This window comes from Giraffa tippelskirchi, chromosome 9, assembly GCF_054371585.1.
Source record: "Giraffa tippelskirchi isolate mGirTip1 chromosome 9, T2T-mGirTip1v1.2.pri, whole genome shotgun sequence".
Lineage (NCBI taxonomy): Eukaryota > Metazoa > Chordata > Mammalia > Artiodactyla > Giraffidae > Giraffa > Giraffa tippelskirchi.
The window spans coordinates 163,503,905-163,648,083 of NC_137283.1; positions in this window are offsets into that span (position 1 = coordinate 163,503,905).

The following is a 144,179-nucleotide window of genomic DNA, read 5'->3' on the forward strand; positions in this document are numbered from 1 at the left end:
CAAGATTGCCAGAAGAAATATCAATAACCTCAGATATGCAGATGATACCACCCTTATGCCAGAGAGAGAAGAACTAAAGAGCCTCTTGGTGAAAGTCAAAGAGGAGAGTGAAAAAGTTGACTTAAAACTCAACATTCAGAAAACTAAGATCATGGCATCTGGTCCCACCACTTCAAGGCAAATAGATGGGGAAACAGTGGAAACAGTGGCTGACTTTATATTGGGGGTGCTCCAAAATCACTGCAGATGGTGATTCCAGCCATGAAATTAAAAGATGCTTGCTCCTAGAAAGAAAAGTTATCACCAACCTAGACAGCATATTAAAAAGCAGAGACATTACTTTGCCAACAAAGGTCCATCTAGTCAAGGCTACGGTTTTTCCAGTAGTCATGTGTGAAGTGAGAGTTGGACTACAAAGAAATCTGAGCACCAAAGAATGGATGCTTTTGAACTGTGGTGTTGGAGAAGACTTGAGAGTCCCTTGGGCTGCAAGGAGATCCAACCAGTCCATCCTAAAGGAATTCAGTCCTGAATATTCATTGGAAGGACTGATGCTGAAGTTGAAACTCCAATACTTTGGCCACCTGATGTGAAGAACTGACTTATTTGAAAAGACCCTGATGCTGGGAAAGATTGAAGGTGGGAGGAGAGGAGAGGACAGAGGATGAGATAGTTGGATGGCATCACCGACTCAATGGACATGAGTCTGAGTAAACTCCGAGAGTTGGTGATGGACAGGGAGGCCTGGCATTCTGCATTCCATGGGGTTGTAAAGAGTCGGACATGACTGAGCGACTGGACTGAACTTCCCAGGGAGAAATAAGGGTCTGGAAAAAGCTGCTTCTGTATCTTGATACAAAGCTTTATCTTGATAGTTCACTGGAGTGTCAAGAAAATGGAACACAGAAGTCTCAGAGTTGGCTCAACCCAGTTTAGAAGCAGTGGAAGGATCCCCATCTGTTCCAGAGAAAATGAATTTTGTTGCAGGTTCTGAAGAAGACCCTGACTTTATCACAAGGCACTCCTACTAGGGCTCCCTGGTCAGGACCAGCCAGTGAGAGAAAAAGGAGAGGAGGAAATATGTTTTCCAGTCATCGCAGATTTTAATTACTCCGCGAATAGGTCCTGACCTGATGATGGGAGGCAGCTGGATGAGAAATTTTACAAAGTTGTAATACATTTTTACAATCGCTCACCTGATCAGCTGTTTTCTGCTTGGCAAGGGCAATATCCCTTCAGGCAAATAGGAAATAAAATAGAAAACAGCTTCAGGATAAAATTAACCAAAGCAGTGGCCTGATACTTTACGAAGGTGTCAAGAGCAACGTTAAAAAGGCATTTGTTACCGGCCACCTACTTGGTTCCAGGCTGAAGATGGTGCAAATGGACTGGAGAAGGCTACCAGTTTGCTCCTCTGGGCCTGCAGGAGGCTACCGAGGCCGGGGCTCCGTCCTGAAGGATGGAACCCACCCAGCAGGGGCTCTCCTGATACACGAACACCCAGCTTGAGAAGGCCAGCCAATCCCACAACTAGCCACAGTGTGGCCCATAAGCCCCCAGGGGTTAACATGCGAAGAGGCCAAAGGAGGACCCTGACGTCCTGCCCCCAACCCAGCATTCTTGGGGGATACTCCACCTGCTCCAGGAAGCGCAAGCAGGTGGAGGTGGCAGTTGTCGGGGCAGAGGGGGCCCTCCTGCCAGCAGGACCCCTAGCGCCTCCTCTGAGAGGCCTCCCTGGGACCCCCTCCTCCCCCATTCTCCACTGCTGGATGCTGGGGTGAAACGCCCACTTGGGGGCCCCCAGCATCCTCCTGGGGTTCCAGCCAGCCCCAGCGGAGTCAGGACAGGTGGCTCCCCAGCTCCTCTCATCCCAGTACTTTTGTAAGAGTCTGTCCCCCTGTGACTGCTCTTGGCACCGCTGGGCTGAGCCCCTGAGCACCCCCTGTGGGAAGAGCCCCAGCCTCTCTAACCCGCACATTGTAGCATCCACAGCTGGGGGGCGGGGGGGGGGGGTCAGATCATTCACGACTGTGATAGGAGCCGGCCCACAGGGAGCTGGAAGTCAGCCACTGTCACAACAGCGGTAAATGTCACTCTAACTCTGCTCCTGTCCTTCCTGGGTAACTTTTTCCAAGCAGAAGTCTATCTGATTCACAGCGTTGTGTTAGTTTCCCGTGTTACAGCAGAGTGCTTCAGTTATACATAAACACACATTTATTCTTTTTTCAGATTCTTTTCCATTTAGGTTCTTGCAAGATATTGAGTTCCCTGTCCTCTACTGGGTCCATCTGAATGACGCCCAGGTAGCTCCTCATTCCTGAAGGATTTCCTCCTGCCAACACCAGCCGTCCAGATGCCCGTGCTGTGCGAGGGGTCTCTCACTGCGGCTGCGCAGTCGGTCTCTTCTCCTCACACGGTTCACCGCCCCGCACCCCTCCACCATCCTCCCCACCTCACCGCCCAGCCCCCGCACCCCACTCTCTCGGGGCCCACCCCTCGCCCTGTGGCTCCCCCACACGGGGGACTCCTCTGTCCACCTCTGGTCTCATTCCTCTCCTCAGCAGCCCAGCCACCACCAGTGAAGCCCATTATTAATTCCCAGGAAATAAACCCGGAATCTGGGTTATAAAATAAAGTCTATCCTTTTTTTCTTCCTTTGCTCTCAGTCTTGCACCCCTTCAGCGTGGGTACAGGCCTCACGCGTGGTCCAGGGTGCCAAGGTTCAAGATGGCGGCTGGCGGTGTGCAGAGAGGCTCCGCCCCTCCCTAGCCCCGCCCACCTGGCCGGTGTCGCGAGGTGGGCACCGCTCAGCTCATCCCAGTGGAGGGCTTTGCTCTCCCTTCTACCAGGACCCCCTGCTCCAGACCGCGTGCTCTCCTGTCATGCCTCCTCCCCTGCGGTCACCCCTGCCCCAGTCTCCTTCCTGCTGCCTCCCCAGAACCAGATCTCAAAAGCCGCTTTGCTTTCCTGTCTCCACCCCGCCCTGCCCCATGGCTTCAAAGAGCACCAGTGCCCATGACTCCATGCTTAATTTTCAGCCAGAATACCCGGCCAGAGGTCCCACTGCAAGCCCAGCTGTGCTCACAGTCTGCACCCCCCGGCACCCCTTTCTCCAGGCTCCCCATTTCGTAAAAAGGAGATCCTTTCATCTTGTTGCCCAGGACTTCAATCCCGGAGTCCGCCTGACCTGCCCTCTCCCCCACACCTCACCAGTCCCTTGCACATCACTGTGTGTCCAGCGCCAGACCACCACCCCCTCACCGTGCCCACTGCGGCTCTGATGGAGGCCCAGCTCCAAAGTGGGGGACTCAGCCTTCCACGGGCCCCAAGCGCATCTCTGATGATCCTTCCCTCACTGCCTCCTCTTCAAAGGGTTCCTGGGCTATGGGTCCGCGCGGCTTGCTCCCACTAGACCCAGTTTTGAACGTTTGTCCCCCCATACCCCTCCAAACACACATACTTCCTACCTCCTTTCCCTGTTTAATTTTTTTTTTTTATATTGATTGCTGTTTTAAAAATGCACCTGCCTTGTTTATTTTCTCTCTTCTCCACTAGAATGTAAGCCCTGGGCAGGGCTTTTACTCTAGTGTTCTCTTTTTTGTGTCCCTAGCACCTGAAATAGTGTTTGGCATGAGTTAGATGCTCCATAAACACATGTTGGGTGAAAGATGCGATGTGACGTGAAATGACCCAATGGGACGTATTGTGTTGTGATAGACAACCCCATCCGGGGTTGGAAGACGAGAGACAAAGGTGACCAGCATGGGCAGTACTCAAGGACATGCTGAACCTTCAAGGAGTAGGATGTTGGTGAGGAGGTAATCTACCTGGGCAGAAGACTCAGGAAGTCAGAGATGGTGCCCCAGAGCTGAACAGGGGGAACGATATGTTTACATTCAACTCTCCCTGACGAACAGATGGGAATGTTTTGATTGCTCATCAGATAGTCAAACGGCATCTAAATAAGTTGCTGACAAATTCACTAAGTACAGTGCTTTCTGCTTGGAAGATTCACAAAGCAACTAACATATACAGTGTCTACCAGCTTAAAAGCAATACCGCCAGAATAAAATCTATATTTGAAAATTTCTTTTAATAGCATCTTGGGTTTTTGTTTTGTTTTTTTTTAGTCTAATTTGGTTCTTCAAAAGAGACGAAGATTTAGTTCCTTGTAAAAATGAATTTACTTCCTCAATTTATTTAGTCCCATATACTAGAAGATCCTATAACTACACTGGAGTCAAAAATTGCAAAAAATAAGTTCCAAATTTTGCAAATACAACCTAACATGTATCAAGAGTGTTACATTTTGCAAAGCCAAAGAAAAAGAATGTAGATTTGGGGATCAGGAAGCTTGGATCTGAATTGCTTATCAGACATCTTAGCTATTCTGAGCCTCAGTTTCATCATCTGAAAAATGGGAATCCTGATATGCACCTTGCAGAGCCACTGTAAGGACCAGAACTGGTGTAATCACAGGGACTAGCAGAGCGCCCTGCACGTGGCACACGCTCCAGGGTGGAGCTGACAGCCAACCGCCGAAAAATAAAACAGCCTATCTAACCTTGATGTTAGTAAAGGATTTTTAACAATTGTGATGTGATCACAACTAGAAAATTCTCATAACTCTAAAACTCCCAACCATGAACAAAAGCCATCAGCAAATCCTTCTTCCAAAACAATGCTTTTTATTCAAATGAGTCAACTTTTTAATGGAGAAGATAAAATGTACATATTGCATTATTACCAGGGCTCCTGAAATGGCATGCAAAGACCTTGTTACATAACTCTGAGTTTCTCAGAATTACATAATTTTTTTTTTTTTTTTTTTACCGAAAAGAACTTTAGAACCATAGAATTTCCCTAAAAATAAAATGATTTTGTTCTACAGACAAGGACTTGAAGACCAGCTCCCATCTGGTTGTACAGGCAAGACCTAGCCCAGTCTCCAGATTGCTAATTCATGACTGTCGCCTGCACTATGGCTGGGCTGGCCAGTAAAGCAGATGAGTGAACCATGGAAAGGCAAGCCTCGGCCTAGAACATCATTTCAAATGAGGCCCGGTCCACCTCTGGTCCCCAACACCAGTGTTTCTGTATTGTAACGTTCTCCATGTGTGGCTCGCCCACCGGGAGCAGAGAGATGCGCTGGACATGGGACCCAGGCTCGCCCCCACACCTGCACAGCCTCGAAGGGACAGCAGGTCACACGCCTGGTGAAGCCATCATACCACGTGCACGTTCAGCGCCATGCAGGGAGGGTAGAAGCCGGGGCTTGAAGAGCCGGGGGAGAGAGCGTGTTTCCAAGGGGGAGAGGAGCTCTTAGAGGACAGGAGAGGCAGTGTCTTTGCTCTGGGAGAGGTCTGCCCTCACCTCCTCAGGGCTCGCTGCCGGGTCTTCCAGCCGCGTGAAGACTTTACTGATGCATAGTCAGTCCTCAGCAGCCACGGATTCCATATCTGTGGATTCCCCTACGCGCTAAAATGTATTCGTCCCCCCAAGCCAGCGCTCATGTTGTCTTTGCTCACTATCACACACACACGCGTGTGCGTGCTAAGTCGCTTTAGTTGTGTCCAACTCTTTGTGACCCTGTGGACCATTGCCCGCCCTGCTCCCCTGTCCATGGGGTTCTCCAGGCAAGAAGACTGGAGAATTTCTTACTTCAGGGGATCTTCTCAACCCAGGAATCGAACCCGCATCTCTTACGTCTCCTGCGGAGGGCTCTTTACTACTAGCGCCACTTGGGAAGCCCATCAGATGCACAAGAGAGGAAAAAACTTTTAGTCTTCTGGTGGATGCATGTGTCCCCTGCTGAGCACTGCCTTCTTGTTTCAGCTTGTACTACTGTAATAAGTATCCCTCTTGTGGTCTATTAAGTGCCACGTTTCCCACATGTTTGTGTTTTGTGTATGTGCGCGTGTGATCTCACTGTATAAAATGGCCCCCACGTCCAGTGCTGAAGTGCTGTTTCGTCCTTCATGGGGAAAGGACATTTGTTAGATAAACCTCGTTCAGACATGAGTAACAGTGCACTTGGCTCTGAGTTCAATGCCAGTGAAACAACAGTGTATATTAAATAAGCTCTTTAAACAGAAACACAGAAAATAAGGATTTTTACTTATCAGTGAACAAAAATGTGACCAGAGGCTGCCAGGAACCTAACCCAATATTTCCCTTGGGAGCAGTAGTTCAGTGGTCACTGCTTCCGTGTTTGTGGTGACCACAGGACGGAACTACCATGACAACAAGAACTGACCGTATGTATGCACATATACAAAAAAGACTTTCCTGGTGGCTCAGATGGTAAAAAATTTGCCTGCCATGTGGGAGACCCAGGTTTGATCCCTGGGTTGGGAACATCCCCTGGAGAAGGACATGGCAACCCACTCCAATATTCTAGCCGGGAGGATTCCACAGACAGAGGAGCCTGGTGGGCTACAGTCCATGGGGTCACAAAGAGTCAGACACAACAGAGCGACTAACACTTTCACTTTTGTGTATATATACACACACTCATACCTATTAATAGATATGCATATGTGCATGTACGTGTGATGACATAAACATGTGTGGGAAGATATGGCTTGTAACTCGGGTCATGGTTTCATGAAAGGCGACTGTCATGATTCAATAAATTACATAAACCAATAAACCAGGAAACCTCAGGAGATGGGGAGTGAAATAGGAAAGAAGCGCACTAAATCTGCATAAATCATGCACTTGTGGCCTGTGTCCAGGACAGGACGTGAGAGAAGTGTGTCATGTGTGTGCTTCTCTCAGCTTTGCAGGGAGACTTTATGTCTTCCTTATAACAACTCTGACTTTATCAGGCCAGCGAGAGTTCCAGCACACAGTGCTTTTTTCCATGCATCTCGATGGTAATGCTCTCCCCATATTTTCAATAATCTAAATATTTTAAGTGTCACAAATTATTTGTCTCCAAGTAGTTTAAATTATCAAACTTTAACTGTTAATATGTTAAACCAAACAACCCCCATACATGCATCTCTATTGGTGTGAGCATAGGAAAAAAAGGGAGGCTTTTCCAACTGTCAACATTTTTTTTTTTTTTATAAATTTATTTATTTTAGTTGGGGGCTAATTACTTTACAATATTGTAATAGTTTTTGCCATACATTGACAAGAATCAGCCATGGGTTTACATGTGTTCCCCTTCCCGAACCCCCCACCCACCTCCCTCCCCCTCTCATCCTTCTGGATCATCCCATTGCCCCGGCCCTGAGCCCTTGTCACATGCATCGAACATGGAATGGTGCTCTGTTTCACATATGACAATACACATGTCTCAATGCCATTCTCCCAGAACGTCCCACCCTCACCTTCTCCCTCAGAGTCCATAAAATTGTTCCATGCATCTGTGTCTCTTATTCTGTCTCGCATATAGGGTTATCGTTACCATCTTTCAGATTCCATATATATGCATTAGTATACTGTATTGTTGTTTTTCTTTCTGGCTTACTTCACTCTGTATAATGGGCTCCAGTTTCATCCATCTCAGTAGAACCGGTTAGCAGTGTTATCAGCTTTGAGGTTCCCATAGCAACATGCTCCATTGCCTAGGTGACAGTGATCTTATGATGTCACCAATGAGCTAAACAAACTTGGAAAACAAACGGATGTGGCCTCCTGAGTGTCCCCACATCTTGAAGTTGCCTCTGGGCCTTAGAAAGGAGATGTAGCAAGTGCAGCTTCATGACGTTACAAGGGCATTTCATAAACGTGATCCCAGGACCTGACTGTTAAATCTTCCAGGGGTTTACAGCACTAACCAAGTGGCCCTTTGCATTGTCCTGTGGAGATTTCTCCCAGCTGCAGAGCAGATGCCAGAATGCAGACAAGGCATCTTGGAGGACTATGCAGCAGCTGCACAAAGGGATGAGGGAGAGGGTGGAATGGATTGTGTCCAGGGAGGCTGTCACCAACTCAGGCAGCAGGAGCCACTCTGGAAAAAGTTGATGAGATGTGTGAACCATCCGGAGCCAGTTTCTCCTTTCTCAGACCAAGTGAGAGCCAAAATGCCGGAAGAGACTCCCATCTTGGTTTCACTCTATTAATATTTCCATGAGTATGTAATCTCACACGTGTGGAAAAGATAAGTTATACAAGCGGGGAGTAAAGAACACTTAAGACCAGAAACCTAGACTCGGAAAAGGATTCCATGCTCTCTTCCAATTCGTCTCACAACTGGTTTGGTTGAATGACACATACGTGGTCTGGATGCTTCTAGAGAAAAGTGAAGTTTAGAGAATGGGGATGCAGTCCTGATTTCAAGGCAGAGAAACACTGTCCTGTTCCATATTTTTGTTCCAGAATCATAAAATAAAGTTTAGGCAGTTTGTAATTCCCCCAAAGAGGGCTTTTAACAAACAGCATGAAGCTCTAAGATGAAAATGTGTAATTGCAGAATGTGTCCAAAGCCAATTTTCTTTTGCAAAAGGAAAGTGTTCACTCTGACTGCTTGCATCCGACCAAAAGTGTAAGAACTAGTCTTAGAGGTTGAGGCCCAGCCAGATATTAGGTTGGACAAGTGTGAGACTGAGGTCTCTTATCTCAAATTGGAGTGATTAGGGGAAAAAAAAAAGACCAGTGAATTTTCAGGAAATTTTAAAATAGAATGAGAAATAACTTGAGAATAAGATAAGAAAATATAAAGAAATCCTAAAATCTGATATAGACCATATATTCCATGTGAGGGCTAGAATGAAGAATTACGAAGCCCAGTGGACTAAAGAAGGAGGGTGGGCTTTCCCACCCCCACTGGAACCTGTCAGAGTTCGGGTCACGTCTTCTCTGTAGCAGAGAAGCAGCAACAGCACAGACCCGAGGAGGGCACCGAGCGCTGCCGTCTCCTCCCCCATCCGTGTTCCCAGTCACCGGCCGCACTAAAAGTTTCCTGCCTGGTGAACCCCCAAGGCATTGCTCTTAAAGTCAGATGGCAGGGACTTCCCTGGTGGTCCAGTGGTTAAGAATCCCCCTCCCGGTGTAGGGGACGCAAGCTTGAACCCTGGCCAAGGAACTGAGATCCTACATGCCATGGGGCAACAGAGCCTATGTACGGCAACTACTGAGCCCCTGCTCTGCAGCAAGAGAAGTCCATATGCTGCAATGAAGACCCAGCACTGTCAAAATAATAAAGAAATTGTAAAATAAGAAATGGCCAGAGGACCTGAATGGACATTTTAAAAAGAGTCGGATGGCACAGGGCTGCGTCTTTGGACCCCAAAGTCCAATGCGCTCTGCTTTTGTTCTTCTAAAAGCCAAGATTATTGCTACGAGCCTCGGTCGTGGCCAAGCACATGCTTCATAGTTTCTCAGCTTCCTTGTTTCTTCAATACATCACTCAGTCTGCTCAGACCTTGGGGTTCAAAGACAGGAGCACCTTTGACATTCTGATGAGAAAGCAAATTAGCCAAGATGTGGTGTCCAGGCTCTCTCGCCCCACGTTTTGTAAATAATGACTATGTAACAGCCGAGATCATTCGCAGCACTGCGCATGCACGTCAGGAGGTACTCGACTCGCTTGCTCACGGGCTACTTTGTGCTGTACAGATACGTGGGCTCCACCTAAGAAGCGGCGGCATTACTGCCACACTGTGCCCGTTGGGCCAGCCACAAGAGGAGAGAATACACCGTGTCCGCCGCCACGGCTGCTGTGCCAGCCAGGAGAGAAGACAGTGTCCGCAGCTCCTGTGGCTCCTGGCATTTTCTTCCAGCTTCCCTGCTTGCACCTTGCCTACCATGGGTTCAACAAACAGTGCGGACCGTGCACACAGTATCAGCAACACAGATGATCACCGTTTTTAGTTCCCACTTTTGATTGTACTTCTGAAACAATCCAAAGTCTGAGACAATCTTGGAATTAATATGTATGAGTCCACCAGAAAAAGATTTTGGTGTGAAATCCTAAAAATGCTTAGTCCAGCCATGCCCTTAGGTCTGAACACTAAGTTTTAAATGAAGATGTAAACAATAACAAACAACGTGTAATTACTTTCGCACAAGGTGGCATTGCTATGGGAACATTCATTTGGGCATGTACAATGATTCTGCTTTAAATATTCTAAAAAAAAAAAAAACGTTGTCAGCAATTGTGGGGACTAGCACCAGTTTCTAATTTGCAATCTGTTGATCCAAACATGTTTCTGCAAAATCTGCCAGTAACAAAAAGGTAAAAGGTCTGTCAAGCGTCATGAGACTCCATGACCTAATTCCAAGTTTGATTTCCACGTGTCCTTTTTGCTATAACTGGGTCAGGAAGCGTGCAGATGCAAATCTGTAATTTAAGGCTACGCCTTCCTGTTGGCTTCATCTTACAGGACAACACAGCAGCCAAAGCGAATGACAAAGAGAAAAGACAACAGGACCCCAGTGCTTCCCTTCTGCTGCCTCTTCCTCCTGCTGTGCTCCAGCTCCGTATGCGCACTAAACTCATCTATACTGAGCCTGATGTTGTGTGGCTCTGGGTTAAAAGATGGTAGAAACAGGAAAACAAAACAGAAAATGGATTCCTTTTGGCCTTCACCAATCACTGACGGTTCTGTCTCTTCTGCGTGGTTGTCAAACAAATTCAATATTAACTTGCTCTGTGGGCTATGGCCCAACAATCCTGTCATTACCATAAATTAAAACAATGCTCTGTTAACTGACATTGCCACTTCTGTCTTTACCATACGGAGATCTTCAAAGAGTCATCTCTCTTGTCCAAGTTCAGTGTTGATAGGATATCCTCAGTTACAGGCAGCAGAATATCCAAGAAAAATAGTTTAAATGGTTGCAATTTAGTATTCCACATTAGAAGTCTCAGGGTTGGGTGGTTAAAAGACTGGCTAACTCAGCAGCTCAGAGTCAAGCCTTTGTTGAAATTCGCTTGGCTTTCCTTCCACTGCAGCAAGATGGCAGCAGTAACTGCCAGCATTGTGCCCAGCTCAGGGAAGAAGAGAGTCCTGGCTCCCAACCCAAGCTTTGTTTAATTTTGGGAAAAAAAAATTGGTTTCCCAGCAGCCCTCTTCTGCTGCAGAGGCTGGAATTGGGCTACCTGGCCCATACTGAGCCATCACTTACGAGGGGAACTGAATTACCATGGTTGTGCTAGTCCATTTAGGATTCAGCCCTGGAATAGCAGGAGCCCACGGTCCCAGGACACTCAGGGACAAAGTGAGACTCTGCACCCCGCAACGAAGCAGGGAGACAGAATGGCTGCGAGGAGTGTCTGCTACGCGCCCTGGGACAATCTCTGTAGCTAGGAGATGTTGAACTCTAATGCTTAGTTCTAAGGCAGAATGGGGGCAAATTAAGGAGGAAGACTTTGGCCTCCACTATTGAACATCCATTGTGCTAACTGAAGGGGAAATGCTCTAAAGTCTGTCATCTGTATCTTAATAGGGTCTCCCTTCAAACCTGTATTTTCTCACTGAGGCCCCCCGATCATCTGCTCCCGAGGGAGGGACCTGGCCCCCATCCCTCTGGAGGTTGTCTCACTCTCCTCATCCCCCAGCTGATGCTAGGTGAATATAGGAAGCCCATTGGGATTAATTCACTTAAGGCTTCTGAAAGGAAAATAACCCTGGAATCCAACAATTCCAAGGTGGTGGAAGAAAACGGACTGAACAAATTTAGCTTGAATTCTATGTATTAGAAGCTGGAGGAATGTTTAACCATGAAGGCCTCATCATGTATAGAATTCTATGGAAGGTGGCATCAAACATGGAAGCAGTTTCTCTGCTATAAACTTTTTTAAGAGATTTAAGTTCACAAAACACTTGAGCAGAAAGTATAGTTTCCACATAAGCCCTACCCCTGCCCATGGACTGTGTATTGTTAAGTTACTGGCAGTCTTTGCAAATATGGATAATGAAAATGTGATTACATTTCCAGGCTTAAAACAAGTAAATAGAATGTGTTGGCTTATTTTCATTCAGAACATACCTCAAACCACTGTCAATTTCTGTATTAGGAGAATTGGAATTAATGTCATTGATACTTAAATGATTGTTTATAATCATTATCTGCCTCCAGGAAGAGTAACAGAAAGTCTTCTTCCCAAACAAGAATTATTTTACTTCCCAACAGTTCAACTGAGCTTTTTTCCGTAGAATTGCTTGAATGACAAACTGATTTTTGCACTTAAACTACTTGCATCTGAAAATATATTTAAATATTCCATCTGTATATATGCGCTGCTTCTGCTTAGTCGCTGCAGTCATATCTGACTCTGTGCGACCCCATGGACTACAACCTGCCAGGCTCCTCTGTCCATGGGATTCTCTAGGCAAGAATACTGGAGTGGGTTGCCAGTTCCTTCTCCAGGGGATCTTCCCGGCCCAAGGATCAAACCCGAGTCTTCTGCGTTGCAGGCAGATCTTTTACTGCTAAGCACCAGGGAAGCCTTCGTATATATGTACCTACAGTAAAACATGAAGCATGTTAGTTTTCATTTTGTTTTTGATGTGGGCCATTTTTAAAGTCTCTGTTGAATCTGTTTCAGTATTGCTTCTGTTTTATGTTTCGGTTTGTTGGCCTCAAAGCATTTGGAGTCTTGGTTCCCCCACCAGGAATGGAACCCAGACTTCCTACATCGGAAGGGGAAGCCCTAACCACTGGACCACCAGGGAAGTCCCAGTTTACACTTCCTAGAGGCACGCGTGAGCCAGACCACATGTCCTCCCAGGCTGTCCCACGTGACACTCCCCCAGGGGTGGCCGTTCGGGCCCCTGGGAGGTCACAACACAGGTGACACAGACTCACCTTCTCTCTGTGGATGTGTTCGCAAGCTTGTGATAAGTTTCCGGGAGCTGTTTTCAATGACAGATGACAGAGAATCTGCTTCTACCAAACGACAGAAGCGTGTATGGAAATCACAGTCTTCTGGGAAGCGCTTTGTACCCAGAGACATGGCGCATTGTCAAGGTTTAAAAACCTGACTCTACTGTTGGATAAACATGGGAAGACAAGGGACTTCCTTCCTGAACAGCCCATCTTGATGATGAAAATGTCTTCTTCTCCGATGGACCAGGCTCTTTAGGGAGGAATTCAGAGAGAGCCTCGTCCCTGCCCCCACTGTTCCCATTCCAGCAGTGACGTCTGCCCCCCACCCCACCCTGCCCTCCCAGATGTGAGCACGCACCGTCCCTCGGGCAGGGCGGCCGGCAGCCATGCTGGGTCCTACACCCTGGGGTGGGGAGTGCAAGGTCCTCCGAGGCTCGTGTTCGGACACCATGGGTGTGCACGGGATGCCCGCCTACCCAGGCACCCCTCCGGCACTTCCTGCTACTAGACGGTGCTGGGCGCTTCCACAGTCTCTTCACTCTAGTCAGAGGGCAGCCAGCTTCCTCTGCAAGGGCCACATATTCAATAGCAAGTTAGGCTTCCGGGGACACAGAGGGTCTCTCACCCTCAACGCTCGCCTGGCCCTAGTTCCCTTGTCTCCTCCTCTCCCCCTCCTCCTCTTCTTCCTTCCCTCCTCCTCCCCCTCCTTCTCCTCCTATTTATGACCTGATCCTTTGAGAAGGTAGAAGCCATCCTTATTTTGTGGGCTCTACTGAAATAGGTCACTGGCCTGGTTGACGGACCTCCGTCTGCAGTCTGCCAGGCCAGGCCAACCATCCGAAGCTATCTTTACAGTCCTATTTTTAGGACTATAATCACTTAGTGGCTCTTCAATCTGATCTTTCCAACATTCCCTGAACTTCATTGTGCAGGAGAAAGCAGATCTGATGTTCCGATCAAAGTCTGACCAAGGCAGAAATCCCACTATTGACAACTTGCAGAAGCTTCGTGGGGACAAGGATACTTCCCTGAGCCCATTCTGTACACGCCTTGGAGTCTCTGAGTCTTTATAGGTCCGGCTTCTTACATTACCTGCCATTAGATACTCTTCAATCACCCCAGAAAATGATGTGATCTAAACACACTGCTGCTTATGCTGCGTCTGCGGTGAATAGTTGTTCAACAGTGTAACCACGCTCACTAGGAAGATAAGGGAAGGTCGCGCGCTGTCTACCTCAGCTCTCATGCTCCAGCGGCAGAGGTGAGGACTTGCATTGGGGACCACGTGGCCCACAAAACCGAGAATATCTCCTGCTGGCCCTTTGCAGAGGAAGTTTCCTGATCCCTGATCTAAAGCACAGTCAAGCTCACTCATTTATCTTCTTTGTTACCTACCTGCCCCCATGAATCTTGCACTCATTCCTTCCTTCAAAACTCTTACTGACATATATACTGTGACATACATATTGATGACACTATGATGACATATATACACTATGATACATGTTGATACTATGTATAAAGTAGATAACTCATGAAAACCTACTGTATGGCTCAGGGAACCCTACTCAGAGCTCTATGGTGACCTAAATGGGAAGGAAATCCAAGGAAGAGGGAATATACATGTATGTATAGCTGATTCATGTTGCTGTTCAGTAGAAACTAACACAGCATTGTAAAACAACTATACACCAATAAAAAATAATTTAAAAAATTCTTATTGACAATCTTCTGCACATATGGCACTTTGTTGATACGGAGGGGGAGATATGTTATAGTACAAGGACTCTCCTCTTTAAGAATGAGGTCACTGATCTTCTAACTCTGTATAATTATATCCAATGCTTTCCTTTTAAGCTTAGGTGCTTTCTCTCTCTCTCACTCTCTCTCTCTCTCACACACACACACACACATACACACTCACTCATACACTTGCTTTTTTTGACAAAAATCAAAGTCAGCAGTGGGCATGATCAACCTTTGTTATACATTGAAATTGATTTAAAAAATTGTTTTTGATGTTTCCACCCCATACCCACACCCCATCGGTATTCCCTCACCTCCCTGTTTCTATCATTATCTAAAAGGTTATTATTTGTGTTTCTCAATTTACTTGTTTCACATGGCACAACCCACTAGAACATTCCATTCCAAGGGTCAGGACTTTGACCTCACGTCACCACATCCCCATCACTTGGGGAGTGCCCGGACCAGTCAGTGCTTAACCAATGTTAGTTAAATACATTCTCAAGACACCATCACATCTCCAACCTCTATTGTGATTCAAGTCTGCTTGAAGGAAGAATCCACATGTCGGCTCACAGAATAACCTGCAGACCAAAGTGGTTCTGGAGAGATTTGGCCACAATGTTAAAACAACTATGTTATTTGCCTCTTGTTTATTTGTGTGTATAGAAAGCAGAATTAAACCTCGGAGCATTTTAACCCTCAGTTTGTTTGGAAATGAGAGTCACATCAACTACTCAGAAAAATATCAAAGATGTGCTAACCTTCTGCCCTTGGAATACAGGAACCCCTGAAGATACAGGTAATGAAACCATCGCTTCTCAAGTTTCTGTGACATCACAGTCGTAACAGTGAAAGGAAATGCTGTGTCCTAATCCTACTCTTGTGAGTGCAAACCAGAAAATACAAAGATGGAGGATGGAATCAGTGTTGTCACAAAAATAAAAGACTTTCTACTCTTAGGGAAGTTCCATCCTGATTCCAAGGAGGCAGGAATAATGTAATCCAGTCTGATGAGTGGTCAGACCTTCTCGTGCCATCAGCTGCTCTTAAACCATGAGGTGCAAATGCATGTGGGGGCACAGCACATGCTATTCAGCTGAGTTTGCGTGGCATGAAATTATAAAGTGAAAGAAAAAGGAAGGAGATCTTCATATTTGATAGTTAGATATTCATATTGGGAGGGACCTATTTTTGTTTTCTTATTTTTTGAACTAGGTCTTACCTGGTGACTCAGCAGTAAAGAATCTGCCTGCAATGCAGGAGACCCAAGTTCAATCTCGGGATCGGAAAGATCCCCTGGAGAAGGGCATGCCAACCCACTCCAGCATTCTTGCTTGAAGAATCCCATGGAAAGGGGAGCCTAGCTGGCTACAATACACAGGGTTGCAAAGAGTCGGACACGACTGAGCGAGTAACACTTTCATTTTCAGGACAATATGCGTGTCCAACCAGTCAACAATGACCCCAGTTTTCAAGAATAGCCAAACCCCTTAGGGTGGTCTTGTGAAAAAGCACAGGAGAGATTACGAAAAGTTAAGGGTCAATGTGAAGCAACTCAGACCCCTCCCAGGAGCCCAGAATTGACCCAGAGTCAGGAAGATAAAGGGATGGATGTGGCATTGTCAAGGCATAGGGTCTCCATCGTGGAAACATTTGGTCAAGGCTTGTGAGTGGATAACAATTGATCAGTCACTGGTTCTGTGCCAAGAGCTCGGAGACCATCATCCAGAGGACATGGGAACCAGCCTCCCCTCCCCCACGAGTCACACCTTCTGTTCCTGGACTGTGAAACCAGGGTCCCAGAGGCCTGTAGTCCAAACTCTGGCACTGGGCTTCATGCATAAGCCCTCGTGTCTACACAGGTAAAGCAGACAACTCTCAGGGAGCACAATGTGAAAATATCCGAACCCATCAAAACAGGAAAAATCTCCCCAAGGAGGAGAAAGGAACCAGGTTGTTACGCTTTGGTAACGTGAGAGCAGACATGAATTACACAAGCAGAAACTGCTCCTATCCTAATTACAAAGCCACCGATTATCTGCTTTTCTTCTATTGCTGGGAAAGAAGCTTTACGCAAAAGTGTGACACGTACAGATATGGACTTTATAATCTCATGAAAAGATGGTCAACCTCACTAACATGGGGGAAAGGCAAATTAAAACCACCACGACGTAACTACATGTAAAAATAGCCATGACACAGGGAACCCAAAGCCAGTGCTCTGTGCTAACCTAGAGGGGTGGGAGGCGGGAGGTGGGAGGGAGGTTTAAGAGGGAGGGGACATACACACACCTATGGCTCATTCATGTTGGTGTACGGCAGAAGCCATCGCAATATTATAAAGTAATTATCTTCCAATTAAAAATAAAATAAAACAAAAAGAACCCAAGAAACTACCACAAGCCATCATTGCACATCTATCAGATCGGGAAGATTTTAGAAATTGGTGACCACACCAAATGCTTGGTGCAGAGAAAGGATGCAGACAAATTAAATCATTGGTATATTGCTGGTGGGAATGCGAAGTGGCACAGCCAGTTAGATGATAGTTGGACAGTTTCTTTCAAAACTAAATATTCATTAGGCTGTTCATCAACAGAGGAATAGATAAAGGAGATGTGGTACATATGCATAAGGGAATATTACTCAGCCATGAAAAGAACGAAATCGTGCCATTTGCAGAGGCATGGATGGACCTAGAGACTGTCATACACGGAAGTAAGTCAGAAAGAGAAAATCAAATTTCATATATTAACACATATATGTGGGATTTAGAAAACAGTACAGACTAACCTGTTTGCAAAGCAGAAGTAGACACAGACGTAGAGAACAAACACACAGACACGAAGTGGGGAGGAAGGTGGGGGATAAAGTGGGAGACTGGGCTCGACATACACACACTACTGTGATGTAACGGTACAGCCGGTCCATCCTAAGGGAGATCCAACCAGTCCATCTGAAAGGAGATCCGTCCTGAATATTCACTGAAGGACTGATGCTGAAGCTGAAACTCCAATACTCTGGCCACCTGATGCGAAGAACTTATTCATTTCAAAAGACCCTGATGCTGGAAAAGATTGAGGGTGGGAGGAGAAGGGGACGACAGAGGATGAGATGGTTGGATGGCATCAGAGACTCAACGGACATGAGTTTGAGTAAGCTCCGGGAGTTGGTGATGGACAGGGAGGCCTGGCGTGCTGCAGTCCATGGGGTCGAAAAGAGTCGGACACGACTGAGCAACTGCACTGAACTGATGTACATAATAAATAACTAATGAGAACCTACTGTATAGCACAGAGGAGACAAAGAGCGTGCAATCTGTTTGTAGGATATTAAGTTAACCTTAAAAATGCATTCCGATATACATTAGGTGCAGACAAATACTGTTTGATTCCACTTACACAAGATACCTAGAATAGTCAAATTCAGAGAGTCAGAAAGCACACTGGTAGATGTCAGGGGCTGGGAAGGGGGAATGGGGACCCCAGTGTTGAATGGGGATAGAGTTTCAATCTAGGAACGTGAAAACTTCGGGAGGTGGACGATGGTGAGAGTTACACAACAATGTGAATGTGCTTAGTACCACTGAACTGGACAGTTAAATATGGTTAAAACTGTATGTTTTATATTATGTGACTTTTACCACAGTTAAAAAAAAACATTAAAAACACAAAACCCAAAGCATTCATTTACCATATGACCCAGCAATGATATTCCTAAATATTTATCCCCGCAAAACAAAAACATTCACACAAAAACCTGTGCTCAAATGTCCCATAAAAACTTGAGAAGGAACCCAGATGTCCTCCAGTGGGTGAAACAAACTGTGGTCCACCCTCAGCACTGACACTGCTCAGCCACAAACACAAGAGTTCCCCGACATTGTGCTGAGTGAAAAGAGCCAATTTCAGGAGACTGTGCCAGGGAAGGTTGCATTTGCATAACGCTCTCGAAATGACAGCACTATGCAAATGGAGAACAGATGAGCAGGTGTCAGAGGACAATAGGTGAGAAGGGGGAGGCTGTCCGCTGCAAAAGGGGGCGATCCCTGTGACGGCATGGCTTTGTACACTGTGACGGTGCCGAACAGCTCTGCGCGGGCAATGAAGTCACACGGAACTAAATACACAAACGCATGAAGGCTGAAAGAGATGGATTAACTTATATTGTCAGTTTCCTATTGTGATACTGTTCCCTAGTTATGCAAGTAGCTACCATTGGAAAGACTGAGTAAGGGGTAAAGGGGACCTCCCTATATTATTATTACTATCTTTAGCTTATTTATTTTTAATTGGAGGATAAATGCTTTACGATATTGTGTTGGTTTCTGCCATATATCAACACGAATCAGCCTCAGGTACATATATAGACAGATAGATAGAGAGATAGATAGATAGATAGATACAGATACAGATACAGATACAGATACAGATATATGCCTCCTCCCTCTTAAACCTTCCTGCCCATCCCACCCCTTTCGGTTGTCACAGAGCCTCCCTGCAGTATTTTTCACAAGTGCATTAAAATCCACATTTGTCTCCAAATAAAAGGTTTTAAGAGCTTTATTTCTTGGCCAGTGTGCAGAGATGATCCCAGGACACCAGCTTCCCACACCGTTCTGCTGAGGTTTCCCCCTGAGGGGAGTAAGGCCTCACCCATGCTCGCGACGCCATCCTTGGCTTCATCTGCAGGGGAGGCTGGAAGCCGAGGCAAGACTGGAGGCTTTGACCGACGGGGCCAGTTATGCTCAGAACTCACGTAGCTCTTGTTTGGGGCGAAATCCACCCCTTTCAACTTAGCAAAAGACACCTTTTAGCCACATTCATCTAGAATTAAGTGTGCTTATGTCCTTTAGTATCGAGAAAGCATTGCTATTTTGATTTCTTCCACAGTGTTTGTATCAATGTCTAAATTCTTCTTAAAGGCAAATATCCCATTTCTTATGGAAAAGTCAGGCTTCCCTGGTGGTTCAGAGGGTAAAGAATCTGCCTGTCATGCAGGAGACCCAGATTTGATCCCTGGGTTGGGAAGATCCCCCAGAGAAGGGCATGGCAACCCACTGCAGTATTCTTGCCTGGAGAATCCCACGGACACAGGAGCCTGACGGGCTATGGTCCGTGGGGTCACAAAGAGTTGGATATGACTAAGCAACTAACACTTTCATTTTCATATGGAAAAGTCAAACAAAAATTCAGTTTAAAAAACCCAGAGTTTGCAGTTAATTGAGAGATTCTGGCTGTGAGCTTGGATGCACGTGTGTTCACACTCCCCCTGCAGGTCTGTGTATTGAACAACAGGAGAGAGAACACAAGCTGGACTTCATCCCTGGATGATCAGAGCCCACACAGCACCACCACCCACCCACCCCCGCCCCCGGGAGGGCCAGACATTACACATCGCCCCACCCGGCGCTGCAGATCCAGGATCTTCAGACAGACTCGGCTCTCCTTATCCTCAAATGACTTCACAGGTCACTGTGAAATCTGTAAACCCCAGAGCTACGGGAATAATTGTTTCCTAATAAGGATATTCTACTTCACATCAGAAAGGAATTTAATTTTCTAATAGAAATAGGCTGCATTTCTACAGTATTTGCAGTTGCACGCAAAGGCTTGCTCAGGGCCAGAGGAAGGCGGCTGGATCTTCCTCTACCTACTAGCTCTAGGACAAACTTATTGGAAGGATGATAGTAAGATCCTTCAGCGCTTAAACTACCAAGAATTCAGCCTAAGAAAGGAATTAAGGATGAAGTTAAAGATTGGGCTGTTAGGATTTTTGTTACAAATAGCCCAAAAGCCAACAACAATAGACTGACTAAATAAGTTATTTACATGTATATATCAAAATGATAACATAAAAGTATGCTGAAAGTGAAAGTGTTAGTAGCTCTGTTGTGTCAGACTCTCTGTGACCCCACGGGCTGTAGCCCGCCAGGCTCCTCTGTCCATGGGATTCTCCGGGCTAGAATACTGGAGTGGGTTGCCATTTCCTTCTCCAGGAGATCTTCCCAACCCAGGGACTGAACCTGGGTCTCCGGCAGGTCTCCGGCAGATTCTTTACTGTCTGAGCCACCAGGGAAGCCCAAAAGTATGTTACTAACGTGGAAAGATAATCATACTACAGTAAGTTTTTTAAAGGCAGTTTATAAATAGTAACCAAAACATTATTTATTAAAAAAAAATACAAATGTATAAGAAGGTTTGAAGAATATACAAAGTTATTCTAGGTGTTGGTCTGTGAGTGGAATTCAAGAGTCCTTGTATTTTCTCTTAGCTATGTCTGTATTTTTTTTTCATTCATATTATTGAATAACCATATATTTTTATTAATTATATTTTGTTAAGTGGTGCTGGGAAAACTGTAAACCACTTGTAAAAGAATGAAACTAGAACACTTCCTAACAACATACACAAAAATAAACTCAAAATGGATTAAAGATCTAAACGTAAGACCAGAAACTATAAAACCCTTAGAGGAAAACATAGGCAGAATACTTTCTGACGTAAATCACAGCAGGATCCTCTATGACCCACCTCCCAGAGTAATGGAAATAAAAGCAAAAATAAACAAATGGGACCTAATTAAACTTAAAAGCTTTTGCACAACAAAGGAAACTATAAGCAAGGTGAAAAGACAGCCTTCAAAATGGGAGAAAATAATAGCAAACGAAGCAACTGACAAAGAATTAATCTCAAAAATATACAAGCAGCTCCTGCAGCTCAATTCCAGAAAAATAAGCGACCCAATCAAAAAATGGGCCAAAGAACTAAACAGATATTTCTCCAAAGAAGACATTAGATGGCTAACAAACACATGACAAGATGCTCAACATCACTCATTATCAGAGAAATGCAAATCAAAACCACAATGAGGTACCATTTCACACCAGTCAGAATGGCTGCTATCCAAAAGTCTACAAGCAATAAATGCTGGAGAGGGTGTGGAGAAAAGGGAACCCTCTTACACTGTTGGTGGGAATGCAAACTAGTACAGCCACTATGGAGAACAGTGTGGAGATTCCTTAAAAAACTGGGAATAGAACTGCCATATGACCCAGCAATCCCACTGCTGGGCATATACACCGAGGAAACCAGAATTGAAAGAGACGCATGTACCCCAATATTCATCGCAGCACTGTTTACAACAGCCAGGACATGGAAGCACCCTAGATGTCCATCATCAGACGAATGGATAAGAAAGCTGTGGTACATATACAGAATGGAATATTACTCAGCCATTAAAAAGAATACATTTGAATCAGTTCTAATGAGGCGGATGAAACTGGAGCCTATTATACAGAGCAAAGTAAGTCAGAAAGAAAAATACCAATACAGTATACTAAAGCATATATATGGAATTTAGAAAGATGGTAATGATGACCCTATATGTGAGACAGCAAAAGAGACACAGATGTATAAAACAGTCTTTTGGACTCTGTGGGAGAAGGCGAGGGTGGGATGATCTGAGAGAATAGCATTGAAACATGTATATTACCATATGTGAAATAGATCACCAGTCCAGGTTCAATGCATGAGACAGGGTGCTCAGGGCTGGTTCACTGGGATGACCCAGAGGGATGGGGTGGGGAGGGAGGTGGGAGGGGGGTTCAGGATGGGGAACACATGTACACCCATGGCTGATTCATGTCAATGTATGACAAAACCACTACAATATTGTAAAGTAATTAGCCTCCAATTAAAATAAATAAAAAATAATAAAAAAAATTATATCTTGTTATGTATGCAGAGCAGGGCAGACAGGAAGGATGGAGGAAGTGGTTCCAAAGAAAGAGAAAGTGTGGGCAAAGGTCCAGAGAACTCAACACGCTGAAGGTGTGTGTGCACATGAAGGATGCGGGAGAAGGAGGAAGAAGGAAGAAGAGATGGTTGGGAGGATCGACGCCACTCACTCGGTTGGACAAGCAGACGTGGCACCAGAAGTTGGCCGAGTCCGCAGCATGGGGGGTGGGAGTGAGTCCAGGTAACTGGAGGCGAAGAGACTCTTGGCTGTGAAAGAAGGGAGATGGATGCAACCCAGGAAGAACAAGCTTCTCCCAGGAGGAGCCAAGTTTATCCCCATTGGCAAACGGAGGAGACACAACCAGTGGCAATGGAGAAGGGGTGGGGATTGAGGAGCAAGGTTCTAACCGTTCACTGGTCCCCCAATACCCTCTCTTTTCAGCTCATCAGCATCTCTACTCTGCCAAGATATGTTCCTTCAGTCCCTTCCTGCCGGAACTGAAGAGGGGTCAATGTGGGCAGTAAGACTCCTACCATGATCTGACAGATGGTTTGGTGGGGGTACCTATAGACTATGGGGCTTCCCAGGTGGCACTAATGGTAGAAAACCCGTCTGCCAATGCAGGCGATGTAAGAGACATGGGTTCAATCTCTGGGTCAGGAAGATCCCCTGGAGGAGGGCATGGCAACCCACTCCAGTAACCTTGCCTGGGAAACCCCATGGACAGAGGAGCCTGGTAGGATACAGTCCATAACGTCGCAGAGTCAGACATGACTGAAGTGATTTAGCAGGTATGCACAGACTATATTGATGGGGAATAGTCTGTACACATTTCAGAGCATTTCAGGCACTTACTTAACACCAGGACAAAATTCTTCTGTATAGTAAGGGGTGATTGAAATGGTTTTCTTTGCCTATATGAGGAAGCATCCTGAGGTCTCAGAAACCCCCAAGAGTCTTGAGGACAGCCCTGCCTGTGAGCTGCCTGGTGCTCCGTACCCCTACCACGGCCGCGTGTCTACCCTCAAGATGGATGGGCTAATAAGACTTGTCACTGGATAAGACTTTTATTTGTCTTTTCTCTTTTTGCAGTGTGCAAGAAGACTTACGCTAATGTTCGGGTTTTAACAGCCTCTCTTCATCTTCTGTCTAGCTTCTATTAATTTACAGAACAATTTTTCTTCTGAGTTATTCAAACGGTGAGATTTCCACATTCTCTTACAACAGCTTTGCATTGGAATTCATTCTCATGTTGAACACAAAATAAACTTACATATTTAAAAGTGTTTAATGTCTGTGGATAATAGTCTTTACAACTTATGAAAGAAATGTTTTTAAGAAGAGTTGGCACAGCACATGTTCCGACATTGTTACAGGTCCCACAGCACTTGGCACATAGTAGGACCCAATAAATATTTGTTGAATGAGAGAAGAGTCAGCAGTAATTACTCAGTGAAAGAATAGTGAACAGTCATTTTGGCAAACAGATACAAACCAGCTGAGAATGAGCTGTTGTCAGTTACACAAAGCTTGTTGTCAAGAGCAGCAATTCACCATTTAAAAAAAATTACCCAAGTTGTCTAAACAGGATATAACCAAGAATTTACTTGTTCTAAGCCAAACTGGCCTTTTCATAAGTGCTAATAAAAATAGTCTTGCCAATTTCAGAGATTCTTGCCTGTCAAGTCTTAAATTCAGAGCCCTATAAACTATCTATAAGTCAGATAATGTGTTTAAAGAGCCAGAGACATGCACAGACCTGAAGCCAGAGATGGATCATAAGTCATTCTTTCCCTCTTAGTCTCTCTCCTTAAAGACTTTAGAAGTCAAAAACTGGTCTATAAATATCAAAAGTTTCAATATATTGCATTTTCCCCTCCCCAACAAGTTGAGAAGATTTGCAAACTGAGCCAAGAGCCTTGACACCTTTGAAGCACAACTCTGAACACACCAGTAACTCGAGCTTAAAGATCCAGAGGAAGCCAGCTAAAAACCAGAACAACCTGATGTCATGACCAAATGCTAACACCGTTTCATAAAATTGTAGTACGGGATTTATTGGCAGTAATGGGGGTGTGTGTGCTCAGTAGTGTCTGACTCTTTGCAACCCCCTGGCCTGTAGCCTACCAGGCTCCTCTATGGGATTTTCTAGGAAAAAATACTGCAGGCGATCTTCCTGACCCAGGGATCAAACCCACGTCTCCTGCATTACAGTTGGATTCTTTACCACTGAGCCACTGGGGAAGCCCACATAAGCTTCAGCTTACATAACTCAGGTTTCACAGGACTGTATTGGCAGGCCGAGTCTGCCTGACCCCCAGATCCTCTCTCCTCTCCATAGGAGTTGTAAAACCACTGTAGAGAATCAACAGAATCATCTCCAATGGAGACATCCTTTGCTGCTGAACACTTTTTGTTTTGCTTTATTTATTTATTTCTGAAGTTCTGTCAGTTTCACATTAGTTGCCCTTCAGGAAAAAGGGCAAGTTCCATGTTATATGTAAAGAAAGTTCATTCTCTATATTCTGTAATAACCTAAATGGGAAAATAATAGATAACATGTATTTGTATAATTAAATTACTTTGCTGTAAACCTGAAACCAACACAACGGTTAATCAACAATATTCCAAAATAAAATCAAAATTAAAAGAATAAAATTCATTCTCAATTATGTGTGCAGGTTTGAAAAGCTAGTGTGACAAGATTCCATGAATCAAAAACAGAATGGTTGCAATGTATAAATCTTGGAAGTATTTACAATATAAATGATTCATTTGCCCAATAGAACTATGTGCATTTAAACATACTGTATATGAAATACAAGCTCCAGGAGATAATGAAGGACAGGGAAGCCTGGTATGCTACAGCCCATGGGGTCAAATAGAGTTGGACAGGACTCAGAGACTGAACAACCACAGCAACATAGGAAATACAATGAAAGTTTTTCCAAATGAATTTGTATCTTGAACACTTTGATTACTCCAGGTGCCACCTATCCCCTGTTCTGGGCCCTGGGATTGAGGTCCAGGGAGCCAGGGGGTCACAGGATTCTCAATTCTCAACAATCCCACAGCTATACAGTGGAGGCAATTGGTAAATCTCACATGAGGACAACCCACCTTTAAGTTGGAAAAGCCTGAAGCCGAACACATGGGCACCAGCTGTTTTTTTATTCAAGAGGATTTACCAAGTGTCTCCTTCACACTCAGTATAAGGGCTCTTTCAGCCATATGCTGTGGCGTCTTCAGCACATTTCCAGTCTGTGGCACCCAGATGCAAACTTTGACTAGACTGAGTCTTTGTAGATAGAATTGGTCTGAATCAGTGTGGAAAAAGGAAGATTGTATTAAGACACATGCAGTGGAAATGAATCCAGAGAACACACAGATGTGCTGGCAGCTACTCGTCCACAACCAGGCCAAGGAAAAAGCGTGATCCATTTCATATGGGAAGGCAGACCCGCTGGAAACAGCAGCCTTGCGTCCTACACATTTGCTCTTGGGAAGTCCGTGAGAGGCTTTGGTGCAGTTTTCTGTCGTGATGAGTTTGCAGGACTGGCACTCCCACTTCACTCCAGCACTGAGACCCTTGGGGGTACCATTCTAGGATTCTCTCCATCACTCCCTGCAGACACACCCCACAGAGCAGTCCTTTCCAGGCCCTGATCACTTTCTTGAGGACCCTTACCTGTCCATGCCTTCCTGTGAATTCTCCCTAGACCTCAGAGCCATTCTGTCATCAGCCCGGAGCTTCCATTTTATAAAAGGTCTTGATTAGATTGAAATGTGATTAGTTGGTTACTGGGAAGGAACTAACAATATGCACAATTCAGTGACATTTGTCATTGATGACACACAGGAATAAAGCTAACTTTCTCCAAATTTTGATGCAATAATAGCCCATTTTTTCCCTATGAAAAACACAGAACTTAAATTGTTCCATCTTCATAGTGTCTCTTCAAAAATCACCATCCCCAATTGCCTTTAGGATGTTCCAGTACCTCCTGGTGTAGCTCAAATAGGGGAGGAAGTAGGGTAAGAAGTTTAGAAACTCTGGCTAGAGTTGCACCCCAACCTGAAACTCAGTAGCCGTGTGATTTCCAACAAGTCACTTAAACTCTTCTTGCCTCAGTTTTCTCATATAAAAGAGGGATGGTAATATTACCTCTTTCATATGGTTGTTGTAAGGATTAAGTGAGATGGCGATCACTTAGAATGATCAGTGAATAAGAGCTATTAATAATTCACTAAGAAGATAAGATGGTTGGATGGCATCACCAACTCCATGGACATGACCTTGAGCCAACTCCAGGAGATGGTGAAAGACAGAGGAGCCTGGCATGCTGCAGTCCATGGGATCGCAAAGAGTCAGACCCAACTTAGCAGCTGGACAACAACAACAGCAAACCTATAACAAGGAAACTGACACAAATCTGCCTGAAACCAATGGAAGTTTCCCTATTTCTATAGCTGTTAAGGTACTGTTTTGCAAGAGGTACAGAGATATTCCTTCTTAACCTGTCTGCCTAAACCCAACTTCCTCCAGCCCTTTGAAAATGCTCCAGGCTTTGCTGCCCAACCACACGGAGCCTGTGTTCCCCTTGCCATTTCCCCTCTTCCCCAGCCCAGACTCAAATTCCGCATCACACATCTGCCCTTCCGGGCGAGGGGTCTCTTCGGACCCACAGTCTTTGCTGCCTCCTCCGTCCATGGAGCCTTCACCTTGCCGAGCTGTCTGCATGGCGATTTATGAGCCAGATCTTACTCTTCACGCTTGAGAGCAAGCACCCTAAAAACAGTCACATTTTTGTTTTCCTCATAAAACTTTGTTCAGTAAATGTCCGCTACCACCTCATTTATGAAATATCTTATTCAGTCTTGTCAACAATAAGTGTAGTAAACCATATATACAGTGGGATTTGGCAGGTGAGTTAAAAGTGTCAGTTTAAAGTATCTTCACAAAATAATTAAAGTCTCACTGGAGCTTGCTGTCATTCCCTGTTTTGCTTCCACCTTGAAAATAATTACAAAAGATGCTAAAAATTTGTGACACACTATCTTCTGTGTCTCTTTGCACCTGCAGGGGAGTAGGTGTGTTCTGGGAGTTACTAGCTTCCTCTCCGCGAGCAGTGGGGACATCTGCTCAGCTGTGCTGGCCACCCTGGTTCTGTTCTGGGGCACCTGCTTCACCCTGTCTACTTCTAGCTCCAGTGTGTTCCGTGAATCCTGCTTGACTTCTGCCCAGGGAAACTGCATTAATTCTGACCATTTATTAGGCACTTGATAAATAGAAATTCCTCCATTCAGTGTTTTACAACTAGCAGTGCGCTGGTAAGTATCTAACAGGTGCGCGGGGCACAGAGGGCGAGGGATGCAGCCCTGACCTGGAGGACTTACCAGTGTCCTGATGTAAATGCAGCCAGTCCTGCTCGGGCGCGTGAGGATCTGCTCCAGCACGACCGACACATACGGGGAAGACTTGAGCGTCATTCGGCTTGCCCACGTGGGTTTCATCACGTGAACCAGGCGACCGCAGCAGCAGCACATAAAGGGCACGCGTGCTAGGGTCTCCGGGACGACAAGCTGACCACATCTGCGGGTCAACTTCCTGTCTGGTTTGGAAGACCCTCCCACTGGCACTTCTCTGTAACGTCAGCTGCACCCCTTTCCCAGGGCCACCCTCCTCAATTTCCCCTTTCCTCTCCCTATTCTTTGGCTCTTGGGGTCTCTCTCTGTCTCTGGTTCTCTTGTTCTCTTCCCGCTGCAGACAGGGTGGTGGGACTGCTGAGCTCCTAGCAACGTGGGCCTTCACTTCCACAAGCAAACTTCAGGCTTTTTCAAGGTGACCTTACAAAGTGACGCATTCATCGCAATATGCACACAATGTCCTTTTTTCTTAACCAGTCAACAGGGACAAACGTGCTGCCATGTTTATTGGGTCACTGCCCTTTCAGTATGTGTTACTAATAAAGTTTTTGAGTGTTGTGGCCCTCCTCGCATTTCCCTGTAAGTCCTGTGCTTTTTAACGCACAATTTTGCAAATGCGTTGGATTTCAGGAAAGCAGAAGTCACGTGATAGCAGAAGTACCTGCCTATTCCCCTTTCAGCTCTCTTGGAACAGCTGGTTGTGTGCACACAGGTCCCCAGCTCAGCATTAGTGACATCACAGTGGTCACCAGAACCCACCACAAGGGGAGTGTGTTGGGGGTGGGACTCAAGAATCCATGTCATTCCCAGGAGACGCTGGGGTGCCGGTGTAAACGGAGAACCAGGCCTGAGGGTGACTCACGCATGCCTCTCCTTTGCAGGAGTCAGGAGCCCCTCCGCCCTCCTCCTGTGCTCATCTGGCGGGGGAGAGGAATTGGGGAAGACAAAGCTAGCCTCATGTGTGAGCCCTCACCGCGGGGGCAGGCTGGCTGCTTTACTGTTGACAGGAAGTAAAAACGACTGGGGGGGAAAAAATGGGAAAATAAAAATATAAACTATTATATCATTATAATAATAAGGGCTAAAATATAGAAGCAAAGCTGTTGATGCAAGAGACTTCTTTTAAAAATTATTATTTTGTATAAATCTAGTCCAATCTCTTGTTTTTCCTTTATCCTTGTTAAACTAGACTTCCTTATTGTTATACTATTTCCCTTAAGAAGCGAAGTGAGACTGACTTGGAAAATATGGTTAGCTTCCAGAATTTAAAACGTGCTCTATGATCTGAGTAGGAAAACCCAGAGAAAGTTCTAAAAGTTATTACTATACACAGAAAAGTACAGTCTTTGCTAAATGTTAACAGGCTTACATGGTTTGATGTGAAGTATTTAATCCCACATGATTCACTCAGAGTCACATGGTTTGTCCCTGGAGAAAGAAATGGCAACCCACTCCGGTATTCTTTCCTGGGAAATCCCATGGACACAGGAGCCTTGTGGGCTATAGTCCATGTAATTGCAAACAGTCGGACACAACTGAAGCAGCTTAGCACACACACACTGTCTTTAGCTGAACCTCGGCAATCTAAAGCACTGCAGAAAGTGAAATCTGAATTAAAGGTTGGTTACCAGCCTGATCTCGTTAAAGCCCGCAGATGTGAAGCAGACTACACAGTGAACAAAACCGATGGCAAAAACTCAATGAAACCATGTGAAACTGGGGTAAAAGGTGGGAGATCTTGTCTCTTATCCAGATTTAATAAAGTATTTGTGTCCTTTTTGGAAAGTTACTGATTTCTTTGCACATTCTTCTCTCATGTAAGTTTGACTGATGCAGAAATGTGAGTTATCTTTGGTGCGAACATATCACATCTTGATATGTGCCTTCAGGCTCTAAAAGTCAGTGTTGGGGATGGACTAAAGTCCTAGAGACCTTTTTCGAGGCTGATATAAGCAACACCCACTACCTTGTGGTGTCTCGTTGGCTGGGGGAGGATCTGAGAAACCACTTCTGAACCAATGCAGAATCACACTCTACTCACCAGCTCTATAAAGTAACTGGTTAGGCCGCAGGCAACAGAACAGATGTCACTATGCCGACCCTGGCTCTAAATTCACGGTGTCTCCTGGTACGGTATCACCTGTGCGTTCATTTTCCCCTCTCAGCTTTGCAGAACTTCAATTTAGGCTGAATAGTTACATCAAACTGGGTCCTGTCTTCCTCAGGACATCCCGGGCCCAAGACCAGCGGCTTCCTGGGTCCACATCTTCAGGTCTCACGGCTCAGTGCCTCCCTCACCTGGGTCCCCACAGCAGTTGGCTGCCCTTCCAGTGGACCTCAGGAGCAATGCTGGACCACTCCTGCGGGAACCTCACCCTCAGGTGCATGATGGGAAATTCCAACTCTTGACCCTTGTGTTCGAGGGCCTCTTCAAGAGCCCGTGTCCTCTATCCTAGCTCAGTTTCCTCCCAACGCCCCTTCTTCCATTGACAGGGGTCTGATCACCACCTTTCAGCACCACCTGCCTTTTCTTCTGGTTTAATTTTCCAACTCTTCTTCCCACTGAATCCTCCAGATCCAGGATGAGCCATTGCCCTCTCCATATGAGTGGTGATCTTGCTTTCCTTTAATGAAGGATGCTGGCTCCATTTATCCATTCAACAAACTTTTATCGAAGACCTACAAAGTGCTGGGCACTGTTCTAGCTGCAGAGTCCAAACTCTCCAACTGGCATTTCATCACACAGTTGCTGTAAGAACTTATAATAAATGGTTAATACTGATCAACAACATATTGTGTGTGCTTAGTTGCTCAGTTGTCCCCTGCTTTTTGCAACCCTTTGGTCTGTAGCCCACCAGACTCCTCTGTCCACAGAATTTTCCAGGCAAGGATACTGGAGTGGGTTGCCATTTCCTTCCCCAGGGGTCCAACCTAGGGATCGGACTCACGTCTCCTGTGTCTCCTGCATTGTAGGCAGATTCTTTACCCACTAGGCATTGGGGAAGCCCTTTATCACACAGTCGCTGTAATAATTTATAATAATTAATTAACATTGATCAACAACATACTGCTCCAGGAAATGTGTTAAGTACTTGCTGACATGTCTTATTTCCTTTTCCCAGTAGCCCCCTGAAATGGGGACTGGCACCCTCAATTTCTCATATGAAGCAGTGAGGCTCAGAGAAATTGGATGGCTTCCCTGGTCAGGACTTTGGTCTGCACTCTGGCTGCAGACCCCGCTCCCCTCCTGCACTGCTCCGTTCTCACACATGGCCGTCATGGCCTCTGCCACAGCTCATTCCCATTTTTAGTTTTCACCTGTGCGTATCCTTTCTCTTCAACTTAGGTCCCACACCTCTCACTGAGCACCACAGCACAGCTTCTGGGGCAACCGGCTTCACCCATCATGGTGAGATTTTGCTGGAATTCGAGGTTGGAGTCGTGGTAATGAGCGTGTGCCCTGGACGGGTCCTGTTTCCTAGCATGTGCAGAAAACACACGAAAAGCGCCCCGCACCTCAATTTTACACGCACTTCCCACCTCCTCTGAAACTTGACTTCGGTATTATTGAACGGTTCTTCAGTATTATTACTGCAGTAGCATCCGCGACATTTTCCCATGAGGTGTTCATTCTGTCTTCTTAAAGAAATAGGGGAAAGTCACCAGAAGCCTGGGAACTTTGGGAAGGGCCAGAAGCCGCACCCCTCAACTCGGCAGGTGAGCCCGGTGGGTTCATGGCTGGGTCTGCGGCTGTCTGGACATGCCTCACCGCATCCCCCGAGTCCGCGAGGCTCAAACACGCTCAATGGCTCTTCCCACTCTGCCCCCGTCGCTCTCGAAGGAAGCCTTTTCCGTGTGTTTGCTCAGTCACATTTTGTTTTTGTTAAGAGGGAAACGTGGCCACAGCGCATTCCTGTTACAGGGCTGTGGGTTTTCTGACCTCTCCTAACTATGAAATGGCCGAGCAGCCTCTCTCCCAGCCGCCCTGAGGTTACATTTTAAATCCAGCATCAGGAGGAATTATGAACGGAAACAAAGGAGACTTGAAAAGTAAAGAGTCTGGGTTTATTTAGCTTGCTGCCAAGCTGGTGTTTAGGCATTCATTCACTGGAACTTTCGAACCTAACTTCATACACTAGGCTTGACTCCATGGCATGTCTGTGACCTCGAGCCTTAACCTCCTCTGTTCTTACAGAAGTGCTTTTAAGTGAAAGTCACTCAGTCGTGTCCGACTCTTTGTGACCCCATGGACTATACAGGCCATGGAATTCTCCAGGCCAGAATACTGGAGTGGGTAGCCTTTTCCTTCTCCAGCGGATCTTCCCAACCCAGGGATCGAACCCAGGTCTCCCGCGTTGCAGGCGGATTCTTTACCAGCTGAGCTATCAGGGAAGCTATCAGGGAAGTGCTTTAAAACCATTTACTTAATAGCACTCCCCACTTAGACCTTACAACATTCAAGGATGAAATATGAACTTCTAAACTACTTACTCCTTCAAGAGGTAAGAGAGGCAAATGTGGTTGTTAGCAGTTTATCACTTTTTACAATTGTGGGCTCAGTCACTCAGTCCTGTCCGACTCTTTGTGACCCCCATGGACTGTAGCCCATCAGTCTCCTCTGTCCAGGGGATTTTCCAGGCAAGAGCACTGGAGTGGGTTGCCACTCCCTCCTCCAGGAGATCGTCCTGACCTGGGATCGAACCCGAGTTTCCTGCACTGTAGGCAGATTCTTTACCACTGTGCCTTTTAAAAATTAGTGCACTTTCTTCTTTGACCAGTCTTAGGTTTACAGAAAATTGAGCAGAAAGCACAGAGAGTTCCCACAACCCCCTCCTGCCCTGGACTCTGGTTCCCTATCATGAATACTTGGCACTGACGTAGTGCATGTGTTAGAACTGATGAAACACTATTAATACATTATTAACAACTCCGGTCCACAGTTTACCTTGGGCAGTCACTCCTAACGTGGCACATTCTATGGGTTTTGTCAAATACATGTAACACGTATTCACCATTATAGTGTCATATATCGTAAAACCACGTACAGACTGGGTTACTGCCCTCAAAACCCTATGTTCCCTCTGTTCACACATCCCTCCCTCTTTTTAAAAAATCTTATTTATTTAATTTTATTTGACTTTTGGCTGTGCAGGGTCTTCGTTGCTACGTGTGGGCTTTTCTCAGCTGCAGCGAGAAGGGACTCCTCTCTAATCCTGGTGCTTGGCCTTCTCGTTGCAGTGGCTTCTCTTGTCGGGGAGCATGGCTCAGTAATTGTAGCACACCGGCTTAGCTGCTCCGAGGCATGTGGGATCTTCCTGGACCAGGAATTGAACCCATGTCTCCTGCATTGGCAGGCACATTCTTAACCCCCAGGTAAGCCCCCTCCCTCCTTCTTAACCCAAGGCATCCACTGATTTTTCTGCTGGCCTTCCTTCCAGTTCTGCCTGTTTCACAATGTCCTGTGGTTGATGCCATACAGTACACAGTCTTTTCAGACTGACTTCTTTCACTTAGGAATACGCATTCAAGTTTCCTCCACATCTTTTCCTGATTTGATGGCTCATTTATTTTTAGAGCTGAATAACATTTCATTGTCTGGATAAGCCACAGTTTATCCATCCACTTGCCTATTGAAGGACATCTGGGTTGCTTCCATTGCGTTTTTGGCCACTAGGAATAAAACCACTAAAAACATGCACGTAAGGGTTTTGTATGGAGAGAGGGAAATTTTTGAGTTAAATTTTACAGGATAAAAGTATTACCGCAGACATCACTTCTGACATTACTACTGTTGCGATTACTGATGCTATCAAGATTACATTACCAAACCAAGAGGTAAAAGCAGTGCTGATGTGACCACAGAGATGCTAGGTTTGTTTCTAGAGAGTCAGGGCTTAGCCTCAACCTGTGAGGAAACCCTCAGCTCCTAAGGAAGGAGAAAAGTCACTGTGTATCAGGCAGGAAAACACTTGAGCTACAGAAAACCCAGCTCCAGAGCCTGCACTACGGGACTTGGTTTCTCTGAGACAAGAGGAGCAGAAGGAAGCAGAGGCCAGTGTGGTCCTCACACCCCCGACTTCCCTTCTTTCCACCGTCAGCGTGGACACCACCTCCAGCATCGTCATCCTGCTGGCTCATAACTGCCAGATGTGTGTGTCTGGGGGTGGGTGGCATTCAAGCCAGGAGGACCGCAGGGGCAGCAGCAGCGTGGCCTTCGCAGGAAGCATGAGGTTTCCCTGTCGCTTCTGCATGAACTTCTTCAGTTTGTGTCTCGCGGGCCACGCAGTGTCCCACGGCCACCTGCGCACCCAAGGGAGGCTCCGAAGCCAGCATTTGCTCTTCACAGCTCTGTGGGGGAGGAGACCGCAGGGAAGGACACTGGGGACGGTTGTCAGATTGGCTAAGCCCTCAGGTGGATAAACAGCCACAACAATGACAGACTCAACATAGCTGCAGCTGGGCTTGGTCTGAGCACCCTGCAGCCTGCGAGGGTCTCCTTGGTGCTCGTGGGAAGACCTGGTTGGACAGAGATGCTCAGATGGGCTGGCATGTTCCGCGATGTCTCCCAGGGGCCACCACAGTCCTGTTGTCCATCACGCTCAACAACCACGCACCGAAGATGCCCAGGCAAACCAGCTTCCTGCTTGACTGGTGGTGGCTTGCTATGTATAAGACCCAAGTCTCCCCACCTGCCGATGTTGAAGGTCAGGCTCTGAATGCAGGGTTGGAAGCAGAGAGAGCATAGCAGAAGCTGAGAGTTCATTTTCATGGCACTCCTCATCCGTTTTCCACTTCCATGGCTTGGATTCAGGTCGCATTATCTCTCACTTGGGCTTGCCAAGTGGCACTGGTGGTAAAGAACCCACCTGCCAATGCAGGAGGTGTAAGACACATGGGTTTGATCCCAGGGTGGGGAAGATCCCCTGGAGGAAGGCATGGCAACCCACTCCAGTATTTTTGTCTGGAGAATCCCCATGGACAGAGGAGGCTGGCAGGCTACAGTCCGTGGGGTCACAAAGAGATAGACATGACTAAAGCGACTCAGTACACACACACACACACACACACACACCTCTCACTTAGATCTTGGTGACGACTTCAAATTGTCTCCCTCTGCCGGTCCCCCACATCCAATTCATTTCCCCCAGCGTTTTGAGCCGAGCCTCCGGAAGCACAGGCGCTCACATGCCTGTCCAGCCTGCCCGCCTCCTGCCACGTGCAGCCCTGATGCCCTGGCCTGACACCCGCAGCTCCACGTCCGGCTCCATCTCTCTGTTCCCAGTCTGGCTCCGCCCCTGCCTCTGAGCCTCCGCTCATGCCGTTCCCTCTGCCTGTACTGTCTTCTCAGAAAAATCCAGGATATCAATGCACAAAGCATAGAAAAGTATAGATGTATTTAAAAACACTGACACTGAAAAAATTACACAAAACCAAAGAATTTAAAGAATCTATATCTTAAAAGCAGAGACATTACTTTGCCAACAAAGGTCCATCTAGTCAAGGCTATGGTTTTTCCAGTGGTCATGTATGGATGTGAGAGTTGGACGGTGAAGAAAGCTGAGCACTGAAGAATTGATGCTTTTGAACTGTGGTGTTGGAGAAGACTCTTGAGAGTCCCTTGGACTGCAAGGAGATCCAACCAGTCCATCCTAAAGGAGATCAGTCCTGAATATTCATTGGAAGGACTGATGTTGAAGCTGAAACTCCAATAGTTTGGCCACCTCATGCGAAGAGTTGACTCGTTGGAAAAGACCCTAATGCTGGGAAGGATTGGGGGCAGGAGGAGAAGGGGACGACAGAGGATGAGATGGTTGGATGGCATCACTGACTCTGTGGACATGAGTTTGGGTAAACTCCGGGAGTTGGTGATGGACAGGGAGGCCTGGTGTGCTGCGATTCATGGGGTCACAAAGAGTCGGACACGACTGGGTGACTGAACTGAACTGAACTGATATCCTTAAAACAATTCTATAATCTGGTAAAATAATAACCTGTAGCACAAACAAGACAACATAACAAATAAAAATGGGAAGAATGGAGCAGGGCAGCAAATAAAAAAATGCTGATTCCTGCAGCCATATGTTGATAGGTTACAGTACATGACAATATATACTGAATTCCTATGAAAAATTTTAAAGCTACATAGGGAAGTGCAAACAGTTAATACTTCTTGTTACAATTTGTGAACATATTCCTTAACCTTTTGAACCTCAACTGTCACATCTGTAATATGGGTATATTAATAAACTGTACAGAAGATACAGAGAGAGACTAAAAAACTGTTGGGGGTCTTTTCAACATTAAAATGTCCAATACGATTAGCTATTTGAAAGTAAAAAAGTCTCAAAAATGATTAAATTATTTCATAACAGCAGTTTCTTCTTTTTAGCAGTGTCTCCTTAACTCATGCACAGGACAAATACATATGCGAGGCTAGACTCTGCAGGGAGCCAACCTGCACTATCAGGGGAAATACCTAAGTTGTTCTTGTTTCTCCACATTTTTAGGAGTTCAAGAGAAGGACTCAATACCCCTGGCAATTTCTCTCCCTCTCACTTAGTCGTTTTCTAAAACCTCTGTTCGAGTGACTAGACTCTGTGGTCTCTTGTGGTTTAATTCTTTGAAGTGGTTCTGCCCAGCTCCAAATTTTACTAGAGTCTCTACAAACCTAACCAGAATGAGGAAAGTTGCACAAGAAAAGCAGTTCTTGTGAAATTTCAGCGTGTTCAGGATCGTAACTCCTGTGATAGTCACTTGTAGGATCTTTCTCGCGTCTGTGAGCAAAGTCACTAACCCTTCGTCCACGTGACAGGAATATGTTAACTTTCTATTTAGACTGTGGCCCAGTTCACCAGATTCTACCTCTTCCCATGGTTCTCACTTAATTACAAAAACATAACTACTCATACAGGAAGGAGTGGACTATAGGGTTTTCTCTGTCCACTGGGCACACGAGAAGGCTTGTGTGCTGTGGTTCAGAATTCAACCAGGTCATGAAATTAAAGGGTGAGTGGGGTCTTAAGATTCTGCTATATACACAGGGTGGTGTGTTCCCAAATATACTTTTTCCTAAAGAGTGGTGAGCTGCATAAGTCCACCCTCGGGAAGCATCTGATGGAGTCACAGGGGCCTGGAGGTTGACAATAAGCCACCACCAGCCATATGCAGCAGGGCCAGGAGCAAGGCCAACAGCTGCCCAGGCCTCCTTCCGGGAGGGATGGGTGCCAGTCTCTCAGTCGTGTCTGAGTCTTTGCGACCCCGTGGACTGTAGCCCACCAGACTTCCCTGTTCTTCACCATGTCTCGGCGTTTGCTCAGACTCATATCCATTGAGTCGGTGATGCCATCCAACCATCTCATCCTCTGCCACTCTCTTCTCCTCCTGCCCTCAATCTTTCCCAGCATCGGGGTCTTTGCCAAAGAATCGGCTCTTCACATCAGGTGGCCAAAGTATCAGAGCTTCAGCATCACTCCTTCCAGTGAATATTCAGGGTGGATTTCCTTTAGGAAACCAGCCAATCTTAAAGGAAATTAGATGCTTTGGAAAGAGGCAGACATGTTCAGAGACAAATAATAATACAAAAGCAGAAACTCTCTCGAAAACAGATTTGTTCTATCCTGGTTTGAGGGAGTCCAAATTCGGTGCACGCCACCTGGAGACCCTGCAGTGCTCAGGGCTGGGGGTTGGGTGGCCGAGGCCGAGGGGCGAGGGTCCCGCAGTGTCCAAGCCTGACTCCGTGCCTGGCAGCCCGGCACCAGCCTCAGGGCAGCTCAGCAGAAAAGCATGAAGCTGGTATTTCTGATCCTTCCCAGATCGGAACTCACACAGCGAGTTTCTCACTTGCAAGAGAAGCAAAAAGGAGGCCTCGCTGGTTTGGTGAATGGAGACCGGGCGCCTCCAGGACCAGAGGCCGCGGGCACCTTCAAGCAGAGACCTCCCCGTGTCCTCGTCCCTCTGCCTCTCGCCACCAAGGACAGAAGGGGTGCCCGGAGCAGGGGGCTGGACGTGTGTGTGCGCGGGAGCTAAGGACACAGTGGCCCAGGATGAATAGGAAAGGCCAAGAAACGCCTGTTCTACAGAAAGAAGTCATTACAAAGAACGGCTCCGGGCTTCCCAGGTGGCGCAAGTGGTAAAGAATCCGCCTGCCAATGCAAGAGACACAGGAGCGACCCCTGAGTCGGGAAGATCCCCTGGAGGAGGGCATGGCAGCCCACTCCAGTATTCTTGCCTGGAGAATCCCATGGACACGGAAGCCTGGTGGACCACAGTCCAGGGGGTCGAAAAGAGTCGGACAGGACTGAGAACACAGACACACACACACACCCTCCTCCAGTGACCTATGGTTGAAAACCAGTTTCATCTCCCTGCATGTATCAGGACGGTTTTGTTTCCTGATGCTTCTCTCATCACTTTTACTGGAGAAACGAGAGGCAGGAGCATCCATGGGTGGATGAAAGGGAAAGCTGGAAACAGCCTCAGGGGCCCGTGGACCAGGGCTACGTGCAGAGCGGCCCCGGGTCACAGAGCTCCAGCTCAACTCCTCGCCTGGGGCTGTTCCTGGCAGGATCGCCCAGTGAGAACAGAGGGAAAGTCTGCAATATGCTCAGTGGAGTGAGGAGCCAAGGTGAGGCGATTGCTAAAAAATGTTCCTCCGGCCGATGGTTTCCATATTGCGGGGCAAAAAACGGTCTTCTCTGGAGCAGGGTGAGGTGGGGAGTCGGGGCGGGGAAGGAGGGGCCTGGGGCCGGCCCCAGAGCTCCGGGCTTTCCCTCTGTCTCTCACCATCCTGGGAAGGCACACGAAAAAGCACAGTGCTTTGCCGTAAAAATATCATGAGCCCTTTATCCACTGCCCTCCCTATGAGAAATATTATGTACCACCCTACGTGGATCAGATCAGAGAAACACGATGATTTATGTCTAGCTTCTGCATTCACATTGAGACACTGGCTATCTTTGGATGCTTTGTGGCAATCAGCCTAGAAAATTGATTCCCTGGGTATTATTTCATCCAGTTCCTCTATTTTTTGGAGAGAAGAAGACAAAGAGGGTCACGAAAGGTGTAGGAGGGCTCCCTGGAAGTTCCTGTGCTGCTCTGGGGGCCCCGGGCTGGGGCCGCCACGTCCCCTTCCCCCCACCGTCTCCCCCTAAGGTGTTGGCCTCCTGGTAGACAGGCCGGGCCCAGGGCTGGATGGCCAAGCAGACAGCCAGGAGCAGCATCCCTGAGAGCTCGCCGCCGGGGTTCCCCGCAAGGCAGCGTGCGTGGCCCCTGCAAGCGGCGAGGGCACCTGCCCGCGAGGTCACGGCTCCTGCCTCCCCGCCCCGCTCCCCAGCGGTCAGCCAGCACGTCCGAAAGTAAGCAACAGTCCAGCAGGAATCACAGCCCTGAGATGAGGGCGCGGCAACAAGCCCGACACACGGGGCAGAGTTAGCACCTCCCGAGGAGAAACCCCGGCTGCCCTGTGAGTAGGACCGCTGCACCCAGAGAGCAAGGGCTGCGCGTGGAAAAGCATGGAGGGGCAGTCAAGCGAGCACAGGAAACGGAAGCCATAAACACAGGTGAGGGAGAGGAGGACCCGCAGGAGCTCCAGGAGGCGCGAGCCGAGACAGGAAGAGAGGCAGCATCCAGAGAGAGAGCGGACATCGTCCCGAGCTGGGGGAGACAAGCCCCCGCGTGGAGAGGCCATTTTCCCCCGAACGCCATGCAGGGTAAAACGTTAAGCCCACCCCGAGACCTGTCGTCACTCACTTTCAGGACATTAAGGACCGAGAGAAGCTGGTTGGCAAGACAGGGAAGGTGGGGAGTGGCTGGAAATCCATCGAAGCTGCTCAGAACCAGGCAGCGACCCAGCAGAGCGGTACACGGGGTGGGGTGGGGGCGCGTCAGCCAATGAGGAGAAAATGAAGGTCCAGAGAGGAGCAACCCGGGGCCCCGCGTTCCTGGGAAGGCAGAGGTGTGTGCAGACGACGGTGGAGCCTTGAGAGCCGGGGAAAAGGGGGATGTGGTGAGGAGACAGAGGCTCACTGGCTTCACTGTTCGGTTCAGTTCAGTTCAGTCGCTCAGTCGGGTCCGACTCTTTGTGACCCCGTGAATCGCAGCACGCCAGGCCTCCCTGTCCATCATCAACTCCCGGAGTCTACCCAAACCCATGTCCATCGAGTCGATGATGCCATCCAGCCATCTCATCCTCTGTCGTCCCCTTCTCCTCCTGCCTTCAATCTTTCCCAGCATCAGGATCTTTTCAAATGAACCAGCTTTTCGCATGAGGTGGCCAAACTATTGGAGTTTCAGCTTCAATATCAGTCCCTCCAATGAACACCCAGGACTGATCTCCTTTAGGATGGACTGGTTGGTTCTCCTTCACTATTGCCTGTATGGATTCGGGTCCACAAGACCAGCAAGATGCCCAGCCAGTCACTGAGGGTCAACACCAGGACCACATTCCCGGCATACACAAAACCCACCTGCAGGCGGCCAGGCCTTCGTACACGCAGAAGCACACATGTGCCCAGAGAACCAGCTGTCCACTGTGCCCACAGGGGTGCTGGGTCTGTCCATTGAACCCGAGCGTTTCGTGAGTGGAAATATAAAGCAAGCACGTGGGCACGCGCACACACACACACAGACGACTGAGCTGTAATTACTGTTCTAGCTACCTGATCTTAGAAAGAGAGCAATGTGCCAAGAAGGGACATTTTTCAGATGCTGGCAGGAATGTAACCAAGCTTTCCACCCTGGAAATGAAACCTCTGAAGTAATTAATCAAGATTTATGTGGCTCCTCCTTCCGCCCCCTCTCTTATACACACACACACTCACACACAGGCTCACACACACACTTACACAAGGAAAGAGGGAACGTATTCTTAGTACTAACTCAGGGCGGCTCAGACTCTTTAACCATAAAGTAAATCTGTCTCATTTACTCAGACCTTACATGTGAAAAGTGCTTTACAGCTTTCAGAAGACCTCCCCAGACCTCCTCTCCGGCCTGGACTCTCATGTTTTCAGGGAAGATGAGTTGGTGCTTAAAAAAAAAAATAGCAAGAGCCAAAGATTCCAGGATCAAAGCCTGGCTCGTGACCTCTCTCAAGCGGTTTCCCATCTCTGGTCCTAATTTCCAAGTTAAAAAAGGGAAGGATTAAAGGCAACCCCAGGGACTGTGGCATAAGTCTTATTGGAAGTTTCTGGCTTGAAGATGGTCAAGTGGTTTTACCAGGAAGGAAAGTGGCCCAGGAGCATCAGTGATGGAGCGGGAGCCCTGGGAGAGCGGGACCCCTGGGTGGCCGGTGGGCGCCCCATCCCCATCCCCATCCCCGCCTCTGCGCTTGCCTGGGCACCTGGACGTCCCTCCCCCTCCCCTCCTCACTCGGCCCAGCCCGCCTCCCTGACCACCACCGGGCCCACGGGAAAGGCCCTGCACCCTCTGCTCTCTCAGCGGGGGCCCTGCGGGCACCAGGAGCCATGTTTAACTCTGGATCTGAGCCCCTGGGTCGCAGCAGGTCACCCAGCTGGAAGGGCAGGCAAGGTGTCGGCCACACTGTAGTCCCTTGGTTTCCTGACAGGTGGAAACCCAGGCAACCCAAGGCGGTGACCTCCGTGAAATCTACAGGCAAAGCTGTCTCATCCCCTTCTCTCTGGTATCGCCAAGCAGTTCTTCGTTTTGTCTATAACCCTCCCCATAAACAGAAGTCACTTCCTCATTAGCCAGCCTGCAGCAGCGGGGAGCAGTCTGTCCACATTCACCCACAGCCACTCCCAGGCCCTTGTCCTCCCAAAGAATCAGGGTCCCTCGGGCCAGGGCAAGACCTCAGACGGCACCCCACTCCACAGAGGCAAGGGGAAATCCAGCAGTCCGGGAACACACAGCTGAGCTACTGCACCCTTTTCTCATGGACCAGACTTCTCTACCCTCTCATCACTTTTATACCTATTCTTTTTTTTTTAATCATTACCAGTTTACCACTTTCCCTTTTTAAAAGGTAGAGGAAGTCTGGGCATAAAATCCCTGAAATATTCTTAATTTTAAAACATGCCCAACCGATTCCACTTGAGTGATGCTAGTGCCACTCACCAAATACTATTTGTGAATCCTCTCTCATCACCATCAGGAACGCACAGAGACGGCTTTGCTGCCCGGCAGAAAATAACATAACATTGTGGAGCGGCTATACGCCAATAAAATTAAAAAGAGTAAAAGAAAAACCAAGAGAGAGAAAGACAGACAACCTGAAAACACAGCCATCTGCATAGAAAAGTGACTGGGAGGAAATACATTCACATTTGAATTCTAATATTATCTCTGGGGGCTGGGAAAGCAGGTGATTTTAATTTTCTTCTTCATTTTTTTTTTCCTGTTTTGTTTAAAATTTCTGTTAGGACTGAGAATGGTGCTTTTTCAATTTGCCTTAAAACTTTAACAATGCAGGTGATGTAAATATGTAAATATGCAATTAGAAGACAGTGATACGCTGAATGTAGGAAGCACTGGCGACACAGCAGTGACTGCACGAGGCCCACACGATAGAAAAGTTGTTAAGGCTTGGTGCCTATCACGGGGCTTCTCTGGGGGTGATGGTGGTAGAGTCTGCCTGTCAATGCAGGAGACTTAAGAGAACCTGGTTCGATCCCTGGGTTGGAAAGATCACTTGGAGGAAGAAATGGCAACCCACGCCAGTATTCTTGCCTGGAGAATCCCCTGGACGGAGGAGCCTGTGGGCTCCAGTCCGTGGGGTCGCTAGGAGTCGGACACGACTGAAGAGACTTAACACGCAGGCGTGCACAGCCTATCACCGAGCAGGGCTCAGACTTGAAGGGACGGCCCCGGACACAAGCAATGCGCAGGCGGCTGTGTGAACGCGCTAACAGCAACACTGTTTCTTCAACCAGTGTTCTGTTCTGAGCACAGATGGACTCACGCCATCACTCGAAGAGTACTCAGGGGCAGTGAAGACAGGGAAAGAGGAGAGGACCTCTGCTTGAGGAAACCGAGGCACACTTCTCAAAGGAGCAGGCGCCACCGTGGTTGCTAAGGAGTGACGTCACCAGGCAGAGGAGACAGAAGGCGCAGAGAAGCCCGGAGCCAGGGCCCGCACGTCTGCTCGCTAAGTGTGTGAGCTTATTTTGGTTTTGTAAATAAGTTCATCTGCATCACTTTTATCTTTAAAATTATTTCTGCGTGTACTTTTGGCCGCGCTGGGTCTTGGTTGCTGCGCGGGCTGGGGCTCTTCTCCAGCCCGGTGCTCAGGGAGTTCTCGCGGCAGCGGTTTCCTCGTTGCCGAGCAGGCCTCCAGGCGTGCGGGCCTTGGTGGGGATGCATAGGCTCAGCAGTGGGGCCCACAGGCGGCGTGTGGGATCTTCTGGTGTCTCCTGCATTGGCAGGTGGATTCTTTACCACCGAGCCACCAGGGAAGCCCTGTATCATCTTTTTGATTCCACGTGTATGGCATACCATATGATATTTGTCCTTCTCTTTTTATTTTTTCCGATTTTTATTGGAGTATAGATGATTTATAGTGTCGTGTTAGTTTCTGTGTACAGCAAAGTGAATCAGTTGCACATATACATATACCCACTCTTTTTTAGATTCTTTTCCCATACAGGCCATTACAGAATATTGAGTCGAGTTCCCCGTGCTGCAGTAATAGGTCCCTGTCCGTTATCTATTATATATATAGTTAGTGTGTATATGTCAATCCCAATCTCCCAATTTATCTCCCCCATTTTTCCCTCTGTAACCATAAATTTTTTCACAACTGTGACTATACTTCTGTTTTGTAAATAAGCTCATTTGTAGCAGTTTTTAAAATTCCATATATAAAAGATATCATATGACATTTGTCTTTCTGTTTCTGACTTCCTTCCCTTAGTGTGATAACCTCTAGGTCCATCCATTTGCCACAAATGGCATTATTTCATTCTTTTTATGGCTGAGTAATGTTCCACTGTGTATATATACCATATTTTCTTTATTCACCTGTTAATGAGTCTGAAAGTTTGCTCTGCATGATGTGATCAGGTTTGCATTTAAGAAGAATCACTCTGATGAAACTTACCAGTCTCTACCCAAAAGCCTGTAAGTTCCATGGTAAGTGGGAAAATCAAAGAAGCGTTCCCATAAAATCTTTATTTTTGCTAAAGCTTAAAGACATCCTAGAAGGGTTAAGCAGTAAAATCAGATGAGAAGAAAGGAGATATAAGATTTGGAAAGGGGAAGTAAAATTACCATTATTTGTAACTGACTGGACTAGAAGGTTAGATATCATCACCGACTCAATGGACAGGAGTCTGAGCAAACTCTGGGAGCTAGTGGAGGACAGAGGAGCCTGGCACGCTGCAGTCCATGAGGTCACAGAGTCAGACATGACTTAGCAGCCAATCAGTAACAACCTGACATACTTGGGAAGACGATCTGAAGGACCTATAAATGACCTAAGGTGATTCTTACATAAGGTGGACGAGTAAAAATTAGCAATGAAATCTCTCTGCCCCCCTCCTCTTCCTCTTCTGCCTCCTCTTCCCACTCCGTTCCCGAGCAATTCAGTCCCAAAGCTGTGAGCTGGGGGCAGACAAGACAACAGCGTGGCCAAGGCCAAGGGCGGAGGAAGCTGTGATGCTGAGATCTAGGTGTCAGAGCCTGGATGGAGGAGGAGAGCGTCCACACGGGGGAGTGGCCCATAGCACTTGTGGAGCATGGCTACACGGAGAAAAACTGACCAAACAACACGTAGGTGTAAATGTAGCCAGGTTTCTCACTAGGGGAGAAGAGAGTTACAAATATGGAAAAGCAGCAGACTTAGAATGGACCTTGTGATGCTGGACTGGAATGAAGATGTTGGCATGAACATCTAGGATATACAGAAATATAGACAAAACACAGATGCAATGTGTTTATATATGTGAGCATCCTGCTCTCTCTACACAGATGCAGAGATCAAGGCTGAGGTAGAGACAGACATGTCAAAAGATAAAGAAGGCACCTTGGAGGGGCTCCCACCAGCCACACCTGGGACTCAGCTTTGAAATAAACAGTAGTAGTGAGGTAGCCCACCGAGTAATACAGGAAAACAAGTGTCCAAACTCACCCAAGTCCACAAAGCATAGCAATGTTTTCATAGGTCAGTTTCCCAAGGGACTAGAAATCAAAGCAAAAATAACAATGGAACCTAACCAAACTTATAAGTTTTTGCATAGCAAAGGAGACCATCAATATAATGAAAAGACAACCTACAGACTGTGAGAAAATATTTGCAAATGATGCGACCAACAAGGGCTTAATTTCCAAAATATACAAACAGCTCATAAAACTTATTAATAAAAAAAAACTCATGCAAATCAGCAAATTAATAATCAAATATTTGAAAAAGAAAACAATATTTGCATGGATTAAAGTTTACCTTCCCACAAATTCCTTACTACTCACAAGGGGGAAAAGTGTAACTTACAATGGAGACAATTGGAGGACACTCCGTTAATCGACCAAGTGGTCAAAATGGACATTTTCACCAATGGGACAAGTTCGCTTCATGGGCCACTTGTTATGGCGAATATGAAGAACAGAATATGAAGAACATCATTTCAGCAACAGTCCTCCTTACAGTGTGTAGCCTGAGTCTACAAACTCAAACTGAGAAATAAGCTACAAAAGTACTTACTCCTCCTCTTCAAAACCACAAAGGTGGTGAAAACCCATAAGAGACAAGAAACTGCTCCAGACTGAAGGAGCCTAAAGAAACAAACGCCATGCGAAGCTCTGAGCCTGATCCTTTTGTTATTAAGGATGCTATTAGAACAACTGGAAAAACACAAATGGAGTGGAGGGTTAGATGGTAGAGATGCATCAACATTCAATTCCAATTTCAATGGGTTGTCATTGTATTCATGTAAGAGGATGTCCTAGTTTGTATAAATTTCACAATAAAATATTCAGGGTAGTGCTTCAGGGAGAAAAGATCTTTCTACTGTACAATGCTTGCAACTTTTCTGTAAGTTTATTTCAAAACTTAAAAATCCATTTATAAAAATATCCATAGCATCCACCATATATAAGTAACTACTCCAAAATACTTAGTGTAGGAAATGTTTACATTTATAAAGGCAATTTTTTAAAAAGGATAAACATATCTAAGAATGAACTTAGAGAAATTAGGCAACATGTACATGAAGAAATCTTTGAAACAATACTAAATAACACAAAGAAGACATTTTCGTTACACGTTTTTGTATCTTTTGAATTTTCACCAATGCATTTATTTTTCATTGAAGACTCTGCTGTACAGCCAAAGCTCTCACAATGTTGCTAATCAACTATGTTCCCATATAAAATTAAAAAGTTGAAAAAACATAAAGATGTGAAGTAAACACTAAAAAAAAGACTAACTGAAATTTTGGCAAAGACGATGCATTGAGGAAAACACTATCAGAACATGCATTGAATCTACTAAAAGTTATTATGAAGAAGTTTCTTTTAAATAAAGAAAGAAAACTGCACAGCAATGGACTCTGATTGCAAGATCCAGTGTGCTTAAACACAAGGAATAGCTCCTCACTACCCACACCCAGACCATCCGTGATTCAACCCTCCCAAGGCTGGGAGAAAAGCATGGCTTCCTCTCAGAAACCTCTGTAACTCTTCGGATCACTTCCATGAAGTCACTCACTTAATGTCTCCCATAACACAGACTTCTCTTCCATAAAGATTGAAAACTCCTTAAGGGCTGAGAAAATGGACTCTGGCCCATCACTCATGACAATTCTCCGCTGCTTTACACAGAGTGAACGTGATTGTGAAGCTCTCATTTTCTTTTCTTATTCCTTGATCCAAACTCAGACCTGAATTATGAATCGTGTCTCACCAATGAAGAACCAAGTTCTATAGACACATAAATTTCTTCTTCTGACAATGGAAGGAAAGGGAGTAAAACAACAGTAATGTATCGCCTCTAATTTTTAAAAAGAAAAAATGGAAAAGCTTAAATCATCAGACCTGGGGGTTGAAGCAATACTGACAACCACAGCTGTTCCAGACATTTCCAGAGATAATTTGGCATTGATTTTTGCAAATTGGCATGTAGGCAGCCACAAAGCTTTTATTTATTTATCTCATTATTTTACCTCTTTACCTATCACATCTAGATGTGATAAGTAAGATTTCACACTGGATGGGAAAAACTAAAGAACTATATGTACCCATCACTTACTCTAATTTAACTTTAAACATTTTACATAATATAAAATAACAAATGATACTTGACAAAGTAGCAATCAAGGCATAAATATCAGAGGCTAAGTCCAGCCTCCTGGAGTGTGAGGGGGTGTGCAGAAAAGGTACAGTCTATAACAAAGAAGCCGAGAAGAATCTCACTTAATGAAACACACACAGTTAATTACTTCCCAAGCACATAAGGCCTTCCCAGGTAAAGAACCAGCCTGCCAATACAGGAGACATGAGAGACATAGGTTCGATCCCTGGGTTGGAAAGATGCCCTGGAGGAGGCCATGGCAACCCACTCCAATATTCTTGCCTGGAGAATCCCATGGACAAAGGAGCCTGGCGGGCTGCAGTCCATAGCACCGCAAAGAGTTAGACACGACTGAGCGACTTAGCACAGCACACAGGACAAGCACATTAAGATCGCAAATTAGGCGCGAAAAGTTTTCAAGAACATAAAAATGATTTTGGAAGGAGAGTGTGCCTTTCATTCTATGGTGGAAGGCGGAGCACATTCTGTCTACTCACCAGGTGGAGCAGCTGGGAAACAAGGACTCAGGTCACTGGTGGGAGCTGCCCCCGGGCAAAGCCAAGACCCAGAGGGGCCCCAGGCTCCCTGCACTGCCTTCTCCTGCCCCGGCGGGAGCACCCGAACGTGGACCTTCTCCCCGGCCTCCTGGCCTCCTTCCCTCTCACCTTCTGCCTCTGCGTAGGGACCCACTGCTCAGGTGTGTTCCAGGTTCTTGGTCATTCACATAAAATCATTTGTTGAACAGCTACTCCATGCTCATTACTGGAAGAAAAACTGGAATAAAGACTTGATCATGCCCTGAAAATGCTTCCAGTCTAGCTGCGGAACCAAGGCTCTCACAGGGTCTTAGCTGACAGTAAGACAGGGATGTGATAACCCACCTGGGACTGAGCCCCGTAGACGCCACTGTGTTACTGGGTTTCACTTCCAGTTAACACAGGCAGTTTAGAGCCCTCTTAGAGGCGGTCCTGAATCCAAAGAGATTTGCATGAATCCATTTAAATGATTTATTTATTTTTTCACCAAGATAATCACTGGCTTTGCATGCATGCCCAGTTTTATCCGACTCTGTGTGACCCCATGGACTGTAGCCCTCCAGGCTCCTCTGTCCACAGAGATTCTCCAGGCAAGAATACTGGAGTGGGTTACCGTTCCCTTCTCCAGGGGATCTTCCCGACCCAGGGATCGAACCTGGGTCTCCTGCATCACAGGTGGATTCTTTACCCCTGGCCAAGGACCGTAACACTCTGGTACTGTGGGCTATCCACTGTCATGAAGATATCTATAAAATGGGGTCTAGACCAGGGTTTTATGACCTTTTCAACTCACAATAAGAAGTTTATTTTAAAATAGAACCAGATGCGGGCACACACACAAACCACTGAATAGTACCTGCCCCTTGCTGGGCCCACCGTCACGCTCGCCTGCCCTCCCCCCTTCTCCCTGTCCTCCCCCACCCTCTCCCTCCCTCCCCCCATTCCATTCAGTTTTGAGAAATGTGATTTGAGTTTACTAAAAATAGATTTCATGACTCACAAATAGACTGCTACCCACAATCTGAAAAAGCACTGGTTGAGATGGTTCCAAAATGTGATGGAGCTGAGGGCTCTGAGGATGCCCGCATATGTTTTGTGAGGGAAAGACACAAGGAAGATTTATTGAGGTTCACTGAAGTTGGCAAAGGAGGGTATTATATGAACAAAAGCTTGAAATCTTTTTAAGAAATGAATATTTTGAAGAAACATGCAACAGTCTCTGCCAGTCTAAAGATGTACATGATACAGCAGGGTGCCCCTGAAAGATGAAGACAGGCTAACAATATCATTAATTAAAGACCACCGTGGGGCTTCCCAGGTGGTGCCAGTGGTAAAGAACCTGCCTGCCAGTGCAGGAGATGCAAGAGACACGAGTTTGATCCCTGGGTCAGGAAGATCCCATGGAGGAGGAAATGGCAGCCCACCCCAGTATTCTTGCCTGGAGAATCCCATGGACAGAAGAGCCTGAAGCAACTTAGCACACACACCATCCAAGGACAGAGACTGAAGCGACTTAGCACACACCCCATCCAAGGACAGGTGAAGACAGCACCTTTACAGAAGTGTCCAAATAAAAGTGCAATGGCTGGGCATTACCAGTGTTCGTCTACAAATACAGTAACAATTTCCAGGCGAGTGTTTTTAATCCTGATCACAATTAATTCTCTTGGATATCTGGGCAATCTCCTTCTTCAATAACATCACAGAATTTCTTAGCAAAACTTTAACATTTTTGCTTGTGAATTAGCCATCCTGTAAACCATCCATTGAAGGGAAAATGTTTTACCCTTATACTTTCTACTATCTACCAAACACCACTTGAATCAGTCTACTACATTATAAGTAATTGTTAAATAAAGCTACAAAAGTTCGTAGCAATTTTAAAATTGCTTTCCACACCATATTTAGAGTGTCACTAGGAATTAATGCACAGCTTCTTATCAATGCAAATATGTATGGTTTTTTTCTTCATCTCTTTCCCCCACTTCTATGCTTAGCATGATAATATTCTTCTAAAGGCTTCAAGGATGCATATGAAAGAGTCCCTCTTCTCTAGAATCTTTGAGGCCAAGGAGAAGACACCAGGGTGCCAAAACTACTGAAATGACCCTCACTCCATGCAGAATGTGGTGAGTGCTTAAGGCCACCGAGAACTCTAGATTCTAGATTCGGGAGGAAAACTTACCCCCTCCCCTTGTGGAGATGGCCAAGGCTTCACGGAGGAGGTAGAAATTCAGAAGGACCTCCAAGGATGCAGGCTTCCAGAAAGAGAGACTGAGTGGAGAACAGGAATTCTGGGAAGAAGAAACTTCATAAGTACTCCTCAGTTCTGTTCAGTCGCTCAGTCGTGTCCGACTCTTTGCGACCCCATGGACCGCGGCACGCCAGGCCTCCCTGTCCATCACCAGCTCCCGAAGCTTACTCAAACTCATGATACTCCTAGAAGGTATCAATTGAGCTAAATGGGAGGGTGCTGTAAGGGGTGCAATGGGAGGAACACAAAAGACAGTAAGTCTGTAACTCTGCCTCACTACTTTTAGTTGACCACACATTGGCATGTCCATTATCTCACTGAAACCTCTTCAGGACCACAGTGCAGCAGACCCTCACGCCCAAGAAGAGGGGGTGGCGACCTTCCTGCAGGAGAAGAGACAGTGATGGGCTGCCTGCGCTTGCAGGGGAGGGAGCCCGAGGTGGCCGCCGTGTTTGAAATACGTACTTCCTTCAAGAAGTAGACCCTGCCCCATCCGTCACATGAGAAGTTCTGTCTTTGGGATGTGGAGGCCAGGCTAGCAGTGTCAAGGTCTTTGTTCCTCTCTGCTCTGGTCCTAAGGTCTGACCTGGAGCTGCAGTTCGCCTCATCAACTAGGGGAGGCGGAGGCAGGCGAAGGGGCCACGTTCAAGGCTGGAGGCCCCTTCTGCTCCATCTGCAATGCACCCCCAGGGACTCCCTGCAAATCTCCTCCCACTGAAGTCCTCTTTGGATTTCACCACTCTTAACTGAGAGGGACTCACAGCAAGGAGGAGCTGAAGCAAGAGAGCCGGGGGCACGGCCCACCTAGGGCACTCTAGCAAAAGCCCACCGCAGCCTTTTCCTGCCTACATCCTGGGCATCCTAAGTCTACAGAAAAGTTCTCCTCAAAAGGGACATCCATCATTCCTTCATGTATTTACTCAACAAGTGTTTAAGGAGGACTCCATATCTGCAAGGTTTTATTCTAACTGGGAGAGGTACACTGGAAGAAAAAGAAGACCCAAGAGGCTTCTGTCTTTATCAAGAACACATTCTCATGGGGAGAAACATACTATCAAATGTAAGCACTATAAGAAAGTCTCAGATAACACTTTGACCTGTGCGATACATCCCTTTCCCACAATGACCCTAGGCTCTTGGACCATGGGTGGCCAGCAGGAGCACAGGCCCAGCGGTAACTGAGACGTCTGGCAGAGGGAATAGGATGGGGTAGGAATGTATTGTGGGGGGCACCCTGGGCAGTCCTTGCTGGTGTCCTTTCTCTGACTTGTGGTTAATGACTTGGCACATAAATGGAGCTATTCCCAACATCGCTGTCATGAATTTCATGAAATCCTGTCGCTGCAACATTTCAGATCCACTTTGCAATTCTTGTACGTTTGAGACCATCAGATGACAATGACCTCAGGTCTGACCATCGAGACTGAACAGCAAACACTGAAAGGAATGGGCAGGAAAAGAGTTTAATATTGAGCAGAGAGGGGGACGGATTAAATTAACATGCTATCCATCGGTAAGTGATTTTTCTTATATGTTATGGCAAATTACTTTTCCCTATATGCTTCGGACAGTCCTAGTGAAGTTAAAGGAAACTCCTCCTGCTCTGTAAGTTATTGCTATTTATACATAATAATTATCACCTTCATCATTTAAGATAGGCAGCTGGTTTGGACCCAATTCCTGACATTTCAAACTGGGTCACTGAAATCCAGTGGGTCTGAGTGAAACCAGGGTTGCAACAATGCCATGCAATCTTTTCCTAAACGTCAAGCCAGAGGTGATACCATACTCAGAACAGGAGACTCAGCTGTGACCTCAACCAAAATGCTCCAATTAACTTCAATTTAGGGGGAACATGTGATGTGGCCAAAGACAGCTTAAGGTCAGGGTTTGGACTGAGAGATTTGCCCTGAACTGCAGCCACAAAATTAAAAGACGCTTGCTCGTTGGAAGGAAAGCTATGACAAATCTAGACAGCGTGTTAAAAAGCAGAGACATCACTTTGCTGACAAAGGTTTGTATAGTCAAAACTATGATTTTTCCAGTAGTCATGTACAGATGTGAGAGTTGGACCATAAAGAAGGCTGAGCATGGAAGAATTGATGCTTTTGAATTGTGGTGCTGGACAAGACTCTTGGGAATCCCTTGGGCAGCAAGGAGAACAAACCAGTCAATCCTAATGGAAATAAACCTGAATATTCATTGGACAGACTGATGCTGCAGCTCCAATCCTTTGGCCCCCTGATGGAGCAAGCCAACTCATTGGAAAAGACTTTGATGCTGGGAAAGACTGAAGGCAGAAGGAGAAGAGGGCAACGGAGGATGAGATGGTTGAATGGCATCACTGGCACAATGGACATGAATTTGAGCAAAGTCCAGGCATAGTGAAGGACAGGGAAGCCTGGTGCGCTGTAGTCCATGGGATCGCAAAGAGTCGGACACAACTTAGCAACTGAACAACAACAACCTAGATACTCAACAGTCCTAAAAATAGTCTAGAACTTAAGACCTCGTGGGCTTACCTGTGTCTGGCTGCTACTTCCACACCTCAGGTCTGCTCCACGTCAGCCCAGATGTGAGACTCGGGCCCTTCACTGGTTCCCATTTACGAGTGAGATATGGAAGAAATCGGTAGACTTACCAAAGAATTGCGGATGCACAGAGGAGTACAGCTTCCAGCAGCCACCCAGCACCCGCCATCGGCGACTCCTGGGTTCTGAGCCCTTGTCACCTGCACCAGTAGAGGGGTCCTGCTCTGAGTCAGTGCCCTCACCCCGATTCCTGTTCCCTCTCTCGTTCTCTTTTCTTTACACTCAGGGACTCTCCCTTTTGCTGGAGCAACCAAAACTCTTGGCCCCGAGGCCCCAGGGTCTCACCTCTTTCCGTTGCTGGGCATGAGTGTATTTTTCCAAACCAAGATCATTCCCTTCCTGAGAGGTATTCTGTAGCTAAATGTTAAGATGATTGAAAGCTGTCCGCCAGCTACAGCACCTGTTATTTAAATATGGTTTTATTATTGCAGGGCAGGGGGTGGCATAAAGTCACATTTGTCCCTTTCTCTGTCTATTTCACAGTTAGGCCAGGAAAGCCCCAGATAAGGCAGGTAAATGACGATCTTGATGTAGAAAAATGCAAAGAGTCTGAAATCAAAATCATGACAGCTCAAGGTTAGTTTGGGGGAAAAAACAAGGCCCTCCAGGTTATCCTTCCCTTCTTAAAGTGAAGTTATGAACCTTCCTAGGCAGAGATCCTGTTGGGCAATCCTTCCCCAAAGAGAAGTAAAAGAATCTTCCTTGTGAGCAACTTCACTCAAGACTCTATACCCAGGGGATATTTCATCTTCCTTCTCAACACCTCCTCCTTCAGAGTCAGTGAAGCTAGCACAATATACTATTTAAATGAATAAGAATCAAATTCAACATCCATGGTAGGGAGAAATAACTATTTCTGTGAATCAAAATTATGTATAGACTTTTACTATGAAGAATAAGATCTAGTCCATTTATCAAGATCTCACATCTGGATTGCAAATATTGCCACATTAAAGTGTGTGGAATACATCAGGGATTTCTCTCATGGATATAAAGTTTATAATATTCAGAGATAGTTAGAGAAAGCCATATACCTTCATTGATGGGCTCCAATGACTGACAAAGAACATTCTACAAATGATTACAAAAATGGATATGTAGGGTACATATTCAAAATAAATGAGTTTTGTGTCCACCAAAAGGCAAGTACATAAGTTGTTTCCTATCAGTTTTATTTGTAAAGACCCCTATAATGAAATAACCCAAATATCCACCAGTAGTACAAAGGACAAGTAAATTGTAGAATATTAATACAACATTGCTTAGCACTCAAGAAGAACAAATGACAGTAACAACATAGGTGGATCCTACAGACATAATGTTAAGAAAAGAATCCAGACACAAGGCTATGTGCTATTTGATTCCATGTATATAAGTCCCAAAGCAGTGAAAACGGAATTCACGGCAACAGAGTTCAGAATGGTGAATAGGGATTTTATTGGGTCAGAGAAAAAGGAGCTTTCTAGAATGCAAGAAATGCCCTGTGTCTTCAGGCTTGGGTGTTGCATATATGTTAACATTAATCGAGCTGTTCACCTAAGAACATGAACTTTCTGAAAACGTTACAGTTCAATTAAAAAGAAAAATATTGGTATGAAAGCAAAATCCAAATTTGTATAGTTAGGAATTGACTTGTACTGCAGATCTGAGATGTGGGTTCGACTCCTGGGTTGGGAAGACGCCCTGGAGGAGGGCATGGCACCCCTCTCCAGTACTCTTGCCTGGAGAATCCCATGGACGGAGGAGCCTGGTAGGCTGCAGTCCATGGGGTTGCTGAGAGTCGGACACGACTGACTCCACTTTCACTTTTCCCTTTCATGCACTGGAGAAGGAAGTGGCAGCCCACTGCAGTATTCTTGCCTGGAGAATCCCAGGGATGGGGGAGCCTGGTGGGCTGCCGTCTATGGGGTCGCACAGAGTCGGACACGACTGAAGCGACTTAGCAGCAGCAGCAGCAGCAGCAGATCTGAGATGCGGGTTTGACCCCTGGGCTGGGAAGACGCCCTGGAGGAGGGCATGGCGCCCCACTCCAGTGTTCTTGCCTGGAGAATCCCACGGACAGGGGAGCCTGGCGGGCTGCAGGCCACGGGGTCACAAAGAGTCTGACACGACTGAGTGACTGAGCATGCACGCGTGCACACGGATCTGAGTGTTCAACGTTTTATATTTTGAGGCAGAGATTTTTGCCACGGCACAAGTAGTGAGTTATCAGACTGTGTTTCTGCTTCTCTGTACAGTATAGAAAGAAGTCTGGCAGGCACAACCGCAGCCACGTGATCAAGCCCCGCCTCACTAGTGACGGGGCCGATTGACAGGAGCGTGTGTCCTCTGATGTGACGACGCCACCTGCGCAGGAGGGTCCTCGTCCGAGAGGTTCCCCGTGACTCTGATCATCGGGGACATCAGGTGAATCCACACTGGGAGTTCCTGAAAGACAACTGACCTGGACTCTTCAAACATGTCAACGTCACGGAGCACCTCTAGGTCAAAGACAACGTGACAACTAAATGCCACAGGTGATTCTTGATAGAATCCTAGATTGAGAGGGAAAAACACAGACTATTACTGGGGACACGTGCTCCCACTAGATAATACTGTATCAGTGCTTAGGCGTCCTCAGTGTGGTTGCTGGATTGTGGTCATTTAGGAGAATGCCTTGCTCTTAGAAAATAAATCTGAAGTCTCTAAGTCATCACAACGTCTGCAAATAACTCTCAAGTAGTTCAGCCAAAAATAATAATCCTCACATGAGAAAGAGGAAGAGGAGGGGAAAGAGGAGACTAAAACATAGCCAACGTCTGCCCCAGTCCCTTGGGAGCGAGATGAACCCCCTCATCCAAAATTTGATTTCGATGTCCAGACCGGCGATCCCACACAAGCATCAAGAGAGTGTGGAAAAGTTTGCTGCTCCACAATGAGGCTTTGCTAGGGGAGCGGGGCAGACTCCTGAAAATGTGTCCGAAAGTGGCTTGGGAGCCAACAGGTGTGGGTTTCACTGGGGTTACAGGCAGTGCTGGGATTTCTCATTCAGGGTTCAGGGCTTGTCTGGACTGAGTGCCCACTGGCACCAAGGGAAGGACCACGTGGGCTGATGGATCAGCTTGCCTAGGTTTGGAGTGGACGGGAAGCTGGGTGGTGGTGGTATCTGAAAGCTGTCTGCAGTGAAACATCAGAAATGGAGTCAAACGCTGCATCGTGTTGTCACACTGGTGAAGAGGTGAAGAGGACCTCTCAGGAGTTGCACAAATCCTGTAGTTTTTCTGCCTATGGAACACTTTTCAAAATAGAAAGTGGGAGAAGGGAAGCTGTTCCTACTTCCCTCTCATTAGTCCCAGGCATTAATGCCTTAAAATTCACGTAGTCGTAAGGACAACTATTTTTATAAATATGCAATGCTCTTTTAATCATCTGTGCGTGCTTAATCTCAAAGCCAATGTTCTTTCACAAATGAAAGATTTTACAGCTCAGTATAAATATCCCTCCTTATCTCTAGCCATTTACAAGTAGAATTATCATGGTCACTATTAAATAAAATATTCAATACTTTAAGTTTTCTGAGTTACAGAAACATTGGTCATTTCACTCAAGAGGAAACCAAGAGCCTACTATGAAACATACTGTGTCAGGGGCGGGAATAAAACACTGAACAAGACAGGAATTATCAGTTCTAGATGAAGCCTTCTGTAAACACACCAGCTAAGACATTGTCCCTGCCCTTTGTGAGTTTATAGTCTGTCAATATTTAAGAATCTCAAAGTATACGAAATGTACAAAAGTCACGAAACCCAGACATATCATTGCAGTTATGTGAGAATTCAAGAGTAAAACTTAACACCGATCATAATTTTCATGGATCACCGCAGAAAGTGTATTCATATCCTATTTTATAATAATATACACTCTAAATGACACAACTCTTTCTCTGTTCTTACATAAATTTACAGCAAAATCAAAAACCTGTGCCTATTTATAGTAGCTGACATGGACAGAACACAATACCATATTTGCTCTAAGCAGGAAGCTGGAAAAGAAACACTGGCCCATAAATCCTAAAATTCATCACAGTTACAATCACCCCACATCTAGTACTGCTCGGACCTCAAATATTCTATCCCAATGATTGATTCGAGGAGCGTGCTTACATTTGCTAATCACTCCAATTTCAGGTCCCTGAAGTGGAATGTCCACAGTGAGAGCAGATCAAGCTGCATAAGAAAATTGGGGCAGCTGGGGGCAAACAGGCCTTTGGTGGAGTTTCAGTGGTTGTCACCTCTTTGATTCCACTTCTCTATCTGAAAATTTACCAACAGATACATCCGTGTGTGTGTGCACGCGTGTGCGTGCATGCATGCATGCTTAGTCGTGTCCGACTCTTTGTGACCCCACGGACTATAGCTACCAAGCTCCTCTGTCCATGGAATTTTCCAGACAAGAATACTGGAGTGGGTTGCCATTTCCAACTCAAGGGGATCTTCCCCACCAAGCGACCTAACTTGCATCTCTTGCGTCTCCTGCATTGATAGGCAGATTCTTTACCATTGACATTCTTTACCTGGGAGGCCCCAAGATTCTTTTACACTTGTGCTCAAAAAATACAATGTGGTTGTTTGTTATAGCATTCTTTATAAAAACAAAAGACTAGCAATCCCACAAGAACTCAATCAATGGCTCAGTGATAAAGAATTCAACTGCCAATGCAGGAGACGCAAGAGATTCAGGTTCGATCCCTGGGTTGCGAAGATCCCCTGGAGTAGGAAATGGCAACCCACTCCAGTGTTCTTGCCTGGAAAATTCCATGGACAGAGGATCCTGATGGGCTACAGTCCATGCAGTCACAAAGAGTCGGACACGGCTTAGCGACTAACACTTTCATTTTCTTTTACCGACAATGTAGGAAACCCTGGTTTGGGTTCCTCAGGTTTGATCCCACAGTGGGACAATCCCCTGAAGAAAGGAATGGCAACTCACTAGAGTACTCTTGCCTGGAAAATCCCATGGACAGAGGAGCCTTGCAGGCTACAGTCCATGAAGTCACAAAGAACTGGACATGACTAAGTATGATTGCAGAAATGCCTGTTACACTGTGCTGTGGAATACCATACAGACAATAAAAACCAAGTAGATCTGTGCATGACATGTTGTAAATTTCCAACACGAAGATAAGTGAACCAAGAAAGACTGGAGAAGAGTAAACACCAAATGCTTGTGTTTGTCTAAGGAAGGGTATCAAGTAGGCACCCCTGTACAGCTAACCCCTAAACAACAGTGCAAGTTCACTTCTACACAGATTTTTTCCAGTAAATACGTACAGTATCACATGACCCACCGTTGGTGGATCTGCACTTGCTGAACCAAAGATGGGGAGGGCTGACTATGGGACTTGAGCGTTCCTGGGTTTCGGTACCCGCGGTGAGTCCTGGAACCGATACCTCCAGGATATTAAAGGACAGCTGTATACACCCAGAATACTTCTGGTCGGTGACATAACAACCTTGTCACACTGGGGACCTTTGGGAAAGGTGAATGGGCCTGGGGAGAGTAGACATAGTTTGCATCTTTTCGTGTATATCCTCTTGTGATATTCACTGTTCTTCCCACGTGCATGTGTGTATACATATACGTGTACATGTGTGTCTGTGTATATATGTATATAATACGATGAGAATGACAGCTGTGATTGCTATGTTCTATATTCTTCTAAGGAAGAAATGAGAAAGTTGAAGAGCTCTCAACAACTATCTCACACCACGGCTGAGCAGCTCTCCTCCAGCTAACAAGGTGAAGATAACTCCGGGTTACCTGAGAAGCCGAAGTCCCCCTTGCAGGGTTAAGGCCCATCATGGAGGCATCTCCACGCGGCTCTTGCCTCTGTTTATCTGCAGTCCTGTGTCTGCACTGGTGGGAAGAGGGAAGGGGGGTATCTGTGGGGAATGGGAGGGGCTGGCAAACCAGAGCATCGACGGAACTGCTTACACCATGAAGAGCTGCCGCTAAATCGTAGATGAGAAGGTGCCCTCTGTTCACACCCCGCCAGAGTGCCTGGTGGTTCTGGAAAGAATGGAAAGAAAGCACTGCGCCAGCCACCAGCCTGCCCAAACTGTGCAGATTTTAAATGACTTCCCTTCCCCAGCCTTTCGGGTCAGTAAGAACTGCTGTTCATCTATTTCCTTTGTGAGCCAGCCTTTAAGCTTGGAGGCCGGTTATGGTTTACCCACTTGCTTCTTAACACAATCCTATTCAAAGTCTTGGAAACTGGACCCTCCAGGTCATATGGTTCAACCTTCTGAGGCTACTGATGCAGAAACAGGTGACAGGTGAGTCTCCTTAGACACATGGGACTTCCTTTCTGGTCCATGTGTGGAGGCTCCACTTGGACACCACCCTCTGTATCCTTGTCCTTCTTTCCCCCCGAGACCCCCCTAGTCCCACCACCATCTTTGGCGCATTGCAGGGCAACGTGGCCTTTCTGATGGGAGCCAGAGAAACTAAGGTGAGACTCAAAAAACCAAGCACCTGGACGATAACTCTATTTGCCACCAAGCTTCTGCAGAATGTGTGCTTGTGAGATTTTCTTTAGCATCAGTTTCTTCCAGAGGTCATGCCCACTCTTTCACATTAATGACTGTAAACCGCTCTTAAGAGATTTTTCATAATAATAAAAATCTAATCAATTGTTCTTTAAAAAATTAATCCATTAATCCGTTAGAAAAAAAATCAACTGACTTTAGGGGGTCATGTAGATATAGTCAGTTAGCAACCCAGATGTTCAGCTTTAACTGGTCTTGTGCAAGCTCAGTCTCTCAGTCGTGTCCGACTCTTTGCGACCCCATGGACTGTAGCCCACCAGGCTCCTCTGTCCATGGGATTCTCCAGGCAAGAATACTGGAGAGGGTTGTCATTTCCTTCTCCAGGGGATCTTCTCAACCCAGGGATCGAACCCACGTCTCCTGGGGCTCCTGCACTGGCAGGAAGTTTCTTTACCACTGAGCCACCTGGGAAGCCCAAATAATGCAATATTGTGTGATTCAATCAAAGTTTCTATGTAAATAAGAATTCCTTGAAAAGGGACCATCTGAAGAGAATGAAAAAAAAAATAGAAGTATCTTCTTAAGGGATAAGATCAATAAATATAATTATTCAGTGTTTCCACCATAGCCTCGTCCCACGTGGTCTTTGATGTATAACCCCCATCATCTTCATGGCCAGCTGAAACTAACCCACACTCACGTCTACGTTCAAAGCCACGAAGGACAGTAGAAACAAAACAAAAACCGTGGCTGGCAGTGTAGATTTACACACCAAATTCCTTTAAGTTGTAAAGGCAAAACCTTTACATATTTAACATTTTATGCAAATACCTCCCATCAATAGAGTCTGAACATTTTGGTCAGAGAAGTTGGGGCCACAAGAGGACCATATTCTGATCATGATTTTACACACACACACACACACACACACACACACACACACATCGGATGACTTCAACGGACATCCAAAGAAATCCTCAGCCCAACTAGCACAGGGCACTTCACTTGCCACTTGCTCCAGATGAACACACAGGTCAGAGAGAAAAAGGAAACCATCCATGTGTGTTCATAATGACCCATTCACCATCTTCATTCATCCCATAAGGCATCTCTAGAAGAGAAACTATGAACAAGACAGGGGCCATCACAGGAAACCCCTGCCTGGGGCCTGAGTGCAGACCCACCCTCCTGACTGGAAGAACGTGAAAGGGAGCAATCGTTTTCTGTTCTTCTGTTCAAAGGTCCCCCTCCACTCTCTCCAGGCAGCCTGCCTGCTTATCAGCTCTTTAAAACTTTAAACCAAGCCAACCTGCTGACAGACAGTCTTAAAATCAATGGCTCCCTCTGAAACTTAACTTCCAATCGCCTTAATCTAATAGACGCCACAATGTACTTTCAATGGTCGAAATGAACAAGCTCATCAGCCTTCCAAGTTGTTGAAACTCAGAAGACACCCCTCCTGAAACTCCAGGTCAGCAGACCGATGCAAGCGCTTTTCTCTGCTGTTTGGTGCTCAGGTTGTCAAGTTTGGCTGAAAGACTCAGAAGCAAAACAACAACCTTGAGCTGGAGAGGTGGTAAGACCCAGATCCTCAACCACGTGTAAGGCCCTTGCACACTTCAGTGCAGATGCAGGGCCACCTGTCTGTCACTCAGACCCTGGTTCCCACCTGGCCTCCCAGCTCCTATGGTCCAAGTACCCACAGCCGTACTGCCTGCCATGTAAATAGAGATGGTTGCCACCACATTCGGTGAGCCCCATGGGTACCACTTCCCAAGTAAATGCATTCACCCTCCTATGATGATTGAGTCTTCACACACTTCATGGTTTCTACAGTTACGTATTCATAGGCAATTATCCAGTACCAGTTTTATATGCCAATGCAAAGGATACAGTAAAAATATTAGATATTTCCAAGTTTGAACAAAGCCAATCTATACAGCAAGTCACTTCAAAATTATGATAACCTCTGAATACCACAGATACAGGTACTTACTATTGCCCATTGTGGCTTCCAGAATATTCTTGGCCAGGTCCTACCACACTCGGGTATGTGGCATTTTTCTTGTCGGTGGTGCAAGACCTCCAGCACGTAGCTTTTAAGTTCTAATACCACACAATTCCACCAAAAGGACGATAAATGTTTGTTAAAATAGTATTCTTATTGCTTTTCCTAACTGGCAGCCAGGCATTCACTAATTATCAAAAAATGGCATAAAAATGTAAACAGGTTGTTATTTACCAGGATGATCACGTCAGTTCCCTTAGGCTTCACCAGTTCCCTTAAGCAAGGGAACATGGTCTGTACCTTTGAGAGAAACTTCAGGTCAAAACTCAATGCTGAGCATGGAACTGACGAATCTGTCAGACACCCCCACGGGTCGTTCTCCCCAAAGACGGAAAAATACCAAGCAGTCATTGCAATATCTGAATGTCTTACCAAATGCCATGTTTGCAGCAAGATGAATGGAAGAGAGGTACTGACTTCTGCTCTAAGATCATAACTGAGCCAAGAAAGTCAAAACACGGGCAGACACTGAGATACAACCTCTTCTGGGGTGAGGGGCCGGCTTTGTTCACACCTGCTTCCCTTAAATCCCACTGCTCGGGGGGAAGCAGGTCTGAACCTTGGCTTTAGAACACACAGGAGCAACGCACAGGTGCCCGGTGGACACACGCATCCGTGCTCTGCAAGCAGCCAGGACTTGGGTGACTTTGTGTCTCTCATGACGTCAAAGGAGAAGAGCCATGGGCTCCATCTTGAGACAGACGCCCAGTGCCCTGGTGCCCCCCTGCCCGGCGCCGAGCACACCAACCACGAGCCCTCTCGCCTTGCCCACATGCCCTCTCACCTCCTCGTCCACAGCTCCCCGGCAGCCAAACACCTGCCTCGGCTTCCTATTTCCTTCGCATTTTAGCCTACAGCCCAGAAAAGACCTTGCCTGGCTCACTTGGGCCTACCTTTAACCAGATTCAGACTGCTTTCAATGAAATAAAAGGTGTCTGTTTGGGTTCCTTTCATGTGGCAGTCGGATATCCAAGTATTACTTTGGCTTCCCTAGGAAATTCCCCACCTTCACTTTTTCATGGGTCTGATTCCAGGCAGAGGAGCCCCCGGCTGCTGGCACCTCCAGCACCTCCCCTTGAGATCACAGCCCAGCCCTGGATCTGCCTCAGACCTCCCCTCCAACTTGGGGAGGACCCACAGGGAGGGCTGGCTGAGCAGGGGCTCAGGATTCAACATGACGCAGCCCTGAGCATCCTCGGACCGGAGCAGCCTGGGGGAAAGCAGCCTCCCCAGGGCCCTCGGCGGCGGCCCCCAGACACCCCAGCACCCCGCCCTGCAGATGCAGGTGTCCTGCACACGGATGTCAGTGCAGGCCACCCATCCATGGGGCAGCTTGTCACCCCCATGGCTGTGACGGCCAGGCAGCTGGAGGACTGGGGGTGGGGTGGGGGGGAATGGCCAGCAACCTCAGATGCCCAAACTCCTCCTGCCCCCTCTCCCCCCTCCCCCCTCCCCACAGAGTTTCCAAGTTCACCCAAACGTGGGTCCTCAGTGTGGGCCTCATCAGCTGCATCCCAGCCCACCCCCAATTTCCTGGAGACACATGTACAATCCCGTCTGTGGAGGGGGGGTAGTGGACTCAGGTTGCCCCTACATGGGGAGCTGTCTCGGAGGAAGGCTGGAACATTCCTGCAGAGGTTCTCAACTCCCAAACCTCCCCGGCTGGCTCCTTCCCTTCCCTCCCCCCCCCTCCCCCTACCTTGCTCCTCGCGGCCGCCCTCTAACCAGGCCGTGGGTTCCTCCTCTGGGAGCCGGGGCTCGCCTCCACCCTCCAGGGCTTTGCGTTTCTTCGACATCTCTGCCGGGGCTGGGGCTCTGGGGTGCTCTTTCCCCACCCCCCAGCCCCCCAACCCAGCCTCGGAGAGGAGAGTGAAGGTGGGGTTAGCTGGAGGGGAGGGAGCCGGGGAGAGGGCTGGGGGGACGGCTGCTGGCGGAGGCAAGGCACTTTGGAGGAGCAGGAAGGCAGCCGGAGGCAGGGACCCGGGCGGGCGGGCACTGAGATCCTGACCGGCTCCTGCAGACCTACGTCTAGGGGGCTGCGTGCTCTCTCTCTCCGTCACTCTCTCCCTGGCTCTCTCTCTCTTCCCCTCTCCCTCTCTCCTTCCTCTCTTCCCTTCCCCTAGAAGGGTTAGCCCAGAGGAAAGAGACCCCAAAAAATCAGGGAGAAGAGGCTCCTGGCCCCTCAGCTGGCTTCTTTCTGCTGTGGGAGAGGGTGGGTGGGTGGGTGCCCTGTACCAGGACTCCTGGCCCTGCCTGGGAAGGTCTGAGGTCCTGGGGAGGGGCGGTGGGGTGGGGGTGTCTGTGGCGTTGGGGAGGAAGTATTTGCAGAGGACTGCAAGGAGAACTGCGTGGAATGAAGGAAGGAAGAGGCTGCAGGATGCAAAAAAAGTGATGCCTTCGGGTGCTAGGAGTGCAGACCCCCTCCTCGTCCTTGACATCATCTGGGCTTTTGCAAAAGGGGCTGGGGGAGGTGGGGAGGTGGGGGGTGGGCCCGGGAGAGCTGCAGCAGAGCCCAGAGGCAGAGAGGGGAGGGGGTCTTGTCCCCCTTCAGAAGCCGGGAACCAGGAGGGTGGGGGCCGACTCCTGAGGCCCTCTGGGGTCCAGGCTGGCAGCACGGCCCTTTGCAGCTGGAGGGCAGCCTTTGCCGGGACTTGGAGCTGGGAGCGCCGGCCGGGCGAGGCTGGAGGCGCTGGAGTTGGCTGCTGACCCCCTCACCTCCTCTGCCACCCCTCCAGGCTTCTGCTTTTACCCACTTGGGTCTCTCTTTTTTTTTTTTATCACCTCCCCTCAACATCCCTTCCTCAAGAGAGTCATGTCCTCAGACCACACACAGACACACACACACAGACATAGACACACACACACGCACTTCGTGATTGCCCGAAGAGATGAGGGAAATGATAACTCTTTTTTGACGTACGGAAAAGGTTGGGTTTGAGTTTTTCCAGACTCCCAAGGGTTAAGTAATAGGTAAAAGCAAGAGTCCACTTACCCGCCAAAGTATGCGAAGCACCTTTCTGCTTTCCACTTGAGCTTCACACGTTTAAACGAGAGAGGAGAAGCAAAGAAGAGGGGCCTGAAACAGGCGAGCCAGGAGCCCGGTGGGTCCGGGGCTCCATTGAGAACTGCGCAGAACAAGTTGCCAGAGAGCCCAGGTGGCCCAAGTTCACGACCTCTCCAAGAACACTCGCTCCGGCTCCGCTCCGCAGGCACGTCCCAAAGGCTTGGGGCAGTCCGCCTTTCGCGCTGGTCATCTCGGAAAAGGGGAAAGACAACTCTAAGCGGAGGGGGCTTTCCTCTTGCCCTCTTGTCCTTCTGGGGGGTCTCCAGGAAAGCCTCGCCGAGCGCGCTCCAGGCGCCAAGGAAGTCCGGTCCATCTCAGCTCACCCTCCTTGCGGCCGCAACTTTGGACCGCGCACCTACAGGGAACACGGGTGCGAGGGTGCGTGAGTGTCTGAGTGTGCGTGTGTGCGAGTGCGCGAGTGCGCCCGCGCGTGTGCCCGCGCGCACCGGGCCGTGAGTGCATGTGCTTGTCGGGAACGGCGCTCCCCGGCTGCCTGGAACTTGGAGAGTTTTCCTTTAAGCCGGAGCTGCTGCTCGGACACCCCCCCGCGTCCAACAGGAGGCGATGACGTCTGTAGCCTCGTTGCCAGCCAGTCCCCAAGCTGCCGCTGCCTTTCATTGACAGGAGCGGGCGCTCCGACGTCAGCAGCCGGACCTTTGGCAAAGCCGCTCCGGCGGAGACGGCTCCCACCCCCGCACCTGCCAGCCCGCCCGGGGCGGGGGGGACGAAATCAAAGTCTCTGGGGAGGGGCCCGGGGAGGCGCTGGGGCTGCGGGGGATGGGGTGGACTCCGATCTGCCTCCTTTGTCCTGGAGCCCCGGAGTTTATAAATAGTGCTGTCTCCGGCCAGACTCGCAGTGCACCCCCGGCTCCTCGCCGAGCACCCCGCAGCGCCCCCGCCCCTGCCCGGCTCGCGCGGCAGGGAGGGAGGCGGGGAGGGGGCGGGGAAGCGGGGAGTGGAAATAGACGTTGCCTCGCTTCCCTCTTTCCCATTCATAGATTCGGTTTGAGTCTTGGGGCGGCCACTCGGCTCCGCGAGCCGCAGTGAATGGAAGCGTGCCCGCGCGCTGGGACCACTGGGCGCGCGGGATGCCGCCCTCGCGGGGGGCGCTCTTCCCTCGCGGAACCCGCGCCCTCTCCTAGGTGCGGGTGGGTGGATCCCCAACGGCCACATTTGAGGGACCAAGAGCCTGGCCTCCCTTGCCCCTCCCACCCTGGGGTTCTTTTCACTGCCCCTGCGGTGCTGGAAGGCCAAACGCAGAGAGAGCTGCGCTCAGCCCTCGCGCCGCGGAGAGCCGGGACGCGCACGCAACCCGGGCCAGTCCGGGGCGGCCGAGACCGTAGCCACAGCGAGGGCAGCGGCCAGGAGGCGCGGGGCCGTGACCGAGGCCACGGGTGTCACCTCCCTCTGCGCACCCTGGGCGGCACAAGCCGGCGCCCTCTCGGCTCCAGAACCCCAGGGCGTAGGGGTGCGGGCTGCAGAGGACCGCACAGCGGTGGGTTCCCACCCACCCAGCCCAGCTCGTGGGGGATCGGTGGTCTCGCGTCCGCTGCGCGCTGCTGCGGGGAACGGAGGGCTGGCGAGGCCCACGCCGGCCGGGAGTGGGACGCGGCGCCCCCGCCTGGGCCCCCCCACCCCACTTCTCGCCCGGGATCCCACAGCATGGAGTTCTCAGGCTCCCTTCTCACTGCGGGCGCTGGATGGACGCCCGCTAAAGCTGCTTCGGGACTCAGAGAGCTGGGTGGCCGAGGGATCCCAGGCGTCTCTGCTGCAGACGCCCAGCAGCAGGGAGACTGACCCACTGAGCCCTTCTGAGCCCGGTTTGGCCCAGCCTGCTGGAGAAGCTGCCCGCTCCGGGGACCCTTCTCCCCCGTGCTCAGGCCTAGGCCCCTCTCCCTGCTAGAGGAACCGCCTTCCCAATTCCCTTCCCCTCCCCTCCTAAGTCCTCTGCTGGGTCGGTCCCACCCCAAGCATGCTGTCCAGTCTCCCAAGGGGAAAAAACAAGTCTTGACACATGTCCTCCAGCCCTCCACCCAGCTTCTCTCCCCTTGACCACACTGTCTCTGGTTTCTCTCCTCTCACTGGCTCTTGAATCCAGGCCTACAGAGTGGTCCGAGGAGGTCTAATTCAGGGACTTGGCAAAATCAGCTCTCCCTCGGGTCAGAAGTCACCCTGAGTGCTTAGAGCAAAGGTCGGTTCTTAGACCTGGCCTCAACTGACTTGCCCACCATGTTGGACGGAGGCTCGGGTCCCCTTCCCTCCTGTGGACACACCGACCCTTGGCTCTCAAGGCAGCACACTCCCGGCTTCCATCCTGCCTTCCCGGCTCTTCCCTCTGGGTCACTTTGGTTGAATCTGCGTCTCCCCATTTTCTTGATGCTGGAGTTGCCCACGGCTCCCTTACCTATTCTGTCATCCGCCTCCTTGGTGGTCTTACTCAGCCTCCTGGTCTTAAGTCCTATCTCAACCCTGAAGAGTCAGCATTTATATATTCAGCTCAGAGCTCTCCTCGAAATGTTGGAGTTGCCTGTCTCACCTCTACCCGGGTGTCTAAAAAGCACTGGAAGCTCATCAGGACTCTCTGGGTTCCTGATTTCACTCTCACCCCAAACCCGCTCTGCCCACAGTTCTTCCCACCTGTGTAAAAGGATGTTTTATCCTCTCTGTTGCCCTTGGGCCAAAATATTGGGCTACAGTTGACTCCTCTTTCTGTCCACCTCCCACATTCCAGCTGTCAGCAGTTGCTGTCCCCTCTACCTTCAGACCTGGACAGGCTCCACGGCTCCCACCACCCAGCCCAGCTCCACCGCCTCCTGCCTGGGCTGTGGTCCATGCCCCTGCCCTGCCAGTGTGCCCATCACATGGCTGTCAAGGCGGCCCATCGAGATGCAAGACCAGGTCTCTGGCTTCTCCCCCACAGTGATGCCGGGTCCCTACAGCAGCTGGCATCCCTCTCTGGCTTACCCTCTTCCTTCCCCACTGCCTGGTCCCCAGTGCCACTGACCTGTCTGGGAACCCACTCAGAACTCTTCTAGAACCCACTCAGAACTTCTAGAACCCACTCAGAACTCTACCTGCGGATCCCCTCCGGACCCTCCTACTGAAGACCCTCAGGACGACCTCTCTTTCTCCTTCTCACCTCTACTCTGGAGCCCCCTTGGAGAAGGCCCGGAGGGCACCTCGCCTAAAACTTGCCCTCTCTTCCACCCCCATCCTTGCACAGAAATGGCGCTCTGGCCGCTCCTTCTGCTTTATTCATTTGCCTTGTTTATTCTGTCTCACCCTCAATTGCTAGCTTCTCAAGGACAGAGGGTTTTTGCCTTTGGTTATAATTGCATCAAAAAGTAGGCTTGGCCTCAGGGAAGTTCCTCACCTCACTATACATTCTAGATATGCTGGGTTTGCAGGAGGAGAAGGGGACGACAGAGGATGACATGGTTGGATGGCATCACTGACTCAATGGACATGGGTTTGGGTAGACTCTGAGAGTTGGTGATGGACAGGAAGGCCTGGCGTGCTGCAGTCCATGGGGTTGCAAACAGTCAGACACAACTGTGCAACTGGACTGAACTGAGATAGAAGAAGGTGGGCTTGAAGGCTGGCAGGCAGCCTCCCTCTGTCACAGTGGTCCCCAAATCAAATAGCCATCTGGGATGGTGGGAGCCCCTGCCTGAGACCAGTCAGGCCTCTGGATGATTCGGTTCTCTGCTTGCTCACTTTCTGCTTCCATTGCTTCTTTCTCTTTTTATCTCCCTGTTGGGTTTTCCTTTCCTGCCAAGCCTTAAGCCTGCTGCGGTCCACACGGAGCTAAAATGGGTCCCAGCTGACCTGGGTCCTCAAGGACCACACTCCTTCCCTGGAGCCCTTTATTAGTGGGTTCCCACCCTTCTCATCCAGCAAGCAAATACCCAGTTCCTGAAACTTTAGAATGCCCCCTGGTGCACCCAACATTGTATTCATTCAGCAACCACTGAGCTTGGGGGCAAAGCTCAGAGGCCCTGATCTCTGCAGCGATCCCCTGGGCAAAGGGAGGCAGGGGCACAGAAGAGGCCCTGGGGGTGGGGCGTGCCTGCTGCAGGAGGCCTGGCAGGCTGGTGGGTGCCCTACCCAGGAGGTTCCCCGGGCCCAGAGGCAGCAGAGTGATTGTTCAGGAGGCCCCACGCTCCAGTTTCAGGTTGAGGAGTTGAAGCGGTATCCTGAAGGCCCTGGCGGGTGGGCTTCCAGAAAGAGGTGGGATGAAGTCCTCTGTGTATGAGGGAGACAGCTGGGGAGTGGTGGAAAGGAAACGGGACCAGAGGCAGGGTGAGTGGGCGGCCCAGAGGCTGTTCCACAGATCCCGAGTTGAAGGAGGGAACCCGGCTGGCCGCGTGGGTGAGAGGAGGGAGGAGGTGAGGTTGATGGAAATAGTTCTGGGTGCTCATGTGATGGCCCATCTTCTGAAGTAGGATCTGAAAACTTAGCCCAGCTGAGCCGAGGATTTGAAGGAGGCTGACGTCAAGGAGCAGACAGGCTGGCACCACTGGATGCCACAAACAAGGGCAGTCTGAGATCAGTCACCCACTCTGCACATCCGGAAACCCCGTGTTCCCCAGTCACCTGCCAGCCTGAGCAGGTGAGGGTGGCAGGGCTCAGGGGAGGACTCAGGGTAGGCCACCTCGATCACCCTGGAAGAGGAGCCTGAGTTTCCTGCATGCTGGCCACCCCTTCCCCCAAACGCATCAGGTGATGGGACGTGATGTGGATGAGGCCCTCTCATCAAACTGCTGAAAGGGGAGATGGACCAGTGATGCGAGCTAGCAAAGGCCATGGGCTCTGAGGGCAACTCCCTGACTGCCGTCAGGACATCCTGCCTGTGACCTGGCCTTCCCCTGGCTCCATCTAGAATAAAAGCCTCAGTGTGGGTGGGGGGATTGCTGTGTAGGGATTGCGGTGGGGGGGGCGGGCAGGCAGGCTGGAGCTTGTCCTGATACCTGCAAGGCTCAGCTTGAGGGGACGGGGGCTGCCTCCCTCAGGAACGGTTCATTCATTCCCCTGGTTCTTGGAAGAGCATTTCCAGGTTCGTCTGGTTCCAAGAAGTGAGATCTTTGGATAATGGGGTGTTAATTCTCACCACTTCCAAGAACAGTCTAGGGAAAACAACCGAAATCGGAGCAGCCTTCCGACCAAGCGGCCTGCTTGGAAAGCAGGGGCGAGGACTCTGCTGACGACCAAGCACAAGCATTTCTGCTCCTGGAAGAACTTCTAAGCTGTGGGAAGTGATTTTTCAAATGGGAGTTGTAGACACAGAAAGTCTGAAAGCAGATTATTTAACACTGTGAATGGATTAAATAGAGTCTAATCACTGATTCGCAGAATGGAAGGAACATTCAATTAAGTAATGACACTAATCCCCTAGTACCAAGTGCTGGGCTATGAATGAGGAAAATGAGGACAAATAATGTAACACCACCAAACAGCAGTGGGGCTTTCAGTGGTTTGTTTTCTTTTTAAAGGAGGGACAGTATAGCTGTGGACTGTGTTCAGAGTTTTAAACCAATCATATAAATGCAGAAATTTTATTACATCATGTCTGTTCCATAGGTAATGTGGCTTAACTATCTTAAATGTTTCATCTATTTAGAAGTCATCACTCACATTTTTTAGTCTTCTATTTGGAAATAATTAAAATAACAGGAAACTTGCAAGAATAAAAACAGTACAAGGACCTTTCTGATATCCAGACCCTCCTCTGATGAAATGTTAGTCATATGCATGGTCTCTAGTTTTCTCATTGATGAAGCGTGCGTTATCTCTTGGCCCTTTACCCCTGAAATACTTCAGTGTGCATTTCCTAAGAATAAGGATATTTAAAAAAAAAAGAGAGAGAGAGAGAATAAGGATATTTCCTTATATAAACAGCACTGTAGTCAACTTCAGTAAATAGACATCCCTCATAATATTGTTTAATCTCAGCTCTGTCCGTATCCCAGTTTTGTCCATTGATCCAATGTCTTTTATTTTATTTATTTATTTTTCAGGCTAAGTTTTATTTGAGGCAAAATGAGGACTATAGCCCAGCAGACAGCATCTCAGGCAGCTCTGAGAAACTGCTTCAGTGAGGTAGGGGGAGGGGAAGGTCAATATATGTGATTTTGGCAAAGGGGGAGTTGAGGCAATTAAACACTTATCCCTTCATGGTGACACCAGCTCCAATGTCTTTTAGACTCACTCTCCCCTCCAAAGCAGAATGCAGTCTGCTGTTGTTAAGTCACTAAGTTTTGTCCTACTCACTGTGACTCCATGGACTGCAGCACACCAGCCTTCCCTGTCCTTCACCATCTCCCAGAGTTTACTCAAACCCATGTCCATTGAGTCGGTGATGCCATCCAACCATCTCATCCTCTGTCTTCCCCTTCTCCCACCTTCAATCTTTCCCAGCATCAGGGTCTTTTCAAATGAGTCAGCTCTTCGCATCAGGTGGCCAAAGTGTTGGGGCTTCAGCTTCAGCATCAGTTCTTCCAATGAATATTCAGGACTGATTTCCTTTGGGATTGACTGGTTGGATCTCCTTGCAGTCCAAGGGACTCTCAAGAGTCTTCTCCAGCCCCATAATTTGAAAGTCTGGGGATAAGGATTTCAGTGAGCTGGCCCAGCCTTAGTTCAGTCTGGGACATTTCCAGAAGCCTTCTTTGTCTTTTATGACACAGACATTTTGGAGGGCTATGGACATCCCCTCCCCTCATTTTACAATAACCCATTTCTTGGCATGAGTCTGTTAGGTGTTTCCGCAGGACTGGATTCAGGTGATGCTCTCAGCAGGAACGCTGAGAGGAGGCTGTTCTTTCTCAGACTATTGCCTCCAGAGGCTCTGATGTCCACTCGGTTCTCCCTGAGAGTCTGAATCCTGGCCCGGCTCTTGACTGACACCTCCACTGTGTCATCACACGTTTGATCTCATGCTCATGGCTAATAAGCATTCTGGGAAGAGTGGCTAGTATTCCGCTCCTCGTTGAAATCTGCCCCGAATCTGAGGGTTCTGACCTGGTCCGCTCCTGTCTGGATGGCTTTTGAACTCAGCACACCTTCCATGTCCACTCACAGCCCTGTGAGAGCCTCCCTTCTTTCACATTCACACACGCCTGTATCTGCTTATTTGTGATGTTGTGAGTACTGAAGTCTTAGGGACTCACAGATCCCCAGTTCTCATGGCTCATAATTTCTTTCTTTCTTAAGATGTATTTTATTTGTTTATTTTTGGCCGCACTGGGGCTTCATGGCTGCACCTGGGCTTTCTCTAGTTGTGCCGAGTGGGAGCTCCTCTCACTGTGGTGGCCTCTCTTGTTGCAGAGCATGGGCTCTAGGCACCTGGGCTCCAGGAGTTGCAGCCCCGGGCTCTAGAGTGCAAGCTTGGAAGTTGCGATGCATGGGCTTCTCATTGCTGTGGCTTCCCTTCCTGTGGAGCACAGGCTCTAGGCACTCAGGCTAATTTGTTGTGGTTTGCCAGCTCTAAACCACAGGCTCAGTAGTTGCTCTGCAGCATATGGGATCTTCCCCGGGCCCCTGGCATTGGCAGGAAGACTCTTAATCAGGATATTTGTTACATGCATGCTCAGTCATGTCCAACTCTTTGTGAGCCCATGGACTATAGCCTGCCAGGCTCCTCTGTCCATCAAATTTCCCAAGCAAGAATACTGGACTGGGTAGCCATTCTCTTCTCCAGCAGAGCTTCCCTACCCAGGGATCGAGCCAACATCTCCTGCATCTGTTGCATGAGCAGGAGGATTCTTTACCAGTGCGAGAGCTGGACCACCAGGGAAGTCCTGTGATTCATCTCTGTATGTAGTTCTTTTGCCCATGTTTGAGCCACAAAAGGATCTGAGAGGGTCCCTGTAAACTGGCTCCTGCACACAGGTCATGTGCCATTGTTTGCTGAACTCTTCCTGACCGTTGGCACAGCAAGATGGTACAGGCTCATCTTGTACCATCCTTGCCTCAGCCTGAAATCAGCCATTTCTCCAAGGAAGGCTAGTCCTTGTAGTGGGATTGGAGACCAAGATCTGGCTACCAGGGTTGCTCACTGCTACTGAGGGTGTCCTTTCTTCTTGGCCCTTGCAGCTGACAGATCTGGGCAGTTAAGGAGCATGCACACTATTTACATACACACATACATAGGCAAACATACATGTGCACATATGTCAGGGTCTTTCCCGCATTTCCCATGTCATCTGTATATGTCCCTTTATCAGCGAGATGACCCCCTGACCCCTGACCCCTCCCAACCACACCAAGGTATTTAGTCAGTTGCTCAGTTCCACAATGTGTCTGAAAGCTGCCTGATGGCTTTGCCATCAGTGTTGTTTGCACTGCAACAAGCAAACTAAAGGAAGTCAGGATTCCCTGCCTCCCAGCACCTCTCACCAGAGGGCACAGTATCCAGAGTACCTCTAGCCAACCCTGTGTTCAGAAGGTGCTGGTTGGTTCTGTCTTATGTATTTCCCTTCCATTGCCTTTCCTTTGAATGATGACAGGATTCCTTTGTTTCTGTGTCCATTCAAATTCAGGGGTTTCCCCTTCCTGCGCTCATTGATTTAATTTTATTCTCTGAGCATGTATTTTTGAATATGCTTCTGAAAGTCAAGACTCTAAATCTACGGAGAGAGTGTCCTCCGTCTAAATTCCTTCTACTCTATCTCTGCCTTCAAGCCTGGTTAGAAACCAACTTCACTGTTTTGTGGTTTATCTCAAACCGTTCCTTCTTAAAGGTGAGCGGATATGTTTGTTTTCTTATTTTCTCTCTTTTTTTTTCTCCACAAAACTTATACTCTATATGCTCTTTTGCAATTTGCTGTTTGTCATTAGTAACATCTCCTGGAAATCACTCCCTGCTGTTTTTCAATCTCTCTCGGGTTTTTGTTTTTTTTTTAACTTTGGGCCACACTCCAAAGCGTTGGCACCTTATTTCCCAGATCAGGGATAGAGTCTGTGCTCCCTGCATCAGAGGAAGTCTTAACCCCTGGACTGCCAGGGAAGTTCCTCTTTCTCAGTTTTTAAAAGCAACTCTATTGTGTGTATGTCCTATGCTTGGACATTAAGGCAATTTCCAATACTTTACAATTACAAATAAGTGCAAAAACTTGCTTTGTGCATTTACATTTTCATACTGTTGATGGTATAACTTCAGAGTAAATTCCTAGGAGTGGACTTGCTGGTTGTTGTTCAGTTGCTAATCCTGTCTAACTCTTTGGGATCCCATGGACTGCAGCACGCCAGGCTCCTCTGTCCTTCACTACCTCCCAGAATTTGATCAAACTCAAGTCCATTGAGTCAATAATGCCATTCAGCCATCTCATCCTCTGTCACCCCCTTCTCCTTCAGCTGATGTTGAAGCTGAAAATCCAGTACTTTGGCCACCTGATGCGAAGAGCTGACTCATTTGAAAAGACCGTGATGTTGGGAAAGTTTGAAGGCAGGAGGAGGAGGGGTAAATATCTCTGCTTTTCAATACACTGTCTAAGTTTGTCAGAGTTTTCCTTGCAAGGAGCAAGCATCTTTTAATTTCATGGCTGTAGTCACCATCTCGGAGAAGGCAGTGGCAACCCACTCCAGTACTCTTGCCTGGAAAGTCCCATGGACGGAGGAGCCTGATAGGCTGCAGTCCATGGGGTCGCGAAGAGTCGGACACGACTGAGCGACTTCACTTTCACTTTTCACTCTCATGCATTGGAGAAGGAAATGGCAACCCACTCCAGTACTCTTGCCCGGAGAATCCCAGGGATGGAGGAGCCTGATAGGCTGCAGTCCATGGGGTCTCAAAGAGTTGGACATGACTGAGTGACTTCACTTTCACTTTTCACTTTCATGCATTGGAGAAGGAAATGGCAACCCACTCCAGTACTCTTGCCTGGAGAATCCCAGGGACGGCGGAGCCTGGTGGGCTGCCGTCTATGGGGTCGCACAGAGTCGGACATGACTGAAGCGACTTAGCAGCAGCAGCAGCAGTCACCATCTACAGTGATTTTGGAGCCCAAGAAAATAAATCTGTCACTGCTTCTACTTTTCTCTTGCTATTTGCCACAAAGTGATGGGACTGGATACCATGATCTTAGTTTCTTTTTTAATGTTGAGTTTCAAGCCAGCTTTTTCACTCTCCACTTTCACCTTCATCAAGAGACTCTTTAGTTCCTCTTCACTTTCTGCCATTAGAGTGGTGTCATCTGCATAACTGAGATTGTTGATATTTCTCCCGGCAATCTTGATCCCAGCTTGTGTTGCATCCAGCTGGGTATTTCACATGATATACTCTGCATAGAAGTTAAATAAGAAGAGTGACAATATACAGCTTTGACGTACTCTTTTCCCAACCTCGAGCTGGACTGCCATGTAAATATAAACACAGTCTTGTTAGGTATTATCGAATTCTTCAAAGGGTTTCCAATTTACCATTTCAGTTTACAATTCGCCAGTCATTTTCATTTCATAAGAAAAACAAAATTCCCCTAGTGTAAACAAATCTGCATTAGTGGAAAAAGAAAAGTTTTTAAGAAGTAATTTGGCTCACTGAACTGGTAAAGTTAGGGTCCAGAGTCTGCTTCATCCTCAAGCACCTTGGGGTGAGAAGAACTTACCAGAATATAATATAAACGTGTGCCTCTATCACTCTTGTCTACTAAACTGAGCACATACATTCTGAACCTGGTATTCCGCTATATTACGAAATAAATGTGCTGGCAAGAAAGCAGTTGGGACCAGGCTTCATTTCTGTTCTCAATTCTGTCTCGTTCTTGCTCTGTGAGTTTGGAGAAGTCCTTTGATGTCACTAAGACTCTTCTCCTCATCTGTAAGATGGAGATAAAAATAATATGTTCCCCAACTCCCTAACAGATTGGTTTAAGGAGCAAACGTGTATGCCATTTATAGACAGAAATGACTGGATGCTATCTATCTGTCGATGGGTCTATCAATTGTTTCCGATTGTCCAATTTGTCCACAGTCTTTTAAACATCTTACTTCTAAGAAAGTGAGGGGAAGGAACATTTAACTGAAATGTTGAAAATCTGCCTTTTTTTGGTTCATTTTCATTCTCACCACAGTTAACACACCATTCGACAGTGCTCTTTCATCTCTCTGGATCTTATCTCCCATCTTTATACTATCAAAGGGCTGAACTCTCTCACCTGTAAGATCCTTCCTTGTCCCAAAGCCTTCTGCTTCTTCAACGAGCCGATGTGAAACCTCAATGAGAGCGCCCGCAGCTCTGAGAGGAGCACCACGCCCCCTCTGTAAAGATCTTCACCAAGAAATAGGTGATTTGAAAACGGAACTCCAACAAAGACGCCGATACAGTTCCTGAAAGTCTAAGGTCATTTTTCCACCCAGGAGGGAACGCACTAGCCCCCTCTGATCCAGTGGAAAGCACTTAGGTTTTTTTCCCAAAGACCTAGGGTAATTATTTTGAGCTTAGTTAGCTCACAAAGGAATATTCAATAAAAAAAAAAAAGAAAGCAAAATGAGAAGAGGCTCTTTTGTGCATCTCCTGCCATTGTCACTCGGGGCTCTACTCAGGAGACCAAGAAATAAAAGCAGTCCCTCACCTGGCAGGAAGAGAAGACAGAGAAGCTGCAAAGGGGAGAGGCAGTATTCAGGATGCCTGACTGTGATTTCTTAATCCACCTGCATCAAAGATCCTGACGCGTTGATTCCACCTCCTCCGCTGGACTAGGATTCCAGAAGGAGCATGGGGTCCGATTGCTCAGGCCGCCTCGTGCATGGATGGTGCTCACGGCCCCATGGGTCAGGCCTGGTTCACAACCCCAACCCAGCCAGGCCTGAGTGGACCCGCCGGGCGTCCCTGCTGGACCCTGCCTCGTTCTTCCAGCAGCTCTTGGAAAAACCACACTGTTCTTCTCAACCCTCTCCCAGGCCTGGAAGCTATCGGGTCGTGGACAGTCTCCTCCCCATGCCCAGGGGAGTTTCCGGAAAAGCTGTTTGGCTCTGTCTTGTGCGACCCTCCCTGAAGGACAGGGCCCTCCGCCGCGGCCCCAGCGCGAGCCGGCCGCCTCTGCAGCCTCGCCTCCTCCGCCCCCTCCGGCTCCCCACTCGCCAGCTGCAGAGGGCCAGAGGCTTCACAGGCCGCCTTGCAGGACCGAGGCCCTTCCCTCGGCCAGGACACCCTGCCTGGGGCCCAACATCACCGTCAGCGCTCTGCTCGAGGCCGCCCGTCCTGGGAAGCTCTCCCACTTTCTCGCCTCCTCCCTGGAGGACACGCTGCCCCATCCGTGGACAGCACCCAGAAGGACCAGCCAGAGACCCCTTTATCCCAGGGCACCGGCACAGTCAGGCTTCCAGAGCCGCAGAAACGCCACCGTCCTGCCCTCACAGAACAGCGAGTCTGGATGTGCATTGCTTCCTTAGCTGGTCAGTGGCTCAATGATGCCCAAGCCACCCCAGGCACATCTTGGCCTTTTCTCTCTGCTGGTCCCTTCATGGCAAGACTGGATGCTTGGAGCCAGGGGCCATTTTGTGTTCAAGGGATGAAGATGAGAGAAGAAAAATGACGGTGACTGGCACCTGCTCTTTTCAGGAAAAAAACGAAACCTCCTCCAGACACCGTCAGCTTCCCGGCAGCTCAGTGGTAAAGAATCCACCTGCCAGTGCAGGGGACTGGGGTTCAATCCCTGAGTCAGGAAGATGAGGAGAAGGGAATGGCAAGCCACTCCAGTATCCTTGCCTGGAGAACCCCATGGACAGAGGAGCCTGGGGGGCTACATATAGTCCATGGGGCCCCAAAGAGTTGGACATGGCTGAGTGACTAACGAAGAATAAATAACTATATCACTAACACTTGTGAAAATGCCTCTCTCAGATTGTTCTCAACATACTCACCAAGGTCTGAAACGCTGGAGATTCTCTTGCAAATCTGGAATGTTCCACTGAGAAATGCTAAGAATTTGACTAATGTACAAATCAAAGAATGCACTGTCGCAGCATGTAACCCATTTAAAATTGGATCTTTGGGGAAAAGATTTTTTTCAATTACTTATTTTGGTAACCATGGCAATGCTGAAACAAAAATGTATACAGTAAGTGTGGTAAAAGGATTATTGTGGTATGTGCACCCACAAGCTCAATTCAAAGATCAAAATGGAAAATTTAACACAACCACATTATTTGTGAAAATTCTATGCATGTTAAGTACAGATGGTAATATCTCTATTTAAAATATCTTAAGGTCTCTTCACGGAGAAAGCAATGGCACCCCACTCCAGTACTCTTGCCTGGAAAATCCCATGGACGCAGGAGCCTGGTAGGCTGCAGTCCATGGGGTCGCTGAGAGTTGGACACAACTGAGCTACTTCACTTTCACTTTTCACTTTTCACTTTTCGTGCATTGGAGAAGGAAACGGCAACCCACTCCAGTGTTCTTGCCTGGAGAATCCCAGGGACGACGGAGCCTGGTGGGCTGCCGTCTATGGGGTCGCACAGAGTCGGACACGACTGAAGCGACTTAGCAGCAGCAGCAGCAGCAAGGTCTCTTCAAAAAATTTTCCTGTGTCCACCAATTGGCTTTTATATCTTGAGACACATTTATGTTAAATACATGCTAAAAACAGCCAATAAAATATTTCACCTGCAAATAATTACGAAAGGAAACAATACAATGATCAGAGTTCATAGATGGCAGAAATTGGGAAACATACTGCAGGTGGGAAGAAAAATAAGAAAAAGAAAATCAGAAATATGACTGGAGACTTTTCTATTTGCTCACAGAAACAGGGACATAAGATCCATCCTTCTCATGGTCCTCAAGTTCGAAACAACCATCCCTATTAACAAAGAGTTTGAACTTAAACATCAGCTGCACAGGCAAGCACTCTGTGGCCTGGATTTCAGCTCACCCCAGGTGCTTACGATCTCCTCCTTTCATTTGCTTGGTCCCAGAAGATGTGTGTGGAGCACACACGCCACAGCACAGGCTATACATGCCTGGTGGGCTGTGTGTCTGGTGGGCTCCGTGTCTGGTGGGCTGTGTGTCTGATGGGCTCTCTGTCTGATGGGCTGTGTGTCTGGTGGGCTCCCTGTCTGGTGGGCTCCGTGTCTGGTGGGCTCCCTGTCTGGTGGGCTCCGTGTCTGGTGGGCTCCCTGTCTGGTGGGCTCTCTGTCTGGTGGGCTGTGTGTCTGCTGGGCTCTCTCTCTGGTGGGCTGTGTGTCTGGTGGGCTGTGTGTCTGGTGCGCTGTGTGTCTGGTGGACTCCGTGTCTGGTGGGCTCCGTGTCTGGTGGGCTCCCTGTCTGGTGCGCTGTGTGTCTGGTGGGCTCCCTGTCTGGTGGGCTCCGTGTCTGGTGGGCTCTCTCTCTGGTGGACTCCCTGTCTGGTGCGCTGTGTGTCTGGTGGGCTCCCTGTCTGGTGGGCTCCGTGTCTGGTGGGCTCTCTGTCTGATGGGCTGTGTGTCTGGTGGGCTCCCTGTCTGGTGGGCTCCGTGTCTGGTGGGCTCTCTCTGGTGGACTCCCTGTCTGGTGCGCTGTGTGTCTGGTGGGCTCCCTGTCTGGTGGGCTCCGTGTCTGGTGGGCTCCCTGTCTGGTGGGCTCCGTGTCTGGTGGGCTCTCTGTCTGGTGGGCTGTGTGTCTGCTGGGCTCTCTCTCTGGTGGGCTGTGTGTCTGGTGGGCTGTGTGTCTGGTGCGCTGTGTGTCTGGTGGACTCCGTGTCTGGTGGGCTCCGTGTCTGGTGGGCTCCCTGTCTGGTGCGCTGTGTGTCTGGTGGGCTCCCTGTCTGGTGGGCTCCGTGTCTGGTGGGCTCCCTGTCTGGTGGGCTCCCTGTCTGGTGGGCTCTCTGTCTGGTGGGCTGTGTGTCTGCTGGGCTCTCTCTCTGGTGGGCTGTGTGTCTGGTGGGCTGTGTCTGCTGGGCTCTCTCTCTGGTGGGCTGTGTGTCTGCTGGGCTCTCTCTCTGGTGGACTCCGTGTCTGGTGGGCTGTGTGTCTGGTAGGCTCCCTGTCTGGTGGGCTGTGTGTCTGGCGGGCTCCCTGTCTGGTGGGCTGTGTGCCTGGCGGGCTCCGTGTCTAGTGGGCTCCCTGTCTGGTGGGCTCCGTGTCTGGTGGGCTGTGTGTCTGGTGGGCTCCATGCCTGGTGGGCTCCCTGTCTGGTGGGCTCCATGCCTGGTGGAGCTGACAGTCTCCGGACTGGTGAGACAGATGATGAGATGGGAGCAATGTGTGTCAATGTGTAGCCATGAGTTATAATTCGCGCGATGAGGGAAAACAACCCTGAGCATCGGAGGTCTCCATGGTGCTCTGTTTGGGGTTGGGATGGAAAGCAGTAGAAGATGTCTTTGATGTGATATTTCTCATAGGACCTGAAAACAGAGTGGGCCTTCACCAGGAGAGAAGGAGGAGAGAAGCCGGAGGGGGGGCGGCCTGTGAGCTGCTCAGGAGAGAAAGAGCCTTCTAGACACAGGGGGAGGGGAGCAGTGGGCCGGCCAGGGAGAAGCGTGATAGGAGTGAGGACGGGGAAAGAACCAGATGGCATAGGGCCTGGGAATTGGCACTCAAGGTCAGCTTATCCACGGCAACAGGCGGGCAGCTAAGAGTCTTTAGGACCGTGACAGACTCATGCTCTTTCTTTTCTCTGAGGTTCAGCCGCTTCCCTCCCTCTTAGCCATGGACCCAGTCCAAGATGATCTCTGCAAGTTTGTAGAAAGCCGTGGAGTCTCCCTGACTTGCGACAAATCCTAAAAAATGAATATTTTTGAAAAATAATCTAATGATCAGAGGCAGGCTTCCCAGCTGTTCCTTGTGGTAAAGAACCTGCCTGCCCATGCAGGAGACATAAGTGATGCGGGTTCAATCCCTGGGTCGGGAAGATCCCCTGGAGGAGGGCATGGCAACCCCCTCCAGTATTCTTGTCTGGAGAACCCCATGGGCAGAGGAGCCTGGCGGCTCCAGTCCATGGGATTGCAAAGAGTCAGACACAACTGAACCGACTTGACAGGTACACACTCATTTGTGTTCTAAGACAGCAGAAGGTGCATTTTAAGCTGAGTGTCCACAACTCAGGTGCTCCACTTGCGGGGTGCGGCTCCCAGAACGGGCAGCTTGAAGAGGAACCTGGAGGAAGTAGCATCTCTGAAGACTTTCATATTCATTTGTTCTGGTGAAATGCAGACATAACACAGGACTTCCTGGTGGCTCAGATGGTAAAGAATCTGCGTTCAATGCAGAAGACCCAGGTTCAATCCCCGGGTCGAGAAGGTCTCCTGGAGAAGGGAATGGCAACCCACTCCAGTATTCTTGCCTGGAAAATTCCATGGACAGAGGCGTCTGGTGGGCTACAGTCCATAAGATCGAAAAGAGTCGGACATGACTTAGCGACTAACACAAGACGTAACACAGCTGTCTCTAACTGCACGATTCAGGGACACTGGCCACATTTATGATGTTGCACAACCATCACCTTTATCTTCCAACTTTTTCATCGTGCTAAACAGGAACTCTGTACCCACTAAACAGTAAGTCCCCATCCCCACCTCCTCCCAGGCCTGGAAACCACTCTCCAATGTATTTTTCTGCCTCCATGAATCTGATTCCTCCAGGGACCTCATAGAAGAGAAACCATACGGAGTTCCTCTTTTTACGGCTGGCTTGTGTCACTTATGGTGGTCGTCCAGTTTCATCCATGCTGTAGCATGTGTAGGAAGTTTGATATTCCATTGCACAGGCAGGCCACATTTTGTCTTTCCTTTCATCACCAGATCAACATGTGAGTGATTTCTGTCTCTTTTCTGTTGTGAGTCATGCTGCTTTGAATATCAGCGTGCAAGTAGCAGACATGTGTGTTCGATTCAAAGATAAAACTCGACAAGATTTGCTGGAGATGAGAAAGAAGTTGTGACAAGAGGTCTTCTCAAATATCTCTCTCCACCGGCGAGGCTGCTGCCTGCTACACTTGAGCTGGAAAGGTCCATGTCACCAGGACACCAGGAGTGATGCATCTACTGCACCAAGGGGGTGCGGGAGGAGGGATGTCAGAATGTAAGGTAGAGGCTAAATTGTGGCTGTCGAGGTCAATCTTATATAAGGAATTTTCCAGCCCATTGAGAAAAGTGTGAATCTGACCAGCTCTTCTGTTGTGTAGAGTGTATGAAAACCTCCAGCTATCGTGGAGAGTGACAGGGAAACTTAGATGTCTACATGCAATCAGACCTTTGCTTGTTCTGATAGAGAAGCAGTAGTTACCTTTAGGCCACCACAGCAGCATCTGCCCCCTTCCTTGGGGCTGACCCCAGGGGGCTCTGGCACTGGGCAGTAACTCCCTGCCCGGCTTCTCCAGTGGAGCCCAGCTGACCCCAGAGCTTTGCCTGAGCAACACGGATGGATGCTGGCCGGGCCCAGATCCAACAGGCACCCTCAGAGCACAGCATCGCTCATCTTGTTTGTTAACATGAAAGCTTTTTTTTTTTTAACTTAAAAATAACTCTGACTCTGGTAGGTTTCAGACCGTGCACAGTGGGCTTGCTGGAGAGGGGGCTGCAGGGGTTCTGGCCATGGAGGCTCCTTCGGGGGCTTGTATATCACAAAGTGTCCCGTGGGAAACGTGGCGCCTCCCTGGGGCCTCCAGCCTGAGCCCCCTTCCCCTGGGGGCTGCCACCCTAGACCTCCAAGTCTGTGCCCCTCTCTCTCTGGGTCCAGCACCAACCTCTCCTCCCACCTCCCAGGCAGGGGGTCAGCAGAGGGGCCCAGGGGTGGGGAGCTTGGGAAGCGCGGAGCAGGTGCAGGAATGGGGAGGTTGAGGAGATGCGGCCGGTGGATCTGGGGGGGACTGGTGTAGCAGAGGCGTGCGGGGGCGCGGAGGGAGGGGGTCGGGGAAGAGAGGCAGGTCTGCCGCGGGTGCGGAGGGGGCGCGGGGGTGCGGCAGGGGGGTCCGCAGAGGACCCAGGGCAGCCGGGCGGCGGCACCCTGGCAGCCGGCCCTCGCGCGCCCCTCGCGGGCGCCCTGCGCCCCCATCCCCGCGTCCCCCCGCCCGCGGCTGCTGTCGTCAGAGCTGCCTGCGTCAATGCCGCTTGGTGACACACACAGCTTGTTTTTTTCTTTCTCCTTTTTCTCAATGAGAGGAGCCTAATGGGATTTTTATTATCAGACTCATAAATCAAGCGGCTGGGGCCATCAGACCTGGCACGCGTCCAGCCCCGCCCCCGCGCGAAGCCGGGCTGAGCCGCCTGGCCTCCTTTAGAGGAAAAACTTGAAATAGTTCCCCTCTGCGCGGTCTGCGCGGGGCCGGGACTTCGGTGGAGCAGACCCTGGCCGCTGTGCACCCAGAAACAGGGGAACGCGCGACCTGCCCGTGAGCGGGGGGCGAGTCGCCCCCCCCCTCCGGCTAACGTCCCATAGGTAGGGGCTGATGGTGCGGAGCAGGTAGCTTCTTCTGTGTGGGTGTGTTATTGACACGAAACAGAACACCAGCCATGAATGCAGATCAGGCAGCAAAGACGTCAGCAGTCAGCAGCCGAGGCAGGCAGAAACCTGGCATGCTTCTGCATGCTAATACCCGGCGCTGGGCGCTCGCAGATGGCCAGCAAGACAAACAGGCCCTCCTGTGTCTCAGCAAGGCCTCAAACAATGCAGTGGGGGAGCCCCTGCAAGAGCTGGGAGATGCTCGGCCAGGTTAATCCTCAGGGGGATAGTCCCAGGAAGTGTTAGTCATTCAGATGTGTCCGACTCTTTGCGATCCCAATGGACTGTAGCCAGCCAGGTTCCTCTGTCCATGGGACTCCCCAGGCAAGAATAATGGAGAGGGGTTGCCATTTCCTTCTCCAAGGGATCTTCCAGACCCAGGGATCGAACCTGGATCTCCTGCATTGCAGGCAGTTTCTTTCCCCTCTGAACCACCAGGGAAGCCCCATGAAGCCCTCCTCATTCCCATCGTTGGTTCCAGCACAGGCCACAGCCCGGTGGCTTCACAGGGAGGCCCAGCGAGGCACAGGGACAAAGCCAGAGGGGCAAGGACACTGGGGGGAAGGGGGTGTCCCCGCTTACAGACCTGGCCTGAATGCAGAACAGAGCTCCACCTCTGGAAGCTACCCTTAGAAGAGCTCCATGTGTTCAGGCCTCCTATCCACACAGAACCCACAAGTTCTGCAAGCAGGTGATCTGGGCCCTAAGAAACCAGGTCTACCAGAGCTCCCCTGAGAGAAGCGCTCTGTCTCCCGGATCTTCTCTGGGCCACGTCTATCTGCTCAGAACTAAGAGCAGAACCCTCAGAACCTGCTCGGAACTTTCAACTAAACGTGAGCATCCGGAGCACATGGCCTTAGAATAAAGTAACTGTAAAGACTATTTAAAAGCAGAGACATTACTTTGCCAACAAAAGTCTGTCTAGTCAAGGCTATGGTTTTTCCAGTGGTCAAGTATGGATGTGAGAGTTGGACGGTGAAGAAAGCTGAGCACCGAAGAATTGATGCTTTTGAACTGTGGTGTTGGGAGAAGACTCTTGAGAGTCCCTTGGACTGCAAGGAGATTCAATCAATCCATCCTAAAAGAGATCAATCCTGGGTGTTCATTGGAAGGTCTGATGTTGAGGCTGAAACTCCAATACTTTGGCCACCTCATGCGAAGGGTTGACTCATTGGAAAAGACCCTAATGCTGGGTAGGATTGGGGGCAGGAGGAGAAGGGGACGACAGAGGATGAGATGGTTGGATGGCATCACCGACTCGATGGACATGGGTTTGGGTAGACTCCGGGAGTTGGTGATGGACAGGGAGGCCTGGCGTGCTGCAATTCATGGGGTCGCAGAGAGTCGGACACGACTGAGCGACTGAACTGAACTGAACTGAAAGACTGTGGCCTGATTTGTTCCAAATTCATAATTATCTGGGGCTTCCCTGGTGGCTCAGGTGGTAAAGAGTCGGCTTGCAATCCGGGAGATCAACGTTCAGTTCCTGGGTTGGGAAGATCCCCTGGAGGAGGGCATGGCAACCCACTCCCGTATTCTTGCCTGGAGAATCTCCATCGACAGAGGAGCCTGATGGGTGCAGTCCATGGGGTCACAGAGTTGGACAAGACTGAGTGACTAAGCACACATAATAATTTTAACTCTCCCCCCCCCCCAACCCGTGGCCTCCATTCTTCCAGTTCTTTCAATGGCCATAAATAACAACCAGGAGCAGAGTGGTTGTCTCTGCCCTTTCCAGCTCCAGACTCTTCTGGTGTTAAAACTGCACAGGTCCCAGGCTGGAGACCCAGGCTGCACAGGGCCACAGGGGAGACGCTTGTCTGCTTGCCTCTGGTCACTGCTGTGTCCAGGTGTCCAGGGCAGCTTCAGCCAGGCCTCCTCCTTCTCCCTGCTTGTGTACAACAGGACAAGCTCTTTGCATGTGTGTGAACTTCCTTCAGGAGTTAATAAGTCAACCATCGCCAGCTAAGGGAGGCGGGTTTTTAGAGTGATTGCATCCACTCCCCGATTCCCCACATTCTTTCACTCCAGCAAGAGAGAAAGAGAGAAACCCTGAAGAGAGCCATCTGGAGAGGACTCATGAGCAGCTGAAGGAGGGACACGTGGGAAAGAAAACTGAATACTCGCAACTTCGTTTGGCTGTTTGGATGTAGCCCACAGATGTCCAGGACGACATCTTTTATCTTGACTGTGGTACCCAGCAATTTGGGATGCACATCAACAGCAGTAGAAATTGGCACGAGGACATTATAGTCTTCGGGAAGCTGTTTCAAATAGAAGCTCTGTCATTTCAGCGTCTAAGCGCATGTTCTGCTATGACTGATCTTTATGCCCTGCGAAAGCTGGTTGGTGCAATAAATATAAAACCTATCTTAAGGGGCTACCCTGGTGACTCAGTTGGTAAAGAATCCGCCTGCAATGCAGGAGACCCTGCTTCGATTCCTGGGTTGGGAAGATCCCCTGGAGAAGCGAAAGGCTAATCACTCCAGTATTCTGGCCTGGAGAATTCCACGAACTGTATAATCCATGAGCCGGACACGACTGAGCGACTTTCACATCTTAACATGCGGACTGACGGACTTCAGTGGAAGTCCGCATACTGCACAAAATAAGTTAAATCTGGTTCTGTTGCAAAACGAATTCGATACACAATTTCAGCGGCAGATGTAACGAATGGCAGCAGAAAGTTATTCGCTTACTTTTTGCATCAAAGGTGAGAAATGACGCATTCTGCAAATATGTAAAGATACAGATGTCAGTAGATGTCAGGTGGGGGGGGGGGAGGGAGTAGGATCTGTTTGGAGGGGAGAAAAGGAGCCCGGTAAGGGCAGGCAGAAGAGTGAGTCCTGCCGCTGACATTCACCAAGGACGCGGTGATGGGGTGGGCACCTGCTAGCGGCTGGCTCCGCCCCCGTGACTCTGGAGAGGACCGCTCTCGCACCTTGGATCTCGGCCAGGGAGACGCGGACACACGCTGCGCTGAGCAGCCGGGAGATGCGTCCACCCAACAGAGAGACCCACCGCGTCGGTGCCGCGTTGCACGGCCGCCTCACGCTGTAGCAGAGAATGAGAAATGGGGGGCGCGCCGGCGGGGCGCCTCGGAGCTGTCCTCGCCTGGCACCGGGGGCGCGCAGTAAGCGGCATCCTTCGTAGCACCGTCCCCGGACGAGGGAAAGCCAAAATGATGGCTGTGTTCCCTGCATTCTGCAGCGAGAAGGTGAACGCACCATCGCCTACCCCATCCCTCCTGGAAGACCTAACAGTGTGTTCGGGTGGGCCTGAGCGCGCGCACGAGTCTATAAGCACGTCCTTTGCGCGCACACACTCACAAAAGCATATAGTAGTCCTGCGTGAGGATTGAGTCAGGAAAACACAAACCGCCTGCAGTTTAGCCTTAAACGCATATGAATCCTACAGATATTTCAGTACACTATTTCAGTACACACTCCACAACCTCATTTTTATCATACTCCTCCGTGTGCGCACGAAGATGTAATTTGTGTGTTAGGGAGTCAGCTGAGCTCCGCTGACGTCGACACCTCGTGCTTTGTTCCGCGGCCATCAATCAACCTGACTGCGGTGTCCCGCCCACTGCGGTAAGACGCATGCGCCGCTGGCTAAGCCCACTCCCCCGTCAGTCAGTCCGTTCAGTCGCTCAGTCCTGTCCGACTCGACTCGTTGCGACCCCATGAATCGCAGCACGCCAGGCGTCCCTGTCCATCACCAACTCCCGGAGTTTATCCAAACCCATGCCCATCGAGTCGGTGATGCCATCCAACCATCTCATCCTCTGTCGTCCCCTTCTCCTCCTGCCCCCAATCCTTCCCAGCATCAGGGTCTTTTCCAATGAGTCAGCTCTTCTCATGAGGTGGCCAAAGTATTGGAGTTTCAGCTTCAACATCAGTCCTTCCAATGAACACCCAGGACTGATCTCCTTTAGAATGGACAGGTTGGATCTCTCGCAGTCCAAGGGACTCTCAAGAATCTTCTCCAACACCACAGTTCAAAAGCATCAATTCTTCGGTGCTCAGCTTTCTTTATAGTCCAACTCTCACATCCATACATGACCACTGGAAAAACCATAGCCTTGATTAGACGGACCCTTGTTGGCAAAGTAATGTCTCTGCTTTTTCATAAGCTTAGTTACCTTACTGGCTTGGTTAGCCATGTGCACTTGGTATGTTTTGATTGTATTAATTAAAAGGAGGAGAAAAAAGCAAAAGAAATATTAAAGGACTGTAGGATTGTGTTTTAAAAATGCTTTTCCCTGTGTGAAAGGTTGGCATGGTGAGATTAGAGACGCATTTCTTTGCTAAATATGTTCTTGCTAAACGGGGAGCTACACTGAATTCAGTGGAGTTGTGTCAGTATCTCCTCCCTAGAGGAAATGAACCTTTGGATGCTGCGGCTTCTCTTCTCTTTGTGTATCCATGTTTAAAACTATGCGGGAAACGTTTTTTATGCGTTGCCAATCCTTATGCTCCTCAATTATTTTTACCAGTTTCACCACATAAGTTTGTGTGATTATGTTTGCTTTCTAATGTATTTATTTCATTGTGTAAAGGAAATGAGATGAATCAAGCATATCTTTAGTTGAATTAAGCGTATGGATTAAGCAGAAACGGTCACAGATGAAGTATAATTAATACTTGCAAAGTTCCTATAGGTTTTAGGGTAACAGCAGTGGGAGCGCTGTTAGGCAAACTGCTAGGCATCTCTGCCTGGGCACACAGGGGACCTTCTGGAAAAATCACAGCTCCTGCTCTGAGAACTGGTCTCTAGGCTTGGGTACAATAGGATTAATGCTCTCGAGTAAGGGGAGGTAGCAGACATTTCCTGGATCCTCAAAGTTTCCAGAGGTGGAAACCGGAAGGTGGGGCTATCACTCTGCAGAAAGAGCCCAGGAGCTTGGGGTCTGTCTTGGGAAGGGTGGCAGTGAGTGAGCGCCGATCAGCTGCCCGGGGCTGCCCTGAGAAAGGGCTACAGCTGGGAAGAAGTAGGGGCAGCGTCTCACAGTGCTGGAGGCTGGAAGCGTGAGATGGAGGTGTGGGCAGGGTCGTGTCCCCTCTGAGCCTGCTAGACCCTGGCTGGCCCCTGCCAGCTTCTGGAGGTGCTGTCGATGCTTGGGGTCCGCTGACTGCACCACGTGACTCTCAGCCCTGCCTTGGGGGTCCCACAGCCTGCTCTCGGCCTGTCCTCTGCTGTTCTTCTAAGGACCCCAGTCATACTGGTTGGGACTCGCCCAGATGACTTCATCTTAAGTGTGCCAAGACCCTATTTCCCCACGAGGTCACAGTCACAAGTACGGGCTGAGAACTTCAGCCTAACTCTTCAGACAACGCGAGTCTACCCACAGCTGGCGTTTGGGGGTTGCACCATTTGGATGGCCTCTAACTCAGCCCCTGAGGAACTTGTCCTGTCTTTCTCCAAACATCAGCTGTGAACAACAGAGGGAGTCAAGTCTGGAGCTTCCTCCCTGTCTGTCGTTACAGTGTTTCAAGCCTGATGCTGTTAACAGCCTGGACAAGACCCAGGTCAGCAGCAGCGGCTACAGGGATACCCTGATCCTGGAGGGGGTGCGTACTGATGAGGTGATGCGGGGGCAGACCTGCTGGCAGGGAGGCTGGCTTCTCAGGAACCCGGGAGAACGAGGGGATGGCAGAGCCCATACCAGGGCAAGGGAGGAATAGAGGGGGCTCCAGATGGAGGCTTAGCGCCCAGATGCCGTCCCTGCCCCTGCCCTCTCTTCCTGTCCTTCTCTGGTTGGTGAGGTCTGGGCAGGCAGGGATGACCCTCCATACGCTGAGCATAAATGGACCAGATGATTGGCTGAAGCTTCTATTTCATCCCGATGTGTGCCTCATTGTGTAGAAACTCTCGGGTGACTACGCTACGTGTTAGTCTATAAAAATAACTCACATGTGACATACAGCCAAGTCAGTGATTTCCATCTGTCTTCCACTGGATCCTAGAGTTGGCAAGAGGTACCCCAAGGAACACTCCAGGCATGAGGGAGAGGGGTCCTGGGTCTCCCAGCTAAGGGCTCAAAGCGGCCACTTCACCGTCATTAGTTCTCTGGCGCTCACAGTTTATATGCAGTTTGTGAAGTTGAAAGAGTTGAATAGGTTAACTAAGTAGTTAATGTCTTTATTTGTAGGACAAATACGTAGGGCACCTGTGTTCCAAGCATTATTCTAGGTGCATAAGATTTATCCATGAACACAATAAATAATATCCCCTGCACTTGTGGAATCATCACCTGATTGGATGAGGTATAATTAATGGTAAGACATAATAAATGCAGATGTTATGATAGAAGGTAATCTATGCCTTGGGGAAAAAATACAGCAGTATAGTGGAATAGTAGGGTAGTAAGAGTAGAATTTGCCAAGAGGATGGCCCTGGAGCAGAGCTGGGCTGGTGAAGCGGTTAGTAACGTGGGACCCGTGCAACAGTTCTGATTAGAAGGAAGAACTGGAGACAAGGACATGGAGAAAATTGGAACCCCTGCAAGGACTTCAGGTTCTACTGAGTGAAACGGAGGGCCAGGCACTGTTCTGTGGTTCACATGAGTGGCAGGATCCTGCAAGCATCACAGAAGGATCTCCCGGCTCAGGGCTGCAACTGGGCACGCGGAGAGGAGACGCTGCGGAGATCCAAGCGTGAAGTGATGCCATTCAGAGCGAAGCAGTTATGGTGAGACAGTAAGGGGCTGTCATGTTCTGAATATATTTTGAAGCTAGAGCTGACAGGATTTCCTGTGGGATGTCAGAGAGGCATCAAGGGTGACTCTAAAGAAATAAAATCTCCACTTGAACCGTTAGAGGTGAAGGTGAATGTAAGAGTAGCACCCCAGATTGATAAAAGAACCAAGTGGTCCCTTCAGCTGGACAGAACATTGGAGGGAACTGAGGCTAAGGATGTGGGTTTCCCACCAGAGAGTGATAGGATGGACGTGCGCATGATCACGTGGGGAAGGAGAGACACGGAGATGGGAGAGCAGAGAGCTGGAGCAAACGAGATCCACGGAGAGCCTGCCGGCCTTCATCAGGGCGGCCTTCATCAGGCTTTGGCTTCTGCCATCACCTCTTCAGAGATGAGCCGGCTAAAGGAGTGCGTGGGTCAGAGGAGTGACCTGATTCCCATTTGTAAAAAAATTCTCTCTGCATAAAGAACAGACTTTTGGACATTGTGGGAGAAAGAGAGAGAGGGCGGGATGATTTGAGAGAATAGCCTTGAACGTACACCAGCGTTTACCATGTGTAGAATGGAGAGCTAGTGGGAGCTGGATATATGACACAGGGAACCCAAAGCCGGTGCTCTGAGACAACCTGGGGGGGCGGTGAGGAGGGAGGCGGGAGGGGGTTCAGGAGGAAGGGGACATGTGTACACCTATGGCCGATTGATGCTGATGCATGGCCAAGGCCATCACAATATTGGAAAGTAATTTTCCTCCAATTAAAATAAACAAATAAAAGTCTCCCTGGCCACAGTACTGACAAGAGCCCGTAGGGAGGTGAGGTTGTGGCAACCACCACCCAGGTAAAGCTGGCTGGAACCACAGATAAGCAGCCGGCTGACTTCAGGAGAGATGTATTCCTAATCTCTTAACTACTTATGCATTGTGTGCTGTCACGGTGGCTGTGCCAAACTGCTGCTGCTGCTAAGTCACTTCAGTCGTGTCCGACTCTGTGCAACCCCATAGACAGCAGCCCACCAGGCTCCACCATCCCTGGGATTCTCCAGGCAAGAACACTGGAGTGGGTTGCCATTTCCTTCTCCAGTGCATGAAAGGGAGAAGTGAAAGTGAAGTCGCTCAGTCGTATCCGACTCTTAGCAACCCCATGGGCTGCAGCCTACCAGGCTCCTCCGTCCATGGGATTTTCCAAGCAAGAGCACTGGAGTGGGGTGCCATTGCCTTCTCCTGGCTGTGCCAAACTACACAGCATTTAAACTGCAATTCACAGTGTTGCTGGCTTTGTCCTTCCTCACAGTATACATTTCAGGGCTGGTCGTGTCTGCTGGATAGAAAACAAACAGGCGTATTCTTTCATATTGCATCATGTTCAAAATCTCAATGGACTGAAAGTTCACCACATTGGTATTGCAAGAGCAGTCATCCAGTTGCAAGAAAAAGTCATTTTGTCTAGACTTATTTTTTCTGCAGTTGGATTTCTGCATCACTATCAGCTCCTGGATGGATGGGACATGAGTTACCTTGTTTGGCACAAATACACCCACTATTTGCAGGCAAACGTCTGTGGTATTAGGGCTTCCCTAGTGGCTCAGATGGTAAAGGATCAGCTTGCAATGTGGGAGACCAGAGTTCAATCTCTGGGTAAAGAAGATCCCCTGGAGAAAGGAATTGGTACCCACTCTAGTATTCATGCCTGGAGAATCCCATGGACAGAGGAGCCTGGTGGGCTGCAGTGCCTGGGGTTCTAAAGAATCGGACACAACTGAGCTACTAACACTTTGATTTTCACTTTCATCTGTCATATTGTCTTACACCAGAGTCTCGGACACTGTGTGTGGTGTTTTAGTCTTATCAGTCTCAAGTCCTTCTTTATAAGAAGTCCCCCAGTGTACCAGGGCTTCCCTGGTGGCTCAGAGGGTAAAGGGTCTGCCTGCAATGAGGAAGACCCAGGTTCGATTCCTAGGTCAGGAAGATCCCTGGAGAAGGAAATGGCAACCCACTCTGGTATTCTTGCCTGGAAAATTCCATGGATGGAGGAGCCGAGTAGGCTACAGTCCATGGGGTCGTAAAGAGTTGGACACGACTGAGCGACTTCACTTTCACTTTCCCCAGGGTACCAAGTCCACTTGGAAAATACTGAACTTCTATTTCTCTCTCTTTTGTTTTTATTTCAATAGTCTGTCCTTCAGGGAGTTCTACTGGTGTATTAAAAACTTATTTCCTTATGTTTTTCTTGTAAATGCCACTAGAACTTTAATGGCTTCATTGCTTTATTAGCCAGCTCAGTTCAGTTCAGTGTCTCAGTCGTGTCTGACTCTTTGCGACCCATGGACTGCAGCACGCCAGGCCTCCATGTCCATCACCAACTCCCGGAGTTTACTCACACTCGTGTCCATTGAGTCGGTGATGCCATCCTTATTAGCCACTGCACCTCTGCAAATACTATTCTCTGGTTTGAGCACGTCCTCACTGACTGTGACTGCAGATCCAGCAAACAGCAGGCCCAGGATCACACTTCTGAGGAAAACTAGTGAAACTTTCAGCCTTAATTTCTTTACAATAACTTTCATCATGCTCACTGGGTTTACTACTACTAGGGCACTAGTAGTAGTAATAAACAAATTTAAATAACACAAAATGTACAGCTAAACTCATACTTACTGGTGAGAAACTTAAAGCTCTCCTAGAAGATTAGAAATAAGCCAGAGAAGTCCCCTCTCACCGCTGCTTTTCAGCACATCCTGGAATTGGTTTTTGTCCATTTGTTTTTTTCCAGTTTTGTTGACACACATCACTGTAAAAGTTTAGGGTGTCTGGCATAGCGACCCGACTTACATATATTGTGAATTGATTTTCGATAATATCCACTGTGTCTTATAATTACAAAAGCAGGAGGAAAACTGCTTTTTTGGTTGTGATGAGAACTCAGGATTTGCTCTCTTAACAAATCTCCTATATATCATGCAGTGATGTTAGCACAAGTTATCATGTTATATATTGCATCCCCATACCTGTTTATCTGTTAAGTGGAGACTTTTGTTCATTTATCTGAAATTTTAGAGAAGTCTAACTACTGCAAGCGGATCAGGGCTTGCTTGGAAATGGAGGGTTGGTTGACAACTGAGAGAACTCTTAAGTGTAATGGAAACATTCTATAAATAGATTAAATAGATTATGGTGGCCATTATACTGTTATACAACAGTATACAATGTTATACATTTGTCAAAACTAATCAAACTGCACGCTTAAATGGGGTGTATTTTGGTGTGTGAAAATCATTCTTTAACAAAGTTAAAGTCAACTTATTAAACTGAGTCCTAAGAGAGAAGAAATGTGAGGCTCAAAAGCTCAAGACATCAAGCCCAGCTCTAAAAAATCATGCCAAGTGGCTCCCCGGTGGCCATAACGGTCCTTCCCCCGACCAGGGTGAGCTGAGGAGGAGGGTGGGAGCTCTGTAGAAGCCACCCCTAACTCGTGTTACGTGAAAATTCCTCTTTAACTGGTCAGTGGATGGTGCACTCAAAGCACCAGAAAAAAGCCAGACTCCAGGCACGAAGAGCCCTGGTCCCCACACCATCCTTCTCCCTGTGCACGGGCTCCGCGGAGGTTAGGAGACACGCGCGAGGCCGGACCTGCCCAGCGCCGGCCTCCTCCCGGGCCCCTTTCAGCCCCCCTTTAGCCCAGCCCCCACGTCCTGGAACAAGAGCCTGGGGCAGCCGGAGGTGGGCGATCCCGGGCTGGGTGAGAGCAAGTCAGCCCACTGCCCCACAAGGGGAGCTGTCTGCGGCCCCTCCTTTCAGAGCCATTTTCGGTTTTCATAGCTTCAGGCATTCTTCAGTGTAGGGGCCCCAAGCCACCGCAGAGCAAACATGTGAAAAATTCACCACAGCCCACACTAAATATGTATGGGTTTAGCTAAATTGCAGGAAACTAGTTGGTATACTTTTTGTGGACCTTTAATTACACATTCATTTTATTTCAAATTTTCCGTGTTTTCCCCACCCACAAATGGCAGCCAATTTTTTTCCCCTCTGTTATTCTTAAAAATTTCAAAATCTCTAGTAGAGTAGGCCTCTGTGCCCACCAAGCCTAACGTGTTAAATAGTCTTTCCCTTCACAGAGCTGTTTCCAACTCCCTGGTTGGACTATTTTTTCTTTCAAGTTTCCATTTCGTTTAAGGAGTGCTCACCCATAGCTGGGTGGGTGGACGGGGCTGGGCGCCTGCCGCCTGCCCCTCCAGCATCCATCAGGCCTGTCCCTGGGCTCTGCCCTGTTCACCTGCCCAGTCTGAGGGGCTGGGCTGGGCTGAACCAAGGGTCCTGCATCTCTCACCAGCTCCAGGGGGAGCAGAGTGCGGGCTGCTCCTTGTCCTAGGCTGGGTTCTTGTCTAAGTAGTTCTTGAGGGAGAGTTCCCAGAGGAGCCAGTCAGGAGGGGGAATGTATGAGGGGGTCGAGAAGAGTGAACCGAAGTGTGCTATGGGCAGGGGGGAATGGATACAGGTGGGGAAGCGGGGACACAGCTTCCACTGGAAGCCTGGGGCTCTGGAGCAAGCATCTCACTGCCCTCACAGGCAGGCAGAGAGCTCCTCGACCTCCCAGGACAGCCCTCAGGAGGGGGTACTTGCGGCCACTCTCAAGGGACATTCACAGCTGCAGGGCCCTGGAAAGGAGCTGCAGGTCTAGGGGCCACGCCGGGCGCAGAACTCTGGTGCTCAATGCGTCAGCAGTGGGGGTCTTCCCACCACCCTGGATTTCCAGGATCCACCCTCAAGACAGAGATCATTTTCAGAAACTTCCCAGGGATTCCAATTGCAGACAAGTTTGGGTCACACTGAATTTTAACTGGAATGACACTGGCTTTAACTCTCCCCAGTAACAGGCTTCCGTGGCCTGTTTCTGGCACCCTCTTCTCGTGGACATCTCAGGTGCCCCCTCCTTCCTCCAAGCCCTTGCCCTGCACTGGAAACCACGGCCACAGAGCCGAGCCTGGGCCCTCGGTGGACAGGAGACCCTCTCTCCCTTCTGATTCACACTTTGCAAAGCAGAGCTCTTAGTGATACTATGTCACACAGAGTTGTCAGTGAAACAACTCTTTTGGTTTTTCCATCATCCCCAGCCTACGCGTGTGGATGACATCTGGGTGGTGGGGGAAGTGGACTGTATTTATCCGGGTGATAATGTTGCCAGCATCTCCGCTGGCTCCATGCCTCCTGTGGCTGGTACGGACTGAGGGCCGGGGCCGTCTTTCTGAGGAGACTCCTTGGGCTTTCCTGCAGAGAAACCTCTGGCAGCCTTTAGACCAGTTCTGCTGACAGAAGAACTGCTCAAGCCAGCCATGGGAGAGCCTATCTGATTCTATCATTTTCTCTGGTTCTAGAAGTGATCTAAGTCCTTGCCTCTCCCTCCTTGTCATGCTTTTTACCAGAAAGAACAATTAATTAATCTAACATATCCAGTGTTGATCGTGAGTGCTTTGGAGTAAGAAGACTCTGTGTGTGTGTGTGTGTTACACGCATGTGTCCTTTTCACTTTCCACTCTTTTGTATCCATCAAATTGCCTACAGTCCAGACACTGAGCACATGACAGGCTTAGTCTCTAACCACAAAGACTAAGTTGAGAAAGGGTGAGTGTTCAGCATTTTTTGATGTCTGTATCCAGGTGTATATGAGTCAAGTTTCACGAACGACCTCATTCTAAATTTCCCTGCAAGTGAAGGAAAAAATAATAAGAGGTATTTTAAACATTTTCTTCTATAGTTAGCCTGCTCCATTAGCTACAAAAATCATAGTATATGAAAACCTCAGGGCTTCTAATGAGCTGTTAGAATATTTTAGTTTACAATTATCACCTAAAATGAATAGTTTTGTGGAACAGAAACCATTTGTACATCAAACTGCCAAATATCTGTAGGCTTTATGTGGTTTTTCCAGACACACTCAGAGAAAGACCAAGAAAAGCAAAGAGGGTGTTGGTTTCATGCATTTTCCAAATTACTATAAAATGCATATGAAACAACTATTTCATATGCATGTATGCGTGCTACGTTGCTTCAGTCACGTCTGACTCTTTGTGACCCTGTGGACTGTAGCCCACCAGGCTCCTCTGTCCATGGAAATTATCCCGGCAAGAATACAGGAGTGGGTTGCCATGCCCTCCTCCAGAGAATCTTCTCAACCCAGGGATTGAGCTTCATTTCTTAGTCTCCTGCATTGGCAGGGGGGTGCTTTACCACTAGTGCCACCTAGGAAACCCCAATTATTTCATATATAGTAGCTCAAAATGGAGGTCTGTTTTTCACAGATAATATAAGCATGTCTGAATAACAAGGTGAAATGTGAAGATTCAACTCATCATATTAATCTCATCGGTGTGGGCATCAAGTTGTGTGTTTCAGGTGAGAAAAATCTAAACCTTTTTTTTAGTGTAGCTATCTTGACTAATCTGATATCTGATGATCACTAACACTTTGGTTGAGATAAGAAGTCCAGTGACTTCTACTGTCAGATTACACAAATTATCATCCGTTGAGATGGCAGGAGAATGCAAGAAAAAGAGAGGTGACTTGGGGGTCTGGGGCTCCATCCCACCTCTGTCACTCACAGCTGTGTGTCTCCTTGTAATCACATCATTGCTGAAGTTTGAAAAAAAAGAAGGTGTTAGCTGCTCAGTCACGTCCAACTCTTTGGGACCCCATGGACTGTAGCCCGGCAGTTTCCTCTGTCCCTGGAATTCTCCAGGCAAGAATACTGGAGTGGGTTGCCATCTCCTTCTCCAGGGGATCTCTCTGATCCAGGGATCAAACCCAGGTCTCCTGCATTTTAGGCAGATTCTTTACTGTCTGAGACATTACCACATCATTGTTGAAGTTTAGATCAAGGCAAACTGTAAGTCCACTTCCTGAAGTCCCTTGCCATTCTTGTCTTGAGAATGTGGCTTATTGAAGGCTGGTTCAAAAGAAATCTCAACTGAAAAAGACAGAGTGTTAAAGAAGAAAGTAACTGTAACACATCTAGAAATTAAACATACTGTCCAAGCCATCTGGTTGCTTTTCTTAACCATTTGGACTCTAAGATGGATGCCTATGATATGTAAACAATTCAGCATTTACACATAGAAAATGGCCGTGAAGCTAGAATAATGAGACAGATTTTAATACCAGAGATACCTGAAATTTTTTAAGAGCTGAATGTTGGGAGACGCTTCTCCTTGTGTCTTTTGTGGTTCTGAATGACTCGAACCAGAGGCGCTGACCGTGTTTATTCTGGACAGCTTCTCAAGGATGTTTGTATGTGAACAGCCTTGTGAGACAGACCTGGGATCTTCCTCCTCAGCAAAGCTCAGGCATGCTCAGCATCCAGTGTGCAAAAGATAATGTCCTCTTCCTGGTGAATGGCACACTTGCCCATTATATACCCTTTATATACATTCCCTAAGTCAGGGTTTTTCTCCTGGACTACCAACAATTGCAAAGTGAAAGTCCCCTTTGGGTTGCCTTATGGGAGTTGGGGTTTGGAGGTGGTCTGAGCTACTGGTGGCAGTTGAAGTTGAAAAAGATAAACTATATTCATCCCGTGAACACACACGATCTGTGCAGGCTGACACGTTAGCTCATAAATAGGGAAAGGCTCAGACCCCTCGCATTTCTTAACTGAAGGTTGAATTTGCACAGCGTCCCTCTAGGGTTCACTAAAACTGGCAGTCATGACGATTAATAGGTTCCTTCTTCCTGGTAAGTTTTCAAATATCAGCGCCCTTCTGAGAATGATGTTATAAGTTGCTTAAATCTTTGATCCTTCATCTCCTCACTTATAAAATACGAATGATGGTGTGATCCTCACGGGGGATTCAATGACACATCACAAGTGGAAATACCCCGTCGGTGCCAAATGCTACAGACACTCAGTTTTCACTTGTGGGTTTTGGATTTGATGTGTCATCAAGATTTGTCAAAGAGCACAATAGGGAAAAAAGATGGGATTGCTCTTTAACCCAGAAATTTAACAAGTTAACATAATTCTCAGTTCTTAACTGAATTCTAAAAACATTAATTGTTTAAAATAATAAAAATATGTTCTTGGGTGAAGAATTCATGAAGAAGTGGAATATGTCAGAACGGTAGCAAAGAAGACAAGGGTTGGGAAAAGGAAGTAAACAGTTGTGAGTTCTTTTCTATATGCACAATATTTTATGGTGAGTAGTGCAAATGTTATCGGAAGTATATTTGAAAATTTTAAGATGCAGAGTAGACTCTAGGGCAACCATATACACACAAAGGAAATACGACTAATAATCCAATTATGGCAATAAAATTGAATTGTTAAGAAATTAAATACATTATGCCACGTGGTAGCCTTGTGTGAGAAATAAAACAGGTGCATATAGTGAGGAGAAGACAGTGGCACCCCACTCCAGTACTCTTGCCTGGAAAATCTCATGGATGGAGGAGTCTGGTAGGCTGCAGCCCATGGGGTCGCCAAGAGTAGGACATGACTGAGCGACTTCACTTTCACTTTTCACTTTCATGCATTGGAGAAGGAAATGGCAACCCACTCCAGTGTTCTTGCCTGGAGAATCCCAGGGATGGCGGAGCCTGGTGGGCTGCTGTCTATGGGGTTGCACAGAGTTGGACACGACTGAAGCAACTTCGCAGCAGCAGCAGCACACGTTAGCAAAGTAATGCTCAAAACTCTCCAAGTCAAGCTTCAACAGTACATGAACGACGAACTTCCAGATGTTCAAGCTGGATTTACAAAAGGCAGACGAACCAGAGATCAAATTGCCAACATCTGCTGGATCATAGGAAAAGCAAGAGCATTCCATAAAAACATCTATTTCTGCTTTATTGACTATGCCAAAGCCTTTGACTCTGTAGGTCACAACAAACTGGAAAATTCTTAAGTGATGGGAATACCAGACCACCTGACCTGCCTCCTGAGAAATCTGTATGCAGGTCAAGAAACAACAGTTAGAACCAGACATGGAACAACACACTGGTTCCAAATAGGAAAACGAGTACATCAAGCCTGCATATTGTCACCCTGCTTATTTAATTTATGTGAAGAGTACATCATGTGAAATGCCGAGCTGGATGAGCCACAAGCTGGATTCAAGATTGCCAGGAGAAATATCAATAACCTCAGATACGCAGATGACACCACCCTTATGGCAGAAAGCAGAGAAGAACTAAAGAGCCTCTTGATGAAAGTGAAAGAGGAGGGTGAAAAGGTGGCTTAAAGCTCAACATTCAGAAAACTAAGATCATGGCATCTAGTCCCATCACTTCACGGCAGATAGATGGGGAAACAATGGAAACAGTGACAGATTTTATTTTCTTGGGCCCCAAAATCACTGCAGATGGTGACTGCAGCCATGAAATTAAAAGATGCATGCTCCTTGGAAGAAAAGCTATGATAAACCTAGACAGCATATTAAAAAGTAGAGACATTACTTTGCTGACAAAGGTTTGTCTAGTCAAAGCTATGGTTTTTCCAGTAGTCGTGTATGGATGTGAGAAATACATGGATGGACTATAAAGAAAGCTGAGTGCTGAAGAATTGACGCTTTTGAACTGTGGTGCTGGAGAAGACTCTTGAGAGTTCCTTGGGCTGCAAGGAGATCAAACCAGTCAGTTTTAAAGGAAATCAGTCCTGAATATTCATTGTAAGGACTGATGTTGAAGCTGAAACTCCAATACTTTGGCCACCTGAAGGGAAGAGCTGACTCATTTGAAAAGACCCTGATGCTGGGAAAGATTGAAGGTGGAAGGAGAAGAGGATGACAGAGGATGAGAGGGTTGGATGGCATCACTGACTCAATGGACATGAGTTTGAGCAAACTCCAGGAATTGGTAATAGACAGGGAAGCCTGGCGTGCTGCAGTCCATGGGGTCGCAAAGAGTCGGACATAACTGAGAGCCTGAACTGAACTGAAATGAATCAAAAGAATGCTGAAGTGGCAAGGTTAGCAGTAGGCAAAGTAGATTTCAGAGCAAAGAATATTACTAAGGATAAGGAAGGACATTTTATAATGACAAATGGGGTCAATTCATCATGAGGACATACAGTGCTACATTGGTATGCACCCGATAACTGATATTCAAAGCAAAACTGATTAAACTGAAAGGAAAAATCAACAAATCTGTAATTATATGTGGATTTTGTAAGCTCCCACCCTCAATATTTGCAACCTCTGTCTCTCAATAATTTATTTAGAAAGGAGACAGAAAATTAATAAAGACACAGGAGTCTTAACAGGCACTAACATCAACTTATCCTAATTGAAATCTGTAAGAAACTGCAAAATGCATGTTCATTTCAGGTGCACATGGAACATTTACCAAGATAGAACACATTCAGACAGAGCCGAAAACTGAGTATCCATAATTTTGAAGGATTGAAATCATACAAAGTATACTCTCTGAACAAAATAAGGTTAAATTAGAAGTCAATGACAGAAATATATGTGGTAAATCCCCAAATATTTGGTAATTGTACAACACTTTTCTAAATATGTGATGTTTCAAAGAAGAGATCAAAAAGGAAATTAGAAAATATTTTGATTTGGATAAAAGTGAAAACAGTCTATCAAAATCTGTGGGATGCATCCAAAGCAGTGCTTACAGGAAAATTTATAGGATCAGATGCTTATATTAAGAAAGAAGAAGAATTTCAAATCAATGATCTAACTTCCAGCTTAAGAAAAATAGTAAGGAGCGGACTTCCAATATGGTAGAGTGAGGAGCTTGGTAAATTCTCTCCTCCCAAAGAAAAAGTAACATTCAACTTTAAAAAACCATCTCAAGGTTCTAAAAACTGATCAAAAATATCCTACAAATTGAGGAGCATTTACTCATGAAGTCCTTGAGAGCCTCAGGCTAAGAAGTTGGGAGACAGAGTGTCCCATCCCAAAGGTGGGCGACACACAGATTCTCCCCGCCCCTCTCCAGCGCACCAGGGAGGCGGTTGTGTGCATTTGGGACAGGCCGTGGAAGCTAGCCACTTTGCTGCTAAAGGAGACTCACGTGATTCGGAGTGAGCACAAAACGCAAGCGAACAACCCTGCCCTTAGTGGTGCCGTCAGTAACAGTGGAGATGCCGGAGGAAGACGCTAGGAAGGAGCCGCGGTCAGCCTGCCTGAGGTTGTGGTCCTGATGGGGACAAGCAACAGAGCAGCAGACTAGCCAGGGCATTAACAAAGCGATTCAGGAAATGAGACGGCGCCGAGCCTGGACCAGCCCTCCGCGGAGGGGCCTGCAGGGAGCCTTGGCTATCTAGTGGCTGGCCGTGACCTTGCACAGGCACACAGAGGCGTCGCAGAGGGCCCCGCTGAAAGTGAGAGCCAGGGCAGACCTGAACGTGGGGCTCGCATCACACACCCGTCCACTGCAGACCATGCAAGCCCCGCAGGCTTGGCTGTTGGAGCACAGCCTGGGAGCTACACACGGATGACCCCTGGGGTGCTGTGTTTAAAAATAAAAACAAGACTGAAAAATAAAACTCAGGCAAGACAGCAGTGACCACACACCATGGCGGAAGCTGATTCCACACATTTCGTCTAGACAAGTTACCAAACTTGCTTGTTCCTTGGAAGAAAAGCTATGACAAACCTAGACAGCATATTAAAAAGCAGAGACATCACTTTGCCAACATATAGTCAAAGTTATGGTTTTTCCAGCAGTCGTGTATGGATCTGAGAGTTGGAACATAAAGAAGGCTGAGCACAGAAAAATTGATGCTTTTGAACTGTGGTGTTGGAGAAGACTCTTGAGAGTCCCTTGGACTGCAAGGAGATCAAACGAGTCAGTCCTAAAGGAGATCAGTCCTGGGTGTTCATTGGAAGGACTGATGTTGAAGCTGAAACTCCAATACTTTGGCCACCTGATGCAAAGAACTGACTCCTTGGAATAGACCCTGATGCTGGGAAAGATTGAAGGCAGGAGGAGAAGGGGACGACAGAGGATGAGACGGTTGGATGGCATCATCGACTTAATGGATATGAGTTTGAGTAAGCTCTGGAAGTTGGTGATGGACAGGGAGGCCTGGCATGCTGCCGTTTATGAAGCTGTCAAGAGTTGGACACAACTTAGTGTCTGAACCACAACAACGTCACCAAACAAAATACAGTAACAACACCTTCAAGGAGGAAAAATCAGAATCCATACTTGGTATTAAACCATTGCTATTATGTTTTAGTTCATCAGATTCCATTTGATAACTTAAACTTCCTCTTTGGTATTTTGAACATATTTATTCACAGTGTTACTATGAAGACTCAGCTGCTGAGTTCCACATGCGGCCAAGCTCGATTCCATCAGTGGCAAGGAGTCCCCAGTTCAGGGTCAGCTCTGATTCTCTCTCTTGTGTGGACACGTAGCTCAGGCTGACCCCTGCCTGAGGCCACTTGGTGAAGGACGCATTCAAAGAAGCACCAGTGTGCAGCGGTAATGATGAAAAGCATTTCAAAGTGTTCTAACGTCTCTCGGAAAGGAGAGACTGTAAAAAGGCAAGCTGAGGCACATTACAGCTTTCAGAGTTTATCTGAGCAAACATCAATCCAAATGTTGGGAGCCTCCACTAACAGAGCGGGGAGGTTTTCGGAAAAGATGCAGAAGCAAAGCAAGGAAACCGTTTGACTGGCTGCAGCCGCGCCGTTGCCTTATTCGGGAAAGCCCATTGGCTGCTGTGACCCGCCGTTCTCCAGTTCAAGTGCGTGGACCTGGGCTTAGGCTTCCCTTCTCACTAGGCTCCAGGGTGTGTGGCCACCCCAGGCTACCAGCCTCCTTGTCTAGTGACAAGCTCCCATTCGTGACGTGTAAGACTTTTCAGAATTCTCCATCAGTGTCTAAAATATCTGTCTTCCTTCTCTTCAAGCAACCAAAGCAATTTTGTCAAACTTTGACCTTTAAGATTGTTCCAAAAGTTTTGAAATCTTGCAGGATTCCCAAAGGACAAACCCTCACACTTTAGAAAATAACAATGATGATAACTAAACTAGCAACAGTAATACCTTGCAATAGGAACTTGTTTTCCCCAAGTACAGTGTCATACAATTTTGAATCTTACTTTCAGTTTGTTAATATCATTATTTTGAATTTTCCACAGGAAACCAGACAACCAAAGGCTCAGAAGGTGTATATTTTCTGAATTATACTAAATGAGTAGAGATCTAAATTTTGAGGAGGTTTCAGTGCATATGCCAGATTTATCCCCAGGGGAAAACGAAATAAGAAATTCCTGGCAATTAGAAAACACATGTGAAATTGCTGGTGGAGGCAAATTGTCTTCCAAAGGCACACTCTCACGAGCAAGATATATGAGAGTCTACCGGACTGGTCACCTGGCTGATTCAGTCAATCAAGTGGACACAAAGGGTCTCTCACTGTGGCTTTGATTTGCATTTCGCTCTTCACGTAACTATTAACCCTACGTTTCTGCTTCTGGAAAAGTCTGTTCATGGATTTTTTGCCCATTTCCCTGCTGACTTTTTGCATTTTTCTTATTGATTAATATGAAGTATTAAGCACTCTTTATATCACTTCTCTATTGATTACACTTCACAAACATATTCTCCTAGTTTTTAGCTCACTTTCACTTTTCTTAAGATCTCATTTGGTAATCAAAAGTCCATAAGTGCAACATCTTGGAATAAAGATTGTCTCATTTTCTTTTCTTTTGTGTCAGTCAGCCAGGCGGGGTCAGTATAAAAGAGTGCCTGCCAGGTAGCTCAGACAGAGAGAGATGTTCACCACGGAACTCCTTACAAAGATGTTGAAAGAGCTGAAAAGATAATCAGGACCACAGGAGGGTGACCACATCAAAGGTCCGCGACAAAAAGGGACGTGGAGGGAGGCGGGGACCGATCTGAAAAAAGCAGGCAAAATATGGGGACAGTTTTAAAGTTTTGCTGTTGACGTTTAAGTTCTTCATGCATCTGGACCAGACTTTTGCTCCTGGTATGAGGTATGGATCTGATACTATTTTTTTTCCAGATTGTCCTGGAGGTGACAGAGTTTGTTGCTTCTCTTCCAGGCACTTGAGACTTCTTTAAGAGAAGAGGATCCGGGGAGTCCCTAGAGCTGTGTGTCTCCCTGTCAGCCCCTGCTGCTCACCCCCACCCCCCACCCCTGCTGCCTGTCTGCATCAGAAAGGGGAGCCCTGCCCCCGAGCTGCTGGGGGAGCACAGGTGCCTTTGAGCAACAAGAGAAGCCCCCACAATGAGAAGCTGGTGCACCGCCCCTAGAGAGTAGCCGTCGCTGGCCACAACCAGAGAAAACCCTGCACAGCAACGAAGACCCAATGCAGCCATAAATAAATAAATAAAAGCTATTTAAAAAAACAGAAGTGGGTGGAAACCAAGCAATGGCTTCGAGCAGTCATGGTTTTTGTCTAACGCGTGATGGACCACGGGCTGTCGACCTTCCGCCTGCTCAGGTCAGCATGTTATGCAGAGGCCACCCATGCACTAGCCAGGGACTCTCCACTCCAGCCCTTGCCTTGGTGCATTCAGAGAGAGGGACCAGGGATTTGATAAAAGGGATTTTGATAAACGAGGAGACTGGCTTAGGACGCAGCGTTACACAAAGACTGAGGCCAGCGGCTGTGAAGGGGGCGCCCGGGACACCCCAGACCCACGCACATCTTCCATAGGACCTTTCCTCTGGTGCAGCTGGCCCCGTCTGAGGGAGAAGGAGACGCGAATGGAGGAGCAGGAGTCGGGTGGGCTGCGGAGGCAGGAGCGGAGGAGGAGGCCTCCGCCGCCACTTAGGGGAGGAGAGCAGGAGCACTTGTTACCCTTGGGCTTCGTTTCAAGAACTATAAAGACCTGGAGGAGGAAATGGCGACCCACTCCAGTATTCTTGCTGGAGAATCCCATGGACAGAGGAGCCTGGCGGGCTACAGTCCAGGGTGTCGCAAAGAGTCGGACATGACTGGGCAACTGAGTACAAAGGTCTGTAAAGTCAGGCAGCTGGACCACACCATACTTAAGGTGCTTCCCCCCTTTAAGATTGCATTTCTTCCTTGTTTCAGATTAAGTTAAAGCAAGCCCACGCTGTTTCATTCTGGGAATCGGGTCTCAGACGCTGGGCCGAGTCCTGGCTGGAGACACCCAGAGAGATGTTAGGTGTATCTAAACTGGCGTGCGTGCCTGCTAAATCACTTTAGTCGTGCCCGATTCTTGGCGACCCCATGGACTGTAGCCTTCCAGGTTCCTCTGCCCATGGGATTCTCCAGGCAAGAATACTGGAGTGGGTTGCCATGGCCTTCTCCAGGGAATCTTCCTGACTCAGGGATCGAACCCGAGTCTCTTGTGTCTCCTGCATTGGTAGGCAGCACCACATGGGAAGCCCCATAATTCCCACTGGAATAATTTCCACTGGAATTGAATTAAATGGTGAAATGCAAACAGGAAGCTACTTTTGAAGATCTTGTTTTTCTGAGGAGAGAAAATAACCTATAACATACTTCATCTTCAATTTCCCAAAAGAAAAGACCTTTAAATACAACTGTCTTTGAAAGATCTGCTGTAAATTAGCAAGGCACTTTTTTGTGTCCATTGAATTTTGTTTAGAGAGGAAAGGAATGTGTCCTTCAGCATCAACTAAGAGTTAGGAAAGAGTAATTTGAGGTTAGGACAAAAATGCCAAACTTAACATCATCAATGTACATCCTTATTTTTAATATTAGTAACAACGAGAATCACATCCAACCTAGAAAAACTTCCACTTGAGAACTTTTAAGCAACTATCTATTTATGATCTTACTTTTCCTCACTGAACCTCCAGGAGGAAATGGGATGGATTACTGCTTTTCCCAGCTGTGCAAAGAGAGGGAGTTGGACCCCTTGCCCTGTGGACAAGGCGGGGTGGGGGCTGTTGCTCCAGAGGCGACTCCGGCCCAGGGCTTTGTCTCCCGGACCAGACGTCATCAGCTGATGAGACCGCTGCCCCGGTGGACGTCACCAGCAGCCACTCGGGTGGTACAGGCCTCACCCAGACGTGTCACGAGTCCCCGTCCCCGTCAGTTCCTTTCTTTCTTTCCGTTTCTTGTTCTGACCTTTCTTCTTTGCTCTTCTTCCCATTGACTTGTGTGCCTGCTCAGGGGCTAGTGTGGGGTGTCATGCATAGAAGGCGTCTATAAATATTTACTGAGTAACTGTACTGACTGACTAAATGGACACATGGAACTTGGAATGTTTACAGTGGCTCTAAAGGTAAACAGTCTCAGCCATGCCATTTTGCCCCGTTGATATGATTAAAAGTGAGAAGATTCATGCAATGCTATCCTATTTGCTGGCTTGGTATCCGGGAGGGATCTCTAAGCGAAACAGCCTGAGAGGAACACAGACACAAGTGCTGAGTATCTATCTATCCGACACCAAGTCACAGTGCTCCTGACACGATCCTGTAATTTAATCCTCACAAGTCTCTTGTATGGTCGGGGTTCCTGGCAGCTACTCACAAAAATCAAGTGCCTGATGTACAGAAAGAGCTTCCCAGATGGTGCTAGTGGTAAAGGACCCACCTGCCAATGCAGGAGACATAAGAGATGTGGGTTCGATCCCCGGGTCAGGAAGATCCCTTGGAGGAGGAAATGGCCACCCACTCCAGTATTCTTGCCTGGAGAATCCCATGGATGGAGGAGCCTGGAGGGGTACAGTTCACAGAGTCACAAAGAGTCGGACACAACGGAGCCACTGAGCACATTGTATAGAAAGGGAATGTTTCAGGTACATATTATGTATCTTATGAAGTCTATAAGAAGATTGGGAAAGAGGCTCAGTAAGCAGAAACCAAGTGAGGTTAAGGGATGCAGACAAAGGTCATGTCCAAGATACCGTCCACTGAAGATGCCCCCCACACTTCTGCCCTCCTTTCCAAGTCGCTCTCCGTGTTTGTGACCCTCCCTCGGGGTTCAGCAGCTTGGGTGAGAGCGTCTGATTGGTTGGCTTAAGTCTCATGCTCACATTTTAGCTGCCAGGGTTGTGGGCTTTTCTGGGGGAGTGGTGGGTCACCTCCACCAAGACTCATGATCTGTACAAAAGAACGTGCGCTCATATCTTGGGTAGGAAAAAAAATCCAACTATTGGTAGGTGGTATTATTCCCAGGCTTCCCCAGTGGCTCAGTGGTAAAGAATCTACCTACAATGCAGGAGCTGGAAGAGATGTGGGTTCAATCCCTGAGTCAGGAAGATCCCCTGGAGGAGGGCATGGCAACCCACTCCAGTATTCTTGCCTGGGAAATCCTATAGACAGAGGAGCCTGGCGTGCTGCAGTCCATGGGGTCGCAGAGACTGAAGCAACTTGGCACAGCACAGCACTGTTATACCCATCTTACAGAGGACGAAACCTAGGCTCGGGGAAGTTATGTAACCCACTGGAAGCCACACACTACTAAGCTGTATTGCAATGCTAAGTGATGAGCAGAGGCCCAAGGGAATGAGTGTGTCCTGCCTTTTCATTAATCGGTGAACTTATTCAACAAAATATGGGTTGAGCAATTACTCTAAGCAAAGAAGTGTCCTAGGTGATAAAAATACTGCGGTGAGCTAGCTACTTTCTACTATGGTGGTCCTATCCTCTTGGTGTTTACAATCTAGTGGGGATATAGATATTAAACATGTAAGCTTGAGATGAAATAAACAAGGGCCACTTCGTTGCGATTAAGAAGAAAAAATACCATAGGGGAATTTAGAGTTGAATGCAGGTTTGTTTAAGTTGTCTTGGACAGGAGCTTTTATCTGAGTGGGGGTCGGTGGCAGGAGGAATGGGGGACACAGTGTCACAGGTGTTTCAGGATCCAGGAACCCCTGGGGCTGGAAAGAGCTTGACTTGCCCAACAGGATCACAAGCTCCTGTGTCTCTTCAAAGACATTCTTAACTAGAATCTGTCAAACTCGCATTTTTCCAAGACCAGAGTAAACATATGTAACCAGTAAATGCACAAGAAGATCTGAAAGACTGGTTATTGATTACTTCATGTCATGATGCATTCTTGAATTTTGAACTCTTTATTTAAAATTTAAACTCAGAATAAGTGACAAAAGTTCTTCAATGGTTACCAAAGAACTCCGAGCCTGCGAAGAGCGGAGGAAGGTCTCTCTGGCCTCAGGGGCTCCGTCACCCCCAGCGGCCGTCCTCAGGGTCCTGATGTCCATGTGGGAACCAGAGATGCAGAGAAGGAGACAGAGTTCTGGGAGGTGGGATGTCCACCCTCCAGTCAAGGAAACATCAGCAGACCCCCTGCCGGTTTCTGCAGCCCTGTCCAAGCGGGCTAGTGCTCCGGGCAGGAACCGGCTACTGTCCGCGTGCAGCTGGGCTTGGTTAAGCTTCGGGGACAAACGGCTGCCGTTTCTAAGCGGTGGGGACGGCGGTATGTGCTTCCTGCTCATGCTGCACGTTCACTGTGTAGGTGGCTAGTCCTCACTCCCTGCGGTCACTCAGGAACGAACTCAGCAGGGACGGACCTTGGCACATGAGAGGGGAAGGGCCATGGTGGCAGATACGAGCCAACTCTTCAGGCTTCATCCTGCAAGTGGCACATAGCTCTCATCAGAGCAAGTGACGGGGTCACCACAAACTTCAGAGTGAGTGGGAAAGGGCCTCGATAGGGGGAGAGAACTGACAGCTTCACAGGGAAACCTAGAGAAAACCACGAGGCAAGCGAAAGGGTCCACGTAGCCCTGGGCTTCGGAGGGTCTCAGGAGCATCACCAAGGTTTGCAGTCAAACCTTGACTCTTCCCTCCTTTAAATCTGGGTTTCAACCAGGATCCATTCGAGAAAGCAGAAACTACTGCAAGTATTTCAAGCCTGGAGGAATTTAGTTCTACAGCGTTGGAAATGCTGAGAGAGGGACAGGCAGGGGAGGGAGGAGGGTCAACAATGACCAGATCGATCTCGAGGGGGCTAACGGCCCCGGGCTGGGGTCGCCAGGCCTGCACCGCAGCTGCACCGTGGCTCTGAGTCTGCCGCTAAGATGCCCCCTCACGCGGGCTGTAACTGTCACTGACGGTGTCGCCTCGGTGAACTTGACGGAGGTCGCGTCATTGCTTTTATTTACAAATCAGAAACAGACCCACAGACAAAGAAAACAAACTTATGGTTACTGAAGGGAAAGAGGAGAGGGAACAGTTAAGAGTTTGGGATTAGCAGATACACACTGCCATATATAAAACAGGTAACCCACAAGAACCAGTTGTATAGCACAGGGAACTTTGCTCAATAGAATGGAAAAGACTATGAAAAAGAATATATACATGCATGCATAAATGAATGATTTTGCTGTACAGCAGAAATTAATACAACGTTGTAAATCAGTTATGTGAAAATGAAAGTCACTCAGTTTTGTCCGACGCTTTGCGACCCCATGGACTGTAGTCTGCCAAGTTCAACTGTCCAGGGGATTCTCCAGGCCAGAATACTGGAGTGGGTAGCCGTTTCTTTCTCCAGGGGATCTTCCCAACTCAGGGATTGAACCCAGGTCTCTCACATTGCAGGAAGGTTCTTTACCAGCTGAGCCACCAGCTGATTTGGAAGCCCAAATCAGCTATACTTCTACTAAAAAAAAAAAAAGGCTGTATTGTGTTGTTTAGTTGCTCAGTCGTGTCCGACTCCCTACAACCCCATGGACTGCAGCCTGCCAGGCTCCCTCGTCCATGGGATTCTCCAGGCAAGAATACCGGAGTGCTTTGCCATTTCCTATTGTGGGTATGTAGGGAAATATCTTCATACTTAGGCAGCACACGTTAAAATACTAGTGGGTGACAGAGCATCGCTTTGGCAAATTACTTTCAAAAATGCAGGTGAAAAAACAGGTTGTGTACTTTCCAGATTGCAAATATTTACAAGCTTGAGATTACTTAATTTTTTTACATTTAAAAGCTGACGTGCTTCCCTGGCGTCTCAGTGGTAAAGAATCGGCCTGCCGGTGCTGGAGACATGGGTTCGATCTCCGATCCAGGAAGATCCCACAAGCCACAGAGCAAAGAAGCCCAGGAGCTGCAGCTCCTGAGCTCTTGTGCTGCAGCTTCTGAAGCCAGCACGACCTACAGTCCAAGCCCCGGGACAAGAGAGACCCCCACGGTGAGGGGACAGCGCACCACAGCTGGGGAGAAGCCTGTGCAGCATCGGGAGACTTGGAGACGCAGTAAATAATAAATTATGTTTTCAAAAAGGAGCTGAGCTTGGGAGAGTGAGTAGCTCAACTAAGCAACAAATAAACTCTTGCCCTCCCCGCGTGAAACCACAGCCTCCTCGCTCTTCGGGAAGACCCGCCGGTTCCCAGGCCAGCTTCCCCCCTGCTCCCTTGGCACCAGGACCCTGAGACTCTGGGTGGCAGCCACCGCTTGGATTTTAACAGGACTCTCACCATGTCCCCAGATGGATGTGTCTGCCCTCTGGGAACAGGGACCACTAGGACATTGCAGACGCCTTCCGTTGGGAGAGTGGGCTCTCTCAGTGGGTCAAGAAAGAGGGTGGCCGGACCCCTGTCCTCCCGCCCTGTCCCCAGCTGCCCCAGCGCAGGGCGGCTGGGGACACAGCCCCCCCGGAAAGGTCACTGCTCGGGGTACAGACTTTCTTAGTAGCTCTGGGGCACCTCTTTCCAGGGCATTCCTTATTCTTTAAATCAGCTCCGTTGAGGTGAACTGACATCCCATGAAATGCAACAGTTTCAGGTGTAGAATTCATGGATTTTTCTTGCAATTAGAATTTCTATTACCTCAAATATGTCCCCATACTCCTTTGCTTTGTACTCACTCCCCAAACCACCGATGTGGTCTCTGTCACCACCGTCTAGCTTTTGCTAGAATTCCTTAGAAATGACTCAAACGGTCTGTGGTCTTCTGTGTTTGCTTTCCTTGGCTTAATTTCATGCTTTTGGGATTCAGCCATGATGGGCTGCTTGAGTGATAGTGCCTTTGTTTGTAAGAATCCTGAAATCAGTAGTGCAAGTCCTCCAACTTGGTCATCATTTTTAAAACTGTCTTGGATTTTTCAGGTCCTTTGCATTTGCAAATAAAGTTTAGCGTCAGCTCATGGGCTTCTACCAAAATGCCTGTTGGGTTTCGACGGGGATTGCATTGAAAACCGGTCAGTTTGGGGAAAGAAAACACCCCAACAATCTCGATCCCTCTGTGATGTGAAGGTGGACTCCCCACACTTATTCAGTCCTTAATTTTTTTCAACAATTTTCTGTATTTTTTTGTTTGAGTTTACAGTACAGAATTCCAAGCTCTCTATACTGCTATTTAGTATATTTTGTTAAATTTATCCCTAAGTATTTCACTGTTTGATGCTCTTTTAAATAATCAGACACAAATTGCCATTTTCAGTCAATTACTGCTAGTATATAGAAATATAGTTAATTTCTGTGTATTGTTCATATAATCTGCAACCTTGCTAAAATAATTTTTCTAGTAGCTTTTCTACAGTTTCTTGGGGATTTTTCTGTGTAGACAGTCATGCAGTCTGTAAAGAAAATCAGCTTTCATTTTTCCTTTCCAAGCTACATACTCACTTACCTTATGGTTTTGTGTGGGGCCTCCCAAACAAAGTGGTGAGAGTGGGTCTTCTTGCCTCATTTCAGATCTTGGGGGCAAAGCATTCAGTCTTCCACTTTCACATACAAGGTTGGCTACTGTAGGGTTTGTTTTTTTTTTATTGTTGTGCTTTATCATGTTCATGAGATTAATTTACATGCCTAGTTTTCCAAGAATTTTATTTACTACAAATGAATTTTAAATTTTGTAAACATCCTTTCTTGAATTTATTAAGATGATCATAAGATTTTTTTAGCCCATTGATATGCTGAATTATACTAATTAGTTTTCAAACATTAGATCAACTTTACTTCCATGAAATGATACCCACCCATTTATGATGTACTATGTTTCTTAACACTAGGCAGCACTCGTTTTGTTAATGTTTTATTGAGTTCATTTCCATCTCTGCTCATAAGGTATATTGATCTGCTTGTGGAGTCAGGATCATATCGGTCCCCTAAATGGAGTTAGAAAGTGTCTCAACTCCTTACCATGTCGTGAAGGATTTGTGTACAACTGGTAGTGTTCTCTCCTTAAGTATATGATATTAACAGAATTCGCCAGTGAAGCTAACTGATCTGGAGGGTTTTGCTTGTTTGGGGTGTTTTGTTGGGAATATTTTAAAGTAGAATTTGACTACTTTATAGATACAGAGCTATTCAGGTTCCTGATTTCTTCTTGAGTGACTTTGGTAGTTGGCAGACTTTGTCTTCTTTATTTCATTCTAATATGTCTGCTTATAGTTTAGTGATTTTACTGACTTTTTCAAACATAGTTCTGATTTCACTGGTTTTCTTTACTGGTTTTCTGTTTTCTATTTCACTGATCTTTAACATTTTTTTCATTCTTCTTGCTTAGGATTAACTTGTCTTTTTTCCTAATTTCTTAGAGTTGAAGCTTAAGATTGATCCGAGACCTTTTTTCTTTGCTGATATAAGCATTTCATGCTAAAAAATCACTCTCCAGGCGCAGCTTTATCTGATTGCCACAAATGTTGGCACCTTGTGCTTTCATTTTTATACAATTTAGCATGTTTTCAAATTTTCTTTATGATTTCTTCTTTCACCTCTGGTTACTTAGAATGTTTTGTTCTGTCTCCAAATATTTGGATATTTTCAATGTAATTTCTGATATTTTGCTGTCATGAAAGGAGAATATGCATTTATGCTCTCTGCTCTTTTAAATCTATTTAGACTTGTTTTATGGCTCAGAATATAGTCTTTCTTGATAAATGTTTTATTTGTATTCGAAAAAAATGTGTATTCTATTGTTGTTGGATGGAGTCTGATACAAAAGTCAAGATATCAAGTTGGATGGTAGTTGCAAGCTGAATGCATGAGTGCTCAGACACTCAGTCATGTCTGACTCTTTGTGACCCCATGGACGGTAGCCCGCCAGGCTCCTCTGTCCAAGAATACTGGCGTGAGGTGCCATTTCCTCCTCCAGGGGACCTTCCAAACCCAGACACAGAACCCTTGTCCTTTACATCTCCTGCACTGGCAGGTGGATTCTCTACCACTAGCGCCACCTGGCAAGACCATAAGCCAGGTAACAGCCCGGGAAGTCCAAGCCTTGGTACCTGTGTACGTTGCCATATATAGTAATGGGGACTTTGCATATAGGATTGAGTTAAGGATCTTGAGATGAAGTAATCCTCCCGGGTTATCTCCCTGGGACTCAAATATAATCACAAGAACACTTGTGACTGGAGGCAGAGGTTGATTTGAAGAAGCTACAGTGCTGGTCTTGAAGGTGTAGGAAGGCACCATGGGTCAAGCAACGCAGACAGTGTGGCTTTAGAAGATGGGAAAAGCCCTGGAGATCAGTTCCCTCTGAAACCTTGTTTGTTTCCTCCTGCACTGCCTAGCGTGGCGTCTGTAAACCTTGTTTTACAGTTTGTCTGGTTTTACAGTTGTTTTAGTTAAGAGGGTAAATCCAGTCCCTGTTACTGCATCTGAACTGGAAGTTCCCAGCACGTCCTGTATTTACGCAGTGGATGGGTATCGTCTGGACATCGAACAAACCACGACCCGCTTGTGGATGTTCTGGACTTCGGTTGTGAAGCCCCTCATGACCACTTCTCTAAGATCCCTCCCACCACCACCTGCCATGGCAGTTCTGGCATTCTTGCTCCCTTAATGGAAAAATCCATCACTTTTCCAAGATTCCAGGTCAGCCTAGCTGTATGTTCGGACCGTCTTCTGGAGTCTTGCTAGGATGTTATGTCCCTGGAAAGCACTCCAGGGAGAGTAGGCAGGTAGCAGGGAGACCTTTGAGGAAAAGGAAAAAGGCAAGTGGCCTGGCCTGATGCCTTTTTGAACATACTGGTAGGTAGACCTCATGACAAATGGCATTTTCTAGAAGAGTCTTTGACTACTGAATGTTTAAACATCTTATCGGAGTATAATTGCTTGGCCATGTTGTACTGGTTTCTGTTATACATGGAAGTCAATCGGCCATCTGTACACACGTGTCCCCGTCTGTCCTCCTGGGGCTCCCTTCCACCCCCACCCGTCCCATCTCTAGGTCATCACGGAGCACGGAGCACGGAGCTGAGCTGCCTGCACTATAGACCAGCTTCCTATTGCGCCTGGAGTAGTGAATACACATTTATCCCAACCTCCCAATTCACCCCACCCTCCCCTACCCCTCTAACCAGTGTGTAAACCTATAGTCAACAAACCTAAACTCTGTGGGTTTATGGCACACGGGTCCCTGGAAGATGTTACCTAGGCCATGCAACTCTCTGGGCATAAAATGAAGATGTTCCGTAGCCTCCGACCTGCCCTGCTGCATGAGGTGACTGGCACTTTGCTTGGGGACCTCAATTACCGCCCGGGGTCAGCGTCTTCTGTGTCCCATGGAAATGAGAGCCCCAGAGGTTCCAGACCCCTCGGGGCTCTGCAGGCACCTCCGGACTCCGCCAGTAGAGATCTGGATCCTGGGGGCCCCCGCATCCAACCACACTCTCTCCATCCTCCTGGGAGCCCGCGTACCCTCAACTGTACTTCACTAGGATTTGACCAAAATATCTGTCTGGTTTCCAGCATGGAAAACAGAGCTCTTCTTACCCGGGGGCCTCAGCAGAGCCTTCCTGCTCCCCAACTCAAGTCAAGAGCTCAGACTCCACCCATCCGGACCCTGGCCACAGGCTCCTTCTTGGGCTCGGTGGTCCCTGAGGCCACAGGCGTCATCCTGTGAGGGAGGTGGCTCTGAGCAGAGCGCAGCTGAAGTTCTCAGCACCTCAGGTGTGCTGTGGGGCCCCAGGGCACGTACAACAGCATTCGATCTGAATGTTTAAATGCTAGTTGAAAATCACCGAGTCATAACGACCTCCCTGGTCATCTTCCCTGGGATGGAAAAATACTGACCCAGCTCCTGCTTCAGCTGGTGCCTGGCACCGCGCTTGACGCATCGCAGGTGATAGATCACCCTGCAATTCCAGCTCGGCCGACGGAAACGCCTTCTCTTCAGGAGCTGAGGCCCCAAATGGCATGTTTGCTTGAGTCATCCTTTCCTCTTGCTTCCCACCCCCGCCCCTCCACCTCATCCGGTTGGCTCCTGCTCTCAAAGGCAGAGCATCCAGAATCGAACACCTCCTCCCCTTCCACGGCTGCTGCCCTAGTAGGCACCCAGACTTCCGCCAAAGGGATGCTTTGAAGATGTAAAGGAGATAATATCACTTGCTCTCCTTTGCTCAGAACCCACCGTGGCTCTCCACTCCAGTCCGAGTCCAAGGCTGAGACTTGACAACCACAAGTCCCTTAGGTCCCCTGACCCCGCCGTGGACACAGCTCCCGATGCGACCGCACACCTTCCCCGGACACCGAGTGGCGTCCTCCATCACCCTCTTCCATGGATAACCAGCCGTCCATCAGCGAGGCCCACACTCCGCCCTTCTGTCAGGAATCACGGCTCCCCCACGCTTCTTCCAAACCCCTGACTCCGTTCCATTTCTGCACAGCATTTCTGTCTCAGAGCATAGGAAGCAGTTTACTTATTGATGCTGTTTTTTTCTGTCTCCTCCACTAGACTTCCCACCCCATGAGGGCAGGTCTGTCCGTTTTGCTCCTGGGTGTGCCCTGGGTGCCTGCTACACAGTTCGTGCCCAGTAATTACGCTTCACTCCATCAGCGGCTGACCTGGGGACCCTTTGACTAGTCATCTGTCCAAACGGGACCGAGGTTTTTAAAACATTCTCATGCACATAATGGAAGGTCACGTAGTTGAGCCCTAAAATGTGAACTTCACAAAATGATTTGTTTCCAAAAGGTTTTCACTCCTAGATTGTATTCCTCGGTTCAAATCTGGTTAGAAATTAAGAACTGTTTTATTGATGTAACTGAAAAGAAATTCCAGAGAATATCCTTTCTCCAGGGAATTGTCTCTGCTAAAAGCAGCCTGTGATTCTGAGAGTCTGCTCACTGCACGGCCGTACCCCGCTGTCTTCACGCCAAGCCCACGGCCTGCACAGGTGGGCGGCCCAGCTGGTCCCGGCGTGTCTGGGGGAGGCTCGTGGCGGCTGACGTCAATTGGCAGAGCTCAGCCTGGAGAAGCCGCACTCAGCCCGCCTCCCACAGGCTCCTCTTTCCGCCCAGTCCTGTTAGCTCACTTCTGCTTCTCTGTATTCAGATGCATCTTACACCATCTTCTCAACCAGGAAATTCATGACCTTTCTAGAATCTTCAGTCTTATTCTTAACCTGTGAATAGGACAGTAAAACACATAAGAACATAGGAATTAAGTGTGAATGGTCTACCCTGATGGCTCACATGGTAAGGAATCTGCCTGCAGGGCAGGAGATCTCGGTTCTATCCCTGAGTTGGGAAGATCCTCTGGAGGAGGGCATAGCAGCCCACTCTAGTATTCTTGCCTGGAGAATCCCATGGGCAGAGGAGCCTGGCGGGCTACAGTGCATAAGGTTGCAAAGAATCGGACATGATTGATGGTCTAACACTGAGTGTGAAGGGTTAACGCTTCATGACACTTTTACTTAGTTATTTATTTCTCAAGGTATTAATGTTAATTTTTTTTTTTAAATATCTGAACCATTCTTTTACGGTTTTACATTTTCCATCTGAAAGGAGGATGAAGAGTTTTGCAGAGAGGAGCTATGAAACAGTGTGAAGCAGATGATGAAAACTGATGTATCAGTTCTACTCACTTGCTTGCTAAGGTCTGTGAATTTATCTTTTTTCACTTTGTGTGTGAAGACCAATAGTGTCCCTGGTTAGGCTTATTAAACAGTAACACCTCTTTGTCACTGTAGTGTGCAAATAAACCAAGTAGAAAAGTTGCATAGCAAAACGTATGATAGTTTTGTGTACCACTGAGTGGGGAAAGACATCCCAAACCAGCACAATTCATAATATGAATAGGAAATGGTTTCTTAAAAAAGAAAAACTCATTTATCTGGCATTTGCTTTAATCTGAAGTTTCTGCTGCTATGTTGGCTATTTAGTTTAACTACAGGACTTGAGTGCCCAAGTATCCAAAACCAGGAACAGAAACAAGAAGGGTGAAGGAGTCCTGTGGAAAGCCACACTGCTGGCCGGAGAGCCCAGGGCACCGGATGGTCAGTGTCCCTGCACACAACAGGAGCATGGGTCCTCCTCCCCGGGACCTCCCGCCCATGTTTTCAGTGACAATTCGACAGCAGGCAATTTCTCCCTCCGTTGTCCTCAGGCCTCTCACTCACCCTCTTCTGGGAAGCTTCCAGCTGCGTCCTGACCAGATGGAATACAGCTGCTATCTTCTCTGGCTTTCCAGATGGTGCTAGTGGTAAAGAACCCGCCTGTCAACGCAGGAGACATAGAGACCAGGGCCCGATCCCTAGGTCAGGAAGATCCTCTGGAGGAGGAAATGGCAACCCACTCCAGTATTCTTACCTCGAGAACCCCATGGACAGAGGAGGCTGGAGGGCTACAGTCCACGGGGTCACGAAGACTCAGACACGACTGAAGGGACTTGGCACGCGTGCTCTGATCTCCTCTGCGGCCTTCTCATCACTGTGCATTTGTAAGCCCACCTTTAGTCTCACCTCTCAAGGTTTCAGCCCATTTTGTCCTCAACTTCTGAGGACACTCACCCCAAGTCTTCACCTCTTTAAAATCTCTGACTTTAACCAGCCCTTCTTTTTCCTCCTTGTCCATTGCTTTAAATAAAGTACCAACGTCATTCCTCTCACGGTTCTCCATTCCCACCTAGAACATTTATTGGAGCAGAGTTTCTCAGGATGAACAGGTTCATAGTAGTAAACCAGCTTCCCTTATACTCATTTCAAACCTGCCCGAACGTCCCTCCTGTTTCTAGTCCCTCGAGCTCACTCTTGGGCTCCGTGAGTCTGACTTCCCTTTAAATCTTCCTGTAGAAACAACTCTTAGGTGCCCATCAGCTCCTACTCGTCCACATCTTGTCCACCCATCTTCATATGACTTTTCCAGAAAGTGTCTGTCTGTGAAAGATACACAGAGTCACATTTTCTCATTAATTTTCACTATGATTTCAGACATACTCTCCCATAGAAAGAAAATTACTTTCAAATATAATAAAAATCACATTAACAATCATGAAATTCCCCTCTCAGCGCATTTGATATTTTTAAATACATTGTCCTTATTTATTAATGAAAACCACCTCTAACTAGGTTGAATGACAGTAAAAATTAGTGGATTCATAGCAAGTTTGGTACATGGTAAATGGTACAGTGCCTTATGGAAACTGGCTTCCCAGGTGGTTTGGTGGTAAAGAATCTTGCTGCCTATGCAAAGATGCAAAAGACTTGGGTTCGATCCCTGTGTCAGAAAGATCCCCTGGAGTAGGAAATGGCAACCCACTCTAGTCTTCTTGCCTGGAGTATCCCATGGACAGAGGAGCCTGGTGGGCTACAGTCCACGGGGTTGCAAAGAGTCGGACACAACCGAGTATCCACAGCCATATGGAAAGAGGTTTCCAGTGAAATGCCACAAAGCTTTTAACATGGTCCACAGCCTTAGAAACCAGTCTTGGAAGAAAACAATCTGTGTGTAGCATTTATGGAATGTTCCCATGGATAGTAAATGTGAAGGTTGGATTCAAAACCAAGTAAAACAAAAAGTAAAAACCTTAGCAGTCTGACATATTGGTCTAAATCCCAAACAATGAAATGTAATATGTATCGCATCAAGTCTTGCATTTGAATTCTGCCTCAAGATAGCACAACTTAACAGCAGTTTATAATTAAGAGATTTGGGGAGTTAGAAACTCTAGGATTCCAAGGGCAGCTTTGGCACAATCCACTGACCAGAAACCCACTTCAGCTATGCTCTTGGGCTACATTAAAAGTCTTGTTGAGAAGAGAGGCGATGTTAACTCTGCTGCGGTATTCCACTCAGAGCTGTGGTGGGGTCTGCAGGCACCTTCTCAAGGGACGTCAGCAAAGTTGTACAAACCCCGCTGTGAGCAGCCCTCAACCCCTGGGGTGAGGGTAGCCTGTTTGATGGATAAATGGATGAAGTGAAAAAAAAAAATATCTACCAGAATTATCTTTGAAAAGTGAAAGTGTTGGTCGCCCAGTTGCGTCCGACTCTGTGGGACCCCATGAACTGTAGCCCCCCCAGGCGCCTCTGTCCACGAGATTCTCCAGGCAAGAATACTGGGTGGGTTGCCATTTCCTCCTCCAGGGGATCGTCCTGACCCAGGGACTGAACCCACATCTCCTGCTTGGCGGGCAGATTCTTTACCACTGTGCCAAAGGGGATACCAAAATCGTTGGTTATTGGGCGGGGCTCAAGTAATGGGTGAGTCATGGGTGACGTTTGGCTTAAAAAGAAATCACAGCCATCCTCAAATATGTAAATATTTCAGTGCGTTAAAAGGTAGACTTCGTGTCTTCCCTGTGTCCAGTGGTTAAGATTCCACGCTTCCAATGCAGGGAGCACGGTTCCATCCCTAGCTGGGGAGCTAAATCCCACATGCCACAACCAGCCAAAAAAATAAATGAAAAATGGGGAAAAAAAGAGTTTTTTTTTATCGCCATTGTCAACGTCGTCTGACACAAACACCCTTTGGTGATCAGTTTCCTGGAAGATGCTGCCCCGTTGGCACATCCACCGCCAACAAGCAAATATGTTTCCCCGCTGGAGACATCCAAGACCCGAGGAGCTTCTCCCGTCTCATACCTGCGTTATTCAATGCACTGACACTTTAGAATATTGTTAATTCAGAGGTCAGCCTGGGAGACTGACTGGCTGCATTTCTTCCCACGCCCCCTCATTTCCCACCGTCCTGCGATCTGTCCGCTGGGCTACGGCAAGTGACCGAGGACTATTTCCAATCTGCCTTCGATGGAATTTGGTGTATACCCCCGTGGGGTCGCCACTGCGATGAACATCTTCGTCTCCCAAATGTGACAACAATGACGTCACCACGTGGCTGTCATCACCTGCAGCCATGAGTGTGCTTTTGGCCATCCTGGGTGAGACTGCCCTTTCCAGAACTGCATCTAAATGGACTAGTCCATCTTAGTCTTGATAAGTTTTTTTTATGAGATTCATCCATGTCATTACATGTATCAGTAAAGTAGATTTCCCTTGTATGGAAACCACAATTTTTATCCTTTCATCTATTGATAAATGTTTGGGGTGTTTTCCTAGGTTTTGGCTATTTTAGGTAAAGATCTCATAAGCATTTCTGTAAAGTCTCTCTGTGAGAAAGGAGGTTGGCATTTCTTTTAGTTAAGTATCTAGGAACCATGGCCAGCAATTTTTTAAAAAAAAAATTCTGTTTTTGGCATCAAGCATAAAGGGTAGGGTCACATTCCTAAATTCTTGGCACAGTGTCATCACTACTCATGCAAAGCCCTTTCCTTCTTTTGTTTATTTACTTATTTATGAATTTGGTAATTTATTCCCTTTCACCTCCATTCCTAATACCACTTCCCTGCTTAACAATTGGACATGTGTTTGATGCCTAGCTAGAACTGATAGGAACTTTCTGAGACATTTCCATATTGGTTGGTAAATTCCATATTCAGTAAGGCAGTACAATTAATCAATAACATAAATGTGGGTTACTCGGTGTGACAGTTTTATAGGTCAGCTTGGCTAGGCTTTACTGCCCAGTTATTGGATCAAACACTAATCACAGTGTTGTTGTGAAGGTATGTAGTTGATGTGCTTAACATTTACAGTCAGTTGACTTGAAATAAAGGAGCTCATTCTGGATAATGTGGGGTATTATTGTTTAGTCACTAAGCAGAATCTGACTCTCTGCGACCCCATGGACTGTAGCACGCCAGGCTTTCCTGTCCTTCATTGTCTTCTGCAGTTTGCCCAAACTCATGTCCATCGGGTCGGTGATGCCATCCAACCATCTCATCCTCTGTCATCCCCTTCTCCTGCCCTCAATCTTTCCCAGCATCAGGGTCTTTCCCAATGAGTCAGTTCTTCACATCAAGTAGCCAAAGTATTGGAGTCTCAGCTTCAGCATCAGTCCTTCCAATGAATATACAGGGTTGATTTGATCTGTTTTGATCTCCTTGCAATCCAAGGGACTCGTAAAAGTCTTTCTCAGCACCACAGTTTGAAAGCATCAGTTCTTTGGTGCTCAGCTTTCTTTATGGTCCACCTCACATCTGTAAATGACAACTGGTAAAACCATATCTTTGACTATACGAAAAATTATCAGCAAAGTGATGTCTCCGTTTTTTAATATACTGTCTAGGTTTGTCATAGCTTTTCTTCCTAGGAGCAAGTGTCTTTTAATTTCATGGCTGCAATCACTATCTGCAGTGATTTTGGAGCCCAAGAAAATAAAAGATGCCGTTGTTTCCACTTTTGCTTCATCTATTTGCCGTAAAGTGACGGGATCAGATGCCATGATCTTAGGTTTTTGAATGTTGGGTTTTAAACCAGCTTTTTCACTCTCCTTTTTCACCCTCATCAAGAGACTCTTCAGTTCCTCTTCACTTTCTGCCACTAGAGTGGTATCTTCTATATATCTGAGGTTACTGATATTTCTCCTGGAAATCTTGATTCCAGCTCGTGATTCATCATCTTGGAGAAAACTAGCATTCTTTACGATATGTCTTGTCCAAGAGTATGGATTGTCTCCCCATTTCTCCATTGACATTCATTAAATTTAAAATGTTTTCCATAAAGTTTCTATGCATTAATGATTAATTCCTATATACTCTGGAGTTTTGACTGCTACTTGGAATAATATTTTTATTACATCTTCCAGCTAGTATTGTCATTGTAGAGGTATGGTAAGATTTCACAAGTCCTTCTAAAATTTTTTATTTTATTTATTTTATTTTTGGCTGCTCTGGGTCTCCTTGCTGCACGCAGGCTTTCTGCAGTTGTGGTGTGTGGACTTCTCACTGCAGTGGCTTCTCTTGCTGTGGAGCACAGGCTAGAACATGGGCTTTAGTGGTTGCGGCACGCAAGCTTAGCTGCCTCACAGCATGGGGGATCTTCCCAGACCAGAGATTGAACCTACATCCCCTGCATTGGCAGACAGATTCTTAGCCACTGAATCACCAACAAAGTCCCCTCACAAGTCTTGTATCTGAAAATGCTGATGAATTCTTTCATTAGTTCTAAATGTTGGATTTTGAGGGAATAAATGATCATATCATCCTCAAATAACAATTTTATCTCTTCCTTCCAGTCCTTATTTCTTTTTTATTTCCTTAGAGCATTGGCCAGGAGCTTAAGTACAAACGTTAAATGGTAGGAGTAGTGATGGACATCTTTGCCTCGCTCACAAGTTTAGAAGAAACATTAAAATGACCTTCAGAAGGATAAAGTATGCTGTGACTTTCAAGGTATATAACTTTAACAATTGAAGAAGTTTCTATTTCTAGTTTCCTAACAATTTTCACTACAAATGTGTGTCAAATTTATCAAGAGCATTTTCTTCATCAGCTCGGATAACCATGTGTTGTACACTTGAATGTTAGCTAACAGCTAGTGTGACAAGTTCCACTGACATGTTCCCCAATGGTGAACCCTCTTGCATCCATGAAAAAGTCATTTAATTATTGTTCCTTTTAAAAAACATATTGTTGGATTTTCTTAGCTATATCTTATTTAAGATATGTATAACTGTGTTCAAAATGAACTATGCTTATAATTTGCTTCTCTTGGATTGTCCCTAGCTAGCTATAGAATGAAAAGCACGATTTTTTTGTCTTTTTATATTTGGGGGAAAATAACTTATTATGAAATAAGAATTAAGGGTTCACTGAAGGTGTAATAGACTTATTTAATATCAATAAAACCATCTGGGCCTTAGAGTTTGATGAGGAGAAAGATGTTTTTTAATATTATATTTAAATGTGTGAATTAGGTGCTGAATGAAAGTATGATTAAAACAGTTTCAAAGGCCCTGGTTAAGGTAGACCCTGGAGCTCTTACCCCAGGTCTGTAGGCTCCAGCCTTCTCCTTCCAACCCACCCTCCTGATATTCCTGTGTGAGTCACACTGCCTGGTCCAGAGCTTGAAATGAACTCATCAAACTTAGGCACCTCTCATCATTGGTCGACTTTTCTGGACAAAAGTCCTAGTGAAATCTACCTGCCTTCTCTTACTCTAAATAGTTACCTTTCTTCCCATCTAAAACAAATTGCATTTTAGCACCCGAAACTCCAGGTGTTAGAAATAACTAACTGAAACAATAGAAGTGGATCCACCATTGGCCTGGTCTTTACGAACATTCCCAGTGGAATTCGTTCTGTTCCACCATGGCCAGGGGACGGAATTTACCTTCTGGCTCCAGTATCACCATAAGATGTAAAAGCACCCAGGCTCTGTTCAGGGTCTTACTTACATGTGTCCTGAAGTAGAGGAGGGCACAAAGGCCCCAGGTGACGTGTGACTGGGCAGTGGTCACTCCAGGGCCGCTGGACCACTCCCTTGTCTTTGGGAAGAAAGCATCCCTTAAGGTGAGAACCTGGCTCCTTTCAAATATTTGTCTCTCTGTGGGTCATTTCTCAGCCCTCTATCTTGTCCACTCTCACACCAGAATCATTTAATCTCTGTTGTGGCCTGAGTGTTTGTGTCTCTCCAAATCCATCCACTGAAATCCTGACCTCCACGATGATGGTATTAGGAGATGGCACCTTTGGCAGTGATGAGCTGGAGTGGTTCCCTTGTGAGTGGGGTTAGTGGCCTTATAAAAGTGACCCCAAAGAGCTCCCTCGCCCCTTCCAGCTGTGTGAGAACAATGAGAACTTAGCATCCTGTGATCCCCAAAGAGGATTCTCACCAGAACTCAATCATGTGGGTACCCTGGTCTCAAACTTCCAGTCTCCAGACTGAGAAATAAATTTCTGCAGTTTATAAGCCACCCAGTCTGTGGTGTTTTGTTATAGCAGCCTAAACAAGACAATCTTTCAAGCAAGACATCTGGCTCTGTGATCTTGCCTCTTGGTCTCTACGTCTGACATTTGTTTAGAGGCTCCTTTGTTTCTGCTTGTGGTGAGCTGGTTGTGCTCATCAGGTACCAGCCAAACAGGAAGCAGGAAGAGGGAGACAGAAAACCCAGAAGCTAAACCCTGGGGCATCTCCAGTGGCCCAGTGGTAAAGAACCCACCTACAATGCAGGAGACGCAGGTTCAATCCCTGGATTGGCAAGATCCCCTGGAGAAGGGGATGGCAACCCCCTCCAGTATTCTTGTCTGGACAGAGGAGCCTGGTGGCTACAGTTCACAGGGTCACAAAGAGTCAGATACAACTCAGTGACTAAGCAACAGCAGAACCCTGGAGCTAAACCCAGAGCTGTGCCCGCCACCCAAGCCCATGTGCCTTCTTCTCTCCTGGGGTCACAGACTGCCAAATCAATGGGCAACAACACCTCTCTACTCAGATACTCAGTAAATGTTTGATGAATAAATGGATTAAGGGGAAAAAAATCTCTACCGGAATTACCTTTGAAAAGTGAAAGTGTTTGTTGCTCAGTTGTGTTGGACTCTTTGCGACTCCATGGACTGTAGCACGCCAGGTTCCTCTGTCCAAAGAATTCTCCAGGCAAGAATACTGGAGTGGACTGCTGTTCCCTTCTCCAGGGGATCTTCCCAATGCAAGGACTGAACCTGGGTCTCCTGCATTGTAGGCAGATTCTTTACTGTCTGAGCCACCAGTGACACCCGTTATCTTTGGATTAAAAAAAGAAAGGAGAGGTAAAATGAGGCAAAATCAAGATGGGAAAAGGAGTCAAAGAATACAAACTTATGAGTGAAGTGAATGGAAAACTGTCATGCCTTAGAAACTTTGAAATTGGTGGGGGGTGTGAGGGATGTGTAAATTGGGTTTTCATTTTCAAAATGGACAAAGGAGAAGGCAGTGTTATGAATGACTGACCCAGGCCATTCCCCACTGTGTCATTAATATTGCACCACTTTGAGGTCAGTGAGAAACTACATCTTGCTAATTTCATTTCCTTTTTGGATGGGACTATATATAATGGAAATTCTTAAAGTGCCTACTGACCCCAATTTTCTTAAGGATGTTGGAAGCAGTTAAAGATCGTTCAGCTAACATCAGATCACCATTCATAACAAATCTTCAACTACTTCAGAATAAAGAAAGTGGTCAATGGATGTGCATAAAAGTTAATTTTAATCTAATGCCTAGGGGTACTTAGGAAGTAGTTAACTAATCAGAAATCTACATGTCAGATGTAGCTATAGCAAGATTTTGAGGCATTGTTACATAAATCTTCCATACAAATCTCTTTAGTTAGCAATTTTTCCTTGGTAAAATAAATGAAACTTCAAAATATAATTGAATAGGAAAGTTTTACAGATTCCACTGCGCTTGAATGAACAAGGAAGGTATAAAAACCTGTAAACTAGCACCTGTGGAGTAGTGCCCTGGGTCTGAAATGCTCCGTCGAACAAGGGGTAGGGCTTCCCTGGTGGCTCAGATGGTAAAGAATTTGCCTGTGATCCGGGAGATCTGGGTTTGATCCCTGGGTCAGGAAGATCCCCTGGAGAAGGGAGTAACTGCCCACTCCAGAATTCTTGCCTGGAGAATTTCATCAACAGGGGAGCCTGGTGGGCTGCAGTCCATGGGGTCGCAAAGAGTTGGACACGACTGAGTGATTAATACTACTACTACCTCTAACAAGGTCTAAGGACGATAGCTGTCCACCCCTGCCCCAAGAAGACTGGTCCCGACACGGGTACTGCTGGGCTCACGACTTGAACCCAAGGACTTGTAGAAGGGATTCCACTAGGACCGCAAGATCCAGCTCTGCGTCTGCTTTCAGGTCTGTCTATCAATAAAGGCATGTGAGGCAGAGCTGATCCTAGCTTCTCTAGTTAATAACAGCCCACCTGGTATCAGGTTGCAGGGAAGTCTCTAATCACCAGTGATTAACAGAGCTCCTAAAAACTGTGAAAGCTGTTTGCTAAACCTGCTTTGTATTAATATCATGCAATCCACCAGACCAGGGACTGGTGTCTGAACCGAAGGCAGGTCTTTCCTTGGGAAAAATAAACACGAGATGTAGAGTCAGTAGGCAGAAGTAGAGACGTAGCGCAGGGAGAGAGTGGTCAGTGGGAACCGTGAGATGGTGGGCAGAAATGGAGAGGGGTGGAAGACGGCAGGAGAGACGGCAAGCAGAGACAAGGCAGAGACATGAGCTCATGACCCAGTCACTGGAGGAAGCGGCGTGGCTCCCCAGAGCTACGGGTGGGGGGTAGGGCCGCAGTGGACCACTGCTGGTCCAGAGGCCAAAACCATGAAGAAACATGTTGTTAGGATAATTTCTAAACCTGCAGACACTTACGTGTATATATGTGGCTGAGTTGCTTTGCTGCCTACCTGAAACTACCGCAGCATTGTTCATCAGCCAAACCCCAAATACAGAATGTTTCCGATGTTAAAAAAAATAAAATAAAATTTAAAAACCTACAGACACTCACCTGGAAGTAAGAGTAACACTGCTCTGCTTGTGGCCCAATGAAACGGTTCCAGCAGACCTCCCTCAGTCTTCAAATACGTCAACGGTCCTTTCGAGAAGCTGTTTCTGTGTTGAGGCAGAGCCTGGCCTAATTAGAACTCTGATCAGGACCCTCACAGCTCTGCTTCATCCGGGTGAAAGGAGAGGCAAGCAGAGGGGAGAGTTGTTTTTTATTTTAATGTTTACTTATTTGTCAGTGCCGGTCTTACTTGAGTCATGCAGGGTCTTCGATCTTCGCTGAGGCCTATGAGATCCTTTTCATTTTTAGTTGTGGGGCACGAGGGATCTTTAGTTGCAGCACGTGAACTCTCCGTTGCTGCACGTGGCAGCTAGTTCCCTGACCAGGGATGGAACCCAGGCTTCCCGCATCGGGAGTGTGGAGTCTTAGCCGCTGGACCACCAGGAAAGTCCCGAGGAGATCGTTTTAAATGCTAAAGTTTAGAGGGGAGGAGAGATGCAAGAACGTGACAAGGAGTTGTGCAAACATGTACTGGCTGCCTCTATCCGAGAGGGGCTTTGGGTGATAAAAATGGTGCTCACCTTCCCCCGACCTCACCCCCACCCCATCCACTCCTGCAAAGGGCTCAAAATCCAGTAGAACAGACTGCTTCCTACAGAACTTCTCATAATAAAAGGCAGTGTGTGATACAACAGAGGGATAAACATAATATTTGAACGTGGATAAAGACACGCTAGCACTCTCGTTATTTGTCAATTGCTAAGTTGTCTCTGACTCTGTGCGGACCCACAGACTACAGCATTCCAGGCTTCCAGCTCCTGCACTGTCTCCCAGAGCCTGCTCAAACTCATGCCCATTGAGTCGCTGATGCCATCCAACCATCTCATCCTCTGCCGTCCCCTTCTCCTCCCGCCTTCAATCTTTCCCAGCATCAGGGTCTTTTCAAATGAGTCACCTCTTCACATCAGGTGGCCGAAGTATTGGGGTTTCAGCTTCAGCATCAGTCCTTCCAATGAACACCCAGGACTGATCTCCTTTAGGACGGACTGGTTGGATCTCCTTGCAGTCGAAGTGACTCTCAAGAGTCTTCTCCAACACCACGGTTCAAAAGCATCAATTCTTCCGCACTCTGTTTAGCCTCCTGTAATCTGGAACATTGCCTTGGTCTTTCTTTATCTTTCATGACCTTGATTTTGTTTTTAAAGAATGCATGGCCTGTACAAATTTTGAAGAGACCTTTTTTTTTTCAACAAGATGCTTGGTTTGAAGGAGAATTCACTCAGTATCAGTTTTGTCAGAATAATTTAGTCCTATTGAAAGACACAGAATGCCCTATAGTTGACAGGAACACATAAAAAAATTAAAAGCGAAATCTAATTAAGGAATATATAAAACGTGTTTATTTGTGTATCATTAAACCTTGAGATCAAAATAACTTAGTGACATAGAAACGTAAGAAGTCTGAATAAGTGTGTCGCTCCTGAAGAAAAGGGTGTATTTTCTGAGAATCAGTTTTCCCCCTCACCTCATTCATAGTTGCCATTGATCAAAACAGAGAGCTGACAATTTAAGGGATAAAAAGAGCTTTGTGCTTGAGTGTATACACACCAATTATTTTATGTAGAATGGAGTCGTGCGGCAGGTGTTAGAGGTAATCAAGGACTAAGAAAAACACTGTCATAGAATAGGGTAGAGCCCGCTCGTGGAGTCCCCGAAGGGCATGTATCATGGTCCACACTTGCCCAGCTCTGGATAAAATAATGAGCCTTCTGTTTGCCTGGGCTTTGGGGCACCTTGTTAGCTAGTGGGCCTGCTGGCTACCGCCGTCTGGTGTGAGATGCGGTGATCCTGCCTGCGTCCACAGCTTTTCTGTGCTTGGCTGCTCTGATCCAGGTGGGATTTGCTCTGAGTTCCCTCTGCTCCAGGATGGCTTGCTTCCTGCATGTGGCTCTCCGCGCCTGACCATCTCCCCACCACCCTCGGGTCCGCCCCACCACAGCTCTCCTGAGCCTGTCCCTCCTTGGGGCTGGAGTCTGCCCTCCGACTGGGGACTCTCTCCATGTGCAACTTTACCAAAGCAATCCCCCCACATGCAGCGGCGCCCACAGAATCTCTCCAGGGAGACAGCACACCGGGCGTGGCTCCTGGACACGGTCAGCCCCTCGAGAGACCACGGGGAAGTGTGCAGAGGCCTGGGCTCCGTGCCCCCGAGGTGCACGCGGTGGGCTGGGTGCTGTCAGACACTGAGCAGGAGGGGAGCCCCCAACCCCGTCCGGCTGAAGCACAGTAGGCAAGCAAACCCACTTTCTGGACAAAGGCAGGCCTCGCCCTAGAATTTTGCCAATAACGCCTTTTCTTCCCTTGGTGAGTTGTGTGTGAGTTATGTCTCAGGGAGAACACTCAGATCTTGGCCAAACGGCCTTAATGGACATAGTTTTTAAATTCCATTTTATTCCCCCACAGGAAGGGGAACAAAACCATCAATTACAAGGTTTTTAAGTAAGTTCCCGGAAAATAATTTGACCAAATACCTTCTAATCAGAGGCCTTTTGCATTTTCTTCTTTTTCCTTGTCTTGGTAGAAATTGAGAATTATCTACTGGTGACATTTTAAACCCAGAACACATTTCAATACACACTGGTGTGGTTTTCTTGCATTCAGATGGGAATTGACTTATCAAATTGGTATCTGATGCCCGGCTCTAATAGACGCAAGATACTGGTCCAGGAAGGTCGTTCTGGGAGCATGTCTCCATGACCCTTGACCCAGGATCTGAGTGGGCAGAGCCGCAGGTAGCAATGCTCACAGACCCAGTGGGCTGCCCCTCCTCTATCTTAACCTTCCTGTGTGAAGCAAGAACCATTGGCCTCAGCACACAAAGCTGAGGAAAGGTCTATTCAGCTCTCTAAATTAAAAGCGAACACCTGGAGTCGCCTCCGCTGATGGAATCAACGGATCGTCCCAGAAGGGCGGGTCTGGAGCCCATTTCATCCCATCTCAAAGGGCAGTGGTCACACCCATGTCTCCAACTGCCCACCCAGTCCTCTTTCTACCAAATAATAAAACTCCTCTGCAATCTTCCCACTTTATTCATGAAAAAAATAGCGGCTACCTACACAGCTGTTTTGTATATTCTTCTAGAGCTGATTAAAAAAGCACAAAACTTTCAACATTTTGACACAAACTCAACATTTTGACAATTGCTACTATTTAAAAAATAAGGGACTTCCCTGGTGATTCGGTAGCTGGGACTTCAAGCTCCCAAAGCGAGGGACTGAGGTTCAAAACCTGGTCAGGGAACTAAGATCCCACAAGCTGCAACTGAGACCCCATGCAGCCAAATAAATAAAAATAAACATTAAAAAAAAGTCATTTCTTTGGGTTTTCCCCCTTTTTTCTAGAAAGTTATCTCAGAATACATGCACTTAGGCAATTTCTAATAAGTATCCATATGACACTATGAAGTATTGTGAAACTGAGGTTATTTCTTAAAATCATGAATGCATAAACTCGTGCAAGCTAAAGATTTCAACCACCCAAAATTTTTTTCTACAGATTTTTTCTGAACAAAACTTCTGTAGTTAAAATAACCAGAATCACATGTACCTCTGAATTTTGTAAATATTTCCGATTTCATGGATTTCTCTTCCTCCTGTATTTGAAAACCAGTTCTTTACAAGAACACAAGAAAATGCTAAATGTGGGAGGTGTGAATGGTCTCAGCTCACAGCCTGTAGCCCAGCTCTGATATATTTCAGTAGCATGTAGAAATAGCAAGTTTAAAAATATCACACATTCTACAGTTTTGGCATTCCACATGTGGAGGGATAAAGAACCAACTGTTGACGCTCTCAGGAACTCATGGCTATCAAATTATTCCTGCCCTAAAAGCCTCCACACAGCCCAGAGCAACTTGTGAACCAGAAATCTAAGCACATTTTACTAAAAATGGCTTTATATTAGTCATTACTTCCTGTTACAATGGATACACTTTGAATTTGGCTCAAAGTTTTAGGGGCGTACAAAGCAAACAGCACAGACTGTAACTGGCTTCTTAGAGGAGCTCTGGGTCCTGTTTGTCATGTACTGTTACTGTTGTTCAGTTGCTCAGTCGTGTCCGACTCTTTGTGACCCCATGGACTGCAGCACGCCGGGCTTCCCTGTCCTTCACCATCCCCCGGAGCTTGCTCAGACACGTGTCCATTGAGTCAGTGATGCCATCCAACCATCTCATCCTCCGTCGTCCTCTTCTCCTCCCGCCTTCAATCTTTCCCAGCATCAGGGTCTTTTCCAATGAGTCAACTCTTCTCATGAGGTGGCCAAAGTATTGGAGTTTCAACTTCAACGTCAGTCCTTCCAATGAACACCCAGGACTGATCTCCTTTAGGATGGACTGGTTGGATCTCCTTGCAGTCCAAGGGACTCGCAAGAGTCTTCTCCAACACCACAGTTCAAAAGCATCAATTCTTCAGCAGTCAGCTTTCTTCACGGTCCAACTCTCACATACATATGTGACTACTAGAAAAACCATAGCTTTGACTATACAGACCTTTGTTAGCAAAGTGTGTTGATACAGATGTGGACATAATCTGGAATTTTTCTAGTACCATCCTGGAGGGGCCAATGGGAGGAAGGAGGGTCCACAGCTGCCATCCCTGAAAAAAAGAACCCTTATGCTCCTCAGTTATGTGAGAAGTAGATCATGCATGAACTATATCCACCAAAATCTATTATCACTCCATCAGTCACTTGACAGTATTTGTGATGCGGAAACAAACTAGTCAGACCTTCAGCCTGGAAATAAGGGATGATACATGGTGCAAAGGAAAAGGAGTACCTAACGCTTCCCAAGAGAGTTGTGAAAACGTCACAAAGATTATCTACCATCATTGAACTGAAACTTGGAAAGTAATTAGAAATTTTTTAGGCAGCTAAGTAAGAGGAGAGCAGAAAAGAGGTGATGAACATGTATCATAAGGCAGTTTCCAAGCCCAAGAAACCGTACCAGAAGTCATGAGAATAAAAAGATAAAGAACAGTATATGTATAATCAAGAATAAAAAGATAAAGAACAGTGTATGCATCATCAAGAATAAAAAGATAAAGAATAGTATACATATAACCAGAAATAAATAATAGGAATTTGGGGACATGAGACAACAGGAGAGGAAACAAGATAAATGTGGACGCGGGGTCGCTACACAGAAAATGTACCGTTAGTTACTAAACACCTGGAAATTTGGTTCTGTGGTTCCAGCCGGTCAATGAAAAGAGGAAAATACAATCAGCTGCTTAACTGACAGCACAAACAAAATTTTTAAAAATTAATTGTTCCAGAGATGTGCAGGTTAATTTAACCGAGCCCTGACATGTGATGATTTTCTGTGATGTACTGAGCAGTATCCCTGATGACATCTGAAAGATGAAGCCTTGGCAAATATGCCAGACAGGTTCCTTATATTTGGAATTCTTTACCAAGTCGCTATATCTCCTGCTGAAAATCACATTTTAAATTGTGAATAAATTAATCTCCAAAATAACAAAGATTAGCCTGAGGATTTTAGATTTTGGAGCTTTCACAGGGCAAAGATCCCTTCTGTCTGTATCCACACAAAAATGCTTGACTTGCTGTTTCACATCCTAAAAATTTACCCTCAGGCTTTCAACAGGAAAAAAAAGAGAATTTTATTTTGAATAGAACCGTATTCTCTTCAACGAAAAGGAAAATTCGAATTAATACTGCTGCTTAGCAATAGTGTAACACACCCATCTGATTCTTTGTTTTTAAGTAAGGGGTAGTTTTTATCTATCAAAAAAAAAAGGAGAGGGGGCTTCCCTGGTGGCTCAAACGGTAGAGAATCTGCCTGAAATGTGGGAGACCCAGGTTTGATCCCTGGGTTGGGAAGATCCCCTGGAAAAGTTTTTATCTATATCAAGCATTTAAAAATCTAAATGCAAATGAACATATAAGGTATTCTGCTCTTCTATTTTTAGACATATTGGGGACAGTGATAGATTTTTCAAACCACACACTTTTAAAATAAATTCTTCTCTAAACTTTACTGCTTACCTATTAAACAGGCAAACTTGCAGGACTATAGTAAAATGTGACAACAATTTCTGCATTTTTAGAAGATATACACACAATGCATATTCTTGTAAATGTTAGTTCTGGAAAGAAGTAACAATATATGTGATGTCATGTTTGTTATGGAGCTTCTATTACCCAAGGTCCCCTCTTACACACTCTCCTAAATACGAGAGCCTCAAATGATATGTCTTCTCCAAGCCTCTCTCTTTCCCCCTTTTTCTTTCTCTTCTGCATTTATGTTTCTTAACAGAAGATAAAACCAGTAAATATCTTTTATTACTGCTAGCAGGCTCCTCTGACCCATTTTATTGACTACTGAAAGAACTTAGGGAAAAAAATCAGAGTTTTGGAATCAATGTTACAAAATCGACTGCCTCCCTGAAACTTTGAAAGCATGCCCACAACTGTGAGGGTTGGTAAAGTGCTGACTCACATCTTTTTTGTGGAAGCAAGAAGGCCATATGTTTTAAGAGACACAGCATTAGGTTTTTCCATAAATGTGGGTAGAACCTCCATTTGGAAAAGTAAACAACCCAACTTCCCCCACACCAGTTCTGGCGCACGACTGGTCATTTCACAGCCTCCAAATCCCTTTTCAGGGCCGTTGCAGAGGAGGGTAGTCCATATGGTTTGAATCACTCGATCACCTTCTCTTTCCAGGGGTGTTGAGGCAGGGAAAAGACATTTCCGTCCCCAGCACAGGTGGGCGGTGGTAAACTGCTCCCCGTCCAGCTCCTGGGAAGTGTGGGCACCTGCGGCCAGTGGACAGGGCGTGTGCAAGGCAGGGGCTGGGACGGGGCCGCCTTTCAGGTGGTCAACGGCCAGCTTTGCAGCTTCCAGGCTGTCATGTGCCCTTGTGCCAAGAAGCAGGAGTCAGCTTGTTCCAGGCTCCTGGTGGGTCGGAGCCGCAGACAGAGAAAAGGCAGCAGAGTGAGGTTCAGAATAAAAACCAAAGGCCTTTGGCACCTGCAGTCCCCTTGGACTTGAATGTCAGTCTTACATAGTCTGTCCATCACTCTGACATTTGAATGCATAGTGAGGGTTGGTTTCAATCTATGTCTACTTTACAATCTAATAAAATAGCAGCTGTATTTTCTTAATAAAAGATTCTTGAAAAAACCACTTTGATTCCAGGAATGAGGTCTTGCTCTTGGGAAGAAGCACATTTTCTTAATGTTTCAGTTTCTTAATTCATAAAATGGGTGACCAGACACTACCGCATTGTGGAATGTGGTGGGACAGAGGGAAAAACCATTAAATTGAATGTGAGTCCAAATCACCTGTTGTTGTTCAATCACTCATTGGTGTCTGACTTTCTGCGACCCCATGGACTGCAGCACACCAGGCTTCCCTGTCCTCCACTATCTCCCTGAGTTTCCTCAAACTCATGTCCATTGAGTCGGTGATGCCATCCAGCCATCTCATCCTCTGTCGTCCCCTTCTCCTCCTGCCTTCAATACTTCCCAGCATCAGGGTCTTTTCAAATAAGTTGGCTCTTCACACCAGGTGGCCGAAGTACTGGGGTTCAGCTTCAGCATCAGTCCTTCCAATGAATATTCAGGTTTGATGCAAGCAGGTGGGTCAATTACCAGAAACCTGAGTATGTGATGTCTCTCTCTTGTTTACGCATCTGTCTATCTCTCTGCCTCCTTATCCCTTTTATCTATGTGTCTATCCATCATCCATAAAGCTATCCATCATCTGTATATCTGTCTTCCATATATCTATCCTTCTATCATCCATATATCCATCCATCTATGTATCATCCATATATCAATCCATTTATTTATCATCAGTATATATACATATATATATATATATCATCTGTATATCTATCCATCTATCCATCATCTGTATATCTATCCATCTATCCATCATCTGTGTATCTATCCCTCTATCATCCGTATATCTGTCCATCATCCATATATCTATCCAAATCTCTATCATCTGTGTATCTATCCATCTATCAATCCATCTCTCTCTCTCACTCTTTTTCCCTCTGCTGCATCAGACTTTCCCACCAGTGATGCCATCACAAGGACCAGAGTTGAATTCGGAGCAACGGCGTCCCCACTGGGAAGGTCAATAACACGCAGTTGTCCTCATAGCTGAGTGTAGGGCCAACATGGCTGACTACACTTTGCCAGTTAGCCCAAGGAACAACTGTGGGTTTTATTTGTACTTCTTGGGAGGAGGACACATGAGGTCCAATACGTGGCCTCATGGATATCAAGTGTTCACCTATACTTAGCGTTTCTTGAATATTTAGTGACCTAGGCAATCAGTATCATGCATATTCTACATTTAATCGTTCAGGATAGCATGGGTACTCAGGATCTCTGTATACTGGAAGTATTATAAATGTTCAGTACATAGGCTACTCATAAATATCAGGTGCCCATTTGTTATTTAGGCTTCCCAGGTGGTGCTCAGTTCAGTTCAGTCGCTCAGTCGTGTTCGACTCTATGTGACCCCATGGACTGCAGCACGCCAGGCCTCCCTGTCCATCACCAACTCCCGGAGCTTGCTCAAACTCACATCCATTGAGCCAGACATGCCATCCAACCATCTCATCCTCTGTCATCCCCTTCTGCTCCTGCCTTCAATCTTTCCCAGCATCAGGGTCTTTTCCAATGAGTCAGTTCTTCGCATCAGGTGGGCAAAGTACTGGAGCTTCAGCTTCAGCATCAGTCCTTCCAATGAATATTCAGGACTGATTTCCTTTAGGATGGACTGGTTGGATCTCCTTGCAGTCCAAGGGACTCTCAAGAGTCTTCTCCAACACCACAGTTCAAAACATCAATTCTTCAGCACTCAGCTTTCTTTATAGTCCAACTCTCATATCCATACATAACTACTGGAAAAATCATAGCTTTGATTAGACAGGCCTTTGTTGGTAAAGTAATGTCTCTGCTTTTTAATATACTGTCGAAGTTGGTCATAGCTTTTCTTCCAAGGAGCAAGTGTGTTTTAATTTCATGGATGCAGTCATCATCTGCAGGGATTTTGAAGCCCCCCAAAATTAAGTCTCTCACTGTTTCCACTGTTTCCCCATCTATTTGCTATGAACTGATGGGACCAGATGCCATGATCTTAGTTTTCTGAATGTTGACATTTAAGCCAACATTTTCACTCTCCTCGTTCACCTTCATCAAGAGGCTCTTTAGTTCTTCTTCACTTTCTGCCATAAGGGTGGTGTCATCTGCATATCTGAGGTTATTGATATTTCTCCCGGCAATCTTGATTCCAGCTTGTGCTTCATCCAGCCCAGCGTTTCTCATGATGTACTCTGACTATAAGTTAAACAAGCAGGTGACAAAATACAGCCTTGATGTACTCCTTTCCCAATCTGGAACCAGTCTGTTGTTCCATATCCAGTTCTAACTGTTGCTTCTTGACCTGCATACAGATTTCTCAGGAGGCAGGTCAGGTGGTCTGGTATTCCCATCTCTTTCAGAATTTTCCACAGTTTGTGGTGATCCACACAGTCAAAGGCTTTTGCATAGTCGATAAAGCAGAAATAGATGTTTTTCTGGAACTCTCTTGCTTTTTCGATGATTCAACGGACGTTGGCAATTTGATCTCTGGCTCCTCTGCCTTTTCTAAATCCAGCCTGAACATCTGGAAGTTCAGTTTACTTACTATTGAAGCCTGGCTTGGGGAATTTTAAGGATTACTTTGCTAGCGTGTGAGATGAGTGCAATTGTGTGGTAGTTTGAACATTCTTTGGCATTGCCTTTCTTTGAGATTGGAATGAAAACACCTTCTCCAGTCCTGTGGCCACTGCTGAGTTCTCCAAATTTGCTGGCATATTGAGTGTAGCACTTTAACAGCATCATCTTTTAGGATTTGAAATAGGTGGCACTAGTGATAAAGAATTCGCCTGCCAATGCAGGAGATGCCAGAGACACAGGTTCAGTCCTTGGGTTGGAAAGATCTCCTGGAGGAGGAAATGGCAACCCACTGCAGTTTTCTTGCCTGGAAAATCCCACGGACAGTGGCGCCTGGTGGGCTGTTGTCCATGGAGTCGCAAAGAATCAGACACAACTGAGCACACTTGCACACACGTTTGTTATTTAACACTCATATGCTACTGACCACCAGTCTCCACTTAGCACAACCTATGAACTCTGCCCATTTTTACAAACTTAAACTAGTTCCTCTTCCATTCTTAACATACCTTAAAAGTTTTCACCTATGGTTCACAAACTTTTCCATCTTTCATAGTAGAACTGCTTACCCTCAGGAGTAACTGCACATACAAGAACACAAAGTTTAGCGATTCTAACAAATAGAAATGAACAGAGTTGAGTAATGACAGAGAGCGTTTCATCCTAAGAAGTAAACAAGTAGGTTCCGACAGGGCATGGCAGGGAGATCGTTGCTGGGAGTAGAATCAGGGTGACTTCTGAAGGGTCAGTAAGACGATCCATGCAATGAGAAGGGGGTGCCCCACATCACCCCACATCCTGCTGTAGAAACACTGCAATTCTAGAACCTGCCAGGACCTGGACCCCGGGGCTCAGGGTGGAGGTGGAGATGCATGAGAGCTGCAGCTGGACAGGCAGGCAGGACTCAGGGTTGCGCCGGAGGCCGTCTGGGGCTTTGAGCAGGGCATCTCACAGTGGGGCTCATTTATACCTTTCAAAGCTCATTCTGGTCATTCTTTGGAGCCTGGGTTGGCGAGCAAAGCAAGAACAGAAACAGGTAAACTTATTAGGAAACCATTGTGAAATCCAGCTCCCAGCAATGGTGGTGTGGACAGGCTGCTGGAGAAACGTGGGTGGTTCTAAGAGATACCGTGAAGGTCAAACCAGCAGGACCAGCGGGTGAGGAGGACGAAGCAGAATGGACGGGCGGGGTCCAGGGTGACCTCCTGGCTTGGGGAGCTGGGCGGAGGGCAGCGCCGTTTACTCAAGTGGGAAGAACACACTTTGCGAGGAAGATGGGGGAGTTCTACTGTAGATGGGCCACGTTTGAGTGGCCAAGAAGAGACATTCATAAGACAACGGAATAGTCAGAGCAGCTTTTCTGATGATGGAGACGTGACCTGAGCCTGCTCGTGTGGAGACAGGATGAGTGAGGTCACCGAGGAAGGCACAGGTGCTGGAGGGACAGCATCCAGAAAGGCCCATCGCCCATGGAAGGGGGCACATGGTGACCACGTGGCCAGCTTGCACGTGGCTCAGTCCCACGTGTCCCTCCTGGAGAAAAGAAGACGTTGTCTTTACACAAACACTTACACATGAATAATTATAGCAACGTTATTCAGAATCACCAAAACCTGAAAGCAACACAGATGGACGGTCTTCAGTGGGTAAATGGATGAAGAAACTGGTCTGTCCACACCAAGGACACCACTCGGTGACAGAAATGAACGAGCTGTTGGTACAAGGATGCCATGGGTCAGCCCCAGATGTGTTCTGCTGAGAATGGAGGGGGCCGTGTCACACACACCCCCCACCCCTTCAGCGTAATGTGTACACAACCCTTGGGAAAAGGCAGAACTCTAAGGTCAGAGAACAAGTCAGGCATTGCTACGATTAGGGACCAGAGCGCGGGGTTCATGGGTGTGAGAATTGCTTTGTGTCCTGTTTGTGTAGTGGTTACAAAAATCAGTATGTGTGAAACCCCATAGGACTGTACACACAAAAAAGTGAATTTTACTATATGCAAAGTTTTAAATACATGTTTAAAAAAAAATCCAAAGAGTCCCAAACCTGTGAGGCCTTTATTTTTAAATTCGGAATTGCTTTATTCAAAATAAAACACATCTTTATTATGTTTTCTACACATATATCAGCCTTGCTCCTATTTAAAAAGAGTGTGTTTACTCTTTCTTAAAAAATAAATGCAGATTCTTCCTGCACCCTACTTTTGTTGCTTAGCCCATAAGGCACGTACGATCTTTTGCGACCCCATGGACTGTAGCCCGCCAGGCTCCTCTGTCCATGGGACTTCCCAGGTAAGAGTACTGGAGCGGGTTACCATTTCCTCCAGGGACCTGGGAGGTTTTGTGTGACTCCTATTATCAACTAACTTCAAAAAGTGCCACAGACGGTGAGTTAGGGGTACCTCGAAGTCTGAGCTCACCTCCTCAGGAGACGTGAAGAAGATAAACAGAAAATACATTTTCCTTCCCCAGATGGACCATTGTCTGTGAGCAGAAACCAAACTCACCCAGGTGAAATGAGCCAGACAGGAAGACAAGTGTCATATGAATCACTTGTGGGGTCTGAAACAAAACCCAGATGAACTTACAGAACAGAAACCCACTCACAGACTTAGAAAAAAAACTTACAGTTATGAAAGCAGACAGATATTTCTGGCCAACCTAGTATGTTTGAAAAAGGGAATGAAAACACTGTAGCATAACTTTTTAAATCACTATATATAGCACTTGTCAGGTTATGAAACACACATTTCCTATCCACCTTAACGTTGCATTTTGCACTCTTTGCGTGGTTGCATATTTTAAAGCAATAAACTGCTCACTCTCTGTTTTTCTTGACAATCACCTTGTATGGCTCAGGTGGTAAAGGGTCTGCCTGCAATGTGGGAGGCCTCCCAGGTTCGATCCCTGGATTGGGAAGGTCCCCTGTAGAAAAGAATGGCAATCCACTCCAGTATTCTTGCAGGGAGAATCCCATGGACAGAGGAGCCTGGTGGGTCACAGAGAGTCGGACCTGACTGAGCTACTAATACTAACTAGTTACTGCCATGCCTCTAAGATTTACTACAAAGACTGGAGGAAACACCGAACCATAGAGAATGCCTCACTGTGAGAAAAAAACAAAACTTCCCAATCCCTCGATCTAGAAGCCGGAGACCCCGTTTTTGCCAGGCATGGGGCACGATGCCTGCGTGTGGACCACGTCAGCGCGGCTCAGGCTGGTACACTGTCAACAAGCCGCAGCATCTTCGCAAGGTCGGCCGAAGAGATGCGACAGAAAAGCCACAAGAGGGAGTCAGAAACCCAGAAACGGCCCCTTTTCCGGGCTCCGGGATCTGAGATCATCTGTGCGCTGTTCAGAAGCAGGGAGGCTTCCAGAAACAGGAGTCAACGAGACATGTAATTCCTGCCCTGCCTGCCAGGGAGGAGGAGAGGGCTCAGGGCTGAAGTTCTGCTCGCTCTCCGACGCAGGGAGGGGCCTTGCAGGGAGGAGGTTACAGTGCCCCCAGACTAACGGAAGACAAGGCGGAAATTCCTTAGTGATAAAGGAGTGGGAGGCAAGCGCCAGGTCAGCAGTGAAACTTCTTCAACTGAGGGCAGTTTGCCCAGCGGCTTCCTTAACCTGTGAGCCGGCATCACACATGAGGAATTTCTTTCTCTCTCCTTTTTGAATGTGTTACAGTAAACCTGCTTGCTGATTTTCCAAATCACCCAGATTCCCCCAGAGCTTAATTACTCATTGCTTACTCAGTTACTAGCGACCCTGGGCACTCTTAATAAAGCACATTTATCCCACTACAATAACTCACGACTACTTTGAATATTCCTGATTTTTTAGAACAAACTGTGTGGGGCAGACTACTGGGGGCCGGAGCTGTGTATCTGTTTTAAGGAAAAGGCACGGGTCAGCTTTGCGACCTGGGGAGGTCATTGAACCTGATGCACGCAGGGCTCAGAATTCCATGATCTGACGCCCGGGAGCACCCACTTGGCCTAGTGCTGGGTCTTGCGTATGTGCTAAGCTGCTTCAGTCGTGTCCTACTCTGTGTGACCCCGTGGACTATAGTCCACCAGGCTCCTCTGTCCATGGGATTCTCCAGGCAAGAATACTGGAGGGCTTGCCATGCCCTCCTCCAGGGGATCTTCCTGACCCAGGGACTCAACCATCATCTCTCATGTCTCCTGCATTGGCAGGTGGGTTCTTTACCACTAGGGCCACCTGGGAAGCACTGGGTCTTAGTAAACAACAAATCGTAGCAATTGTTTCATTATTACTTGCTGGGAACCCAAGATTCCTCTGCTTACATGACTTGCCCAAGATGCCAACAATTTTAAGAAGTTGAGCTAGGATTCAAACTCAGGTTTTTGCTGTTGTTACTCATTCTCTCGGTCGTGTCCGACTCTGCGAACCCATGGACTGCAGCGCGCTAGGCTTCCCTGCCCTTTGCTAAGTCTGGTTTTCATTGTCTTCAGTCCCCAGCCTTCTCTCTTCATGTGCTTTTCAGCCGCCTCTCTTGCACCATCTTGCTGCAGGGACATTTGCCACCGACATTTGCCAAGATGGGATGTAAACAGAGTACCCCATAATAGCGACAGGTCTCTTCCTTGATAAGCCCACTATTTCCATAATCACTCACATCTTCAGTGGTTCCCTGTCCAACTTCTCTGCTGGTAAACCCCTCAGCTCACAAAATCCTCAAACAAACAAAACCAAGAGACGAAAATCCCTTTCTCCTCCCTGCCTCCCTTTCAGCTCCAGGCCCACCTTGCCCCTGCAGGGCACACACATGTTCACAAGTTGTCTGCTGTTCAGCTCCCCTCTTTGACCCCTTGCAATCTCAGGACTAGTGCATAAATACATAAGCCCCCTCCCCTGGCCTTCCTGATCCCATTTGTTCTTTCTTGCTTTACTCCGACTTTGCCAGTTTGTCTGGCTTCTTCTCTTAACTCTGCTCTCTACTTACTCCTGACTTCTTCAATTTCTCTTAAAAATCAGATAATTTCAGGAGGATAAATCATCTCAAAAGTTACCTGGATCAACCGCCATCTATTGTCTGACCTCTCCCCTCTCCATGTCCCTTTTTAAATGCCCATGTGAAGGGCATTGCCCCTCCGCCTAGCAAACCCTGTGGAAAGACCTGAAGTTTATCACATGGAGACTGGCTCTGACGGTCGCGTTCACTCCTGCCCCTGAGGTCGGCACAGTAGACCTCTCCCGACCTCCACGCCGGTGCTCCAGGCCTGCAGCTGCCCGACTTCACCCCAAAGCTCTGAGGTTTCTTCTCTCCAGATAACAGCCTGTTTCTTCAACTGCAGTGTATGAAATATGACTACCTACTCTCCACTCTCCTGCCACTGGGCAAGTCCCAGTTTAGGTAGGTTTAAACTGAATTCTGCTTGTCTGAGAGGATCCGTCCAGCACACAGAGAGGTGCCCTTCATGAAGATGCAATTGGGAGGGTCTATCCCTGGCTGGAATGAGGCCCTAAATGGGTGGGTGGGTGGATGGATGGATGGGTGGATGGATGGATGGGTGAATAAATGGGTGGATGGATGCATGGATGGGTGGGTGGATGGATGGAAGGGTGGGTGGGTGGATGGATGGATGGATGGATGGATGGGTGGGTGGATAAATGGGTGGATGGATGCATGGATGAGTGGGTGGATGGGTGGATGGATAGATGCATGGATGGGTGGGTGGATGGGTAGATGGGTGGATAGTCAGACAGGGCCAGACAGATGAATAGAAGATAGATAATAATACATACAATAAATAAATAAATGGATAGAGAGGTAGGTAGATAAACTGGATTTGTACATCAGAAGGAAAGTCAAACCACAGCTAGGGCCTAGCAGGTCAGATGTGTGCACGCTGCTTGTGCCCGGACAGTTGTGAGTCAGCGCGTGGACTGTGTGTGGGCCTGACCACAGAGCGCGCCGTGGCTCACCCACAGCTCGGCTTGCTCAGCAGAGACTCAGGCCCGCTGCCCTCAGACCTCTACCGCTCTCTGAGCTACCCTTCTTGACCTCGCTGCTGCTGTTGTTCAGTCTGTCAGTCGTATCCGACCCTTTGTGACCCCACGGACTGTAGCCCCCCGCCAGGCTCCTCTGTCCACGGGATTCTCCAGGCCAGAACACTGGAGTGGGTGGCCGTGCCCTCCTCCAGGGCATCTTGCCAACCCAGGATCGAACCTGAGTGTCCTGCATTGGCAGGCAGATTCTTTACCATCTGAGCCACCAGGGAAGCCCACTTCGACTTTTTTACTTGTTTTTTTTCCTGCACCCCAATCCCATACGTGGGGAGCAGACTGTGTTATTCGCAGCGGTAGGGCCTGTACCTAACATAGAGCAGCAACTCCATAAATAGTTGCCGGAACAGTAAGTGACTCGGTAAGCGGACGAGCGCAGGTCACAGGGCAGAAGAGGGGCGCTCGCGGAGGGCCCTGGGACCCAGCCCCGGACGCAAGGCCGAGGCTGCTGCGCCATCGTGTGGCCGTTCTGGGTATTGCGTCCTCACCGCTCTTTTTGCAGGTGAGGATTCCCGTGTTGGCCCCGCGGGCTGCTGGAACCAAGTCAGACGCTGATCAGACCTCCCTGGAGGAGGGCATGCCGACCCACTCCAGTGTCCTGGCCTGGAGAATCCCGCGGACAGAGGAGCCTGCTGGGCTACAGTCCGTGGGGCCGCAGAGAGTCGGACACAACTGAGCGACTAACACACACACACACACACACACACACAGCAGTCAGGCCTCGCACGCTCCCCCTCTTCTCTCCCAGCTCCTTGTCTGTCTACGTGCCTCGGAGTCAGGGTTCCCTGGGGGTCCCTGTGCGGCCTCTGCCTTCCTCCCTGGGAAGTTTGTGTCGGCCCGTTACACCTGCGAGCTAACGACCCCTAATTCCGCCTCTCACCCAGAGACCTCAGACTCATTTAAACCTTCAGAGCTGCCTCTCACAGATTTAGCTGTGGCTCCTGGGCTCTAGGGCGCAGGCTCAGCCGTTGTGGGGCACCCGCTTAGCTGCTCTGCAGCAAGTGGAATCTTCCCGGACCAGGGATCGAACCCGTGTCTCCCACGCTGGCAGGCAGATGCTTTACCACTGAGCTACTAGAGAAGCCCAAGATTTTAATCCTTTTAAAGTTGTTGAGACTTCATTTATGTGTCAACATATCGCCTGTCTTGGTGAATATATTACGTGCACTGGAAAAGACTTTGTATTTTGCGCTTGTTCGATGTACTATTCTACAAGCATCAATTCCTGGCAGCTTCCCTGGTGGCTCAGATGGTAAAGAATCTGCCTGCCGTGTGGGAGACCTGGGTTCGATTCCTGGGTCAGGAAGATCCCCTGAAGGAGGGCATGGCAACCCACTCCAGTATCCTTGTCTGGTGGGAAATCCCATGGACAGAGGAGCCTGGCGGGCTACAGTTCATAGGGTCACAAAGAGCTGGACACACCTGAGTGACCAAGCACATAGGCATCAATTAGCCAAAGGCAGCAGGTAGCATTGCTCGGCCATCTGTGTCTGCTGATGTTGTGTCCGTTTGTTCTCCCAGCTGCAGAAAGGGGCACAGTAACTCTTATAACCGCAGCATTGTCTGTACGTCCCAGTTCTGTCCGTTTTTGCTTCATGTGTCTGAGGCTCTGTTATTAAGCATACACACATATTTAATTGCTAAGTGTTCCTGATGAATTGTTACTTTTCATGATTATGATAATGAAATGTCCCTGGTAATACTCTCATATTACAATAACCAGTTAAGTTTTTGTATACTTTTTCTTGCTCAGAACATATGCTTTTTGTTCCAATTCTTTAAACCTATCTTTGTCTTTATATTCAAAGTATGTCTCCTGTAGCCAGCATATATCTTGGTCTTACGATCCCTTACCATATTTAGATTATCAACATTTAATGCAAGTGTTGACATAGTGGGAACCTGGTCTTACATTTTATTATTATTTTCTGGTTTTGTTCCTCTGAGCCTCCCTTCTTCTGGAGAATCTGAATTTTTTGTATTTTGTATTAATCTATCTATGGGTTTTTCAGCTATGTCTTTTGTGCGTTTGTAGTGGCTGCTATATGGATTAAAATATACACACCTAATTTTTCACATTTGACATACAGTTGTATTGTTGCGCTTCAAGTGACGTGTAGAAGACTGGCATATCTGTTGGACCTTCTGACGCCCCTCAAAGCCATCATTCAGGTTTGAAGGAGACATAAAGAGTTACAGACAAGCAAAAGCTGAAAGAGTGAAGCGCCACTAACCTGCCTTTAAAGGCAATGTTAAAGCCACATACAAACTGTGAAAGCTGCAAAAAGAAAAATCTCATTGGTTAAAGTGAACACACAGATGGGAGATTAACCACTCACAACACTGGTAGAAAGGTTAAATGACAAAAGGAGCAAATCATCCACAGTCTCAGTGAGTAGGTAGTGAAAGTGTTAGCTGCTCAGGCGTGTCCGACTCTTTGGGACCCCATGGACCGCAGCACGCCAGGCCTCCCTGTCCATCACCAACTCCCGGAGTTTACCCAAACTCATGTCCATTGAGTCGGTGATGCCCTCCAACCATCTCATCCTCTGTCGTCCCCTTCTCCTCCCGCCTTCAATCTTTCCCAGCATCAGGATCTTTTCAAATGAATCAGCTCTTCGCATCAGGTGGCCAAGGGATTGGAGTTTCAGCTTCAACATCAGTCCTTCCAATGAATATCCAGGGCTGATCTCCTTTAGGATGGACTGGTTGGATCTCCTCACAGTCCAAGGGAGTCTCAAGAGTCTTCTCCAACACCACAGTTCAAAAGCATCAATTCTTCGGGGCTCAGCTCTCTTTATAGTTCAACTCTCACGGCCATACATGACTATTGGAAAAACCATA